The 126,420-nt window shown below is 42.5% G+C and overlaps 2 protein-coding genes and 2 pseudogenes across 25 annotated transcripts; 2 read left to right on the top strand and 2 right to left on the bottom strand.

The window, feature by feature from the left end:
* Positions 1 to 27,266: 27,266 nt before the first annotated feature.
* Positions 27,267 to 28,926, bottom strand: LOC145525288 (protein enabled homolog pseudogene; annotated as a pseudogene).
* A 12,038-nt stretch (positions 28,927 to 40,964) lies between these two features.
* Positions 40,965 to 83,365, top strand: NUP160 (nucleoporin 160). The gene is made up of 36 exons (XM_081538829.1): positions 40,965 to 41,087; positions 41,358 to 41,469; positions 45,137 to 45,347; positions 45,876 to 46,098; positions 48,192 to 48,270; positions 48,598 to 48,712; positions 49,370 to 49,528; positions 51,169 to 51,246; positions 51,524 to 51,621; positions 54,012 to 54,096; positions 55,673 to 55,741; positions 57,523 to 57,606; positions 57,886 to 58,056; positions 59,000 to 59,099; positions 59,376 to 59,541; positions 60,002 to 60,129; positions 60,221 to 60,381; positions 62,213 to 62,346; positions 63,210 to 63,280; positions 64,182 to 64,341; positions 66,227 to 66,296; positions 66,884 to 66,982; positions 67,717 to 67,836; positions 68,326 to 68,421; positions 68,521 to 68,615; positions 68,713 to 68,809; positions 68,903 to 69,008; positions 71,807 to 71,967; positions 73,207 to 73,267; positions 74,078 to 74,188; positions 74,361 to 74,484; positions 75,183 to 75,284; positions 75,935 to 76,076; positions 80,915 to 81,040; positions 81,495 to 81,599; positions 82,284 to 83,365. Exons 1-36 carry the CDS (start codon positions 40,988 to 40,990, stop codon positions 82,371 to 82,373), a joined length of 4,209 nt encoding a protein of 1,402 aa, XP_081394955.1. The 5' UTR covers positions 40,965 to 40,987; the 3' UTR covers positions 82,374 to 83,365.
* LOC145525523 (cofilin-2 pseudogene) lies at positions 78,879 to 79,261 on the bottom strand (annotated as a pseudogene).
* Positions 83,366 to 94,182: 10,817 nt separating the features above from the next.
* FNBP4 (formin binding protein 4) lies at positions 94,183 to 125,945 on the top strand. Of its 24 annotated transcripts, none has more exons than XR_014068263.1 (18): positions 94,183 to 94,497; positions 95,478 to 95,576; positions 98,415 to 98,551; positions 98,882 to 99,065; positions 99,858 to 100,005; positions 100,113 to 100,233; positions 101,223 to 101,555; positions 102,107 to 102,317; positions 106,438 to 106,562; positions 107,427 to 107,531; positions 108,806 to 108,939; positions 109,260 to 109,362; positions 109,933 to 110,120; positions 114,652 to 114,962; positions 115,087 to 115,231; positions 115,625 to 115,947; positions 122,207 to 122,364; positions 124,888 to 125,945. XR_014068263.1 is itself a non-coding variant. In XM_081538851.1 (17 exons), exons 1-17 carry the CDS (start codon positions 94,275 to 94,277, stop codon positions 124,976 to 124,978), a joined length of 3,030 nt encoding a protein of 1,009 aa, XP_081394977.1. In that variant the 5' UTR covers positions 94,183 to 94,274; the 3' UTR covers positions 124,979 to 125,945. The 24 variants fall into 24 exon arrangements, 16 of the variants coding, with proteins under 16 accessions (XP_081394977.1, XP_081394973.1, XP_081394974.1 ...); XR_014068266.1 differs by having other exon boundaries at positions 115,087 to 115,240; positions 115,633 to 115,947; XR_014068264.1 differs by having other exon boundaries at positions 109,452 to 110,120.
* The last annotated feature ends 475 nt before the right edge of the window (positions 125,946 to 126,420 follow it).

Raw genomic sequence — 126,420 nt, 5'->3', positions numbered from 1 at the left:
AGGAAGTAAAGAGCCTCTTGATGAGGGTGAAAGCGAAGAGTGAGAATCTGGCTTAAAACTCAACATTCAAAAATCTAAGATCATGGCATCTGGTCCCATCAGTTCATGGCATATAGATAGGGAAACAATGGGAACAGTGACAGACTTTATTTTCTTGGGCTCCAAAATCACTGAGGACAGTAACTGTAGCCATAAAATTAAAAGACGCTGGCTCCTTGGAAGAAGAGCTATGATCAACATAGACAGCATATTAAAAAGCAGAAACATCACTTTGCTGACAAAGGTTGATGTAGTCAAAGCTATGGTTTTTCCAGTAGTCATGTACCAACGTGAGAGCTGGACCATAAAGAAGGCTGAGCACCGAAGAACTGATGCTTTCGAATTGTGGCACTAGAGAAGACTTGTGAGAGTCCCTCGGACAGCAAGGAGATCCAACCAGTCCATCCTGAAGGAAATCAGTCCTGAATAGTCATTGGAAGGACTGATGCTGAAGCTGAAGCTCCAATACTTTGGCCACCTGATGGGAAGAGCTGACTCACTGGAAAAGACCCTGATGCTGGGAGAGACTGAAGACAAAAGGAGAACAGGATGGCAGAGGATGAGGTGGTTAGGTAGCATCACCGACTCAGTGAACCTGAGTTTGAGCAAATTCTGGGAAATAGTGACGGACAAGGGAAGCCTGGCAGGCTGCAGTCCACGGGGTCGCAGAGTCAGACACCGCTGAGGGACTGAACAAGAACACACCATTCTCCCCGAGTTTGCCGACGCTGCTGCTGCCCCATGGAGCTCTCCGTGCGTAGCTGGCTGTAAGGAAGAGCCCCGTCTTGGAAGCAGAGCACTTCGGTCCAAGTCTCCACTATCCACTTATGAGCCATGTGAATTTGGGCACGTCTCACTCTAGGGTTGTTCTGTGCCTAAAAGGTAGGGGTTATAATCATATCTCTATATCCACCGAGACCCTTAAGGCTGCCATCCCTTTTCTGGGACTCTGTCCTAATGAGAGAACATTTTTGACCATCAGAGATGTTTCTCACAATACTTTCATAATAGTGAAATACAAGGAGAAACCTAAATAGCTAAAATTAAGGAAACATTTTAGAGTGAGGAAGAATAGATCCATTGAATTGAATATTAAGCGGCTGTCTAAAATCCTGTTTAAGGAGAAGATATACGAATATGGAGTTGGGGCTTTCCTGGTGGCTTAGTGGTAAAAAAAAGTCCGCCTGCCAATGCAGAAGACATGGATTCGATCCCACATCCAGAAGGATCCCACAAGCCACGGGCCTAGCTCCTGTGCTCTGCATCAAGAGAAGCCACTGCAATGGGAAGCCTGAGCACTGCAGCTAGAGAAAGCCTGCACAGCAGTGAAGACCCAGCACAGTCAAAAATAAAAATAAATAAATATTTTTTTTTATAAATGAATATGGAGGGGGACTTCCTTAGTGGTCTGGTGGTTAAGAACCCACCTTTCAAGGCAGGGGCCAAGGTTCAATCCCTGGTCTGGGAACTCAGGTCACACTACTAGGCTAGCTCACCACAACCATACAGAGCCCAGATGCTCCGGAGCCCGCCCGCCACAGCCAGAGAAAACCCACATGCTGCAACCAAGACCCAGCGCAGCCAAACACTAAAATAGGTAAATTTAAAAAAATACATATATATATATCTATACTACACAAAATCTCTGCCCTGGTTGACTCACAGGGACACTGAGAATCAAATGAGACAACAATTGATAGCTCAGTATATAACCATGAGGTATTATTATAATTATTGTCAAATAGCATTGAGAGAATCCAGGTCAGGTCTCATTCCCTGCTTTGGCAGTCTGCCCTAATTCTGCAACATAATGTTTCCTAGAATGGCCAGCTTCTATCTGAACAGTTTCTCTTAGCAGGAAGAATTCATTCTGACTGTGATTAAAAATATGAACCCAAGAAGCAAAGAATATGCATTTCTATTTCTGTTGTGACCCTTGAGAAAGAGGAAGAAGAGGATGATTTTTTAAACATATCGGGGGCAAACTACTTAAAAGCTGAGGTTTAAAGGGTAGAAGGTTCTTTTAAGATCAAATCTGAGTTTGAACCCCAGCTTTGCCATGTCTTGGTGGCAGGGGGTGATGGGGGTGGAGAGGACCTTGAACAAGTAAAAACCAATTTCTCTTAGCTTCAATTGCCAAGTCTGTAAATAAGCTTTCATAGTATTCATCTCCTAAGGTGATCTGAGGATTGAATGAAACAATTAATGAAAAGTGCCTGGTATAGTTTCTGATACACAGCAGACTCTCATTAGTCACATTGCTAATTGTAGAGGACATGCCCTGGGTGTGGACAGGACCTGTGACTTGCTTGTAACCAGTAGAACTAAATATGTGGTTAGAGTTACAATTGTGTACATGTTTCCACCCCAAAAGCACATGCTAGAGAGATTCACTCTCTGTTACTGGCTTGGAAAAAATAAGCTGCCATATTGTGAGACGGCAACTTGTAGGATTGTATTTCCCCCAACCAGAGACTGAACCTGGGTCCCGGCAGTGAAAGTACCAAGTCCTAACCGCTGGCACACCAGGGAATTCCCTGTGACAGAGCTTATGGGGAAAGTCACACGCTAAGGAATTGTGGGCAACCTCTAGTAAAGAGTAAAGAGTAGCTCCAGGGAAGGACGTTCAAGAGGGAGGGGACATAAATATGCCTGTGGCTGATGCATGCTGATGTGTGGCAGAAACCAACATAATGTTGTAAAGCAATTATTCTCCAATTAAAAATAAAAATTTTGATAGAAAGAAAAAGAGTAGCCCCAGTTTACAGCCAACAAGAAAACAGAAACCTCAATCATGCGATCACAAGGAAAGAAATTTTACCAACCATCTGAATGATGTTGGAAGTTAACTCTTCCCTACTGGAGTCTGCAGATTAGACTATGGAGATCAACTACCACATTGATTACTGATTGATGAGATCCTGAGCAGATGACCCAGATAAACCATGCCAGACTCCTGAAACACAGGACTGTGAGACAATAATAACAATAACAATAACAATAAATGTATTGTTTTAAACCTCTAGATTTGTGGCAGTTCGCTACACAGCAATACAAAGTCAAGACAGAATATAAAGTAGATAACTAACCTTTCATCTTTTGCCTGCTGCTTGCAATGAACAAGCTCACCCTCATTTCACCAGTGTTTAGTGAGTGCCCACTATCCCGTTGGGGCCAAATGAAAGAAGACAAGACAGAGCCTGGCTTTGAGGAGCTAAAGGTCAGCGGAGGAGACAGGAAAGCAACAAATTAAAAGCACCAAGTGGTGAAGACTTTGCCTTCCAGCGCAGGGGGTGTGGGTTCCATCTCTGGTGAGAGCTAGGATACCACATGCCTAACCCCCCAAAAAACTTACCATAAAACAGAAGCAATATTTTAACAAATTCAATAAAGATTTCAAACATGGCCCACATCAAAAGAATTAAAAAAAGAAATAACAAGCAATAAGGGCTCTGATTGAGATAGCAGAGCTCCACATTTCCGCTAGATCATGAAGACTCGGGCTGGATTAGGAGTTAGCCAGGCAGGAGACAAGGAAGGGCAGTCCAGGCTGATGGACTGGCTTGTGTAAAGGCACACGGATGAGGGGATACAAGCTATACCTCAGGAAAACCAGGTGGTTGATACAGGAAATTTTCCCTGGACAGAAGCATTCTAAGGGGATTCGAATATGACATCAGTAGGCCAATGAGTCTTTCTCTCAGAGACTGATGTATGAACAGTGGAAGAAAGCCTGTCTTCAGACGGCATTGCTGCTGCTAAGTCGCTTCAGTCGTGTCCAACTCTGTGCGACCCCATAGACGGCAGCCCACCAGGCTCCGCCGTCCCCGGGATTCTCCAGGCAAGAATACTGGAGTGGGTTGCCATTTCCTTCTCCAATGCATGAAAGGGAAAAGTGAAAGTGAAGTCGCTCAGTCGTGTTCGACTCTTAGCGACCCCATGGACTGTAGCCTACCAGCCTCCTCCGTCCATGGGATTCCAGGCAAGAGTACTGGAGTGGGGCGCCATTGGCCTCTCCGGCAGACGGCATTAGGAAACTGGAATTCTATAAGCCGGGAGCTTCCATCAGTCATTTTCCCATGGATGCACAGGGAAAGATAGTTGATAGTCAGAGAGAGTGAACTCCAAATATATCAGATGGGAGCAGAGTTGAATTATGGAAAGAAAGAGGGAGACAGAGAGGACATCATTTAATCTTGATCAATGCTGTGCAATAGAAATATAAGATAAGCCATAAACACAAGCTTGCTGTGCTCCGTTTGTGCCCGACTCTTTGCGATCTCATGGACTGCAGTCTGCCAGACTCCTCTGTCCATGGAATTTTCCAGGCAAAAATACTGGTGGGTAGCCATTTCCTACTCCAAAATACAAGCTGCCATATGCAATTTTCAGTTCCTGGTGTCCGTGTTAGGAAAAGTAAAAGGAGCAAAGGAAGTGAATTTCCATGCTATGCTGTACTTAATCCAGTATTTCCAAAATATTATTTCAGTGTGTCATCAATATAAAAGATCATTAATGAGATGGTTGTCTCGTTTTTATGCTCTGTCTTTGAAAGCCAGCCCGTACTTCATATCCTATTTCAATTCGGCTAACCACATTTGAAGTGTTTGCCAGTCACACATGGCTAGTGGCAGCTTTGTAGACCACACCACTCTAGATCCATTCCTACTGAAGCCAGCTCTTGTCCTGTGTTTTCTTAGAGTCTATATTTGTCTATTTGGCATCCATTAGACAGCTGAAGTTGTCTACATCTCCTCTGAGATCCGAGCTCATACTCTGAAATCACCTCCTTTATCTAACTCATGCACACCAAGCCATTGTTTCCTGACCCAGATCAATGCAGAGCCAGATATCAGACATCTAGAACAGCTGCTGTGCCCCAAAGCCAGAAGAATCATTCAAATTAGCCAGTCCTAAGCTGTTTACTCTACCCTGCCTTACCTTTCCTGCAAAAAACCCCAATAAGGGCTGTGGTTCACCTCTTTTCTGACTCCTGGCCAAAACTCATGCTTCCTTAGGTGGCCCTACATGGCAAGGGCCTTTGCTCTCGGGAACTGTAAGTAATAAATTATTTCAATGACACTGACCTCTCCATGTCTTCACTCAGTCATGCCTATAGATTAAAATCCTCCAGATATAAATGAGATAGTTTTATTCCCCGAACTCCCTAGGAAATAACAGATTCCGTTTTTGACCTAAACTGGTTTGAGGTGACTTTCTGTCACTTACAATCTAAAGAATTCAAACTAACATCTACAAATTCCCAGGTCTTATTCCAAACTTCAGAAGCTATATCTTAAATATGATCATTCTGTGACTCCCCTGATGGTCCAGTGGTTAAGACTATGCATGCTCTTAATGCAAAGGGCATGGGTTCAATCTCTGATTGGGGAACTAGGATCCACATGCTGCATGGCACCACCAAAAAGTAAAAAAAAATTTTTAAAAAGGCTATTCTTTCATAGTCAACTATGCATAGGCCCATGCATCGGCTGGAGTCTGAGAATGCTTGCTGTGGGCCAAAAGGCCACAGCAAGTTCTTAAGTTGATGGAATGATCAGATTTGGGTTTTAGGACAATCACTATGACAGGCTTCCCTGGTAATTCAGTTGGTAAAGAATCCGCCTACAATGTAGGAGATGCAGGTTCAATCCTTGAGTCGGGAAGATCCCTTGGAGAAGATGTCAACCCACTCCAGTATTCTTGCCTGGGAAATCCCATGGATGGAGTATCCTGGAGGGCTGCAGTCCATGGGGTTGCAAGGAGTCAGACATGACTGAGCAATCAAACCACCAACATCACTACGATGGCTGGTTTGGAAGACAGACCAGGAGGATAAAAGAGGAGAACGAGGCCACTTCCAGGCCCAAAGGGGCTACACACACATTTGTGGTGTGGATTCCCCAAACTCTTGTGCCATTCTCAGGCCACTGGGTGTAAAAGGAAAAGGAAGGGATGTGGGCATTTGCTGACGCTGAGAGCTCCCTTTGTGCTGCTCGCCCCAGAGGGCGTATTTTTGGGAAGGGATGTGTTCTGAAAGTAGGGAGGAAGTCGCCACCCCATTGGAAAGAATCTGCCACCCTGCCTTCCAGCTGAAATATCAGATAGAGTCTGTTCTTCTCCATGGGCAGCAGGGAATGGAATGGCCAAAGGCTTTTTTTTTTTTTGAGGGATTGTATGAAAGAACATGATGTCTTAGGTTCACAAAGGGAAAAAAGATAAGGGAAAAGTGGTAAGTTAGAAAGTCTATTGTGTACGTTATCTCTGTTATTGTAGATTAAGAAAAAGTAAATATGGCAGACTGGGCTCACAGTTGATGCCAGTCTGCTCCAAAATCATTGCTTTTTTTTTTTCTCTCTGATTTTGCATTTTGGCAGAGGGTTTTCCCTGGGCCTTTTCTGGCACTCAGCACTGCGCTGCCTCGCTAAGGAAGACAATAGGAGGCCCACCAAGTCAAGCAAGAGAGTGGCGGGGGAAACCAAGACCTCCCCAGAGCACTGAACTGAGCTCCCCGTGCCACGCAGCAGCTTCCCACTAGCCGGCTCCTTTATGCGTGGTAGTGTGTACCTGTCAACGCTACTCTCCCAGTTCGTCCCCCCTCCCCTACCCCGACTGTTCCACGTGTCTGTTCTCCGTCTGCATTTCTACCCTGCCCTGCAAATAGGTTCATCTGAACCGTTTTTCTAGATTCCACATGTGTTCTGTGATGACCTAGAAGGGTGGGGTGGGAGGGTGGGAGGAGGTCCAAGGGGGACATGTATACAAATAGCTGATTCACTTTGTTGTACAGCAGAAACTAACACAGCATTGTAAAGCAATTATACTCCAAAAGAAAATACCAGTAACATTTACAGTTGGGCTGATCAGTAGCCTAAGCTGTGAGTTTTTCTTCAAAAATAACAAAAAAAGATCTTCCCAAACTCTTGAGACAGTTAGAAACCTTTGGTGTGTAGGTACTACTGTATTTGAAAACACATTCTTTTCTGGTTGGAATATAAAAAGCAAGGGTGGCCTCAGAATGCCGGGGTTTCAAATGGAAAAACAATGGGGAGGTTGGGCGTATCCAGGGAGGGCAGCAAGCTGATTTCCAAGAAGCCTCATGCCTCTGGCGCGTGTGTCCCAAGCCAAGGCTGTCCTCCGCCTTGTCAGCTTTCACTTCAGCTCTTAGGGCCGGACGTACTTTAGCTAAGTTTGTAAGACTGATGGATAAAAGTAAAATGCCAATTTATTGAACAGTATACTTTATTATTTTTTCAAGATTTATTTATTTACTTTTATTTTTGGTTGTGCAGGGTCTTCATTGCTGCATACGGGCTTTCTCCAGCTGCAGAGAACAGGGGCTTCTCTTGTTGCAGAGCACGGGCTCTAGGCGTGTGGGCTCAGTAGTTAGGGCTCATGGGCCCTAGGAGTGTGGGCTTCAGGAGTGTGGGCTTCAGTAACCGATTAGTTGCTCCGCAGCACATGGGATCTTCCCAGACCTGGGATCAAACCCGTGTCCCCTGCATTGGCAGGCAGATTCTTAACCAGTAGACCACCAGGGATGCCCATCAGTAGACCTGAAACAGTAGGCTCTGGCTAGCTGAGCTAAGACTCAAACACAATATAACAGAACTCTCCAAAACATAATCGTAAGAGTGATAATAAAAGCTAACAATTACCTGGTACCTACTATGTGCTAGCCACTCTGCAAAGTACTTTATATGAATTTCCTCACTTAATCTGAAACAGGTATAGTTTGTTTGTTTGACCACACCACACGGGTTGTGGGATCTTAGTTCATCAACCAGGGATTGAACCTGGGCAATGAAAGCACCAAATCCTAAGCCCTGGATCGCTGGGGAATTCCCTGAAGTAGGTTCTTCCATGATCTCCATACTCCAGAGAAGGAAACTGAGGCACGAGGAAGCTAAGTAATGTGCCCAGGGTCATATGTCGACCTCCCGTCTGGCCCTGGGACTGGAATTGAACAGGACAGAAAGGAGACAGAAAACTTGAACGGGAGACTTTATGAGCTCAAGCATCGCTGCTCCGGGTTGCAGCCAGAGCACTCTGCACCTCAGTACCTCCACCCAGACCAGCCCTGCTCCTCACCTGGATGGCAGGTGGTACTAGCAGCCTGGGGAGAAGGCCCCGGCACACACGTGGGTATTCTCACACTGAGACCCTCTAACCTTGGCCATCAACTAGCCTCACCAGCGGGGGATTTAGACAAATGGAAGCCAGGGTCAAGGAGGAAGGAGAGGCAGACTGCAGGGGCAGGCTGGTTTGAGAAGTGTGAGTGAAGTACTTCTCTGGGGTTACTTGGGGCTACTTTAGTGGGGGAGGCTCAGTTCCTGCTTTAGGGTGCAGCCAGTGTAATCTGAGCACACATACATGATTTCCATTTGCATATGCTGGTTCTAGAAGCCAGGTGACGGAGGTGACGTACAACAGTAAGAAATTTCCATGGGGACCCAGATGCCCGTGTCAGCAGGGCCAGGGAGTTCTCCTCCTGAGGGCGGACCCACGGGGGACATGAAATTGCCATCCACTCGAGCATCACTTCCTCATAGATGCCTCCTCCCTCCCCTCCTTCAGGTGCCATCTTGCTGTAATAGACACACAGCACCCTCCACCTGTGTTTTTAGCACTTATCAAGGTGACGCTGGATAAATCTGCAGACTGTCTCTCGTTGCTGGACTGTCAGTCACCTGAGGACAGAAGCGCACATCTGTTGGCTCTTCTGCTTCACCCTGGCATCTCACGATGTCAGAGCACAGTGAACATTCAATAAATAACACCTCTCCACTCTTGAGCACACAAGCTTCTCAAGTCATCTTTCTCCTTCACCACCCACTCACTCTTCTACCTGCTTTCGTCTGGTGACCCTACATCATTCTGCAACTGCCACATGGCTGAATCCAGTTGACACTCTCAGTCTGCATTTACTAGATCTGACTTAGGCACTGAGTGTACTTTATCTTTCTGAATTACCTCCTGCGAATGTAAAATGGGGTTAATAACAGAGACCGCCTCAAAGCCTTGTTTTAAGGATTCGATGATGAAATGTGTGGGCTCCCAGGTTGTGTGAGTGGCTAAGAACCCGCCTGCCAGTGCAGGAGACATCAGAGACACTGGTTCGATCCCTGGGATGGGAAGACCCCCTGGAGGGGGATAACCACTATTCTGGCCTGGAGCATCCCATGGACAGAGGAGCCTGGCGGGCTACTGTCCCTGGAGTCGTAAAGAGTCGCACACAACTGAAGAGACTTAGCACCATGTAATGTATGCCTAGCACAGCACAGGCACAGAGTAGGGACTCAGTGAAGAGGCCATCTGGTACCTCCTTACCCACTTGCCCAAGGAATTTGAAGGAGTTCATAAATATTCAAGTTCGGGGGAAATTTTGACCTAGTGTATGGCAATAAGACGTACATATTCAGACATTCTGAAAATGGGAAAGCCTCTCTAGTGCCATCTTACGAGACTACCTGTTATGAGGATTAAATGAGTTGATATGTGTGAATGCTTAGCACCAGGTCCAGCACATAATAAGCACCACGTCAGTATGAGCAAGTGTGATTATTACAATCATCATATCCATGAGGTTGGTATTAGTTATTTGTCCTTATAAGGGCTTCCCTGGTGGCTCAGATGGCCAAGAATCCACCTGCAATGCAGGAGACCTGGGTTTGATCCCTGGGTCAGGAAGATCCCCTGGAGAAGAGAATAGCTACTCACTCCAGTATTCTTGCCTAGAGAATTCCATGAACAGAGGAGCCTGGAAGTCTACACAGTCCATGGGGTCGAAGAGAGTCAGACATGACTGAGCGACTAACGCCGAGGCTATGAGCACTTCCACGTAAAATATTACCGTGTGACTCTGTCTCCCTTCCCTGAGAGATTTTCTGTACAAGGTAACTGGCACTTTCATTGCGTCCATCTGTGCAGTTTTAGTGACGCTGGGAATTGCCAGCATATTAAAGGGGACATGTGCCACCCTGCAGCTGAACAAGGAAGCAGAATCACATTTTTTATTTGAGGATTCCTAACTGTGCAGGCCTCTTTTCAAAAGTTCTCTGTAGAATTTTCAGGACAAAAATAGGTGTGAACCGTGCGCCCTTTAGAAAGGAATGAGTTGGCCACAGTAGCACTAAGATTGGTATTGTTCAGAGAATGAAATTCCTGTTCACTGATGTTGTTTTGGGTTGGGCTGACCTTATGAACTGGATTTCTTTTCAGATGGGTGTATTTTTCCTTATTGCAAATTTCCTTCAATTCATCAGCAGAAATTCTAGCTACTTTGCTGGGAGCTTGTGACCCTGGTTTGGACAGTTTCTGTACTCGCCTTTCGACAAATGTGGATTTATTTATTTATTTTTTCTAGTTTCTGCCTGGCACTTCCCGCTTCCCTCTGAGATGCCATCTTTAGCCTTCTGTCACCACTCTCTGTTTTCATCGCCTGTGAATCACTTCCTTTGGGTCACCTGAGTTTTTCTCCTGCAAGAGAATCTCATCTTTTTCAACAACCAACTTAAAAAAGACATTCTCTTCCTATACCCCTGCTTTTCCATTCATTCAATGACCCCTGAGGCTGTAATTCATACATCCATGGTCATATTTATCCATACTATAGGCAATGCCATGGTGCTCAAAGGGGTGTTGACTTTTCTAACGTGATCCATACCGTACTGCAGCCGTCCTAAATCCTACCAAGGTCTGTTGCCTGAAAGAACTCATTTTCTCTGAATTTTCCTACCCACAAATGTTTATTTTCTTATTAATCTGCAACCTATTTTCTTGGAAGAAGACTTTAAGGCTGCTTATAAAAATGCAAACACTATGAAAGTGTTAGTCACTCATTCATGTTCAACTCTTTGAGACCCTATGGACTGTAGCCCGCCAGGTTCCTCTGTCCATAGAATTCTCAAGGCAAGAATACTGGAGTGGGTAGCCATTCCCTTCTGCAGGGGATCTTCCTGACCCAGGGATCAAACCTAGGTCTCCTGCCTTGCAGGCAAATTCTTTACTATCTGAGCCACCAGGGAAGCAAACACTTATAGGAATATCAAATAAATTTGAAATAAGAAACATGAGGGAAAGCAAAGATATAAGTAAGATGCAAGACATGGAGTCTTTGCTATCAATGAGACAAAAGTTGGCTCAGAGCCTTCTGGTATTCAACACAAGAGAGAAAAATGATGAATTACAAAATACATAGGGTCCCTGAAGGGTAAACACACCTACTGCATAGGCACAACATAATTGTTCTAAAACTACGGAGTATCCCATGGATCATTCCAAAGGAATTTAGTGGAGAGTATCCTAATAACATCTTACTCAAATCACAGTGAAGGATGGCCTGGATCCTCTTTACAACACCAAAGCCCAAGATAGAAGCACTGATATTTTTAACTGAGTCTACGAAACTGGAGTAACCTCCTCTGACACCACCCAGGAATGAAGGATGGACGGAATGACCTCCAGAAGGGCCTGAGAGAAGAGAAATGAAGAAAGTACCCAGTGCTGGCCCTCAGGCTTTTGGGACACTGTAAAATGCCAAAGAGGATGAGATGGTTAGGCAGCATCGTTGACTCAACGTACATGCATTTGAGCAAACTTGGGGAGATGGTGGAGGACACAGGAGCCTGGCCTGCTGCCATCCATGTGGTTGCAAAGAGTTGGACACGACTTGGCGACTGAACAACAACAAAAATGTCAAAGACTACTCAGGAGCTAAGGCTTAGATCCAATCTATTATTTGGGGCTGTGATGACCACCACAGAGCCTATTTGTTTCATTAAACTCAGTGACCTGAATTCCACAGCCAGGATTTCCCTGGTGATCCAGTAGTTAAGAATCCACCTTTCAATGCAGGGGACGTGGGTTCAATCCCTGGCCTGGGAAGGTTGCACACGTCAAAGGGCAACTAGGTCTGTGCGCCACAACTACTGAAGCCTGTGCACCCTAGAGCCAGGCTCTGCAACAAGAGAGGCCACTGCAGGGAGAAGCCTGAGCACTGCAGCCAGAGAAAGCCCATGGGCAGCACAGAGACCCAGCAGTCAGAGAAATAAGCAGTAAATCTGAAAGGAAACGCAGTTCCGTAGCTATCCCCCACCCCAGTCTTTTGCTTCTGGGGGGCCCTTTTGTTCTCACAGAAGAAGAATGGGAAAGGAGGTGGTCAGCCTTGAGAAAGGCTGGGGGGCAGCCCCAGGCAGGGGTGTGAAAGAGGGCCTCGCTCACATGGGGCCAGATGAACTTCAACAGGTTCTTGGGCCCACACTGACTGTCTTTACTGGTTTTTACTTTTTATGAAATTCAGTTGAATCCACTGTGTATGCTGAGATTGCCTGGCAAAGACGGCAGTATTAGCCCTGAAATTTGGTTTATTCACTATCAAAGTTTGCACAGTATCTTTTTCACTAAAACCTGACGTAGCTCTTTCCTATCAGGGCCCATTGGTTTAAATCTCATGATATAACCCAGGAGATGGACAAATTATTTCCAGTTGGAAAAAAGAATTCTTTTTGATTTATATCAATAAAACTCAGCTTTTATGGCCATTTCTTAATTATTGTTAGTGTGAAGTTATAGTGTTTTCACTATGAACCTCAAAGAAATCAGCATGTAATTGGCACGTGATTTTCATAATTGTCCTGTGGACTGTACGAGGACCCAAATTCATTCAAGAAAGCAAGGCTCGTACGTGTCTGTAGATTAGGAGAAGACGGAAAAGGGGAGAGGATAGGGCAAGAATGAAAACACAGAAAGAGTGAAAAATCATCATCAAAAATTGAAAACCCCTCAAAATGAAGGATGAGAATAGCTTTCTCTGAATCCCCACTCAGTCTGCACAGAATATTATCACCAGCAGGAATCCTGCATTTACCAAAAACAGGAAAGAGAAAGCATTTTTTTCTAACTTCTTCTTAATAGATTAATGGCTAACTTAACCTCCACTATAGTCATTCAACATAATCTAGAGTTGATAGAAATGCTTCTGTATAGGCTAGGCTTTATTAGTAAATTTAATATTTTTTTATGAAAAGATTTTTTAAAGTATGTGTTACCAAACTTAGAAATTGGAAAAAAAAATTTTTAAGGCTTTCAAAACTACATGTTACTAAAAATAACACTGACCCTTGGTATTTGTCTGAGGAAGAATCTCTGGAGAGAAAAAGATTTCATCCCTTGGAGATAAATGGGGCCAACTCATCTGCAGTCTTCGGTTTAATTAACTAAACTTTTCCAGATGGAAAGCATTCAAAGCAAAGGAATATTTCTGAGCCCCCTGGAATTGTTTAAAAAAAAAAAAAAGCGTAACAATATGTTACATGTAAAAGAAAATATGTGTCTTTTATCTTTGCCTTTAAAAGGCAAACCAGGAAGTACTTGGCAGCATTATGGTTTTCGATTTGATGACTGAAAACGAAATGCTCTAATTTTATTTGATATTGAACAAACAAACACTGAGTGTTTGCTTTTCTCCTGTGCGAAGCCCTGGGGAAGGAGAAATCAGACAAGACCCCTGTACTTATGGAGTATATAATTCAACTATTAATAGAGGTTGCATTCTCAGTGCCTGGCACATCGTAGGGGCTGGACAACTCTTAGTTGCATAAGTGAGTGACGGATAGAGACACTTGAATAAGGAGTTGCAGTAATAAAGTTCTGAACAAATGACTGTGATCGGAGGGGAGCGTAGGGGCCTCAAGCTGTCAGAGACTTCACAAAGACCATTTCTTAGGTAGGAGCACAAAAGACTTCCAGACCCAGAAAATAGCATGTGTAAAGGCAAGCAGAGAAGAAAGAGTGTCATGTATTTAGGCAACAGCCAATGTGCCTGGAGTGTAATGGGGATACAGAACATTCCTGGAAGATAATGAGACCCATGAGATGGATTTGGTCTCATTTGAAAAGGACCCTGAAAGCCTAAGTTTGGACTTGATCCTTTAATATGTGTTTTAGAAAGATGGCGAGAGACACAGTACAGAGCATGCATAGAAGGGGCAGAGGAAGTAACAGATACCAACGGTTAAGTGCCCTGTTTATGACTAGCGCTAGGATAGATCCTCTACATATTTACATTAAATCTCATTCAATCCTTGCAACACACCCAGTGTGTACATAATATTGTCCCCCAGTTTCCAAGGGGCAAACTCAGGAAGGTTAAGTGACTTTCTCCAAATTACACAGCTAATAAAAGATGGAACTAGGATTTGAAACCAGGGTTCTAAAAATCTTGTTGTAGAATAAAATAAATACCATCGGACTCACACAAATTAGAAAAAAAATATACAGTGGAAGCCTGGAGAAAGTGAATATGAAGAAAGATACAATGCATGGGAGATACAAGAAAAGCATGACTCTACAAAAGGATATTTACAGTAAGGGAGATACAGCACAGGAAGTGGAAAGATAATCATAGAAAAACCACAACATGTGTTTTTAAAATGCAAAGCCCCAGGGAGGAGAAAGCAAACCATACAATAATGCCATTCACTCTGGTATTCTGTGCTCTTTACTCCTTTTCTTTTTTTTTTTTTTTAACTTTAAACAATTTGTTATGAGAGTAACAAAGATACAGCGCATGATCTTGCAACTCTAATGCCCTAAATCAGAAACAGATGGTGCCTAGTTTCCTAGAAACTGCAGAATTTTGAGGACAACACCCTCTACGCGCTGCACCACTAATTTCAGTTCCTTCACAGATACTAATACATGACTAAATAATGTGGTTGCTGGGCATTGTATTGGAACATCTGTTTTTCTTGCTCCAGGATCTTTCTGAAGGTTTAAACTTCTCTCCATTTTCGTGGTACGTTTCTTTCCGATTTCCAGAAAAACTTCATTTTTATCATTGAAATCTTGGAAAATATTCAACAAGGCAGAAAATCTAAATCCCCCTAATCCTTCCACCCAGCAGTAACTAATGACCCCTGTTAGCATTTTGACAATAGTAGTCTAATCCTCTACCCACACGGGGGTGTGCACACTTCATAGAAAATACAATGTATAGTGACTGCTTTTAACCTATTTGTTCACTGAATTTACCACTAGCATTTATCTACATCACCAAACATTTATGATGACTGCTAGTATTCTTATTTCATAAATTAATTTGTTTAAATAGATCTCTTCTCATTCAACCAATTCTATCTATTGAACTATGTGTTTTATGTATCAGAACTATTCTTGGCACTGGGTGCATTGTGATGAGTGAAACAGGCAGAGTCTCTGCCCTCAGGAAGCCTACAGTCCTATTATTGAAAAGTTTTATTATTAAAAAATACCACGCTGAGTAAATTCCCTGGTGATCCAGTGGTTAGACTCCGTACTTTCACTGCAGAGGGGCTGGCTGGGTTCAATCCCTGCTCAGGGAACTAAGATCCCACAAGCCACGTGGCACAGCCAAAGCAAAATAGCAAGGTGAAACCTGGCAAATACTACCTGCTATATGTTAACATCATTGGCAAACATTATGTAGACAGCTGATACCCCTGATATGATGTAATGAGAAAGGCAGCTCACATCTGTGATCTTTCTTCCAGGAAACTTAGTCATGATTTTTTTTTTTTTAATAAAATCAAACCAACCCAAATCAAGACATTCTACAAAACACCTGACCGGTGCTCCTCAAAACTAACAAGGTCATCAAAAATCAGGAAAAATTGGAGAATCTCCCACCATCTTAAGGAACCTAGGGAGATGTGACAACTAAATGTTATGTGGTGTTCTGGACAGAATCCTGGAACAGGAAAAAGAAATTAGGTAAAAGTAGGGGAATATGGTTAAAGTATGGATTTTAGTTACTAATGCATCAATATTAGTTCATTAGTTGTGATAAGTGTATTCTAGTATACTAATGTTAGTTGTTAATAATAAAGGAAATGGGAGAGGAGGAGTATATGGGAACCCTCTGCACTATCTTGGAGAAGGAAATGGCAGCCCACTCCAGTATTCTTGTCTGGAGAATCCCATGGACAGAGGAACCTGGTGGGCTACAGTCCCTGGGGTTGCAAGGAGTCGGACACGATGTAGCGACTAAAACAACAACGGCAATATCTGTGCAACTTCTCTGTTAAATCTAAAACTATCCTAAAATTAAAAGTTTATTAAACAAACAAACACTGTGATAGTCATTCTTGTATCTTGAAGCACATCTCTGATTCTTTCCTTAGGATAAACCCCCCAAAGTGAAATTGCTGAGTCAAAATGAACACATATTTTTACTTACCAGAGATTATTCTTTTTTTTCCCCACAGATTATTCTTTTAAAGTGTCTTTTATATGTAGATGCTTTGTTGACTTCTTAGAGATGTCTTAGCCTTATGTCTCTATTTCAGCTTTTTGCTATGTGACTGACTGGAAAAGATACTGATGCTAGAAAAGACTGAGGGTAGGAGGAGAAGAGGGTGACAGAGGATGAGATTGCTGGATGGCATCATTGACTCAATGTACATGAGTTTGAGCAAACTCCAGGAGATAGTGAAAGACAGGGAAGCCTGGCGTGCTGCAGTCCATGGCGTGGCAGAGTCGGACACGACTGAGCGACTGAACAAAACAAGACTTCTTGAAGCTGAAAGGAAACCAAAGGGATCGTGAAACTCAGCTGCCCTGCTTTACTGGTGAGGAAACTGGGGCCCAGGGGCCTGAAGTGACTTGCCCAAGGTCAAGTGGCCAGTGAACACTGGGAGGTAGAACCCATTTCCCTGTTGACTCTTATCCGCGCTGGGCTGTCCTTGGGTGTGCCCAGATGAAATTAAATTTTCTGACTCATGGTGGAATTGGCAGTCAACGCTCAGACCTGTGTCTTTTTCTGTAAGTAAATGTAAGTGCTTGCTTCCTTTGTCTTGGACGTGGTTGCTGGAAGCTGAAAGGATTTTTAAATAAAATTAAAGAATGGACTCAGACACAACTAGTAGAAGTGCTTGACTAAGTCCTTGGGCATATCAGTTTTCCTTTCTGAGCCACTGCTTCCTGATTAGAAAAAAAAAATTGGAATTCCAGCACCTACTTCTTAGCGTCTGACAGGTACCCTGTAGAAATTAAGTAGCTAAGTGCGGATATATCTGCAGAAGCCTAAGAAATGTCATTTAAGGAAAAGGCATTTAAATGAGAACAAAGGGTACATTCTCTGCTAAGTGGTCTGTTGTATCCCAAGAAAGTTCATTTCCTTGCCTGCCTATAGTCTCTAGACAAGGAAAAATCCCAGCCTTGGCACGGGTAAGGGAGAAGAGGGCGCTGGAGAGGAAGGGAGAGAATTGTTAGACTTCTTGGCTGGAGTTCAGAAACAAATAGTTCCCGAGCCTGGCATTGTTGGGGGCCAGTGTCAGGACCAGACCAAGAAGGCAGACAAGGAACTTGACCGTTCCTGACTTGGCTCCGCACACCGTTCCTCAATAGAAACTGACGCGTAAGCAGGATTCCAGAGGACGCAGGAGAAGTATAAACAGTCGCTGGGTGCGGTGTGGCTGCCTGTAGAGCCTCTGCCAGGCCCAAGGTTACAGTCATCCATTTCTGACTTATTTAATTTCCAGACATTCTTGCAGGATTTGGGTGATGACAAAAGCTAGTTAAAACAATACTCAAGTCTGGGATTTAGAAAACATTGGCCTCTGACCTCAAACCAGAGCCTCTAATCAAAGTCCTGACCCTGACTCAGGTCAGTGAGCGTCCTTCCTTAGCGATATGGAAATGACTTATTTTATTTGCCTATAAGCGTCTGTCAGCACCTGCACCAGATTGAAACTTGGCAGGCAAAATGAGGAAGGGGTCATACTTCTTGAAACTCTATTTTTATGATTTGAACCTTTTTACTCTTTGAAGGAATAAAACAGGAGATCAAGTTAGAGAGCTCACTGGAGGAGATGAAAGAAGAAAAGAATTAAATGGATGGCAATGTCTTCTGATGGTTATTAACTGCCATCAGTATTTTGTGGTGGAAGAGGCAAAGACATGGGTAGGTTGGTTGGCACCGCCCATGATCTCGGAGCAACGGAAGAAATGGCAGCCCTGAGGTTTCAGGGAAGGACAGAATGAGAATGGAGCATCTGAAGTGGGTGCAACTTCGCAAGAATCCAGATTCAAATAAGAATCTATACTTAGAAACCTGAATCTCTAGATCCTTAATTGTGTGCTTTTACAGGAAAAAGCAGCTCTGGGCTTCATGTACATGCAAGTAAAACTCTTTACTGGATCAGCTTTTTTTTAAAAAAAATTTTATTTATTTGGCTATGTTGGGTGTTGGTTGCGTCCCCTGTGGTTTTCGTTGCATCACGTGGAGTATTCTGTGTGGCCCACAGACTTTCTAGTTGTAGCACGCAGGCTCCAGTGTGCGCAGGCTTCAGTAGTTGTGGCCTGCAGGCTTGGTGGCTCCACGGCATGTGAGATCTTGGTTCCCAGATCAGGGATCAAACCTTGCATCGCAAGGCGGATCCCTCACCCCTTGACCACCAGGAAAGTCCCATTTACTGAATCAGCTTTGATCTTGGTCTTGAAGTTCAATATTAACCACATTTTATTGAGATGACTTAACCGTCCCTGTTGAGCCTGCCGAAACATCTGGTTCCTTACTGATGCCTCCAATTCCACCGTCCCTTTGAATTAGATAGTGAATTGATTATGTATCACGTCAATCCCCGTCAACTGGTAGCAGCTGTCTGAATGACTATGTCTAAACAACAATGAGGTAGGAAAGGACTCCCCCAAGTGATTAGCAAGATGAGCAAAAGAGAAAAGAGTGACAATGCTCCGTGGGTTACGGCAATGTGTGCTGCAGGACCCACACCTCTGGGAAGGCAATTTATTAAGCTTTTATATCATCGGCATCTCGGGTGAATTCATGTCAGGTCATTTCCAGTGCTGGTTTCAACAGGCACAGCACACTTCATAGAAGCAAAAGTCAGGATAGATGGTTCAAGCAAGGGTTGGTTTTTTTTTTTTCTGATTTTTGTGAATTAAATAATACATGCAAGCTCTTACAAAGATATAAAACTAACATTTAAGTAAGCATGTAATGAATCACAACGTATTGAAATTTATGGGAAACATTATAGGCAAGGTGAAAAAAAATTCAAGGCATACGGTCCCCAAGGATAAATCCAAAGCCCAGGAAGATCAGGTCTGGGTCGGAACTCTAGGCTTTCACAGGCCATCAGAGGGCCCTGCTGTCTGAAATCAGGGTGGTTTCCTAAGTGGGTAGAAAGAAATTATGAAAAGGGAAGTGAGATGTCACCCACACACTTCGCTTATTCCACAATTTTGCTTTTAAAAGACACTTCTCCTGCAGGGCTCTGCTCTGGGGGTTTCCTGGGGAGAGTTTCAAAATTCTAGGTGGCATGTTGGGGCAATTATTAAGAACTTACGATGTCAGCCTGGCTTCCCCACGAGTTACCAAGCCTACAGTGATGTCTGCTGTGTTTCAACAAGGCCCACACATATTAAGTTTCTCTATACTGGGATCAGATCAACCTTTCAAAAAAACTTTTTTTAACTATTTACAAAGTTTTGGTTTGAGATCCAATAAAATTATTATACCAAATCTACAACGATAATGTATAATAGAGTACTTTAAGCACTAAGTTTTAAGAAAAGATATTTAAGTAAACCTAAACTCCTCAGTAAGAAAGGAAAAGCTCTCAAAGAAGGTCCCCAGCCTTCTTATTCCAGTTCTCTCCACGCTTTTTAAGACTTTTTGCCTGGAATGCTCTTTCTCCTTTTGGTACTTATCTCTTTTATATTAATTAGCATATTTTACTGTTATTTCTCCTTTGTCTCTCTATTAAAGTGTTGTTGTTCAGTTGCTAAGTCATGGCCAACTTTTTGTGACCCCATGGACTGCAGCACGCCAGACTTCCTTGTCCTTCACTATCTCCAAGAGTGTGCTCAAACTCATGTCCATTGAGTCATTGATGCTATCTAACCGTTTCATCCTCTGCCACTTTCTTCTCCTATTGCATTTGATCTTTCACAGCATTAGGGTCTTTTCCAGTGAGTCAGCTCTTTGTATCAGGTGGCCAAAGGATTGGAGCTTCAGCATCAGTCCTTCCAATGAATATTCAGGATTGATTTTCTTTAGGATGGACTGGTTGGATCTCCTTGCAGTCCAAGGGACTCTCAAGAGTCTTCTCCAGCAACACAGTTTGAAAGGATCAATTCTTTGGTGCTCAGCCTTCTTTATAGTCCAACTCTCACATGCGTACATGACTGGGAAAACCATCGCTTTGACTATACAGACCTTTGTCAGCAAAGTGACGTCTCTGCTTTTTAATATGCTGTCTGGTTAATACGATGTCTAGGTTTTTCATAGCTTTTCTTCCAAGGAGTAAGCGTCTTTTAATTTCGTGGCTGCAGTCGGGAGAGTCTCAAAAGCTGAGTGTGTGAAAGTTTTATTCTGTCCACGAATACTTCATGAACACTGAGGAAGTGCTGGTCACCATCACAGGCACCAGTGATACAACAGAAAACGAAGCGGACAAGACCCCTGACGGCACAGAGCCTGTATCCTAAGGGATCTAAGCCCAACGACTAGCACGTGTAGGCGTGCAATCAAGACTGCTAGTTTAAATAAACGAAGGGTAAATGAAGCTACTGCCAGGAATTTGAAATTTAGTTGCTATGATTAATTCGGCAACACATATGTGAAAGGTAATTTAAAGAAAAAAGCAGAAATAGGAAATCTCAAGTCATCTGCACTGTGGTTATATCCCAAGTCATTCTGCTCTCACTAACAGCTATTATCAAAGTAACTGTCTGAATGGCAGGAAACCACATTCCCAGAACCCAAGCAGACTTTGTAAAAAGTAGTCAATGTGAAATGATGCTAATTTCAATTAAAGAAATGATTTCCAGGCTTCCCTGGTGGCTCAGTGGTAAAGAATCTGCCTATCAATCCAGGAGACATAGGTTCCATCCCTTATCTGGGAAGAGCCCACAGGCCACGGAGCAACTAAGCCCGTGTGCCACAACTGCTGAGCCTGTGCTCTGGAATCTGGGAGCCGCCCCTCCCGAGCCCACGAGCCCCAGAGCCCAAGCTCCGCAAGAGAAGACCCCACCGAGAGGAGGCCACTCGCCACAACCAGAGAAACGCCCGAGCAGCAACAAACACCCAACACAGCCAAAAAGGAAGAACGTTTAAAAAAAAAAAGGAATCATTACCGAAAAATTAACTAAGATCCTTATAAACATAAGGCATGACTGCTGACTTCTTACAATACGCCTTGAACTCACTGTGTCTAGAACATGGACAGGAAGGCCCAAAGAGGCTTTGTAGTCAGGAAGACACTATGCAGTAACAGGGTTTTTTTTTTTTTTTAATTTTAGAATCTTTCTTTTATTGATAAAACATAGTAAATTAATCTTAGTGAATTTTCCCATACCTTAGTAAGCCCAAACATGCTTCCACACAAACAAGAAGTCCCCATACCCACAACAAAATGAAAAGTCTGGATATTTTAACATATGAGGAAAATGATAATACAGCAGTGTTTCCCCCAATTTTTTCCCCACAGAACAATGGTCCAATGAGTTGTTCCTTATAAAGAGTATTTGTTGTTGTTCAGTCACCAAGTCATGACCAACTATTTGTGAACCCCATGGACCGCACATGCCAGGCTTCCCTGGCCTTCACTGAGTCAGTGATGCCATCCAACCATCTCGTCCACTGTCGCCCCCTTCTCCTGCCCTCAATCTTTTCCAGGTTCAGCGTCTTTTCCAATGAGTTGGCTCTTCACATCAGGTGGGAAAAAGATTGGAGCTTCAGCTTCAGCATCAGTCCTTCCAAAGAAGAGTGTAGAGTCTGGGAAACACATCACTTGTAAGGCCCTCTTGGAGTTTTACAAAGCACACCATCATATTAATGTCTCTGAAAAATTCTGAAGGAAAGAAATATGTTGAACTTTGTCATCATTTCCCATGCTTATTTCAATCACTGAATTCTTTGGAGGAATAGCTATTCAGTTAGTGTAGGAAAATCTGCTTTGAAGTTCAATTTATAATACTCTTCTACTTAGTGGTGATCTGGCAAATCAAGACATTCTTAAGGTAAACCAAGAAAATAGTGTCAAGCAATAAAACTATTTTTCCTATGACAGTATTTGTAAATAAAATATGCTGCACAATCTTAGTAACATTCTGCATTTTATTTCTAAATGAAGTCATCACCTCACCACTAGATGGCAACATAATTCCATTTATGTGTGTGTGTGTGTGAGTGAGTGAGTGTGTGTGTGTGTGTGTGTGTGTTCCTTCATGTCTCACTCTTTGCAACCCCAGGGACTGTAGCCTGCCAGGCTCCCCTGTCCATTAAATTTTCCAGACAAGAATACTGGAGCAGGTTGCCATTTCCTTCTCTGGAGCATCTTCCTGACCCAGGGATCGAATCCATGTTTCACGTTTCCTGCATTGGCAGGCGAGTTCTTTACCAGCTGAGCCACCAGGGAAGCCCCATTTATGTTACAACCACACCAAAAAGAATATTTCAGTTTTCTAAGAATGTACATGTGCATTTATATTCACTTTTAGTCATTCTTTAGAACACTTATTAGAAACTTTTAAGTTCTGAGAGCTCTGATGAATGTTGAAAATAAGAAGAAAAATAAGACAGCTCACTGTCAAAAACTTTAACTCAGAGGATTTGCTGAGATACTGGGCCTTTCTTCAGCATCTAAGAGATGTGAGAAGAGAGCTGCAGGTTGAAGTTTAAAAGGAACAAACGGAGCTTGGAAACGGGTTAAAGATGTTAGCTGTGGACTTTGAAAAGTCACATGAAAACCATCATCCAAAGACCTAAGAATCTTTGTGATGAAACTTACATAACTGGTACAGTCTCAGGCTCAGTTTGAGGGCAGAAAGGATGCTCCAGAAGGAGACAGTAGCAGCAGTGCCTGGCCAGCTGCCCTGGACCCAGGGAGGAATTGCTCTTGTGTGCCTGCAGTGTGAGAGACAGCTGAACTGCTACACCTGCAGCGGGTGAAACGATTCCTGTCCTGTTGTGTGTAAGCTGTTTCCATCTTGCATGTCCTGAAGAAGTCCCACAAGCCTATGATGCTCATGCGTGAATCCCAGCCCTTGGCAGTGAGAAGGTGAGTCCTCACCCCTGGACTGCCAGGGGGTTCCCCACGCGGTAGGCTTGGCTCCACTGTGCTCGCTCAGCCGCTCACTCGCGTCCGACACTTTGCAACCCCACGGACTGTAGCCCCCAGGCTCCTCTGCCACGGGATTCTCCAGGCAAGAATACTGGAGTGGGTTGCCATGCCCTCCTCCAGGGGATCTTCCCGACCCAGGGAGCAAACTCAGGTCTTCTGCAGCTCCTGCATTGCATGTGGATTCTTGGTCGCTGAGCCACCAGGGAAGCCTTGACTCCAGAGGGGGTTGAATATAAATGCCCCCAGCACTTCGTGGCTGCTCTTTACTGGCCACTTGCCAGATTCTGCTCCCTCAGATCACTGTCTCCCAAAAAGGAGAGCTGTCTGGGACCTGCCAGCCTGTCCTGAATCAATCTTCTGGTGCCTTCCACACACACAGACACACAACACACACACAGAGACACAAGGATTGATTGCTTAGAATGAGTCCCCCAGGATTGCCTTTTATCCTTTAGCTTTTCTTTAAACTTAACCTTCAGTCTTGAGTCACTGAGTTGGCTGTTGCATCAAATGATTCTTTAGTTTTACAAGTTGTCTCCCAGATGGGATCAGCACAGATACAGGTGCTGGTTGCTAATTTCTATAAAAATAACAGCCCCCAGAAGAGTGTCATTTAAGAGTTCTTTGGGGAGGAAAAGAGTTCTTTGGACTTCATCTTCAATAGTAGCCAAAGAATTCAAGTGACAGGTTAACCCAGAAAATCTTTTGCAGTTAGTACATAACTAAGAACATTCAGAATGCAACACACACAGTTTAGGTGATCTTGGTATAGTGTTGGGAGAGCAGTGATTGTAAAATGAAGATAATTAACATGTACACTAGGATTCCCAGATGGCTCAGTGGTAAAGAACCCACCTGCCAATGCAGGACATGCAAGAGACTTGGGTTCGATCCCTAGGTCAGGAAGAACCCCTGGAGAAGGAAATGGCAACCTGCTCTAGTATTCTTGCCCGGAGAATCCCATGTGGCCAGAGTAGCCTGGTGGGCTACAGCCCAGGGCGTCACAAAGAGCTGGACACGACTGAGCATGCATGGTCATAACTGTACACATGTACACACTCTGTTGGGGGAGACTAAGGGGAAACAGGTGTTCAGCCTAGAAAAACATTTCTCAGTGGATTTCCTATGATGTCAGTGTGGCTTTAACTTTAAAACATTTAAAAAATTGACTTACCAGCATTTGTGGATTCCAGATTGAGATCCACATAAGAGCAATGTTTTCTTCTAAGATTTAGCACATTCTTTCATAAATGAAAGTTTGTTTCCCACTAAATTGATCTTACACAGTTGACTGGTTTTGGTAACTACAGATGTGATGGGAACAGGGATAAAAATAGGGAAAAACCTGATAATTCCTGGATTCCTGGGAAATGAGGATGTCCCATCAATTTAACCACCATATTTTTTATTGCAATTTTACTTCAACTGCACAAATGAAGGTAGCGTGTAGGAAATTTAAATCAAACAGTATGGTAAAAATAGCAGAGAACCAAAAACTCTAAAAAGGAAGTACACCCAAAGCATAAGAACTCAACATTCATGTTCAATCTTCAGTTTTGATTGACACCTTGCTGCCTGCAAATAAGGGCACAAAACAACTCAAGCATAAATCAAAATGAAGAGCCTGGAAAATTTCTGATTTCCTAAATTTTCAAAAAACTCTATCATGGCAGCATACAGGATTTCTCCCGCTTTAATCTTAGAAGCTTCAAAGAAAAGGGAATGGATTATACACACACACCTGAGTGCCCACACAATCATGCATCCACGCACACAGGCACACACATGGTGGTAAGTAGAGTATCTAGTTCCTTCTTCCCACCACCTAAGTCTCATCTTATTTATTAAAAGAAAAGTATGCACAGCCGCTCACAGTTTTCCCTTGATCTAACAATTTCTGTGACCTTAATTGCTGTCATCAGTTACTTTACTAGTATTTCAACTTAAAATTTAGAAGCAGTCCTGCAGGTGTTAGCCCACTACACAGCCCATGGATCTCATCTGGTCTGCCACCTGTTCTTGAAATAAAGTTTTACTGGATACACTCTCATTTGCTACATATTGTCTATGGCTATTTTTGTGCTATAATGGTGGAGTTACAAAGTAGTAGCAAATATCTAAAATAGTTACTATCTTGCCTTTTACAGTAAAAGCTTGCCAACACCTGGTTTATAGTTTTGTACCATTTTTAATCCTATTTTTGGTAACTGTACTATGGCTATGTTAAATGTTAACACAAAGGATTAATAGTATACAGAAACCCTTTGTAAAACACTATTTTTCCAACTACTCTGTAGTCTAAAATCAGAAGAGCCGACTCATGGGAAAAGACTCTGAGCCTGGGAAAAACTGAAGGGAAAAGGAGAAAGGAGAAGGGGGTGGCAGAGGATGAGATGGTTAGATAGCATCACCGACTCAAGGGACATGAATTTGAGCAAACTCCAGGAGGTAGTGGAGAACAGAGGAACCTGGCGTGCTGCAGTCCATGGGGTCCCAAAGAGTCAGACGTGACTTAGCAACTAAACAACAATGACAAGGCCTTGAAAAGGTCACTACATATTAGTATGACATACATTACGGTGTGCAATTTAAAAAGCTAATTTTGTGGTAGTTGTAATTACACTATAAACATGTGCACATGCATAAATCTAAACAAGGTTGAAAACCTGCAATGAATCTACAACACATTTTTTAAACACTTTTATTTATTTTGCTGCTTCAGGTCTCCATTGCATCCTGCGGGATCTTTCATTGCAGTGGCAGACTTCCCAGTTGAGGCGCTCAGGTTCAATCGTTGTGACTCACAGGCTTAGGTGGGATCTCAGTTCTCAGACCAGGGATTGAACCCTAGTCCGCTGCATTGCAAGGTGATTATTAACCACTGGACCAGCAGGGGAGTCCCAAATCTACAAATATTGTTTTACACTTGACCACTGGTTTGTAATTTGTAGGAGTCATAGATTTGGTAAAGCACTGCAATAATTTAGGAAGGCATCTAAATCTTTTAATTCTGGATGAAGTTTATGCTTGAATCTATGAAATTGCATGAGGACTAAACTTGAGAGACTTCCTATCATCCTAAAATTCCTCACTCTGGACAAATCATTTTTAGGACACTTTCTTATTAATATCACCCTCTAAAAGCATATACATTTGCACTTATTCTGTATTTTATGATATTAACCTACATAGGGCTGATCTCAATTATTATCGCAACATCAAATATGACAGGGAGACCAACGTGAAACACTTATAATACAATAGCATAACTTGCCAAATTCTTATTTATTTATTTATTTCTGGCTGTGTTGGGTATTCACAGATGTGTGTGGGCTTTTTCGAGTTGCAGTGCGCGGGGGCGACTCTTCGTGGTGGTTGGAACTTGCTATATTCTTCACCAACGTTATCTGAAAAAAACTTCTCAACTCTCTTTTTTTAAAAAAAGAATTTTATTTATTTATTACTTTTGGCTGTGCTGGGTCTTTGTTGCTGCTCAAGCTTTTCTCTAGCCACAGCGAGCAGGGTTTAACTCTAGTTGCAGTGCTGGGGCTTCTCATTGCAGTGGTTTCTCTTGTTACGGAGCAAGGGCTCTAGGGTACATGGGCTTCAGTAGTTGTGGCACATGGGCTTAGTTGCTCCACAACACGTGGGATTTTCCCAGATCAGGGATCAAACCCATATCTCCTGCATTGGCAGGCGGATTAACCACTGAGCCGGCAGGGAAGCCCTCTCTTCTTTATTTTAGCAATGGATTATGGAAAATGTGCAATTTTGTCTTGACATGAAAATATTTCACTGCATGGTGATCTTACCTGATGGGTTTTAAATTTTCTGCATAACTGATACAAGAACTCCTGTACGATTGTCTTCCATCTTGCTATAAAGGTCGGGGGGGGGGAAGCAGCAAACTGGGAGAGAAACAGCCAGAGTAGTAACATCTGAAGGCTTTCAAAGGATGTTGGTTTTTCCCTCCTTTCCAGCTGTTTGTTTCCATCATCTCCCAGCTCACAAAATGTAAAGGTTTCATTGTTGTTAGTGTTCTTTGCAGGTTTTGGTGGTTTTTTTTCCTCCAGATTAAAGTCCTCTCTCTCCTTAGTTTCTCTAGGCAGCATTTGACTTGCTCACTTCCAGCTTGATTGCATCAGTGAGCTTTTCATTTGGCTTAATTCTTTTCTCATTTCATCTGAAATGTCCTGCTTCCATCTGTCCTAGTCCAGGCCCTCCGTCTGGTCTCTGCTGGCACTCCCTGTGACCAGGGTGCAGAGTTTGCTCTGTGTAATGAATTATAGGGCCTGTGGTCCAAAAAATCTGATTTTTCTTCCGAGAATCACATCTGGAAACAACAGCTGACTTACTGCCATTCGTTGGATCTGTTCTTTCCCAAGGTTCCTTGTCGGTTCCGGCGTGTTGGTTGAGGAGGCCTTAGAAGTTACAGGCTCTGAATCTTTGTTTTTGTCCTCTTTTTGTTCTGTTTCTACCGTTGATCCCTTTCCAGCAATTCTTTTCCTCCTGGCCAGCAGGGCATGCACTTCTTCCACTAGATCGGTACCCTCTAGAGGAACGGGTCCGTTTCCACAACCCGTATCTCCTTTAGATGAGGCCGGACTCACACCAATCAAATTTCCTCCGCTTGGAAAGAGGCATTCTCCATCCGTGACACTTGACTAAGTTTTGCGCCAGCAACTGCAGCTGCAAGTCCAGTTAAAGGGCGATTGTCTTCAGACGTGAATCCCAGGGGAAAAAAAAAAATCCAGATGCAGGGAGGGGAGGAGCAAGAAGAGGGGGTGGAGGAGGAGGGGGTACTTGATTAGGAAGGGGTGGTGGAGGCCCTGAGGATGGAAGTGGAGTGGGTGGAGGGGACTCTGGGGGAGGAGGGGGTGCGGCTGATGCCTGGGCAGGGGCTAGTGGGGGGGAGTGGAGGGATGGCGGGAGGTGCAGGTGGTCCCATGACAATGCCCTGAGCAGCTGCCTGAAAGCCTGGCTCCGTCCCCTGGCACGGAGTTCAGAGGACTCTCCAGAGCGGCAGAGGCAGGGGCATTTGATGTTCTCTGCTCTGGCTCCCTCTCTAGCTGCCGCTGCCGCTGTTCCCCTCCCCTTTCCCGGTCCAGTCCCTCCAGCCTCTCTGCTCATCTCTCCTGCTCCAGGTGATCCTGGCGTTCCCTCTTCTCACTCTCTCCAGCTGCTCCTGTTCCAGTCACTCCCTCCCTGGCCTCTCCCCTTCTACCCTCTCCCTCTCCAATCTCGCCCTTTCTCTTCTTTCTCTCTCCAACCTTTCCCAGGCCAGCTCCTTTTACGGTTGCTGGGCTTGTAGCTGCCTTCTTTGAATTTCCAAATTGTGATGGGCCATTGTGAACTTGGGCAGGTGGTCGGGAATTTTCTCCAAGCAATGTTGGCTCTGTTTCCTATGAATGCAGCGCTTCTAAGGTGTGCATCAGGGCACTTGCGAAGACACTGGTGCCCTCTTTGCTGCCACAGTGGAGCCCACACACCCACCTAGTGTCCTGCCCTTGGTGGAAGGGGTCTGTGTAGCTTGATTGTATGTCAACCCTTTAGGAATAATACAATTTACCATGATCTGATGATGGTCCTGAATCTTCCTGCCCACCACTCCAAATGTGTTGCTGCCTGTATGATGATACATATGAACTCTGCTGAACCCAGCAGAACCGCCAGCTGGCACCTACTTTTTACTGGCATCATCTTAAACCCTTACAGAAACTCTTGCCTGACAGATACTCAGTTGAGTTTTTATTTTAAACATATCATGTCACTCCATTCTCCTCTGCAGTCTTTGCTGAAAAACCAGCTGATAACCTTATGGGAGTTTCCCTTGTATGTTATTGGTTGCTTTTCCCCTGTTGCTTTTAATATCTTCTACTGTTAATTGTTGTCATTTTGATGACAGTGTGTGGTGGTGTATTCTTCCGTGGGTTTATCCTGTTTGGAACTCTCTGTGTTTCCTGGACTTTGGTGACTGTTCCTTTTCCCAGGTTAGGGAAGTTTTCAGCTATTATCTCTTCAAATATTTTCTCAGGCCCTTTCTCTCTCTTCTTCTGAGACCCCTATAATGTGAATCTTAGGGTGCTTAATGTTGGTCCAGAAGTTTCTTAAACTGTGCTCATTTTTCATTCTTTTTTCTGCCTCACAGCAGTGATTTCCCCTCGTCTCCCAGCTCACGAATCTGCGCTGCTCCGTTTACTCTACTATTGATTCCTGCCAGCGTGTTTTTCATTCCATTCATTGTATTGTTCAATTGTTTTGGTTGTTCTTTATACTTTCTCTGTTTAAAAAAATTCTAACTTATGGATCTGCGCATCCATTTTTCTCCCTAGTTTTTGATCACGTTTACAACGGTTACTCTGAATTCTTTCTCCAGTAGACTATCTCCACATCACTTGTTTTTTCTGGAGTTTTACCTCATTCCTTCATCTGAAACAGATTCCCCTGCCACCTCATTTTGGGTTAATTGTGTTTCTCAACTTTGGAGAAGCAGCCTTCAGTCGGAGACGTCCTATGGGTCCCAGCAGTGCCCTCCTCTCTCATCACCCAAGGGCCAGGGGCCAGCAGTCCCAGGGCAGTGCCTAGCCTGCATCTGCAGACCACAGGCTGCTGGATTGTAGTTTTCTTCCTTCTGGTTTCTGCCCCCTGGTGGGTGAGAGGCTGGTCTAGAAACTTGTGTACACTTCCTGGTGGAAAGAGCTGATGCCTTCTGATGGGTGGGTGAAGCTGGGTCCTGGCCCTGTGGTGGGCAGGATGGTGCCTAGGGTTGTGTCCAGAGGTGACTGTGGGAATCAGGAAGTCTTTAGGCAACCTGTCTGCTAATGGGCGGAGCTGTGTTCCTGCCTGGTTAGTTGTCTGGCCTGAGGCATCCGGCTCTGAAGCCTACAGGCTGCTGAGTGGGGCCAGGTGTTGCTGCTAAGGACCCAAGCAAGATGCCTGCCTCAAGGAGAGTTCATGCAGAAGGAAGGGAAGGGAAGGGAAGGGAAGGGAAGTCGCTCAGTCGTGTCCGACTCTTTGCGACCCCAGGGGCTGTAGCCTACCAGGCTCCTCCGTCCATGGGATTCTCCAGGCAAGAATACTGGAGTGGGTTGCCATTTCCTTCTCCAGGGGATCTTCCCGACCCAGGGATCGAACCCAGGTCTCTCGCATTGGAGGCAGACGCTTTAACCTCTGAGCCACCAGGGAAGTCTGCTCATGCAGAAGAATAATCCCCAAAACATCTGCCACCAGATTTTGGACCCCAGCAGGAGCCACAGCTGCGCCCCACCCCCCCAGGAGACGCTCCAAGCCCAGCAGGTAGGTCTGCTCCAGGCTCCTATAAAGTCACTGCTTTTGTCCTCAAGCCCAGTGCACACGAGATTTTGTGCAATCCCGTAAAGAGTTAGGTCTTTGTCTCCCCCGGCCCTGTGGCGCTCCTGCAATTAAGCCCTGCTGGCCTTCAAATCCTAATGTTCTGGGGGCTCCTCTTCCCGATGCCAGACCCTTGGGTTAGGAAGCCTGACGTGGGCCTCAGGACTCTCACTTCTGTGGGAGAGCGTCTGTAATATAATTATTCTCCAGTGGGTGGGTCACCCACAGTGGGTGACGAGGGGTTGATTATATTGCAGGTACACCCCTCCTACCATCTGGTTGCGGCTTCTTCTTTATACCTTTAGATGTAGACGATCTGTTTTGGCAGGTTCCGGCCTTTTTCATCGATGGCTGTCCAGCAGTTAGTGATTTCGGTGTATCCATGAGAAGAGGTAAGCTCAAGGTCTTTCCACTTCACCATAATGAAAGAACAACTACTTTTTATGAAAAAAAAAAAAGAAAGAAACATGACTACATTAAATAGGCATGTGGATTTCATGACACATTCTTATTTTTTTAAGTATTTTATTATTTTTCTGTTAACCCATTTACTATGTAACAAAATTTTTAATCTTTTTTATTGTTTTTTTATACATAAAAAAATTTAAGTATACATCATAGGAGTGAGAAAATGCAGTGTATGGAAAGCATTGTGATGGACAAGTACCTAAGAAATTATCATTGTACTAAGTGGCTGGAGAAGGAACTGGCAACCCACTCCAGTGTTCTTGCCTGGAGAATCCCAGGGACGGGGGATCCTGGTGGGCTGCCGTCTATGGGGTCGCACAGAGTCGGACACGACTGAAGCGACTTAGCAGCAGTAGCAGTACTAAGTGGCACAAAGGTCACAGGTTGTGTGATTCTGAAGTCAATTTTGGCTCAGGGAGGACAAGCCAGTCCTCAGACCCTGGGAGCACCTGGGGTGGGCTCAGTTCTAAGCTTTGAAATTAAGGAGAGATGAAGCTGAAGATCCAGCCTCTCTCTGACTTTCAGACCACAGACGCCAGGGCTTTAGTGCCAGGAAAGAGCTTGAAGGTCAATGAGTAAAACACCCTCTCCTAAGTAACCAAGACAGAGATCTTCGGGAATTCAAGTGACTTGAGGGGACTTCCCAAGTGACAAGAGGTGAGCGGAGACAGAGCTAGATCTTGAATCCCAGTCTTCTACTGCCCAGCTGAGGTTCTTTCCAGTATTGCATCATCAATTTTGGAATTTAGAAAATATCCTCCCTTTGCAACTAGTTTTTCCTGCTGGTTCCCAGCTGGCTGCTCTTCCTCAGACAAGAGCTGATGTGTGAGTGAATGTCTCCTGCCGGATTCCCCGAGGAGACACTCCAAGGCAGAGATCTGCATGCAGGACGTGCTGGAGAATGTTCTCAGAATGAGCACCTTGAAGGGACAGAGAGAGGCAGGACTGGGCAGAAAAAGGAAGCTGAAGCCTCAGATATTTCCACTCACTGCTCTGGAGTGGAGATGGTCCTTCAGGGTCATTCCAGATCCATTCCAGGGGGTGAGACCTTCACACTCCCCACACTGACCACTCATTGGATGCAGGGGGCATAACCATAGGCCAGGCAGCTCCCTTTAGCTGAGAGCAAAACTCAGTGAGCTAACATCAGGGTGTGCAGAGTTTCATTCCTTTTTGGAGACTCGAGGGGAGAATCTGCTTTTTGCAGCTTTTTGCAGCTTCCGGAGACTGACCACCTCATTGCCCATAGCCCCCCTTTCTCCCCCTTTACATGCCAGTCATTTCATATAACTTTGACATTTTATCGGTCCTCTTGTCTCTTTCTGACCTCAGCAGGGATGTGTTCTCTCTTTTTAAGGACTATATGATTAGACAGAGCCCACCTGAATGATCCAGACTCACCTTTCCATCTCTAGATCCTTACTGTACTCATACGTAGTACAAAGTCCTGCCATGTAAGGTCTCAGGTACAGGGATAAGGAAGTAGACATATTGGTGAGGGGGGCGCATTATTCTGCCTGCCACAATATGAATTAAACATATTTATAACAATACTTCATATGTTCATAGCAGCATTATTCATAATAGCCAAAAAGTGCAAATAACCCAAATGTCCAGCAACTGATGTGTGTGTATATACGTGTATATATAAATAATGTTGTTGTTCAGTTGCCAAGTCCAACCTTTCAAGACCCCATAGACTGCAGCACACCAGGCCTCCCTGTTCCTTACCATTTCCTGGAGCTTGCCCAAGTTCTTGCCCATTGAATCAATGATGCCATCCAATCATTTCAGCCTTTTTCACCCTCTTCTCCAGCCTTCAATCTTTCCCACCTTTAGGGTCTTTTCCAACAAGTCGGCTCTTCACATCAGGTGACAAAAGGATTGGAGTTTCAGCTTCAGTATCAGTCCTTCCAAGGAGTATTCATGGTTGATTTCCTTTAAGATTGACTCATTTGATCTTTTTCCTGTCCAGGGGACTCAAGAGTCTTCTCCAGCACCTCAGTTCAAAAGTATCAATTCTTTGGTGCTCAGCCTTCTTTACAGTCCAGTTATCACATCCATACATGACTACTGGAAAGACCACAGCCTTGACTAAGAGAGGGTAACAGGCAGGAAGGCCAGAGGTCTCCAAATGGAGGAAATAGGCTGCAAGTGTCAGACATTTTTTATCTCTCTCTTAAGCAGCAGGAGGAAACAAACTAGTGTTACATTTTTTCCCCTTCTCTGTATACAAATTTAAAAAGAGGTTTCTCTTAAAATTCTGTGTTGCCATAATGACACCTGGTTCCACCTGGACTTTTCTCAAATCTTGAGCTAACCAATGCATTTTTCTTATGGAAATGTTTGTCTTAAGCTATGTTAATGTGCTATGTATTTACCCCAGACTCTGTCCTCAAGTTGGTTCTGGTTCCAACTAAAGGCTCAGAACCGACTTGACAAACCAGTATGTTATACTCATACATTGTTCTCCTAATCCATGTTAATGAAACTATATATTTGTATGGAAATCTGCCTTTCTTCAAGATTCATGTCAATTGTTTTATGGCCTGGGATGATTCACCTAGTGCCAAGGTTATTTAAAAATGCATCTCGTGGGTGAGGGGTCCGGTGCCATTCTCTGAGTTTTGAGACATTTCTTTTCTTTAATTAGCAGACTGCTAGTAGCTATATAACATCTAGCTAAAGACTAGCAAAGGGGGCACTCTTTCTGACCCTTTCTGATGTCTATATCAGAAGCTTTCTCTATCTCTTTTATACTTTAATAAAACTTTATTACTCAAAAGCTCTGAATGATCAAGCCTCATCTCTGGTCCCGGAGTGAATTCTTCTCCTCCAGAGGCCAAGAATCCCAGCATCTTTCATGGTTCAGCAACAACCTTTCAAGTATATGGACCTTTGTCAGCAAAGTGATGTCTTTGCTTTTCAATACATTGTTTAGGTTTGTCATAGCTTTCCTGCCAAGAAGCAACTGTCTTCTAATTCATGGCTGCAGTCACCATCCACAGTGATTTTAGAGCCCAAGAAGAGGAATTGCCAACAAAGGTCCATCTAGTCAAGGCTATGGTTTTTCCAGTAGTCATGTTATGGAAGTGAGAGTTGGACTGTGAAGAAAGCTGAGCACCAAAGAATTGATGCTTTTGAACTGTGGTGTTGGAGAAGACTCTTGAGAGTCCCTTGGACTACAAGGAGATCCAACCAGTCCATCCTAAAGGAGATCAGTCCTGAATATTCATTGGAAGGACTGATGCTGAAGCTGAAACACCAATACTTTGGCCACCTGATGTGAAGAGCTGACTCATTGGAAAAGACCCTGATGCTGGGAAAGATTGAAGGCAGGAGGAGAAGGGGACGACAGAGGATGAGATGGCTGGATGGCATCACCAACTCAATGGACATGGGTTTGGGTGGACTCCGGGAGTTGGTGATGGACAGGGAGGCCTGGCGTGCTGCAGTTCATGGGGTCGCAAAGAGTCGGACACGACTGAGCGACTGAACTGAACTGAGAGGAAATCTGTCACTGCTTCCACCTTTTCCCTTCTATTTGTCATGAATTGATGAGACCCAATGCCATGATCTTAGTTTTTTTAATATTGAGTCTTAAGCCAGCTTTTTCACTCTCATTCTTCACCCTTACCAAGAGGTTCTCTAGAAGCAACAGTTAGAACCTTGTATGGAACAACTGACTGATTCAGGATTGAGAAAGGAGTACAACAAGGCTGTTTGTTGTCATCCTGTTTATATAACTTATATTCAGAGCACATCATGTGACATGCCAGGCTGGATGAGTTACAAGCTGGAACCAAGATTGCTAGGAGAAATATATAAATGTAGTATAGGTAAATCTATAGAAACATAAGTAGATTAGTAGTTTCCAAGGGCTGAGGTGGTAGAAATGGTCAATGACTTTTAGGGGTGACAAAAATGTTCCCAAATGAGATTGTGGTGACTGTTACACAACTATATGAATGTACCAAAGTCACTGAATTGCACGATTTAGAGGCGGGGATTTTACGGTATGTGAACACTATCTTAGGAAAGCTGTAGGGCTTCCGTGGTGGTCTAGTGGTTAAGAGTCTGCCTAGCAGGGCAGGGGACACCAATTCGATCCCCGGTCTGGGAAGATCCCACGTGCCTCAGAACAACTAAGCCCACGCGCCGCGACTCCTGAGCCTGTGCTGTACAGCCGAGAACCACAACTACTGGAGCCCGTGCACCCAGGACCCCGTGCCCTGAAACAAGAAGAGCCACTGCAATGAGAAGCCCGAGCACCGCAGCTAGAGAAAGCCCACACAGGGACAAAGACTCAGCACAGCCAAAAAATAAATAAACAAAAACATTATTAAAAAAAAAAAAGTTGTTTAAGACTGCCTTACAGGGGATTCCCTGGTGGTCCAGTAGTTAGGACTCCATGCTTTCACTGCTGAAGGCCCAGGTTCAATCCCTGGTTGGGGAACTAAGATCCTGCAAGCCCAGGAGTGTGGCCGAAAGAACAAAAGATGCCTTAGAGGTAATGTATCTTTCATTTTATATCAGACAGTTAGGCATGAGCAACAGGGGTGGCCTAGCTAGCCAACAGGATGCAAGCTGATCTCTAAACCCCATCCCAGACACACCCAGGAGAGCTCACAGATATGCTACAAAAATAACCACAGAGACTTTTCCAACTCCTGCATATGTACCCTGGGCACACAGTGGATACAAACTAACCACGGGGGCTTCCTCCAGTAAACTTAGGCAGCTGGGAGCCACTAAGGGTTCACTAATACTCTATACACAGGTACATATGATTATAACAGACTGAATTATGGGAAGATACCCACAGCAGAGCCTATAGTCACATAACTTGCAACTGTCAACTGGCCTTGAGTGCATGCCCATTTCAATTCCTCTCTTGATTGGTGGTGGGTACAAGCCCTGTTTTGCACAGGGCACACCCAAGAGGAGGAACAGGAAGGATAAAAAGGGGGAAGCCATGAGGATGGGTAGGATGACTCCTTTGGGGGTGGAAAAGTATTACAGGGTAGGGGCCGTCCATGTGGGCTGGAGTTGAGCCTTTGGGGACCCACCTTTCCAAACCTTAGTTAGTACCTGAATCCCTGGGGCAATAGTGGCAGTCCCTCAGAGTCCTTCTGGGCCCTGGTTGACACCTCCCAAGTGCATTTTTTGTTGGAAGTGCCCAATGACCATAGTGTAAGATCAGAGGCTTTGAGTCTCTGGATCTAGAAAAGAGGTCATTGACATAAACAAAAGGTCTCCCATATAACATCTCAGGAGGCACTTTATATCTGGTTGCCCTTATTAGTGAGCAATGCTGAGACTGAATTCTGGGTTAAGGTAATGCCAATGGACAGAAACTATATTTTTAACAAGTGCTTCAGAGAAGTCATCTACCTTACAGGGATAATATTACTTCACAAGGGATGTGATGAGAACAAAATTAGAACATGATATAATTAGTAAAATCATAAATAATGTCCCCTCCCAAGAAAGATGTCCACACTCTAACCCCTGGAACCTGTGATTATGCTAGCTGATGTGGCAAAAGGAACCTTGCAGACAGCAGACGTGATTAAGTTTGCGTATTTAGAGATGCACAGATTACTTTGGATTATCTGGGTGAGCTCAACCTAACCACATGAGTCCTTAGATGCAGAAAACCTTTCTCAGAGATCAGAGACAGAAAACATTGCTGGCTTTGAAGATGAAAGAAGGGTGTCGACAGTCAAGGAATGTGCTGACCTCTAGAAGCTGGAAAAGACAAGAAAAGAGATTCTCTTTTTCGTCTCCAGAAAGAATACAGCCCTACAGACATCATGATATTAGGCCCATGAGACCCTTGTTGGACTTCTATAGAACTGTGAGATAAGAGCATTGTTTAAGCCACTAAATTACCACTAAGTCTGTGGTAACTTGTTAATCAGCAATAGAAAATTCTTACCAAACAGCACAAAACTCAAGTTTCCCCATCCCATGGGTAAAAGCACAGTTACATTAAAAAAGTGAACAAATTCTACTGACTTCTGCCCACACCTACTCAGTCCCTGCTGAAGAGTTTCTCAAACATTTCTGAGGGTTCTCAGGGGATCTCTATATTCATGAAATAATCTGCTTCTGAAATAATCCATTTCTAAATGGTACAAGTACTCTATCAACTGTTTAAAATTGCTAATAAACAACATCTTACTGTATAGCACAGGGATCTATATTCAATATGCTGTGATAAACCATAACAGAAAAGAGTAAGAATGAACTTATAATAAATGAGCTTCCCTAGTGGTTCACACAGTAAAGGATCCGCCTGCAATTCCAGAGACCTAGGTTCCATTCCTGGGTCAGGAAGATCCTCTGGAGAAAGGAATGGCTACCCACTCCAGTATTCCTGCCTGGAGAATTCCATGGACAGAGGAGCCTGGTGGGTTGCAGTCCATGGGGTCACAAAGAGTCAGACACAACTGAGCAACTAACACTTTCACTTTTCATATGTATAACTGAATCACTTTGCTGTATATCAGAAATTATAAATCAACTATACTTCAATAATTATTTTTTAAGGGATTAAAATACTCCCCTCCCCTCAAAAAGAGATGCTGTACTGGATAGGCTCCAGTCTCCTTTGGGGACCACCCCTGCCACACTAGACTCCAGCTCTTGTCAGGTACTCATTCTACCCCTTTGATCACCAGACTTCTGGAAAGCCTTTAAATGGGCAAAACTGCTCTGGGGTCATTCATTTGGGTGGGGGAGGGAATGCTGGCTCTCTCCGTGAGAGCAGTCTCAGTGCAATACCTGTGAACCCTCAATGGTTCATAGAATTGGTAATGAACTTGGTTTCTTTTCCATTCTAGTCCCCCATTCTGTCTCCACAGGCCTCAGAGTTAAGTCCAGTGGAAGTGGGGAGATAAATCACACCACACCCAGAACGCTCCCCCCCCAACTACAGTTAGGTCCCATGGCATTAGACTGTAACAGGTTCCTTCTCCCCCAAAGCAAGTTTGTTTCCCAAGACTATTTTCAGTCCCCTGGCAAACAGGTTTGAAGAGCAAGGGAAAGGCAGTGAAAAGGGGACAGGGACAGTGGGCTGCAGGTGGGATGGACGGACTGCACTGCTAGAGTAGGTGTCCTGGTGTTACCGAAAGGAGTTTGTGGGGTCCGGCTGCTCGCCGCTCAAAAGCCAACAAACAGGCCAGGTTGGTGGAAAGGAAAGTCTGCTTTATTTCAGATGCTGGCAACTGTGGGGGGAGGGTGGCAGACATCTGTCCAAAGGCCGACTCCCCCCACCCCCTCCACAAGAATGGGGTGAGAGCTTGTATAGACAGAGGGGGGGCGGTGGCTATATGCAGAAACAGCACAGTCATCTCTAACAGTCATCTTCAGATTGGTCATCAGTGGTCTGACCAGCATCATCTTGATTGTTTTCGGTACAGTTAATCTTCAGTTCCAGGGTCCCTTTGTTCTCATTTCTTTGTGGCCAATTCTTGGAATTGTGGCAGCTCATGTCCTGGGTACAGTCTGGTCATCGTGTCGTTAACTTCTCCACCTGGTGCTTTAGTATCTGTAAGACATCTCACAGGATATGGCTCAGAATAGTATCTATAGCCTTTGAGAAAGAACTAAAGGTCCTTGACTATGCTTAATGTCTACATTATTATTTAGTCTCCTTTAACTGTTTTCCTTTGTTTATGCATTTCTCACTTCTCTGATTAAACTTATTCTTTGACTAAAGTTTTCCACAGTCAAAAGGCAGGCAGAGGACATAGTGGGGGGGTATGGTAAGGACCATAGGGTCCTGCTCCATTTCTCTAGCAGTAGTGAGCTGGAAAAACAGTGGAGAGTAGTTAGAATAGAGGAATGAAACAGAGCATGCCAGTGAAGGGTTGCAGTCACTGGTAATAACAAGAAACAACAGAAGTGCTTAACAAATATTAACTAGTAGGGAAAAAAAATACCTTTTCCCCCTGCAAAGGACTATCTTCCCCCCAAACTGAATATCTACTCTACCCTGTGCTGTGTTCAGTTGTGTCTGACTCTTGTGACCCCATCAGTTCAGCTCAGTTGTCATGTCTGACTCTCTGCAACCCCATGGACTGCAGCACACCAGGTTTCCCTGACCATCACCAACTCCTGGAGCTTGCTCAAACTCATGTCCATTGAGTCAGTCATGCCATCCAACCATCTTATCCTCTGTCATCCCCTTCTCCTCCTTCCTTCAATCTTTCCCAGCATCGGGGTCTTCTCCAGAGTCAGTTCTGAGCACCAGGTGGCCAAAGTATTAGAGTTGCAGCTTCAGCATCAGTCCTGCCTCCAATATTCCAATGAATATTCATGACTCATTTCCTTTAGGATGGATTGGTTGGATCTCCTTGCAGTCCAAGGGATTCTCAAGAGTCTTCTCCAACACCACAATTCAAATGCATCAATTCTTCGGTACTCAACTTTCTTTTGAGTCCAACTCTCACATCCACACATGACTACTGGAAAAACCATAGCTTTAACTAGACGGACCTTTGTTAGCAAAGTAATGTCTTTGCTTTTTAATATGCTGTCTAGGTTGGTCATAGCTTTTCTTCCAAGAAGCAAGCGTCTTTTAATTTCATGGCTGCAGTCACCATTTGCAGTGATTTTGGAGCCCAGAAAAATAAAGTCTCTGTTTCCACTATTTCCACGTCTATTTGCCATGAAGGGATGGGACCAGATGCCATGAGCTTCATTTTTTGAATGTTGAGTTTTAAGCCAACTTTTTCACCCTCCTCTTTCACTTTCATCAAGAGGCTCTTTAGTTCTTCCTCACTTTCTGCCATAAGGGTGGTGTCATCTGCATATCTGAGGTTATTGATATTTCTCCCAGCAATCTTGATTCCAGCTTGTGCTTCATACAGCCTGGCATTTCACATGATGTACTCTGCATGTAAGTTAAATTAGCCAGATGACAATACACAGCCTTGACCTATTCCTTTCCCAATTTGGAACCAGTCTGTTGTTCCACGTCCAGTTTTAACTGCTGCTTCTTGACCTGCATACAGATTTCTCAGAAGACAGGTAAGGTGGACCTTACCCCATTGTGACCCCATGGACAACCTTACCCCATTGAGACCCCACGGACTGTAGCAAATCAGGAGCTTCTGTCCACAGAATTCTCCAGGCAAGAATACTGGAGTGGGTTACCATGCCCTCCTCCAGAGGATCTCCCCAACCCAGGGATGGAACCCTTACCTCCTTGCATTGCAAGTGGATTCTTTACCGCTGAGCCACTGGGTAAGCCCCCTACATACGACTAAAGCTGGGTGTTTCCAAACACCCAGATCACAAATGGAAGAAACGGCAAATTCCTTTCACCTATGCAAGTGAGCAGCATTTAGGTAACTCCAGCAGGGAGCAGCATCAATGTTTACCTGAATACATCACGGTTCATTATACAAAAATACACGTATACAGTCTCTCGGAAAAAATCCAACATAAAAGGGCACTCTGCCCTTCACTGCCCCCGCCCCCATCACCCGCCATCCCATCCCAAGGGTCGGTTAAGGGTGAATAAAAGAAGACAGAGCGGAGGTGCGCTGACGGACACAACGACGCAGGGAGACGCGACCGCAAGCTCGACACCCAGCAGAGGGCGCCCGTCTACCGGACCTCCCAGGACCTCGCCCCTCACGGCAGGCAGAGCCCCGTGGCCCGCGCCGGCGTTTTTAAAATGGAAACAAGCCCGGCCCCGCCTCCTGCCCCGAGGACGCCGGGAAAAATGGCGCCGCCCCTTGGGGCGTCCTAGCCGGCCACGCAAAGGTTTCCTCAGGCAGGGTCCGCAGGCTTCCCCAGCCCCCTTCTCCCTCGGCTCCCTCCCTGCGCACCTGGTCTCCAGCTAACTCGGTGGAAGCCTCGCAACGCAGGACCCCGCCAACCTCGACCTCTCCGGTCTTCTCCGCTGCCCGCCCGCTCCGGCCCCCGGAAGTGACGACAGCCGCCCGGCCCTGCTGGGGTCCCGTCGGGCCTCGCGGCGGCGCGGGAAGATGGCGGCGGCGGGAGCCGTGGAGCGGAGCTTCGTGGAGCTCAGCGGCGCTGAGCGCGCAAGGCCGAGGCACTTTCGGGAGTTCACCGTTTGCGGCATTGGTACGGCAGCATCCCAGTAGAGCGCGACCCGAACCTTCCCCTCGGGCCTCTCCGGTGGATTCCTGAATCCCTAAGCCCCCCGTTACCCTTCTGAGCCCACATGCCTATTAGCACAGGAATCAGAGCTACCTTAGTGTCCTGCTTCCTCCTCTTTCCTTCCCTTTCATTCTGTATGGACGGTCAGTCCGTCCCCCTCTGCTTTCTCAGCGACCTCAGTCCATGTCATCCCCAGAGAAGCACGTGTGCAGGCTGACCACTCACCTTTTGCAGGAACGGCAAATGCAGCGGCCGGAGCCGTGAAATACGGTGAGAGCGCGGGAGGCTTCTACTATGTGGAAAGTGGCAAGCTGTTCTCCGTCACCAGAAACAGATTCATTCATTGGTAAGTGCTGTGTTTGGCAAACCCTCTGGAAGGTCGGGTCGTTCGGCGGCTGAATTTTCGTGGCTGGCCCTAAGGTGTCATTCATTTTCCGAAGTGGTTGTAGACAGGAAAAGACACAAAGACTGCTTTCTATTTATGTTTTAATCGGTGGAGAATTAAGGAGGCCCAGGGTTCTGGAAGAGGTAACCTCCCAGGCAACACTAAAAGCAGAAGAAACATAGCATAAGGGCTAAAGCCCCAAAGACCAGTTTTTAAACATGAACCCATTATGTATTTGTAGTGCCTCACAGCTTCCTTCCTTCTGTGAATGTGTTTGAGCCTTTCCTTGTCAGGCACTGCTAGATGTCCTGGGGACGAAGTGACTAACGAAACAATCACCGTTTTCATCATGCAAGGTGTGGCAGTGTGAGGACAGCAGTGGACGTACCTTTCATGGGGCAGTTTTGAGAAAGAAAAAGGCATTAAGCTAATGTTCTTATGTAGGTATATCAATACAGATTTTTCATACTTGCCTCAGAGGAGAAGAATAGGGCTTTGAGAGGATAATGGGAAGACCAAGTATTATTGGTGGGGCTGGGAAGGCCTAAAGGAAATCACATTTAACCTGAGATCGGAAGGGTGAAAGGTTAGCCAGGCAAGGTGTTGCGGGAGAGGGCAGTTGAGCAAGTGGGATCACTCTCTCCAAAATCCACGAGGTGAAAAGAATTTGACAGGTTTGAGGAATTGACTAAAGATCGATGCAGCTTAACTGCAAATGGGCAAAATGGATAAGGACGTGAGAGATGCTGAGACTCGGTAGCCACGCTGGACTCATCATGAAGGACCTCAGGCTGTGCTTGGTCTTTGTTCCGGTGCACGGGCTTCTCATTCCGGTGGCTTCTCTTGTTGCAGAGCACAGGTTCTGGAGCACGGGCGTAGTTACTCTGTAGCATGTGGAATCTTCCTAGGCCAGGGATCAAACTCGTGTCCCGAGAGCTGGCAAGCGGATGCAGTCACTGAAAGTCTATAAAGGATTACTAACATGATCAAAATCACATTTTAAAATAATCAGTCTACTTAGTGTAAAGTAGATTTGGGATGGATGGGTAAAATACAGAAGAACAGTTTGCTTTTATGATGGACCAAGTAAGACACATTGGTGACTCAGCTGTGGGAGTGGCTAGAAAAACAGAAATAGGTGGATTCAAGATACACTTAGAGGGTAGCTTCATTAGAACCTGGTGATAGACTGACTATGGGATAGAGGATGGTAACGGAAAAGGAGGGAGCAAGGACAAGTTCCTGTCTTTTGGTGTGACTGACCAGATATTCTGCAGGAGGCTTGCCATCCTCTGAGATACAGAAGATGGGTTTTGGAGAGATGTTATGTAATTCTTTTAGACGTGCTGTTAAAGTGTCTGTGTAGTTGCTCTTTGACAGTGTCAAGTAGGCGTTGAAGTTTCTAGGCTCAGAAGAAAGACCTATGTTAGAGGTGCAAATCTCATTGATTTCAGAAATATTTTTGAGTGCCTAATATGTTCCGGTGCTAGTGCTAAAGAATCCACCTGCCGGTACAGGGGACACAAGAGATGTGAGTTCAATCCCTAGGTCAGGAAAATCCCCTAGAGGAGGGCATGGCAACCCACTGCAATATTCTTGCCTGGAGAATCCCATGGACAGAGGATCCTGGCAAGCTACATAGGGCTATAGGTTGCAAAGAGTCAGGCACAAGTTAAGCGACTTAGCACACATACAGTATGTTCCAGTGAATGTTTAGGGACTGGGGACATAGCAGGGAATAAAGCAGACAGTCCTTGCTCTCGTGGAGGGAGCTGATCAACAACAGTGACCCCAAAACACAAATAATAGTTCATCAGGTGATACGTGGAATGTAGAACAGGGAAGAGAGAAGGGGAATTATTGTTTTTAATATTTCACAAAGGGTAGTTGGGCAAGACCCAGTGATAAGTTAACATTTGAGCAGAGGAAGTAAGGGTACCCAAGGGATGAGATCTCAGGTACAGCCTTCGAAGAAAAAGGGCAAAAATCCTGAGACAGGAGCTTTTGTGTTGTTTTCAAAGAATGGCAAAGGGCCAGAAGTCTGCTACTGAGAAAATGAAGGATAGAGGAATAAGGTAGCCAAGGGGCAGATTAGGGCTTTGTCAGTTATTTTAAGGCTGTGACTTTTATTTTGAGTGAGAGGAGGGTTTTAAGTGAAGAAGTATTATGAATATCAGTGTTTTTAATAGATTGCTTGACTGCTGTGTTGAGAACAGAGTGTAGTAGGAAGGGGTGGGAGCAGGGAGACCAATTAGAGATTGGTGCCACAATCCACACAAAAGATGATGGTGGCTTAAAATGAGTTTGGTATTGTTAGAGGCTGTGAGAAATGTTCTAATCGTGGATATGTTTTAAAGGTGATTTTGTTAGAATTTAGTATCAGATCAGATGTAGGGTATATAGAAGGAAAAGATTCAAGGGTGAACCCCAGATTCTTGGCTTGAGCACCTGGAAGTTATAGAGACGCCATCCATGAGTTGGAAAAAAAGTGCAGGTGAAGCGGCTGTTTTTTCTGGTTTGTTGGGTCCAGGAATTCTGTTTGGGACAGGTGTAGTTTGCAAGGTTGAGGCAGTAGTCAGGAGAGGAGTGGAGAGTGTGGGCTGAATAAGATACAGATTTAGAAATTGTCAGTCAAAGCTGTTAAACCAAAGGTGATCACTTATAACAGCGGTCCGCAGCCTTCTTGGCACCAAGGACCAGTTTCACAGAAGACAATTTTTCCACAGACCTGGGGTAGGGGGACTGGTTTCAGAACGATTCAGGCACACTGCATCTGCTGTGCACTTGGTTATTATGGCATCAGCTCCACCTCAGATCATGAGGCGTTAGATCCTGGGGGCAGAAGACCGCTGACAGAGAGTAGACTCGGGTGGCGCGGTAGGTGAGGTGACGCTGGTTAGGACACTCCCAGCATGGCGCTGTCTATGGTTCCAAGGCTACCGCATAGCAGAGCTGTACCTGAGGAAGCGTCTACCCTGCCTCCTAGCAGGAGGAAGCTTTAGAAGGGAAACACCCACATTTATAAGATCACTGCAGTTTGATGTTATAGTAATTATATGTAGAGGCCACATTACACTATAAGGTGTGAGTGTGTGGTGTGAATTTTAATCCTGGTGGAGTTTGAGTGAATTGACTGTTGTTCTAAAGGTTTCCCCCATGGCGCTAGTGGTAAAGAACCCGTCTGCCAATGGGGAAACAAAATAGACCTGGTTTCAATCCCTAGGTCGGGAAGATCCCCCCTGGAGGAGGGCATGGCAACCCACTCCAGTATTCTTGCCTGGAGAATCCCATGGACAGAGGAGCCTGGAGAGCTGCAGTCCATAGGGTTGCAAAGAGTCTGAACTAACTAAAGCGACTTAACACTTTGTTCTAAACGTACTGTCAAGTTTGGAAATGTCTCCATTTAACAGAATCATATAATAATAGTTGAATTGTATATAATACTGTGTTTTGTAGACTATACAATGTGGTTTGGAATTTCAGAGTTGATTTGAGTTTGCTTATCCAAAATTTTTTAATTAGAGTTCACCTGAAAACTATTGTCATACATTTCCATGCAACAATCAGAAAGAAAAGCATAAACTCTTTTTTGTTGTTGTTTTTTACAAATGTCTCTTCTTTTTAATAGGAAAACCTCTGGAGATACATTGGAGCTGGTGGAAGAGTCATTGGACATAAATCTATTGAATAATGCAGTTCGCCTCAAATTCCAAAACTGTGTCCTTCTACCTGGAGGAGTTCATGTCTCTGAGACTCAGAATCATGTGATAATCTTGATATTAACCAATCAGACAGTGCATAGATTGCTTTTACCACACCCTTCCCGGATGTATAGGAGTGTAAGTTGGTAAAGTAATGTCCTTTATTTCTCAAGTTACTCTGTCATAAATTTAGTATCAGAGCAATGTCCTTTGGAAGTAAAGAAAGGATGGATTCCTCGCTCGCCCTAACCAAGCATTCTTTCATGTTGTTGTTTAGTCGCTAAGTCATGTTTGTCTCTTGCGACCCTATGGAATATAGCCCGCCAGGCTCCTCTGTCCATGGAATCGCCTGGGCAGGAATACTGGAGCGGGTTGCCATTTCCACCTCCAGGGGATCTTCTCAACCCAGGGATTGAACCCACATCTCCTGCATTGCAGGCAGATTCTTTACTGAGGAGCCACTGGGGAAGCCTCATACTTTCCTAGTTACTATTTAAAATAATCAGATACATTTTAAGTTGCAAACGTAGTTTCATTAAAAAGAACAGCTTCCTTTTTCAGCTCAAAAATTTTTTACTTTAAAAACATTGATAGCAATTGGGAGGAACTGAGCAAAATCTAGTTTACTTTGTTTTTAACAGATATTTCTTTTTCATTTCTCCACAGGAGTTGGCCATTGAAAGTCAGATGCAGTCAATATTCACTGACATTGGAAAAGTTGATTTCCGGGATCCTTGCAACTGCCAGTCGATTCCAGCAGTGCCTGGCCTCTCCGCTGGCTCTGCCACCTCGGCAGCCTGGCTGAGCAACGGGGGGGAGGCCATGTTTGCTCTGCCATCTGCCTCCGGGGGAATCTTGGTTCTTAAACTGCCTCCTTATGACGTACCTGGTAAGAAGGGGAATGCAACACGGATTTAATTTTAAACAAAGAAATACTGATATTAAGACAGATGTTAGAAGTCCAAGGCCATTATCTAGTGCAGGAACTGCTTCCAAACCACCCTAAAATGGTTATTCATCATCGCTTGCCTAATGAGTCCCTAACACTTTACAGTTTTTCCCAAGAGGGTGGGGTTTTATACAGTGAAAGAGGAACTGCAGCTCACTGGAATGTAGGAAAACAGATAACTCTAAGGCCTTCAGTAGAGATGAGTTGACTGATGTCTATCTTCAGTGTGAGGTGCTGTAACTATAATAAGTTTAACTGAAACAAGGGAGCTCAGTGCTGTGACCATGCTCCAAGTTACCCTCTTCTCTTAGCTGAACTGTTGCATTTGCTTCCTAATTATCTTCCCAGATCTGTCCCTAGCCCTCCGCAGAAACTTCCTAGGCAGACCAAGACATTTAAAACCTAAGTTGAGTCATGCCGTTCCACTGCTCAAAGCCCTCGTGTCAGGGCTGTTCCTCATGACACTCCAGGAAACCCAGCATCCTATGGTGACGCCCTGCTGCCTCTCTGGCTTCATCTCTCATTCTTTCCCCCCTCCTTCTCTGGACCAGCCACATGTCTTCTGGCGGTTCCTGGAACACACCAGGCACACCTGCCTAAGGGTTTTGGTGCTGTACAATCGCCCAGCTGTGTCCGACTCTTTGCAACCCTGTGGACTGCAGCACACCAGGCTTCCTGGTCCTTCACCATCTCCAAGTGCTTGCTCACACTCATTTCCATTGAGTCGGTGATGCCATCCAACCATCTCGTCCTCTGTTGTCCCCTTCTGCCTTCAATCTGTCCCAGCATCAGGGTGTTTTCCAGTGAGTCGGCTCTTCACATCTGGTGGCCAAAGGATTGGAGCTTCAGCTTCAGCATCAGTCCTTCAATGAATATTCAGGATTGATTTTCTTTAGGATTGACTGGTTTGATCTCCTTTGATCATCCAAGGGGCTCTCAAGACTCTTCTCCAGCACCACAGTTCAGAAGCAGCAATTCTTCAGTGCTCTGCCTTCTTTATGTTCCATTTGCAAACCCAGGCATGACCACTGGAAGAACTAGAGCTCTGACTATGCAGACCTTTGTCAGCAAAGTAATGTCTCTGCTTTTTAATATGCTGTCTAGGTTGGGCATAGCTTTTCTTCCAGGGAGCAAGCGTCTTTTAACTTCATGGCTGCAGTCACTGTCCTCAGTGATTTTGGAGCCCGAGAAAATAGTCTGTCACTGTTTCCATTGTTTCCCCATCTGTTTGCCATGAAATGATGGGACCAGATGCCATGATCTTAGTTTTTTGAATGTTGAATTTTAAGCCAGCTTTTTCACTCGCTTCTTTCACCTTCATCAAGAGGCTCTTTAGTTCTTCTCTGCTTTCTGCCATAAGGGTGGTGTCATCTGCATGTCTGAGGTTATTGATATTTCTCCCGGCAATCTTGATTCCAAGGCTTTGGTGGGAATAGTCTCTCCCCAGCTACCGCTGTGGCTCATTCTATCAACTCCTTTAGGTCCTTTCTCAGTGGGGATCTGACCACTCTTTAAAATTGTCATGCACGCCACCCCCTCCCCCCACTCACTATGCCCTTTCCGTGTTTTCTTTTTCTCCACTTACTGCATTCTGTTTACTTTTGTTAACTGTCTCTGCTTCTCCCTTCGTCTCAATGGAATGCTAAGTTCCAGGAGGACAAGACTGTTTTCATTTGTTGTATTTACTGCTGTATCTCTCGCATCTAGAATTGTGCCTAGCACAGGAAAGGTACCCACTGTTGCTTTTGGAAAGAATGAAGTGCTGCTTCTGAGCAGCAACATGAGTTACCATTTGTAACTGGCAAAAATTTCCGCTCGGAATGTAAAAGTGTTGTAGCTATTGATCCAGTAATGATTCAGAATATTTTAGGTATGAAATGTCTGTGGAAAAGGTACAGCCTAAGACTTCCTTGGTATAGAATGCTCACCCGTTATGAATTCCTTGTTCACGGTTGCATGCTCTTGTCTTTGGGTGTCACTGGGTACGGTCCCGGGGTGCCTTGGGTGTCACTGGCCTGTTGTCCATCTTGCAGGGACGGTGTCGGTTGTGGAGCTGAGACAAAGCTCAGTGATGCAGCGCCTGCTCACAGGCTGGATGCCCGCGGCTATCAGGTGAGCCGTCTCCAGCCGGCGAGTCAGAGAGCCCAAGAGTGTAATCTTTTGCCCTGGTCAGCAGCCATTAGTGCTTCCAGTCTGACTCTAAGACAAATAGACATTATACTGGAAAGGAGAAGGGTCTACATAACACTGCATTCCATCTATCATAGTAACTGGACATAAGTCAAGTAGAAAATGTAGTTATCTCATACCAGCCTATAAACTCTTGCTCCTTCCGTTAAGAGTGTACATTTATAATTTTATTTTATCTCTTAAATTGCAAACTCTGACGATCGGGTAATTGGCACCAGTAAAACTCTAATGCTCAGCCTTCCGTTTCAGAGGTGACCAGGGGCCTTCAGATCGCCCCCTGAGTCTTGCAGTGCATTGTGTCGAGCACGATGCCTTCATCTTTGCTCTGTGTCAAGATCATAAGCTACGAATGTGGTCTTACAAGGTAAATGCTACATTGATAGTTACTGTAAGTTAAAATAGGATTGCAGATTGTAGAGAAATTGAAATAAATCTTGTTTCCTCTTGTAAAGATGATCAGATCTCTTTGGAAATGATGGGCCATTTCCAGATTCAGACAGTTTCATTTAACTTAATTTTTCATACATTTCTCCCCTAAATTTTTGTATTTTTATTTTAGAAAATTGAGTCCTACAGAAACGTTGAAGTGGTAGAAAGTATACTCTTCACTTCAGAACAAATGTGGTTTTAAAATGCAAGTTGAGAGACTTCCGCTGGTGGTCCAGTGTTTAAGACTCTGTGCTCCCAATGCAGGGGGTACAGGTTTGATCCCTGGTTCGGGACCTAAGATCCCAGATGCCACACAGTGTGGCCAAAAATTTTTTTTTTAATAAAAACTTAAAAAAATCAAATGCAAGTTGGTAAAATAGTATTCAACTTTCGAATACAAAGCAGCTGATGATTTTATCTATCAAACCAAGGAAATGTTTTCATCTCAGCCCTTTAGAAACCTGTAGGGCCGTTCAGCAGACAAATTACATACAGTGCTAGATATGATAGATGTGCATTCTTTAAAAAGGGAAGGAGCTTTGTTTCCATCTTAAATGTTCTTTAATACTACTTACTAAACTTTTCTTGGCAGGACCAAATGTGCCTGATGGTGGCTGACATGCTGGAGTTTGTCCCTGTGAATAAAGATCTCCGACTCACTGCTGGGACTGGACACAAGTTGCGACTTGCTTATTCCCCTTCCATGGGACTCTACCTGGGAGTATACCTGCATGCACCAAAGCGAGGACAGGTATGAAGCAGATAAGGCACATAGCGAGTTATTCTGTGTGTCCTGACGTGGAGAAGTAGCTACAGACTCATTGAGTCTCTTTTCAGCTCTTCACATCAGCCTCTAGATGTATCTTGCATTGTTTCCACCAAAAAAATGTTTCCACTTTTTGTGCTAATATGTGAATTAAAAGATCTCAAAGGAAAGTTCAGGGTGAGAGGGAGTAGAGAGTTTAAAGGAATGTGGAAGGAAAGTGAAATGAGTCACTCAGTCGTGTCCGACTCTTTGCAACCCCGTGGGCTATACAGTCGATGGAATTCTCCAGGCCAGAATACTAGAGTGAGTAGCCTTTGCCTTCTCCAGGGTGTCTTCCCAACCCAGGGATCGAACCCAGGTCTCCCACATTGCAGGCAGATTCTTTACCAGCTGAGCCACCAGGGAAGCCCATGGAAGGAAAGGTTAACCAAAACTAAACAAGAAAGAGCTAGTTTGAAAGTCTGAGTGAAAAAAATGGAGTTGTGAACGGGGTGTAGGTGTTATTAAGTAGTGCAGGGGAAGTTAATTTTATGAAATAATTTTGCTCATCATCCAAACATTAGCTGTTGTATGTCGATGAGGTATTTAGGATACAATACAATGGTATAACGGTTGTCTGAGGAGGCCTTACAAATAGCTGAGAAAAGAGAAGCTAAAGGCGAAGGAGAAAAGAAACGATATATTCATTTGAATGCAGAGTTCCAAAGAATAGCGAGGAGAGATAAGAAAGCCTTCTTCAGTGATCAGTGCAAAGAAATAGAGGAAAACAATAGAATGGAAAAGATTAGAGATCTCTTCAGGAAAATTAGAGATACCAAGGGAGCATTTCATGCAAAGATGGGCACGATAAAGGATAGAAATGGTAGGGACCTAACAGAAGCAGAAGATATGAAGAAAAGGTGTCAAGAATACACGGAAGAACTGTACAAAAAAAGACCTTCATGACCCAAATAACCATGATGGTGTGATCACTCACCTAGAGCCAGACATCCTGGAATGCAAAGTCAAGTGGGCCTTAGGAAGCATCACTACGAACAAAGCTAGTGGAGGTGATGGAATAGCTAAGCTATTTCAAATCCTTAAAGATGATGCTGTGAAAGTGCTGCACTCAATATGTCAGCAAAATGGAAGCAACCTAAGTCTCCATCGATGACTGAATGGACAAACAAGATGTGGTAGTTACAGAAAAGGGAATATTATCAACTTTAAAAGGAAAGAAATTCTGACACATGCTGCAGCATGGATAAACCTTGAGGATATTGTCCTAAGTAAAAATACAGCCCCTAAAAGACAGATACCATTATGTAGAGTAGTCAACATCATAGAGACAGACAATAGAATGCTGGTTGTCAGGAGCTGGAGGGGAGGGGGGCTGGGGGATTTAATGAATACAGGGTTGCTGTTTTGAAAAACCAAAAAAGTTTTGGAGATTGGTTGCACAAGTATAAATGTACTTAATACTACTAAACTATACAGTTAAAAATAGTAAAGATGGTAAGTGCTACATATATTTTACCACACTATTTTTTTAAAAACCTGGTTTTTGAATGCTAATAGGTCTTGCTTGCTTAGAAAAATGGCATGTTGGTTATTTCAAGTTAACTTAGCAACTTGTGTTTTAACAGTTCTGCGTTTTCCAGTTGGTGAGCGCTGAGAATAACCGCTATAGCCTAGATCACATCTCCTCACTGTTCACTTCTCAGGTAGGTTGAATCATTCTTTGCATATCACACAAGTACAGGAAAGAAGTATTGGCTAACTTAACTGTTGTAAGGGGGTTGTAATCTTAGAGTGGAATATTTAATGAAACTTCATCCAAACAAAATTTGATTTGGATTTTACCAGATTCACTTGGTACCATCTTTTGTTTTCATGTTTTTACCTCTCCTGCTTATACAAGTTTAATTCACCATAAAGTAGTACCTTTCCTGTCTTATTTTAACTTGTTTTTGTTTGTTTTCTCCCTACATTTCCTTCCAGGAGACGCTGGTTGACTTTGCCTTAACCTCCACGGATATCTGGGCCCTGTGGCACGACGCTGAGAACCAGACAGCTGTGAAATACATCAACTTTGAGCAGTAGGGCCCTCTCCTCTGTCATCCCACCCTCCCCCAGGCAAAATCATACTTAGAAAAGAAGGGAGCTCATTGTATAGGACAACAGTCAAATGTTTGCGTTTGAAAGATTCGTCCCTGGGCTTGCCTGTTTTCTGACATACATTCTATTTCATTTTGTGTTCTTACCTTATAGTTTTAGGACAGAAAAAGGATTCTTAGAGTTGGAATGACGTAAAAAAAAATGTATATATACCATCTTTATTGGGAGAGACAGCACATATCCAAAATACTTCCTCTTTTGTTTGTTTTTCACACAAGCTCTGGCTGGCTTTACTAAAGAAAAGCTGTGCGTGATTTACTTTTCACCAGTCTGTCCGGCACGACCTGGATGACCTGCGTCCGTGGTGGCCAGTGTGCGGGCTCGAGCGCTGTTCCCATGCTCTGCCCGTTCCACGCTGACACCTCTGCAGGCATGGAGGCCTGTTGTGGCTAATGTGGCGCAATACTGTCCTTCAGGTTTCCCCGAGGCTGGGTGCTCGGCAAGGACGGCCAGTTTCGCTTTGCCTTGTCTGATCGGTTCCATAGTTTGCGCATACCCCAGCACCTACTTCCCACTTTTCATGATGGGTTGGAGCTTAGAGTTGAGCAACTCCAGCGACTTTTTCATGTTCACCGTCTTCTTGCCTTAGGCGCGGGATGACCCCAGCCAAGGGCAGCCTCCAAGGTGGCTGGGGAGCGAGAAAGGTCCCAAATACTTGTAATCTGCACATTTCCTTTGCTTTTAAGCAAAGGCCGTTTCTGATACCCACAACTTCCAAAAGTCACTGCAGCCCCTCTGAGGTCTCAGTTTTCTCTCCCTAAGATGAGAAGTAGATTCTGCAAGTACAGTGCTTCTCAAACTTTGTTTTTTAAACAAGAAACCCTTTTTTTTTCCTCCAAAGATAATGAACTCCAGTATATAACAAAACCAATATTTTATGAGTATAAAATTATAACACAGTTTAACATGTTGATAATCTCTAATATTAGATATGTTTGGTATATGTTATTTTTATTTACATGATATTCATTTTAAGATTTTAACAGTTACAGAATACATTTAAGAACCAGTTTTGAATCAGACACTTGTATAATTCCTGAAATGTATGAAGGATTCCCTGGATCATATTTTGATGCTCCTGGAACTACAGTTGACCCTTGAACAGCATGGATTTTGAATTGTGGGGGTCCACTTAATACATTGACTTTTTCATAGTAGTTACGCTAGTACTGTTCGATCTATAGTTATTTGAATAAGCTGTACCTGGGTTTTTGAGGGTCGGCACCTGTAAACCCCCCATGTTGTTCAAGAGTCAACTATAAAGTAATTGTACCCAAGGGGTCCCTCATGACCCACATTCTAGAATAGAATTCTGAGAGTGGTTGACCCTGAACCACACCTCAGAAAACAGAGAGTACTCCTTATAGACGGCATCCAGGCAAAGTGGGTTAAAAAAGCAAAGAATCCAGTGTCAGATGAGTTTGAAACCTGGTTCTCCAACTTACTAGCTGTGAGATACCCTAAACCTCACTTTCGACATCTTAAAATGAGGGCAGTGTATCCTTCAATGAATTATCATAAGGTATACATGAAATGTGGGATTCCCTGGTAGCTCAGCTGGTGAAGAATTCGCCTTCAATGCAGGAGACCTCGGTTTGATTCCTGAGTTGGGGACGACCCCTGGAGAAGGGATAGGCTACCCATTCCAGTATTCTTGGACTTCCCTGGTGGCTCAGATGGTAAAGAGTCTACCTGCAATGTGGGAGACCTGGGTTCGATCCCTGGGTTGGGAAGATCCCCTGCAGAAGGGAAAGGCTACCCACTTCAGCATCCTGGCCTGAAGAATCCCCATGGACAGGGGAGCCTGGCGGGCTACAGTCCATGGGGTCACAAAGAGTTGGACACAACTGAGCAACTAAGCACATACATGAAGTGTATCTAGAATTACAGCCTCAGAAGATGTAGCGTATGGTAAATGTAGAATGAAAGTTAGCTCTTATTTGGATATCTGTGTTTAGAGTTTTAATTCAGGAAGATGCCTATTAAAAGAAGTAAGAGCACTTCTATAATCCAGACTCTGCTGTGAATATGTTTATTTTTTTCAAAACTATTTTAAGTAGAATTGATCAAGCACTTCCGTGGTGGTCCAGTGGTTAAGATTTCATTCTGTCACTGCAGGGTTCATGGGTTCAATCCCTGGTCAGGGAAATTCCACATGTTGCCTGGTGAAGCCAGAAAAAAATAGAATTGATCAAGCAACAGTTGCAGAGGTCAGCGATGGGACCCTCCCTGTCTAGATACTGCTAACTGCATAAGCTTCATTTTTATTCGTCATCCTTACATAGACTGATGGACTTTTTTCTCTCTGTAGTAATGTTGCAGGTCAGTGGAGTCCAGTTTTTATGCAGCCTCTGCCAGAGGAAGAAATCGTCATCCGAGATGATCAAGACCCCAGAGTAAGAGACGCTGAAGTTTTATATAAGGAGATGATTTACCCTGATCATCAGTTTGAGAAGAACCAGTTGTATTAGCAGAACTCTGAGCTGCAGATGAAAGAAACCCACCTCAAACTGCCTTAAGCTGAACGTATTGGCTTGTGCAGCTGAGAAGTTCAGAGTTACCTGGTTTCAGCCATGGCTGGAATAATGCCTTTAGGGCTTCCTCTCTCCTTTGTCTCTATTCTGCTTTCCTCCTTTTGGGGTTTATTGTTGGGCAGGTTTTCTGAACAAGCTTGCCTCTGTGAACTTAGCAACTCCAGAGAAAAGAGAGCGCTTCTGTTCTAGGTCGTGGAGTTGACCCTGGGCTGGCTTGAGTTATGTGCTAATTCCTAGCATGGTCACTCTGATCACAAGGAATAGAATATTCTGGCTTGGCATGAGAAATATGTCCAACCTGGACCCTCTTATTGTGGAGGGTGAAGTTCAGTTGGGTGTGGATATAGGAGGAGTGATTCTTCAGAGAAAGGTAAGGGGTTTGTTAGTAAAAGAAATGGAAATGGATTCTGGGCAGGCACAGACCATGAGTGTCCACTATACTAACCGTGTGAATAGATGCATAAAAACTAGAAGCAAAAACTAGAAACAAGATAAATTCTGATAGAGGTATATGCTGTGAAGAACACAACTTTAAAAGGGAATGCAGTAGATAACAAAAGAGGCCAGGCTTCCTGCTTTTCAGGGACATTCTCAAGATAAACGGAAGAAAAACTTGATTCTTTACTGTTAAAATGAGCTTAAAGATTATGGGCTCTGGGTCTAAGACATTAACTCTTTGTAGGATTGGAAAACCCATTTTGAGTATCTGAAATTGAATATTGCTATGTTTTTAATCCCAAGAGTTTATTGGCATTTCACTTTCGTCTAGAAGTCAAAATCACATGCTGATTTTTAAAAATTCTTGTTTTTCTCCATTTTGGTCATTTTATAAATATCCCTCAGAACCTCAGTGGAAGGAAGGAAACTTGAATGAAAGTCAACCAAATTTGCTACTTATTGGCAAATCTGGTTTATAAAATTTGATCAAAATAATTAGACAATATGAGACTTTCCATTTTGTTCTCCTTACGTCATTTCCCCACTTGTTAGAGCTTATTGCAGTTTCGTTTGTTTTTTATATATATAATGCCTATTCTTGTTGGTTCCTTTCCTTTTATATGTGAACCATAAAATGAGGCCTTTTGTGTATGGTGTAGAAACCAGCTTAGTTTAATTGTTCTCTTACTGGTGTTTATGACTAATAGCCTAGATAAGAACTCTTCACTTTTAAGATTGGCGTTTGATAAACTGACCCACTGAGGTGCTCTGTGAGGAACCAGCATTCTCAGTGTAGTACATCCAGTTGATTCAGAGATGCTACAGGCTTCACTCTATGTAAATGCTCTGCCACTCTGCCCTAATGCAGAGGGCAAAATTTCCACACTCATGTAATAGAAATGCAGACTTTGGTTTTAATGTGTTGGATTCTTCATTCAGATTTTTCCAAATTTTATCTTTTTTTAGAATGATGCTAATTCTTGCTTCAATGTTCTAACAGGAGATGTATTTGCAGAGTCTTTTTACACCAGGGCGATTCATTAATGCAGCTTTATGTAAAGCTTTACAGGTCAGTGAAAAAATATTTCGTGTTGGTCTAAGACTCTCCTATTGCTATCATTATATAGTTAATGATTACTATTAATTTTTGTTGTTTTGCACGTACTAACCCCAACATAGTTTTGCAATTGTATATACAGGTGTTTATAAATACTGCTGTAATTTTTTTTAATGTTCTTTCCATAAGAATACCAAGAGTCCCAATGGGGAGAGAGGATTAAGGGCACTTTCCCGATGACCAGTGAAGCGTAATAATAGTAAAGGAGAAACTTGTAGCTACACAGTTATAAAAACATACCTTACTACACTGCGTGCACTCTCAATACCAGAAAGAAATTTTAAATGTTTTCTTGGATAGGTTTGCTGGTACTGTTTTTACCCTTTTGTTAGTACAGCCAAGTTCTGACTTGGTTCAGGTTCAAGAAAACTCTAAAAAAAAAATCTAAGCTTCAAAGTTACAGGGTATAAGAGATGCAAGTCACTTAGACTTTGTTAAATTACCACTTAGCTTCATGAATTTGAAATAATCACTCAAGAATTAAAAAATCCCTTAGACTCTCCTGATCTGACCTCCCACACAAAGCAGAAATAACCTTCTGAGGCTTCTCTGATAGACAGCTAGTCAGCTTCTAGTTGTCTCTGCCTCCAGTGACAAGTATCTCAGCTCCCGTGTGGCTTATCATTTAGAACTGTGCCACCTAGAAGTTTATCCCATGGTATTCCCTGGCAGTCCTGTGGTTAGGACCCGGCCCTTTACTCTTGGAGCCCCTAAAAGGTTATCCCAGGGTATCCCCTGGCAGTCCTGTGGTTAGGACCCAGCCCTTCACTCTTGGGGCCCCTAAAAGTTTATCCCAGGGTATCCCTGGCAGTCCTGTGGTTAGGACCCGGCACCTTCACTCTTGGGGCCCAGGCTCAATCCCTGTCTGGGGAACTAAAATCCCACAAGCCGTGTGGTACAGCCAAAGAAAAGTTCATCCTAGTATTAGATGAGATTTAAGCCTCCATCATTTAGGTGGCATCTTTCTTTGGGAACTTCATAGAACATGGCTCTTTTCTATAAAACAATTCTTCCAGTATTTTAAGCATTTTCCATGTTATCTTTCTCCAGGCTCAATATACCCAGGCCCTTAACTTTCTCCCAGGTGATGTGGTTTCCAGATCCTTGACTTTTCTTCTGGGTACATTCTTGAATATTATCTGGCTATTCTATGTTTTCTATTTTCTCTCTAATAAAACTCCACGATGACATGGTCACTTACTTCTGAGGCATTATTTCTTTGATTTCATCAGCCCTTCTTGTTAACAGTAATCAAATGTACGATTCCTCGTGGGGTCTCTTGCAGACTGAGATACTGAATAATCAGTAAGGCGCCGATGGAAGCTTTACTCCAGGAGACTCTTTCCCACTGGAGGGACCTGCCTCCATCACTACTCTCACTGACCCTCGCGCCTGTCAGGATGTATATATGTGGCGTCATCTTGCTTCTTCCTCCCAGCTGAGCAGCAGACGTTGTTTCCTTCTGTTTTTTGTAATGACCCAAATGTACCCTATTATAATTCTTGCAGGCTCATGAGTTTTTATAGTTTATCCTGGACTATAGAAACTATTTCAACTTGCTGTGATCTCACAATTAGAAATTATTTGCACAATGTTAAGAGTAAATATGTTATTTCACGCATGTCCAGTGTTTATTGTATTATTATATATTGCCTCAATGTCTTCTGGAGTATTTTTCATTTAGTTTTTAGTATTATGTGGTACTCTAACTGTCTCTTTGTGTCTCTTTTCAGATTTTCTGTCGAGGAACTGAGAGAAATTTAGATCTTTCCTGGATGGAACTAAAGAAAGAAGTTACTTTAGCTGTTGAAAGTGAGGTGAGGTTTGATTAAAGAAAGAAAGACAATTTCTTTCATCTCACTGTGGGGCAGATTGGTACCGAGAAATTGTTCATTGGACCTTGTTGCTAGGAAATATAAATTTCTAAACCTTTTGATTAAAGAATTAGATACATATTTACAGAGTCTATGGCATATATACATTAAGGAGTATTCACTTCCCTATAGTTTAATAAAATGATATTAAACATTTATGTTTGGTGGAAGAAAATATCCCAAATGGTATCAGGAATTTCTTTTTTTTTGTTCCTTTGCCAGCTCCAAGGAAGTGTAACAGAGTATGAATTTTCCCAGGAAGAGTTTCGAAATTTACAGCAGGAATTCTGGTGCAAGTTCTATGCCTGCTGTCTTCAGTATCAGGAAGCCCTTTCTCACCCGCTTGCCCTGCATTTGAATCCGCACACAAACATGGTGTGCCTGTTGAAGAAAGTAAGTGAGCGGTAACGCACAGGAGAGCGCCTGGAGGCTGCTCCAGTGGCTCTTTCAGAACGTAGTGTCTGCTGTACACTGCACTTAGCTGTTAGGACTTTGGTGGGTTTTCTCTTGGGGGGGGGAGCATCCTCAAAATTACAGTTAATTTGTGTGTAAATAGCCTTCTACACTGTTTACACTTTTTTGCATCTTGTTCACCTTTTACATTGAAGTGATTCCTAATTTGAAAGTTGTGAGACTAGCACAAAGCACTTCTATATCCCCTTCGCCCAGATTCACCGTTTATTACCTTTCATTTGCTTTTCTTCTTGAGCCATTTGCGAGTTAGTTGTAAACATCATGCCCCTTGATCCTGACACATTTTAGCGTGTATCTAAGCACAGCGGCATTCTCTCCTAACTGCAGCACGATTTAAAGATCAGGCAGTTTGATATTGGTTTATATTCATATTTTACTAGCTGTGCTTAGAATTTTTCTTCCTTGATCTAGGATCCAATTCAAGATCTTGCATATATTGAGCTGTCATGTTTCTTTACTTAATCTCCAACTGTTGTCGGCCTTTCCTTGTCTTTCATGACACTGACTTTTTAAAATCTTTATTTATTTGGCTGCATCTGGTCTTAGTTGCATCCTGCGGGGTCTTTTGTTGCCACACACATACTCCCTAGGTCCGGTACAAGGGCTTAGTTGCTCCGGGCCGTGTGGGATCTTAGTTCCCCGACCAGGAATCAAACCCCCGTGCCCTGCATTGCAAGGCAGAGTCTTGACAGTGTCAGTCCTGACACTGACTCCCTTTGAAGGCTACCCCTGTAATTTGGTAGCATGTCCCTCAGTTTGGATTTGTCTGGGATCTCCTCATGGTAAGATTCAGGTCTCAGCTATTTTACACCTTTAAACACTCGCTGAGAAAGTAACATAACTGGGAGGTTTGCGTTTGCAGGGGTGCCTGTCTTTCCTTGTGCCTTCCTCCTTGGCGGATCACTTATACCTCCTCCCTGATGAGAGTCTTTTGACAGAGGATGAGACAACCATATCTGATGGTAAGAGTGATTATTATGTACACATTCAAGCGCCTTTCTCCATAAGCCCTGTGCTTTCATTCAAACAGATGCAAAAAACATCGACCGCCACCGTGACCTTTCCTGGTCAGTGTACCTCATTGTACATTTAAAAAAAAACTGAAGAGACCTGAGCATCTCCAAGACTTCAGATAGATGCTGTCATTTATCATTCGTATTGTTTTTAGTATCGTACTAACTAGCAGCTCTCCGCTGACTGAGCCTGAGACACGAGTGTCACCTTCCTCTCACTTTCAGACGTGGACGTCGCTCGGGATGTCATGTGTCTTATGAAATGCCTTCGGCTGATTGGAGAGGCAGTAACTATGGATATGTCAGTGATGATGGAAATGAGCTGTTACAACCTACAGTCTCCAGAGAAGGCTGCAGAACAGATTCTGGAAGATTTGATCACTATTGATGTGTAAGGAGAATTTAGGGTAAAGTCCATTTCCTAATGGAAATTTAGCAATTCTTCGTGTCAATATCAGGTTTAAATGTACGTTCAGATATGTACAAAGTAGCAGCTTAAAGTGAGTTGCCATGATTTTAAGTAGCTGTTTCAGCTTTTAAACAGAAAATCTAACACATGAACTCAAATCTGGAAACAGACTCATGAATTATGGTCTAGCTATTAACTATGAACTGAGCTGTAAATTCTAAAATGTAAACATATTTTCCTCTGATACATTTTATCTGTCATTTCTGGAAAAAAAATGAAGGAAATTTGCTACATGGCATGAAAGTATCTGGTATACCACAGTGATTACTTCACTCCTGTATTATATGGCTGGTTTTCCGTTTCATAGAGCATTTACCTTACAGGGCATAAAGTATCTATCATATACATTCTCAGAAGTAATAGTTTTCTGATTTCCTTATAGAGACAATGTGATGGAGGATATTTGTAGTAAACTGCAGGAGATTAGGAACCCAATCCATGCCATTGGACTTCTAATACGGGAAATGGATTATGAAACAGAAGTAGAAATGGAAAAGGGATTCAACCCAGGTAAATGAAAAAGCAATGAATATACCTTTTGATTTAGAGAAACAATAATACAGTTAAATTTTTTTGATTATTATTATTTTTTAATTCACAGCTCAGCCTTTGAATATCCGAATGAATCTTTCTCAGCTCTACGGGAGCAGCACGGCAGGGCATGTCGTGTGCAGCAGTGTGTGTAAAATTGCCAGCACGCGCTTCCTCATCTGCCGAGACCTTTTGATCTTACAGCAGCTACTAATGAGGCTAGGAGATGCGGTAAGTACTAGGGGGAAAGCTTGTAAGATCTGAAGCCTTGTCTTGACCTACAGGCACGTCGCGGAGCATCAGCTGTGAGAGCACAGGGGCTTCCGTCTGTGTTGACTGCTGTGTCCCACGCGCTTGGCCCTTCGTAGGTCTTCTGTGAATACATGTTGATTTAAGAAAGAGTGAGCCTAAAATTGCAGATTAAGAATGTGTATGGAAAAAAAAAAGAATGTATATGAAGCAGGTTGTTTTACTCTTAGCCTTTGTGTATATAATGGTGGGATCATTTTCTAGGATGGCTCTCCCAAAATGTAGTATTATTAGTACACCTCTGGATGTGATCACAGGGTACCATTTAGGATGGAGGAGAGAGGAAGAAAGAGAAAAAGGACTTCTCTATTTCTACAGTACAGGATTTACCCTACGCAGTTTTGAAATTGCAGAGTTTGTTTGGGGTCCTCCCCACTCCGTTGGGAGAAGGCAGTGGCACCCCACTCCAGTACTCTTGCCTGGAAAATCCCATGGACGGAGGAGCCTGGTAGGCTGCAGTCCATGGGGTCGCTAAGAGTCGGACACGACTGAGCGACTTCACTTTCACTTTTCACTTTCATGCACTGGAGAAGGAAATGGCAACCCACTCCGGTGTTTTTGCCTGGAGAATCCCAGGGACGGGGGAGCCTGGTGGGCTGCCGTCTGTGGGGTCGCACAGAGTCGGACACGACTGAAGCGCCTCAGCAGCAGCAGCAGCCACTCCGTTGTGTGCCTCCCTTCCCATCCTGCTCTTCTTAAGAACCACGCTCTTGTTGCCAGACCGCTGTCCCTGTCTGTCCCCCTCCTCCCCTCCTTGACTGTTTTACATTGCAAAGTTAACCTTTCTGCCCGCCATTAGAAGGCCCATTTATCTCACTCATCTGAGCCTGACAAGGAAGCAATCGGATTAAACTAATTCATATTAATATATAAATAACTGAAAGCTCTTTGGAGCTCCCAGGGGTATTTATACTTTTTAAATCAGAATTTATTAACTCAAGTACATGGCTAATGTCAGAATTTCAGGTAAAAAAATAAGGAGAAAACATTCCCGAAGATGATTGGTTTAGGACCACCAAGGAGAAGCAGGAACCCTTCCTGAAAGTTGTCTGTCTGTTTGCCTCACAGCTCGTGGGATCTTAGTTACTTGAGCAGGGATTGAACCCAGGCTTTGGCAGTGAAAGCCCAAGTCCCAACCTCTAGACCAGCATGGGATTCCCTTTGTGGTTCTGTGTTTTGTTTTGTTTGGGGGGTGTTTTTGTTTTTTTTTTTTGAGTTTGTTATGTATTTTGATATTTATTTATTTGGCTGCATCTAGTCATAGCAGGTACATGTGGGGTCTGCTCCCTGACCGGGGATTGAACCCGTGCCCCTAAAGTAGAAGCATGGAGTCTTAACCACCAGACCAACAGGGAAGTCCCAAAGTTACACACATTTTTAAGGCTACTGATATTCTTGTCACGTTTTCCTCTAATGCTTGTATGAATTTTTCCCCAAAACCAGAAGATTAAGAAATGTCTTAGATTTCCCTGTTCCTCTTCTTGAGTCCTGAACCTACAAATTTGGTGAAAGTTAAACTGTTACTGTTTTCTTTTTCACCATCAGCTCCTGTGACCTGGTGAGCTGTTTTTTATTATTTTGTGCTGTTAAGTGGGTAGATCCTTTTGCTGCCTGCTACCCCAGAACGTAATAGGTGTGTCGCTTATATGTATGCCCTTTGTAACTGTGTTGGTTATTTTACCGCCACCTGAACCTAAGGGTTATCGTTACTAAATGCTATTTACTGTCTCACTCGCCCACCCATGACATATAGGTGATCTTGGGAGCTGGCCAGCTCTTTCAAGCCCAGCAAGACCTGCTGCATCGGACAGCTCCCCTACTCTTATCTTACTACCTCCTTAAGTGGGGAAGTCAGTGCTTGGCAACTGATGTTCCAGTTGACACATTGTGAGTTTCAGTGTTATAATTATTTTAAAAATAAATTGTGAGCTTAATGATTTTTTTCCACTGTCTGATAGAAAAACAAATTAAATATTATGCCATAGTGTGATATGCTGTTAAAATTCAGAGCTTTCAGATAACTCCATTTTCTAAAGGTTAAAGGCAAATTATAAGAATGAAAATAATATAAAAAAAAGAATGAAAGTAATAAATATGTATTATTATATGTGTGTATGAGTAATGTAAAGACAAATCCTGTGGAAAGCCAAATAAGAAGAGGCCAATTTGCCGCGTGACTCAGGGAGCTCAGCCTGGTGCTCTGGGACCACTGCGGGGGTGGGATGGGGTGAGAAGTAGGAGGGAGGGGCGTTTGGGTACCTGTGGCTGATTCGTGTTGACGTGTGGCAGAAACCAGCACAGTATTGTAAAGCAATTATCCTCCAGTTAAAAATAAATATTTTTTTTTTTTAAAGTTGAGGTCACAGAGAAAGTTAGGCCACACACAAAAATATGCTAATTATCAAGAGTAGACTGAGATTCTTTATAACCAAAATAAGAAAGAAAATGTAATGTGTACCTAGAAGACTCATGTTTCAGTTAGATAAGCCACTTCGTTTTCTGGCAAGGGAAGGCTTTTCGTGGCACGGAGGCCTAAGAAATTTCTGCTCTGGCTTCTCCTTGAAGGATCACTGGGTGATATGATAAGCTAAACCGTAGCTCATTTTCCACATATTTGTGTTCTTTCAGTGGAGCTTTCATGTGTCATTTATTAGTGAAGCTGACAGTGTTTTAATCGGGTAGCTTGTTGAAGCAATGTTATCATCGGAAGATTCATCGAGCTTTTTGGTTTTTTTCCCCTTTCCTCACAGGGAGTCTAATCTTCAACATTTATCAGTACTGGAACTAACGGACTCTGGTGCTTTAACGGCAAACAAGTTCGGTAAGGATTGGACTGTTGCATGCATTTGATTCTAAGTCTGGTGTTTATTGCATGTTCATTAAAGTGGTCTTTTGCCACCTTTGCTTTAGAAAAGGTGCCTCGGCTGTGCTTTCGGTTTGAGAGGGTGTAAGCAAGCTGTGTCCTGAGACCTCTTTGGTTGTGACAAGCAGTATCAGATCAGACATAAATGAAGGGTGTTGCCTGTGTATCTGCACATGTGTGTGCTCAGTCATGTCCCACTCTTCATGACCCCATGGACCGTAGCCCCCCAGGCTCCTCTGCCCATGGGAGTTCCCAGGCAAGAATATTAGAGTAGGTTGTCATTCCCTTCTCCAGAGGATCTTCCCAACCCAGGGATTGAACCCAATCTCTCTGGTAGTGGTAGGCGGATTCTCTACCGTTGAGCCACCTGGGAAGCCATATATATATGTGTACACACACATGCATATACATATGTACAACTGCTTTTCCATTGTATACTGATACTCCAGTGATTAATCATTTTTTTAATTTACCAAGTTCATATAGCTTTTGTAATCTTGTCTTCATGAGCAAATATTCAAAAGGAGTCCTCTCATGCTTGAGAACCATTCTGGAGAATTTATTTTGTGTTTTGGTATAAAATTTAGAATCTTAGGATTATATTTATTGGAAACACTTCTAGAGAAATGGCATGACTGTAATGTTTATTTAGTGGCTTGTTTATTGCATTTATATAGTACTTCATGGTTTACAGATTGCTTTTATTTATATTGCCATTGATTATACCAGTGATGCATTTTATGTTTTTAAATAATAAGTGTTCTTTGTTACAGGCGTAAAATGAATCGGTAGGCTGTCTTAATTGAAAATTGATCCTACTGTCACAAGCTGGTGACTGATAAAACTTTTTATTTTTAAGTATCCAGCCCTCAGACAATTGTGGAATTATTTTTCCAAGAAGTTGCAAGAAAACACATTATATCTCATCTGTTCTCTCAACCAAAGGCACCTCTAAGCCAAACTGGATTGAACTGGCCAGAGATGATCACTGCAATTACCAATTATTTATTGCAGCTCTTGTATCCTTTCATTTAAAAGCTAATTGAAAGGTTTATTTCTATCCAAATACTCTTAAGATCAGTAATATTCTGCCTGTGTAATGAAAAATTTTAATGAGGTTGGATGTTTACCCCCCCCAATCCCAATAAGAAATGATAGTTATTTTCAGGTATCCCTTTTTTTTTAATTTGTTTTTTTGCTCAGGAGTTGAGCCAGATTTTATTGGTGCAGACACAGTTAATACATAGATCTCTTTTAAAACATACATTTATCAAATATTTATTGAATGGTTCTATATGCCAAGCCCTGTGTTAGTTACTGAGTATCCATTGGCATAGTATGCTTGGGCAATATACTAGCTAAAATTAGAAGTGCACTCATCTCACATTCTAGTAAAGTAATGCTCAAAATTCTCCAAGCCAGGCTTCAGCAATACATGAACCGTGACCTTCCAGATGTTCAAGCTGGTTTTAGAAAAGGCAGAGGAACCAGAAATCAAATTGCCAGTATCTGCTGGATCATCAAAAAAGCAAGAGAGTTCCAGAAACACATCTATTTCTGCTTTATTGACTATGCCAAGGCCTTTGACTGTGTGGATCACAATAAACTGTGAAAAATTCTGAAAGAGATGGGAATACCAGACCATCTGACCTGTCTCTTGAGAAACCTGTATGCAGGTCAGGAAGTAACAGTTAGAACTGGACATGGCACAACAGACTGGTTCCAAATAAGAAAAGGAGTACATCAAGGCTGTATATTGTCACCCTGCTTATTTAACTTATATGCAGAGTACATCATGAGAAACGCTGGGCTGGAAGAAGCACAAGCTGGAATCAAGATTGCCGGGAGAAATATCAATAACCTCAGATATGCAGATGACACCACCCTTATGGCAGAAAGTGAAGAACTAAAGAGCCTCTTGATGAAAGTGAGAGAGGAGAGTGAAAAAGTTGGCTTAAAGCTCAACATTCAGAAAACTAAGATCATGGCATCTGATCCCATCACTTCATGGGAAATAGATGGGGAAACAGTGGAAACAGTGTCAGACTTTATTTTTTTGGGCTCCAAAATCACTGCTGATGGTGATTGCAGCCATGAAATTAAAAGACGCTTACTCCTTGGAAGGAAGGTTATGGCCAACCTAGATAGCATATTTAAAAGCAGAGACATTACTTTGCCAACAAAAGTCCGTCTAGTCAAGGCTATGGTTTTTCCAGTGGTCATGTATGGATGTGAGAGTTGGACAGTGAAGAAAGCTGAGCGCTGCAGAATTGATGCTTTTGAACTGTGGCGTTGGAGAAGACTCTTGAGAGTCCCTTGGACTGCAAGGAGATCCAGTCAATCCATCCTAAAGGAGATCAATCCTGGGTGTTCATTGGAAGGACTGATGTTGAAGCTGAAACTCCAATACTTTGGCCACCTCATGCGAAGGGTTGACTCATTGGAAAAGACCCTAATGCTGGGTAGAATTGGGGGCGGGAGGAGAAGGGGACAACAGAGCATGAGATGGTTGGATGGCATCACTGACTCGATGGACATGGGTTTGGGTAGACTCCGGGAGTTGGTGATGGACAGAGAGGCCTGGCGTGCTGCAATTCATGGGGTCGCAAAGAGTCGGACACGACTGAGCGACTGAACTGAACTGAACTGAACCAAGGGGTGAAATACATGCTTTAGTTGTGTGTTGGTTGCATTCTAATCTAGGTTACTGGGCTCCTAGTATATAACCTTTCCACTGTTTTTGTCTAATATTAAAGTTACATAGTTACATAAGAAGAATATGTATTGGGCCACCTTCTGTTTACCTTCTTTTTAAAAATTAAGCCATTTCATGGAGTTTGGATGCCCAGTGTGTATATTTAAGCTTTACCAAAACAGTAAATAATCTCCTTAACCAATGACTAGGTGGCCTAGCAATCCTGGTTGTCTCTTTCTAGAATGTTTGATGGGAAATTGTCAGTATGTACAATTGCAGGTGAGTACCGTTGAACATTTCAGGACAGTTATTCTTGTAAAGAATGGGATTTCTGAAACTTTTTTCTTTGTAAATGTTTCCTGCATTTTAATTGGGCTGATAAGACCCACAGTAGTTTACACTGGTTTACACGGAAACATACACCAGAGAGATTTTCTTTACTTCATTCTTGGCAGTATCATTCCTAGCACAATGTTTTATAAAGTACTTTTTTGTTAATTCTCTCCATTGGATTCTCTTTATAGAAGGAAAACGTATCATTGTCTTCGTATAAATCCTTTACTGGAATCTAGTCTGTTGAGCCAGTAAATACCAAAAGTTGGAAAATTGCCAAGATGGAAAGTGTGTGTTTGTTTTCATGTGATAGTGTTATTAGAGTCCCGTTTGCTTTCTTAAAGTGTCCAATAACTTATTAATAGTTTAAGAATGGATTAACAGGATTTAGTTTTAACCTCCAGATGCTTTCTGAAAGTACAGCTTTTGTGTTGAATGAACACTATCTTCTCTCCCGCTGAAGAACATGGAAATAAATATCTCCTTAAGGGATATTTATTCTCTAATCAGAAACCATCTTTTTTGCCTTTCAGGATTATATTCAGTTGCTACATCCCTGGTGTCAAGTCAACGTTGGTTCCTGCCGATTTATGCTGGGACGGTGTTACCTGGTTACGGGAGAGGGGCAGAAGGTAAACTGCATTTGAAAGATGAGTAAACTTCGGTGCAAGGACACTTAGTTTCCATCTCAGGGAGGGGATTGGAGGCACAGAATCCTCCAGATAAGGATGAGGAAGACTAATAGTGCCAGCAAGGGGCATGGTGTACCTGTGGAGACCGTTCAGCTTCGTGTACTTTACAGATTATTTAGGACCCAGGAAAATATGAAGAAGAATACTTTAAAACCCTCCTGCCCCTGCACAGTGCTTTTAGGGATGCATTTTTGTGACTAAAATATTTCTCAGTTACATTGTTTTTATAGCATATTTTTTTATATGGTTTTTTTTTCCCATTATGGTAGTTTACATTTCTGATTTTTTTCCTGACATCCTGTTATGTAAACTTTCAGATATAAAGAAAAGTCCAAAGACTTTCATACTAAATCCCCCACTCAGATTCTACAAAAATTTAACATGGTGCTATAGTTGCTGTATCACAGGTATCCATCAAATATCTTCTTAAAGTTTACTTTCTAATTAGCAGCATTTAGGTTAAAAAGTTAGATAAATTAAAGAAAATATTAAATAGTGCATCAGAGAGAATTTAGATAAAACAAACAGTAAATGCAGTCATTTACTTACTTAATAATTACTTAAATAATTTTCTTTCTTGTTTTTGGCTTTCCTCGGTACAAGAACTCTTGGCTCATAGTGTCTGGAAGTGGAGCAATCTATTATAGTCATTTTATCTCCTTCTATTCCTCCAGGCTCTGGAATGTTTCTGCCAGGCAGCGTCCGAAGTGGGCAAAGAGGAATTCTTAGATCGCTTGATCCGTTCAGAGGACGGAGAGATTGTGTCCACCCCCCGGCTGCAGTATTATGATAAGGTTCTGGCGCGGTTTGGTCCTCCTTACACCACACTGGGTAACAGTGTAATGGGGCGGGAGGCAGATCAGTGAGCGTTTGGGACTAACATATACACTCTATGTATAAACTCAGGTAAACAACAAGCGCCTGCTAGAGAGCCCAAGGGGCTGCGCTCACGTCTTCCCTGTCTGACCCCTCTGGGTCCTGGGCAGCTGCTCCCGGGCCCCCCGGTGGTCCCGCTCGTGCCGCTCGGGCTGCTGACTGCGGAGGCCCCGCTCGTGCCGCTCGGACTCCTGACTGCGGCGGCCCCGCTTGCTGCGGAGCACAGGCCCCAGGGACGCAGGCTCAGTGGTTGTGCCTCGTGAGCTTAGTTGCATGTGGGATCTTCCTGGGCCAGGGATCAAATCTGTCTTCTGCGTTGGCAGGTGGACTCTTAAGCACTGGACCCCCCAGCACTGGAATAAAATAGACTGTATTCCAATTTGAAGTGCTCTTACGTGTCTCCCTAGGTTCTGCGTCTGCTGGATGTCGTAGGTTTGCCTGAACTGGTTATTCAGTTGGCTACATCAGCAATAACTGAAGCAGGTGATGACTGGAAAAGTCAGGTGAGGACTAACTGTATTCTGTTTATTACCCTTGAGCTTTATCATGGGTATAGTGTTTTAATTTCTGTTGTTCTTTTTTCCCCTGTATTTGATACTTAGGCTACTTTAAGGACATGCATTTTCAAACATCATTTGGATTTAGGTCACAATAGCCAAGCCTATGAAGCCTTAACCCAAATTCCTGATTCCAGCAGGTAATCAAACCCACAGTCTTATTTAGAGGAGGCAGTTTACCAGCCCTGTGTAATCCTCAAGGAAAATGTACACTCGTATCCCTTTCTTTCCTTCTAGGCAGTTGGATTGTCTGCGGCAGCTGGTGGTAGTTCTTTGTGAACGCTCCCAACTTCAGGATCTCGTGGAGTTTCCCTACGTGAATCTGCATAATGAGGTCATCTTATTTATCCACCGATGGCTGGACACAGCTCTGGTGGTTGTCATGATGGCTGCTAACTTTGATATCTGACTGCTTCCCCTCCTTTAGGTTGTGGGAATAATTGAATCACGGGCAAGAGCTGTGGACCTTATGACTCACAATTACTATGAGCTTCTGTATGCCTTTCACATCTATCGTCACAATTACCGGAAGGGTGAGCACTAGAAGCATGTCGTCTTTGTGGGTGGCAACCAGTTAGTTGTTTCATGCTTTACAAAAAAATATTATCTGTTTGACTTACGTAATTTTTACCTTATTTTTACCATTGGACAAGTGTTCTCTACAAGCATTTGGGGAACTTATGTTTAAGTTCAAGATTTGCTTTACCTCTTTGTAGATTACCTGTTATTCTTAAAGATAGACACTGCTCTGTCAGAATTCCCTGGCAGGCCAGTGGTTATTAGGACTCCATGCTTTCACTGCAAAGGGCCTGGGTTCAATCCCTGGTCAGGGAACTAAGATCCCCATAAGCTGGTCGGTGCAGCCAAAAAAAAAAAAAGATATTCTCCCATTTTAGAACATTCTTGAAGCATTTCCACTGAGATGGCGTTCTGTGTGTATCTTTCATCTAATTTTAAAAGAAACTTTATTTCACTAAAGGCACCTTGAATTTTTTGTGGCTGGTTTTTAAGTTCCTGTACAGTTTTGCCTTTGGCCTTTCTTTCTGCTTTTCTGTTGTTGTTGTTTTAATAATTTCATTTATTTATTTATTTTGGCTGTGCCGAGCCTTCCGATTTACGGTAGTTGCGGTGCGCAGCGGATACGCTCTGACTGCAGTGTTTGGGCTCCTCATTGTGTCTCGCTGAGAGCACGGGCTCTCGGGCACGCGGGCTTCAGGAGCTGTGGCTCCCCGGCTCTAGAGCACAGGCTCAGTAGTTGTGGTGCACGGGCTTCGAATTGCTCCACAGCTTGTGGGATCTTCCCAGACCAGGGATCGAACCCATGTCTCCTTCACTGGCAGGCAGATTCTCTAGCGGTGAGCCACCAGGGAAGCCTTTGGCCTTTCTTTTCTCTTACCTGTGCTGATCCTTTAGAGAGTAAGTTGTGGACATCATGACTCAATGCATGAACACTCCAGATGCATTTCAAGGACATTTTCTTATATAACCACAAATTGAGAAAATAATTAACTTTGTGAGCTAAACGTAGATGTAGTGCTCTTATCTGACGTGCTATTCATATTTAAATATTGCCAAACATGGTTATTTTTTTGATAGTACATTTTCCTCACACTGTCCTCACCCCGTGACCTGGGTTTAATTGTCCTCTCGGTTCAGTCTCCTGTAATCCGGAGCGCTCTTTCAGCCCTACTTTGCCTTTGACAACTCTGACGTGTTTGAAGAGGACGGGCCAGTCATTTTGTGGAATGTTTCTGAATTTGGGTTTATTCAAAGCATTGAGATCTGTATCAGGCCAGCTAAAATTAAGGGATTATATGTCTGGTTTAAGATCATATTTTACAAGATAATCGTTGTGGTTACCCTGTGGAACCACTAACATTTTTATACTGTTTTCACTCAGGAATTTTTTTTAGATTTCTTATTGATTTTCATTGGAAAGAATAGATGGAAATAGTTCATAGGCCTGTTCTTAATATTCCTAATGGTAAAACGTGTTTGCATGTTCTTCGAATAATACAAGGAAGGCAAAATAGACGATTCAGGATCTCTCACTGCTTTCACAGTGACATCCATTACACCCACCTGATTAAGACAAGTTTAGCTGGATTAGTGTTCAGATCTTTTTGGAGCAAGGCTGTTTTTCTGACAAAAACATCTTACATATTCCAGGCACTCAAAAGTATTTGTTGGGATGAAAAAGAGTTTGATTTGGTTTGAAAACTGAAAGAGAATTTTAAAATCTGTTTAGTTTCTGGAGTCCCATGCTGTCTCAGAGCAGCGATGAGAGTATGATCTTGGGGGTCTTCCCTGGCAATCCAGTGGTTAAGACTCCGAGCTTCCAACACAGGGGACGCGTGTTCAGTCCCTGGTCAGGGAGCAAAGATCCCACATGCCATGCGACTCGGCCGAAAAAAAAAAAAAAAGAGTTTATGGCCTTGAACAGACACTCAGACCCTGGGTGGGGATAGGTGACCACAGAACTAAAACTAGTTCTCCAAGCTAGTGTTCTGTGCAACCTGGGTATGTGGTATCTAAACTTCAAAAGTAACATTTTAGATGTTTGCAGAACTTTTTTTTTTTCCCTGCCTTTCTTGGGGGTTGTAAAGTACATGTAACATAAACTACTATCTTAACGGTTTTTACATGTTTAGTAGTGCTAAGCACCTTCACATGACTGTGTAGCCAATCTCCAGAATTCCTTTCACCTTGTCAAACAGAAACTGTACTCCTTAAACAACAACTTCTCATTCCCTCCTTCCCCATCTCCTGGCAACCACCATTCCACTCTCTGTCAACAAATTTGGCTACCAGAATCCTGTAGCATTTGACTTTTTGTGACTGGCATATTTCACTTAGCATAATGTCTTCAAGGTTCATCCATGCTGTAGCATCCATCAGAATTTACGATACTCTATTGTATGGATGTATTGATAATAATTTTGATGGAACCTTGGATGTTTCCACCTTTTGTTTGTTGTGAATAACGCTACAATGAACAGGGATGTACAAATAATTCTTTTAAGACTGCTTTCAGTTGGTTTTTTGGGGGGAAGGGGTGGTTTATACTCCCAAAAGTAGAATTGGTGAATTATGAAATAACTCTGATTTTTTGAAGAACTGTTTTCCTTAGTGGCTATACCAATTTATATTCCCTCCAGCACTACATAAGGGTTCCAATTTTTCCACATTCTTAGCAACACGTGATTTTTTGTTGTTTTAAGTTAAGCTTGAATTTTTTTTTTATTTTAACATTTGGTAAGTGTGACAGATTTTCTCTGTGTCTCTAAAGAGACACATTTTTGAAACCCTCATATCTGTTATTGCCTCATAGCTGGCACAGTGATGTTTGAGTATGGAATGCGTCTTGGCAGAGAGGTTCGAACTATCCGGGGACTTGAGAAGCAAGGCAACTGTTATCTGGCTGCTATTAATTGCTTACGACTTATTCGCCCAGAATACGCGTGGATTGTTCAGCCAGCATCTGGTGCAGTGGTATGAAAACTTTGTATCCTGGAATTTGGGGATCATTTAATTTATTTTGTTTGGTCCTTTGAAAATACCTCATTTTGCTTCATTTCATTTAAAACTTCCACTGGGATATTTGTGAACTTTATTTTTTGTGAATCTATTTTTGCAGTGATTCATTTGTTTTATGTTACTACCCTCTTTGGTTTCCAAGTTCAGAATTACTGTAGGAATAAGTATTGTTGTTTAGCTGCTAAGTGATGTCGGACTCTGCAATCCCATGGACTTCGGAATGCCAGGCTCCTCCGTTCTTTACTATCTCCCAGAGTTTGCTCAAATTCATGTCCATTGAGTCAGTGATGCCATCCAACTATCACATCCTCTGTCGTCCCCTTCTCCTGCCCTCAATCTTTCCCAGCATCAGGGTCTTTTCTAATGAGTCAGTTCTTCCCATCAGGTGGGCAAAGTATTGGAGCTTCAGCTTCAGCATCAGTCCTTCCAATGAATGAATATTCAGGGTTGATTTCCTTTAGGATGGACTGGTTTGATCTTGCAATCCAAGGGACTCTCCAGAGTCTTCTCCAGCACCACAGTTCGAAATCATCAGTTCTCTGAATAAGTATTACAGAGTGTTTTGGAATTAGACAACCTAACATCAGGCAGATTACTGTATCTTTTATTGTCCAGTTAGCCTCTTGCATAAAATAGGAATGATGATGATAATAATGTCCACCTTATAGGATTATTTGGGTATTAAAGGAGATAACCCATGTAAGATTGCATAGAATAGTCACAGTGCCTGGCCTGCAGAAAGTGCTCAGTAAATGCTAGCTGCTTTTATTTCATTCATTTTTGTTAATTTAATCTATTGTTACTGTTTTAAAGGAGGTGAACCTTGAGTTTTTCGTATGCTGATGGGTACTCCCAGTTACTTGTATAGTTCCTGCCTATACTGTTCTGTTTCCCAGGGTTATGAGTGGAGAATGTAACTTGATAAACCAAGGAAAGTCAGGTGGTTTCCTTGGTTTATAAAGTTACATTCTCTATGGACATCAAATCAGTGTCTTTGGACTCAGTAAAATTTTAGCTAAGTGAGCCGAGTTTCTTTGTCTAGTAGTTACAGTAACTTTGTGAGAAGGGCTGTGCTAGTTGAAATAGACATAATTTACGCTGAGAGAATCTAAGCATGAAAGCCCTGGATCATAGTTAATGACATTAAAATAAAATACTGACTTTTCACAGTTAAATCTCGTTTTGTCTTTTCAGTATGATCGCCCTGGAGCATCCCCTAAGAGGAATCATGATGGGGAATGCACAGCTGCCCCAAGTGAGTCGGGGTTCAGGCCAACTTTCGCTGAATGGCACTGAATTGTTACATTAGTTGTATTTATATTTACTTGTTTTTTATATTGTACTTATTATAGTATGAATAATCATATTGTAGTATATTGTATATGTATGGTAGTTACTTTGTTAAAATATGGCAAAGTTTCTTATCAGCATTCTGTCTGGTTGCCCTTTGAAAACTTTGTATGTCTGTGTGTGAAATGAAAATCCTTAAAAAAGGATGTGTGTATGTTTGTTGCTTGTTGTGTTTGAGTCAGCTTAGTATACTTTTTTAAATTGGGTTCCTTTAGTGTCTCTATGGAGGCATGATTTCCTCTTTTTTTCCTTTTTTCGTGACGGTGCCTCGAGGCAAGTAGTCTCTTGAGTTTTCCAACCAGGGATTGAACCCCCATCCCCTGCAGTGGGAGCACAGAGTCTTGGACCATGATTTCCTTCCTTAAAGAGCTTGGGCTCTAGAGTTGGACACACTTGGTTTCAATTCTGCCTCTCACTTTGGGCATGTTCCTTACTGATAAAGATGACAGTATTTCACAGTTGTAAGAGTTAATTGAAATTATATGTAAAATGCCTTGCAAGCGCCTCCTTGAAGCTGTTATTACAGTACTTTGACTTGACTCAGCTCTAGAGTGAAGCAGGGTTGTTTGTTTTATTGAGCCCCTTGTTTTCACCCCATCTTCTTAAAATTAAACTGAAAGCGACTTAGTGTTTAGTGGAAACTGACAGGTTGCGTTTGTCTAGTAGGCACTTCCTTTGTGCTTTGGGAGTTGAAATGTTTTTCTTTGGCTTATAGCGAATAGACAGATTGAAATCCTGGAACTGGAAGATCTGGAGAAAGAGTGTTCCTTGGCCCGCATTCGCCTCACCCTGGCTCAGCACGACCCCTCGGCGGTCGCGGTCGCAGGTGGGCATTCAGCACCAACAGCACGTTTTAGGACCGGGCAGCAGACGTAGTATGCCCTGTGGGTGTGGAGCGTGTTGTTATTCTGAGGCATTCACCAAGGATGTGGTCTTTGGGTTCAGTTCATTTGCATGTCCCATTGTTTGCACTAAATAGCTCTTTTCCATTTCCACAGGAAGTTCATCCGCAGAGGAGATGGTCACTCTCTTGGTTCAGGCTGGCCTCTTTGACACTGCCATATCACTGTGTCAGACTTTTAAGCTTCCCTTAACACCAGTCTTTGAAGGACTTGCTTTCAAGTATGTATAAAATTGCTTTTTTATAGTCTTAATTGGCTAACATAGTCTAATTTTCTAGTCTTAAATTTCTAAAATATTCTTAATTTTCTATTTACTTCACTGTTGCTTAGTATGAAGCAGTGATCACACAAGCCAGTATCTTAGAAGCCAACGTTAAAGAATTGTTTTTGTGTCGTCTGCATTTTTTTTTGTAGTTGACTGTGAGATTTCGGGAGGGGGGTGTGTTGTTAATCTTGGTTTATAGCATCTTTTGAGAAATCAAATCTGGCACTGCCAAGCCCACATGCCCACATGACAGTAGATAACTTGTGTGTCCACTTAGACAAGACGTATGTTCTCTTCAGTCCTTTAGGACATCTCTTGGCCCACGTAAACATTGTTTGAAAGTACTTCTTATTGATGTTCATACCTAGTACTTCATACCTAAATATTGGTCAAGTTGTTTGTGAGTTAGAAATAAACTTTCAGAATTTTTCATCATCAGTTTTCTCTTGTACGTAAATGATCTCTTAACACTTCTTAATGGCCTTGTGGGTCATCCAGTTATGTGACTGTGAGGAGAGGGAAAGCCAATATTCCAGCAGGGAATTCAGTAATAGATTGGAGCTAAAGTCGTCATCTTATCTCCAGGTTTAGTAGCAAAATAATGTGCATTTCAGCAAATAGATTTACTGTGTGTGGAACCATCCTCATTTCAGATGCATCAAATTGCAGTTTGGAGGAGAGACAGCACAAGCAGAAGCCTGGGCCTGGCTCGCGGCCAACCAGCTCTCATCAGTCATCACCACTAAGGAGTCGAGGTACAGCCCTGGCCTCATCCAGCCCTGCAAGGGCTCACCCTCCGCATCCTTCCCCAGCGCACCCAATGCGTGTCTCCCTGAATGTACTCCAGTGTCTTCAGAATCCTTCTCTAACCACTCTCAGTACACGTCCCTTCCCTGAATTGCATTTACAATTTGTATTATGCAGCTTAGCACTTTAGAATTATAGCATTTTACAATTATGAAGTCCTTTTTTAGAATTATAGCATTGTACAGTTATGAAGTCTTTTGACATTATTTTTCAGCCCCTAAATTCACATCAGAATTAATATCAAGATACAAATTAAAAAACATCACGCTAATCTTCTAAATCAGAACTTCTGCATGATTCTAATGCTTGGTCAGGTTTGGAAACGGGGGTCTGAGCCAATTTCCTTGTTTTAGAAATCTGGAGCAAATAAGTGAATTGTTGAGTTCATATGTGGTTGCTGGGAAATACAAAAATCCAAGTCATCTAGTTTCTAATGCCACCCCTAAGTCACACTGACCCGAATCATGTTAGTTATCATTTAGCTGTATTGTCAATTTATTATGTCTAAAGATTGTTTTCCTTGTAAATACATGTTTTGAATGGTACTGTAATTATCTATTAAGAATCTGGAACTCATAAGTCCTCTCTTTGTATCAAGTGCTACAGATGAAGCATGGCGGCTATTATCAACTTACCTGGAAAGGTACAAAGTCCAGAATAACTTATATCACCACTGTGTAATCAACAAGCTCTTATCTCATGGAGTTCCTCTGCCTAACTGGCTAATAAACAGTTACAAGGTAAGTGGTACCTTAGCTCGTAGAGAGTAGGAACCTGGTCTTTATCATTCTGAATAACTTTATGAGATGATTAAAAAGAAAAAGTGATAATTTATGGAAATATACTGACAGATACTTATAGCTTCTTCAGTTCAGTTCAGTCGCTCAGTTGTGTCCAACTCTTTGCGAACCCGTGAACTGCAACACGCCAGGCCTCCCTGTCCATCACCAACTCCCGGAGTTTACTCCTAAACTCATGTCCATCAAGTCGGTGATGCCATCCAGCCATCTCATCCTCTGTCGTCCCCTTCTCCTCCTGCCCCCAATCCTTCCGAGCATCAGGGTCTTCTCCAATGAGTCAACTCATCTCATGAGGTGGCCAAAGTATTGGAGTTTGAGCTTCAACATCAGTCCTTCCAATGAACACCCAGGACTGATCTCCTTTAGGATGGACTGGTTGGATCTCCTTGCAGTCCAAGGGACTCTCAAGAGTCTTCTCTAACACCACAGTTCAAAAGCATCAATTCTGCGGCGCTCAGCTTTGTTCACAGTCCAACTCTCACATCCGTACATGACGACTGGCTTGACTAGACAGACCTTTGTTGGCAAAGTAATGTCTCTGCTTTTTAATATGCTGTCTAGGTTGGTCATAACTTTCCTTCCAAGGAGTAAGCGTCTTTTAATTTCATGGCTGCAATCACCATCTGCAGTGATTTGGGAGCCCCAAAAAATAAAGTCTGACACTGTTTCCACTGTTTCCCCGTCTATCTGCCATGAAGTGATGGTACCAGATGCCATGATCCTAGTTTTCTGAATGTTGAGCTTTAAGCCAACATTTTCACTCTCCTCCTTCACCTTCATCAAGAGGCTCTTTAGTGCTTCTTCACTTTCTGCCATAAGGGTGGTGTCATCTGCATATCTGAGGTTATTGATATTTCTCCCGGCAATCTTGATTCCAGCTTGTGCTTCATCCAGCCCAGCGTTTCTCATGATGTACTCTGCATATGTTAAATAAGCAGGGTGACAATATACAGCCTTGACGTACTCCTTTTCCTATTTGGAACCAGTCTGTTGTTCCATGTCCAGTTCTAACTGTTGCTTCCTGACCTGCATACAGGTTTCTCAAGAGGCAGGTCAGGTGGTCTGGTATTCCCATCTCTTTCAGAATTTTCCACAGTTTATTGTGATCCACACAGTCAAAGGCTTTGGTAGTCAATAAAGCAGAAATAGATGTTTTTCTGGTACTCTCTTGCTTTTTCGATGATCCATCGGATGTTGGCAATTTGATCTGTGATTCCTCTGCCTTTTCTAAAACCAGCTTGAACATGTGGAAGTTCATGGTTCACATATTGCTGAAGCCTGGCTTGGAGAATTTTGAGCATTACTTTACTAGCATGTGAGATGAGTGCAATTGTGCAGTAGTTTGAGCATTCTTTGACATTGCTTTTCTTTGGGATTGGGATGAAAACTGACCTTTTCCAGTCCTGTGGCCACTGCTGAGTTTTCCAAATTTGCTGGCATATTGAGTGCAGCACTTTCACAGCATCATCTTTCAGGATTTAAAATAGCTCAACTGGAATTCCATCACCTCCACTAGCTTTGTTCGTAGTGATGCTTTCTATGGCCCACTTGACTTCACATTCCAAGATGTCTGGCCATCGTGATTATCTGTGTCGTGAAGATCTTTTTTGTACAGTTCTTCTTTCTCCTTAACATCTTCTGCTTCTGTTAGGCCCATACCATTTCTGTCCTTTATTGAGCCCATCTTTGCATGAAATGTTCCCTTGGTATCTGTAATTTTCTTGAAGAGATCTCTAGTCTTTCCCATTCTGTTTTTTTCCTCTATTTCTTTGCATTGATGGCTTAGGAATGCTTTCTTATCTCTCCTTGCTATTCTTTGGAACTCTGCATTCAAATGGGAATATCTTTCCTTTTCTCCTTTGCTTTTCGCTTCTCTTCTGTTCACAGCTTTTTTTTTTTTTTTAATATGCCACAATTTTTATTGCAACGTGGCCATTTTTGTGAGGGTGGGGAGTTTGATCTCAAAAACAATGTTCCATTTAAGGCTCTTTTATACAGAAATTGCCATCATGACTGATACTCAAAATATCTTTAGTGTTCCAAGACTTACATGGTAAACATAAAACTCCTACATGTATTCACTAGTATACACTCAATGGGGAAAAAAAGGCATTAATAATAGCTATTTCTTTTAAGAAGATACGCAGGTAAAAGGAATGAACCCTGAGGTACTAGGATAAGCTGATGACACAGTTAACAAAACTTAACTGGCATTCCTTTTCTGGTGGGGGATTAAATTTGTTACAAAAAAAGTGCTTTTAATGCATAGTGTTATATCTGTGCTGCCATGTCACAAAAAAATAGGCTTGCCAAGACAGGTGAGGTGTCTGAATGCTCAAGCCTCACAAAACTGCAATCAAGTGCAACTATCAATAATACTGAATAAAGTTGACCATCTCACCAGTGGATAATACTTTCAAGGCATTCAATTAGCTTAACCCTTTGTAGTGGTCTGAGCTATTTACATTGACAATCACAATTCACTGTAGTGTTTGCTGCAGAGGAGGCACATACCAGTTGTTTTGGCTAAAATATGATGGGAAGGCATTCCTTGGGTTCTACATAAAAGTAACAGTATTAAACAGTCTAATGGCAATCACTGATAGGCTGCTTACATGAATGATATTTCCTTCATTCATTGTGTTGGAAGGACCCAGTGGGAAGAGAAAGAAAAAAAAAAAAAAAACCTAATACTATTGCAATTGACTGAGCTGGAGACATGGAAGCCCCTTTAAGATCCAGATGGCACTTGACTGATTTATAAGGGTTTTCCTTCAAGTGAAACTACTACGTTGCCTCCCAGTTACTCTCCAAGTGTTGAACGGTCCTTTATATCATCCAAGCCATTTACTTGCCACTCATGTTTTATATCTGTAAATGTCTTTTTAATGGCATCTTTAGAGCTGGCATATATCATTGTGCTCTTTAAAGGCGCACTTTCAGGAGCCCAAGATCCGCTTTGCTTCTTCTACAATTGTCTTTGTCATCGCTTCAACAGAAGAGAACTGCTTTCTTTCTTTTTTTGATCTCCTCTTGTGTAGAAGATTTCCTTACTTTCATATCATTAAAAACTTTGATGACTTCATCATTCACTGGAACTCCAGAAGCCGTAGTGCCCGTCGCTGAGGCTGCGGCGGCGGTTCGGGCTCTGGTGGTGTGGCGCTGCGAGGAGAAGGAGGGGCAGGCGGGCGGCGGCGAGTGCGGGGCACGCCGGGCTGTTCCCAGCTATCTGTAAGGCCTCCTCAGACAGCCATTTTGCTTTTTTGCATTTCTTTTCCGTGGGGATGGTCTTGATCCCTGTCTCCTGTACAATGTCATGAACCTCCATCCACAGTTCCTCAGGCACTCTATCAGGTCTAGTCCCTTAAATCTCTTTGTCACTTCCACTGTATAATCATAAGGGATTTGATTTAGGTCATACCGTAATGGTGTAGTGGTTTTCCCTGCTTTCTTCAGTTTAAGTCTGAATTTGGCAATAAGGAGTTCATGATCTGAACCACAGTCAGCTCCCGGTCTTGTTTTTGCTGACTGTATAGAGCTTCTCCATCTTTGGCTGCAAAGAATATAATCAGTCTGATTTCGGTGTTGACCATCTGGTGATGTCCACGTGTAGAGGCTTCTCTTGTGTTGTTGGAAGAGGGTGTTTGCTATGACCAGTGCGTTCTCGTGGCAAAACGCTATTAGCCTTTGCCCTGCTTCATTCTGTACTCCAAGGCCAAATTTGCCTGTTACGCCAGGTGTTTCCTGACTTCCTACCTATAGCTTCTTAGTCTCAGCTGAAAACATTAAGAACAGTTTGCTTCACTCCCTATGAAGTACTGGATATTGAGATTTAAAGTTCTCTGGGTTGGTGACTAAGTTAATATATGCTGGTGTGCTCAATGAACAATGAGTATCTATTTTAGAACAAAGAGTTTAAGTGGGACACTGCATTTACTATTCATTACTAAAGAAATCACAGGAGTGGGTGGAATAGTTTTCAAATACTGCAACAGTGTTTCTTTCAGGTTTTGTCAAAGTTGCATTCTTGGGCCACCTGCATTAAATTATTTGGATGGTAGGCTTCTTTGATTCTTGGGCTCCATCCAAGACTTCCAGAATCAAATTACCTGGAGTTAAGATCCAGGATATGCATTTTTAACAAGGTCCTAATTTGATTTGATGCATGCCTAAATTTGAGGACTACTGTTTCTGAAATACATTGGGAATAGGAAAAAAAGAATACAAAGCTTAAAATCAAGAAGTTAATCTGTTTTCTGAAGTTACGAAGTAGAGAAGGCAGCTAAGTTGGTAATGGTTAATATTGTGATCAAATCAGAATATAGAAAGCATCATTGGGGTGATTAGGAGAACCTTCCTAACTGAGGCTGTATTCATTTTTCTCTCACCCTGAGTTTAATACAAATATAATTCAAGCATTGAAAGCTGGTGATTCTTCATGTATTTCTTAGAATTAATGTGACTATATTGTCTCTGATACTCAGCATTTCTGGGAAGCTTTGTTGACTTTTACTGCTATCAAAACAAAGTAGGAAAGAATGAAAATGTGTCTTAGATCATAGAACAAGTGAAGAAGGCCACTTAACAGAAAGGGTCTCGCAAGGTCCCCAGAGGTAACTAGGCTCTTGAGAATCCAACCCTCATCCCAAGAAAAGCAAACCATGGTGTTTGTCTATTTATAAAGTATAAATGCCAGGGAATCAGACACTCAACATCCTTTGGTCAATGCCCGGTTAGACGGAAACAGGTAAATGTTTTTGATCACTGACTTTTTACAGAGAGTTGATGCCGCCGAGTTGCTCCGTCTGTACTTAAACTATGACCTTTTAGAAGAAGCTGTGGAGTTGGTCTCAGAATATGTGGATGCCGTACTGGGAAAAGGACATCAGTACTTTGGAATTGAGGTAGGCTTGTCTCCACATTTCCTTTAGTTCTGTATTATCACACTTTCTTTTTCCAAAGGTTTTTCCAGATAGCTTGAATTTAAATTTCCGACTGGAAACAGTATCATTCGTTAACAATTTAGAGAAAAGTTTTGTTGAGTGTGTTTATCCTTAATTGGCCTTGGGCCTGCTTTAAGATAAAAGATGACACGAATTTAAACATACGCATTTGATTTAACTAAGAAAAGCACTAGCTCCCCAGCTGAAAAGAGTTGGGGGAGGAGGGGCCCAGTCATGTATCTGTGTGCACACGTGTGTGCGTGCACGCATGCCTGGATGCACTTGCGTGCATACACACACAATTTCTGGTTGTGAAAAGAAAAAGCATTTCATGGTATTGAATCCTGTGGAAGTAACTGCCCAGAAGGGTCCACTTTCCAGATTTTCTTCAAACGATCCATATTTTCCCTTTCAGTTCCCACTGTCCGCCACGGCTCCGATGGTGTGGCTCCCATACTCCTCCATTGATCAGCTTCTCCAGGCTCTGGGAGAGAACACTGCCAACAGTCACAACATCGCAGTGAGTAAATCCTCTCGCAGTGCACCTTAGATTATAGAAGTCCTTGCACTAGCAGTTGCAAAGCCTGCTCTTGTGGTTCTCAGGGATTAAGAGAGGGGCTGAAGCCATTCACTGCCTTTCACATGCTGCCCAGTCCCTTTATGAAAAAGTGAAAGTGAAGTTAGTCAGTCATGTCCCAACTCTGCGACCCCATGGATTGTAGCCTTATGGGCTCCTCCATCCATGGGATTTTCCAGGCAAGAGTACTGGAGTGGGTTGCCATTTCCTTCTCCAGGGGATCTTCCCCACCCAGGGATTGAACCTGGGTCTCCCACATTGCAGGCAGACTCTCCACCATCTGAGCCACCAGGGAAGCCCACCCCTTTATGAAATGATTAGTTAAATCACATATAAGCTTTCTGTTCCTGGGACGAGAGCTAGTGAAGCTTTTATTAAAAATACTGGTATGATTTGCATATTTAGAAATTCATTAAGAAAACAAGTTTGGAGTATTGTAGATAATAGAAAAGTCCAGTTTTTGCAGTGGAGCCACATAGCAGACTCCTGTACTGAACAGTGATTAAATGAAGCACAGTGGCTAAGAGCTTCATCAGGGGACATCTGGCTGGTGACATCACAGTGGTAACTTTAGTCTTGTTCAGTCCTTGACCTATTCTCGAACAATTCCCTTCTTTTCTCCTACAGCTGTCCCAGAAAATACTTGACAAATTGGAGGACTACCAGCAAAAAGTGGATAAGGCAACACGGGATTTGTTGTACCGTCGGAACTGGTGACCTGGACGGTTGCCCAGGCTTTGTAACCGCTTGGTGCCTCTTCGGGCTTGAGACTTTACCCTGCAGGAAACCTGTACTCCGGTCCGGTTTTTATACCTGTAGATGACATCTGCAACAGTCCGGGCTGCATTCTGCACAACAGAGAAGGGTAGATGAGTCAGGACCTGTGCTTGCTGGTGGTGCTAACACACAAATTTCTGGGTTTCAACCTTGGTCTCAGACAGCTGCTTTTTTATATGATTCACAAGCTTTTTTAGAGTTTATATTTTTTTAAACTACCGAAGACATTCTTTATCTGCAAATTAAACCCCACCTTCACTTTCCAAAATAGCGGATGGTTGTTGGTTTGTTGTAGCTGACCACCAAAAGCAGTCAGTGCAAATCCTTCCATTCTTCCCTATCACTTTTTGTATTTCAATAGAATTATTTTGCTCCAGAACTGACATGTATTTTCTGTATTGCAGACAGAGGCTAATGATTTTGTGTACTCTTTTCATTATTTATTGTGGAGGTTTTTTTTTTATGATCTTCAATAAAGTAGTAAGTAATTTTCCTAGATTAACCCTAACATGATGACTAGCTGTTAAGGAAGATATCTTGAATCTGGTTCTGAAGCTAAAGTGGAATAAACTCTTAGCTAAGAAAAAATTGAAAATTTATCATCTATAAAAATAATATTTTCCAGGTAAACTCCATTAACTGCTATGATTTATGATAATCAAGCCGGACTTGATCATACAGGTAGTCTAATAATGTATTGGACCAAAATATAAACTCTCCTGGTCAGATTTAGAGGCCTTCATGGCCACAAATTTGGGGAAATGTGAAAAAATAAACTCTTGAATTTTATTCTGTATGTTAAAATTTATCTTTTAAAGAAACTATCTGTATAGTACTTGCTTGTATGCCCTTTGACCTTCCTTGAGTTTTTCATAAGCATTTAATTTTTATACTGTCAATATCATATTTACATTATATATTTTAAATAACAATATGAGTTTCCCTGTGGTACTGTTATTGTAGATATTGCGGTATATGGTTCTTTTTTCATTTCATCTCTACCATGATTAATGTAAAGTGTTTGATGCAGTTGCAGGCAGCAAGCGGCCTTGCCCTCCCAACTCCGTAAACGTGTGACTTCCAGTTGTAGCACAGAATATATTTTGACCTGTACATACATATATAACCAAGAGAAAGCTTTCTCACTTATATTTTCATGAATGAGTAATGGATGATAACCTACAGTCTGAAAACTATCAAACCCTGTTGTAGCCATTTCTGGAGGATAAGTAGCTCAAGACTGGCCCTGTTCCAGAAAGCTCATTTGCATAGTTGATCAAAGCAGTGGTTTCCATGGTAGCAGTTCATAAGACACTGACCAGCTCTTCTGTCCATTTTCTTCCACCTTCCTCACTTTGATTTCCAACCAGAACAGAAAGAAGATGTGCACATTCTTTCACTTCACTTTTCACATCACTCTGAGTCTGCAGTTTTGCTTTCTGGACCATGTGATGTATTAATAGCATCATCTTTCCTTGTTTCTTCCAACTCTGACAATTTTCTGATTATAAATTGTTATTAAAAGGACTCCCTTCTCTTTTAGTACTTAACTACCATTAAATATCAGGGGTAAAGAACCCACCTTTCAATGCAGGAGACATAAGAGACATGGGTTCAATCCCTCGGTCAGGAAGAGCCCCTGGAGAAGGACATGGCAACCCTCTCCTGTATTCTTGCCTGGAGAATCCCATGGACAGAGGAGCCTGGTGAGCTACAGTCCTTAGGGTTGCAAAGAGTCAGAAATGACTGAAGCCACTTAGCATAGCATGCGCCATTAAACATGTGATTCTTGAAAGAAAACTTCATAATTCTTAAAAAATTTAACAAAATGTGACAAATAAGGTTTCACTTTTCCAACCTGTGACAATAAAAGCATCATTTCTATTAATAATAGAATATATATATAGCACACAGTCTCATACTAACCGTTCTTTTTGTGATCTAAGAAAGCTCATTTGTTCTACAAAGCTATCTATCAGTGAACACATTCTAGGTAACAATTAACCTAATTTACCTCAACCTGATTAATACTTCTTTTTTTCTGCTAGAACACAGTATATATATATTATAGAAAGTTCTAAAGTTTATTTTATTCTTTAGGGCTCTTTGTACCTGAAAACAAAGACAGTCCTATATTACTTTTAATATAAGCAGTAGCTCATCATTAACCCTAAGCCACAAGAATATACCTGTATCTGCTTAGAACGCCATATTCAAAAGATCAATTTATTGCTCATATGACCTATGCCAGTTTCTATAGACTAAAAGGTATTTCTTACAGTAAATGAGGCTTCGTGATTTAAATGAACTTCCATGGAACACATAAGGTCAAATAATGTGATACAACAAAAAATATATTTGGTCTTTGTCCCCATTCCTAGCAAATAGCTTATAAATCCTTGTGAAACCCTGAGTGAAAGAAATCTTTGTTATGCTAATAAGGTGACTCTGAAGGGGGCCCTTAGATAGCTTCAGGATGGGGATAGTCCCTAGGGAGATCATCCTGTGATGGTGAATATAGGGTTAAAACTTGGGGCCAGCCCAACCTCCCGCCTTTCAGCCCAACAACCAGCCTTTCAGTATAGGTGATGATGGAACACATTATTTATTTTCTGAAGCTGTCACAGTGAATCCCCAGTCATTTACTGACCCATGGATTCTGTGTGGTAGCCATGCATCTTCTCTACGAATACTCCCCCCACTCTGGCCAGTCTCTTCATGTGAATGTTCTTTGGCTACCTTAGTGGAAACACAGACCGGTTTCCTCCTCATCCTCTGAATCCAAGTGACAGTAAGATTATTTACTTTCTCGGTGTATGCAGTTAAAATGCCCAGTTCAGATACAAGAAACATCAGTGCATGCTAGTGACTTTTGAGAAGAGTCGTGTTTGAATGCCAGTTGATAGGGGTAGGGTGAAAATCAGACATGCAGCTACAGCTCAGGTTTCCAGGGGAACCAGGCATAGAGAAAAACAAGTCTTATATATGAGTTAAATTGTACAATTTAGTTTTGCCATGGAGACAATTTCCATAAAGTAGGAAAAGTTAAGGTTATTATAGGGATCATTCAGGAGAGGAAAGTGTATTTTTTGGAAGCAGAAAAATCTTCAAAACTGTTCCTCACTTTTGATGGTTAGCAGGTGCTCCAGTGTAATCACGGGCTTTGGAGTTTGGGGAGGAGGTACGGGAAATGGCCCAGGTGACCCCTGACTCTCTACTCTGCTCCTTCATCCTTCCCTCCCTTCTCCCTTCCGGCAAAATAGACACTTAAAGCCAGCGTCAGAGTTGCTCGATGCATCTCAATAGTGTGCGCTGTTTCTGAGGTTGCCCTGCAATAGAGGGCAGTCACCTTTGCTAGGTGAGACCGTAATGAAAGCCACTTTCCATGGGCTTTTGAAAGATGATGCTTGTTTGATGTTGTTCAGTAGCCTAAACACAATCTGTTTCTGGTTTTCTTCAACAAAGTCTAGCTTTTCCTTCAATGATTTTGCACCAAAAAATAAAATTTTCTTGAAAATATTTTGACCAAGATAAAATTAAAAGGATCTCTTTAGTTTTCCTTCTACTGCCACACACGAGGTTCCATCAAAGCTAGGCACAAAGAGTAGCTTGGGTGGTTTCTAAAATTCCTACATATCCCCTCCTTCTCTGATTCTAGCCAGCTCTGCACTCATTTTGCTTTCTCTTATCCCCACTAGCTTCCTGCTTATTTAGAACTTGAAAACACTTCTGTGTTTCATATACTCTTAACACTAAAGCAAGCATATAATAGGTACCATTTATTGAAGGCCTGCTGAGTGCCCTGTGTGTACAGTTTTAGGACATTTGCAAACATCTCATTTAATCTAGCCAGCATCCTTTAAGATAGGCACAATCCCATGTTTATAAACAAAGCGAGGGTCAGCAGAGTAAAAGCATCTTGCCCTGGCTTCTGCTGCCAATGCATAGTGTAGATAGGACTTGAACGCAGGTTTCCTGACTCTGCTCCTAGATGTTAACTACCTGCATCCTGTCCCAAGCAACGCAGGTCTCTGAGCCCCTCAGGCTTGCTTGTATTTCCAAGTGGCCTCACATCCAGAATGGCGGGGTTCACTCTGGTGATATCCACCTCTGTATGAGAGTGTTCCTTTCCCTTTTTCCCTTTTGCTTAAGCAAAGGAAGCTGCTAAAGGAGAGTCTGAGACCTTGATCATCCATAATTGCTCAGTTTAGTCGCTCAATCGTGTCCGACTCGTTGCAACCCCATGGACTGCCGCACGCCAGGCTTCCCCATCCATCACCAACTCCCCAGAACTTATTCAAACACATGTCCATTGAGTCGGTGATGCCATCCAACCATCTGATCCTCTGTCGTCCCCTTCTCTGCCCACCTTCAATCTTTCCCAGCATCAGGGTCTTTTCCAGTGAGTCATTTCTTCACATCAGGTGGCCAAAATATTGGAGTTTTAGCTTCCTCATCAGTCCTAATGAATATTCAGAACTGATTTCCTTTAGGATGGACTGGTTGGATTTCCTTGCTGTCCAAGGGACTCTCAAGAGTCTTCTCCAACACCACAGTTCAAAAGCATCAATTCTTTGATGCTCAGCTTTCTTTATAGTCCAACTCTCACATCCATACTACTGGAAATAGTAGTCATAGCCTTGACTAGATGAACCTTTGTCGGCAAAGTAATGTCCATGCCTTTTAACATGCTGTCTAGGTTGATCATAGCTTTTCTTCCAAGGAGTAAGCGTCTTTTAATTTCATGGCTGCAGTCACCATCTGCAGTGATTTTGGAGCCCCAAAATTAAAAGTCTCTCACTGTTTCCATTGTTTCCCCATGTATTTGCCATGAAGTGATGGGACCAGATGCCATGATCTTAGTTTTCTGAATGTTGAGTTTTAAGCCAACTGTTTCACTCTCCTCTTTCACCTTCATCAAGAGGCTCATTAGTTCTTCACTTAACTGCTCACCTATAAGTGAAATGAGGGCTTCCCTGGTGGCTCTGCTGGTAAAGAATCTGCCTCCAATGTGGGTTACCTGGGTTGGGAAGATCCCCTAAAGAAGGGAATGGCTCCCCACTCCAGTATTCTGGCCTGGAGAATTCCATGGACTGTTTAGTCCATGGGGTCTCAAAGATTCGGACACGACTGATGACTTTCACTTTCACAGCCTCCTGGGAAGGCTGGACCAGGGGGGCTGGAGAGTAAGTTGAGCCACTGTGGCCAGTAAGCCAATCAACCACACCTGTGTAATCAAGTAAAACCGACCGCAAGACTGAATGGAACATCCTGGACTGAGAACACAGTGTGCTCCGAGGGGGATGTGCTGACTTCACAGAGGCGATATGGGAGCTCTGTGCTCCCTCCCAGACCTCACCTTGCATCCTTTGTAGTAAAACTGAAATCATAAGTACAGTGCTTTCCTGAGTTCCGTAAATGGTTCTAGAGAATTATAAAATTTGAGGGGGTTGTGGAAACCTCATTATGTAGCCAACCAGAAGTGTGGGTGGCATGGGGGTCTCCCTTGAAGCTGATCTCTAATGTAAGGGCAGCTCTGGGGACACCAAGGCTTCCCTGGTGGCTCAGATGCTAAAGAATCTGCCTGCAATACAAGAGACCTGGGTTCGATCCCTGGGTCGGGAAGATCCCCTAGAGGAGGGCAGGGCAACCCACTCTAGTATTCTTGCCTGGAGAATCCCATGGACAGAGGAACCTGGTGGGCTACAGTCCATGGGGTTGCAAAGAGTCGGACACAACTGAGTAACTAACACTGCCTTCTGGGAGACTGAGCCCTTAAACCTGTGGTGTCTGATGCCAGCTCCTAGGGGTAATCCTCAGAATTGAATTGCTCAAGACATGCCCAGTTGGAATTGATTGTTGACCTAGAACAAATATTCTGCCCTGTTATTTTTCCAGCAAAGATGAGTTTATTCTGAAGCATCAGAGAATTGGCAATCCAGGATCTTGAAACTTTGGCAAGCCACATGCAAGTTCCCTCAGGGCAAGGGAAGTAGCTGCTCTTTTTGAGGGGGTGGGGCTGTGCTGGGTCTTAGTTGCAACACCGGGAATCTTAAGTTGCGCCATGCAGGATCTAGTTCCCTGACCAGGGACAGAACCCATGCCCACTGCATTGGGAGAACAGAGTCTTAACCACTGAACCACCAGGAAGACGCTGTAGCTGCTTTTCTAAAGAAGCTGGGATAACTATAGTAAATAAAGAGCACAGGGCTGTTCATTGGTTGAGTCCTTACCAGGAAAGAGGAGGAATCTTCTTCCTATTGGGATAGCATCACAGGGTGTGAGAGTTCCCTGTCTTGGTCTCTATTTAATTGAGATTTCTGTTTATAATTTTTTTTATATAATAAAACTTAGATGAATAAACACACACAACCCTAAAACTTTATTCTATGCTTCTGAAGCTGGGCTGGATGAAGCACAAGCTGGAATCAAGATTGCTAGGAGAAATATCAATAACCTCAGATATGCAGATGACACCACCCTTATGGCAGAAAGTGAAGGAGAACTAAAGAGCTTCTTGATGAAAGTGAAAGAGGAGAGTGAAAAAGTTGGCTTAAAACTCAACATTCAGAAAACTAAGATCATGGCATCCGGTCCCATCACTTCATGGCAAATAGATGGGAAAACAATGGAAACAGTGACAGACTATTTTTCTGGGCTCCAAAATAACTGCAGATGGTGACTGCAGCCATGAAATTAAAAGACGCTTGCTCCTTGGAAGAAAAGCTATGACCAACCTAGATAGCATATTAAAAAGCAGAGACATTATTTTGCCAACAAAGGTCTGTCTAGTCAAAGCTATGGTTTTTCCAGTAGTCATGTATGGATGTGAGAGTTGGACTATAAAGAAACCTGAGCACCAAAGAATTGATGCTTTTGAGTTTTGGTGTTGGAGAAGGCTCTTGAGAGTCCCTTAGACTGCAAGGAGATCCAACCAGTCCACCCTAAAGGAAATCAGTCCTGAATATTTTTTAGATATTCATTGGATATTCCTGGATATTCATTGGAATATTCATTTATGCTATGCTATGCTATGCTAAGTCGCTTCAGTCGTGTCCGACTCTGTGCGACCCCATAGACGGCAGCTCACCAGGCTCTGCCGTCCCTAGGATTCTCCAGGCAAGAATACTGGAGTGGGTTGCCATTTCTTTCTCCAGTGCATGAAAGGGAAAAGTGAAAGTGAAGTCGCTCAGTCGTATCCGACTCTTGGCGACCCCATGGACTGTAGCCTACCAGGCTCCTCCGTCCATGGGATTTTCCAGGCAAGAGTACTGGAGTGGGGTGCCATTGCCTTCTCCGGGAATATTCATTTAGCTGAAGCTAAAACTTAAATACTTTGGCCACCTGATGGGAAGAACTGATTCATTTGAAAAGACCTTGATGCTGGGAAAGATTGAAGATGAGAGGAGAAGGGGATGACAGAGGATGAGATAGTTGGATGGCATCACCGACTTGATGGACAAGAGTGTGAGTAAACTTCGAGAGTTAGTGATGGACAGGGAAGCCTGGCGTGCTACAGGCCATGGGGTCGCAAAGAGTCGGACACAACTGAGTGATTGAACTGAACTGAAAGGAACTGAAGCTGGGGCTTCTATGGACAGTCCCTGTCTGCAGCATACCTCTTGATGAAGTCCCAAAAGCTACAGTTTTAATATGGATTAGGAAGGTCAGCTTTTGAAATTAAATCAGGGGCTTCCCTGGTGGCACAGTGGAAAGAATCTGCCTACTAATGCAGGGGACATGGGTTCAATCCCTGTTCCGGGAAGATCCCACAGGCCATGGAGCAATTAAGCCCGTGCGCCACAACTACTGAGCCACAACTACTGATGCCTGTGTGCCCTAGAGCCCACGCTCTGCAACAAGAGAAGCCACTGCAATGAGGCCTCCCTGCACCTCAATGAGGAATAGCCCCTGCTCACAGCCACGACAGAAAGCCCACAGGCAGCAATGAAGACCCAGTGCAGACTAGATTTTTTTTAATTATTAATAAAAAAGAAATAACATCAAATACAGAGTAAGGAATTGCCCACCAATTGTGATTATAACTAAAAATATTTTTAAATGGATATTTCACTTGTCAAATCCAACTCCTGATAATTTGATTTTACTGAAACAATGTCATCACCACAACCAAAACATCCTCAGTTAATTCCTGAGGTGGGTTAGGCCCTTGGAGATCAAGGATCAGGCCTGATTTTTCTTTAAAGGGAGTAACTCTATGTTTATGCGCTCTGTGTGGAGACACAGTCAAACCTTCCTGTAAAAAGTCAGATAATAAGCAGTTTAGGATTTGTAGTCTACACAGGTCTCTTTCACATATTCTTGTTTGTTTAACCCTTTAAAAAGTAAACCTGATTTAACCATGGTTTGCCCATCCCTAGTTCAGATCCTGATACCTTCATGAGTGCCTGCGTACTAAGTTGCTTCAGTCGCATCCCACTCTTTGCAACCCTATTGACTATAGCCCGCCAGGCTCCTCTGTCCATGGGATTCTCCAGGCAAGAATACTGGAGTGGCTTGTCATCTTCCTGACCAAAGCCTTGAACCCACATCTCTCATACCTGCATTGGCAGGCGGGTTCTTTACGACTAGCACCACCAGGAAACCAACCCCCGACACCCCCGCCCCCCCCGGCCAAATACTTCCTCTGAGGCCCAAAACAGCGAAATATGCCTCTAAAACCAGTGGTTCTCAACCCTGGCTAAGCATTAAAATTATCTAAAGAGCTTTTTAAAAGAAAATTGGTATGAGCCCTGCATTTCTACCACTGATTCAGATTCTTATGTTGCTTTAATGTTCTCTGAATCAGGGATCCCCAACCTTCAGGTCACAGACCTGTCTGGATCTGTGGACTGTGAGGAATCAGGCCGTACAGCCAGAGGTGAGTGGCCAGTGAGTAAAAGAAGTTTCATCTGTATTTGCAGCCACGGCTTCCTATGGCTATTACCACCTGAGCTCTGCTTCCTGTCAGATCACCAGCAGTATTTAGATTCTCACAGGAACGCAAAACATACTGCACTTAAATCATCCTAATCCATCCCCACCACCCTCTTCCTTGAAAAAATTGCTGCTGTTCCAAATGGTTCTCTGGATAGCCAGGGTTGAGAACCCTAGTTACAAACAGTAACAGCCACCTGCAGAATTGGGAATTGCCCCCAAGGAAAACAGCCTTTCACATTTCAGTGCATTGTGGTTTGGTTCATAATCTCAACTTGGTTCTAGCTAGTTTTGTAATAGGATCTGGACTTTTGTATAAACAGAATTCTCCTTAACATTAGCAACAGCTACCATAGGGCTGGCCTCCCTGGCAGTCCAGTGGTGGGGAGTCTGCCTGCCAACACAAGTGACGAGGATTCAATCCTTGGTCTGGGAGGATCCCACGTGCCAAGGAGCAACCGGGCCTGCCTGTCCACAACTACTGAAGGCTGCTTGCCCTAGAGCCCATACTCCACAACAAGTTCAGTTCAGTTCAGTCGCTCAGTCATGTCCGACTCTTTGCAACCCCATGAATTGCAGCACGCCAGGCCGCCCTGTCCATCACCAACCCCCGGAGTTTACCCAAACCCATGTCCATCGAGTCAGTGATGCCATCCAACCATCTCATCCTCTGTCGTCCCCTTCTCCTCCTGCCCCCAATCCTACCCAGCGTTAGGGTCTTTCCCAATGAGTCAACTCTTCGCATGAGGTGGCCGAAGTATTGGAGTTTCAGCTTCAACATCAGTCCTTCCAATGAACACCCAGGACTGATCTCCTTTAGGATGGACTGGTTGGATCTCCTTGCAGTCCAAGGGACTCTCAAGAGTCTTCTCCAACACCACAGTTCAAAAGCATCAATTCTGTGGCGCTCAGCTTTCTTCACCGTCCAACTCTCATGCACTATATTCATTCAAAAACTCTGAGCGCTTATGTTCCGGAATGTACATTTCAACCCAGGGAACAAAACAGACAAGTCACTACTTTCATGGCTTTTGTTCTCAACAACCAATCCAAGGGTTCATCTATAAATGAGGAATATGATCTAAGAATGAGAAATAACAGTATAGATATCTATCCTATAAGGTGGTTGTGAAAAACAAATGTAATTCTATATATAAATTACTTAGATGATATGTCACACATAAGTGTTCAATGTTACAAATTATTACTGTATGCTCTAGCAAGAATTGAGTGGTCCTTAGAGATATACACTGTGGGAGACCCGGGTTCAAACCCTGGGTCGGGAAGATCTCCTGGAGAAGGAAATGGCAACCCACTCCAATATTCTTGCCTGGAAAATCCCATGGTCAGAGAAGCCTGGTGGGCTACAGTCCATGGGGTCGCAGAGTCGGACACGACTAAGCGACTTCACTTTAGAGATATAAAGACATATACCACTGGATTTCTTCAGTTCAGTTCCGTTCAGTCACTCAGTTGTGTTGGACTCTTTGTGACCCCATGGACTGCAGCACACCAGACTTCCATGACCAACTCCCAGAACTTGCTCAAACTCATATCCATCAAGTCTGTGATGCCATCCAACCATCTCATCCTCTGTCATCCCCTTCTCCTCCCACCTTCAATCTTGCCCAGCACCAGGGGCTTCTCCAATGAGTCAGTTCTCCACATCAGGTGACCAAAGTATTCCAGCTTCAACTTCAGCATCAGCCCTTCCAATGACTATTCAGTGTTGATTTCCTTTAGGATTGACTGGTGTGATCTCCTTGCTGTCCAAGGGACTCTCAAGAGTCTCTTTTCAACTCATTGCTGTCCAAAGGGCTGTCACGAGTCTTCTCTAATTTGTAACACTGAGCACCTATTATGTGTGAGGCACCATCTAAGCAGTTTATATGTAGAATTGCATTTGATTTTCACAACAACCTTATAGGATAGATGTCTATACCGTTATTTCTAATTTATAGACCATATTCCTCTTTTATAGATGAATCCTGGATTTCTTAAACTCAATGGCAGGTTAAGTGCTGGTGAGGAGCTCAGCATTGAGATAAAAGATTTAGAGATGTAACCCCTGCAATGGGTCTTGAGGAAGGAAAACAATTTTGCCATGTGAAGCAGTAGTCATTCCAACTCGTCTGAAAGAATAAAGGCGAGAGAAATGCTCTGTGTGGCTGCCTCTGAAACAGGGCAGGGGAAAACAGAGTGCTAAAGAAAGATTAAACCTAATAAAGTGACTAGATTGGGAAGGTTCCTGGACCCCATCGCAAAAATTTAGGCTCTTTCCTCCTATGCAGTACGTCAAGTAATTTTCTTGCAGCTGATAAGCAACAATATGAGACATCATCTTTGTGCTCCAAGAAAAAATTTACAAAACCATAAGAGACCCAATATTCTCGTTAGTGTTCAACGTTAGACCCAAAGTAAACCCCAATAAACAAGGCGAAACTAAGGGAAAGCCCAGGAAAGCAGCATAGCACTCTAGATAACAAACGACAAGAAACAGCCAAGGACGAGCTCAAAATGGAGGACAAGGCGGCAGAGAAAAGACACCGTAAAAAACGCAGGGGTGGAGCGTGACGTAATTTGGAAGCGAGTCTAAACTCACAGTCTTCCGTACTATTGGCTTGACGCTAACCCTTTTTCCTTTTCCATTGGCTCCCGGCTCCGTCAATGTGTCAAAATAACCAATCGCCTAGCCTCATGGGTAAAATCCGCCCTTCCCCCTGGGGGCGGGGCCAGAAGAGCACACCAGGTCCAGTGCGCTTGCGCGAGCGCGCGCTCTGCCGGTTAAAAGCGGATCCCTGCAGGAGGCGGTGTTGCAGCGTATGAATATTGATTACGCGTCGCCGCGCCGAGCGCCCGCCCCTCTCGGCTGTCCGACGCCCGCGGCTCGCGCTCGGGCTCGCGATGGGGAAGAAGTCCCGGGTGGTACCCGGCCGAAGGCCCATCCTGCAGCTCTCTCCGCCAGGTCCCCGGAGCAGCACGCCGAGCAGGGACCCGGAGCCGGAACCCGACGCCGAACCGGACTCGACGGCGGCAGCTGCGCCCAGCCAGCCGGCCCCGGCAGCGGTGTCGACGACGACGGCCGCGGTGACTGCCGCCGCGGCCTCGGAGGACTCGCCCTCAGAAGGTAACGCGTGCGCGAGGGCCCTGGCGCCGAGGGGGGGCCAGTCCGAAACTCGAGCTCGGGGGTTGCGGCCTAGGTCTGTCAGACTGGGCCTGCGAGGAACGAGAGGCCCTGGCGGGCGGCGTCCGCCTCCGAGGCCTGCTGCGCGGGGCCTGCGGGCGGGACGGCTGTGGGCCTGGAGGGGCGGAAGGGGCCGCGGAGCCGTGTGCGCTCGGCCGGAGCCGGCCCGGAGGCGCCATCTCGCGTGCAGGGCTTGGCCTCTTGCCTCACCGTCTGCTCTCGGTTTTGAATAACTTCACGGGGTAAATGGAGACGGTGCGTTTCCGCGTCCTAGCCTCGGTGACCGTGGAACCTGCCGTTTCCTACACGTCGTGTGCTTTTGCTTTCGCTTTTGTTGAAATTGAGAGAGACGCTTTAGAAGTAACCATACTTCTGTTAGGCCAGCTGAAGTGTAAGTCCCTCCTAGTTGGCAGGTTTCCGCAACATTCCTGGAGAGGTGGAGCCCGTGGGTTCCCAATCACTTGTGTTTGTCCCCAAAATGGTGCTTGGATTAAGTTGAGCCAGACAGAATTACGTTAGGGGCCCGATGCCGGAAGAGCCCCGACCATTTCAGGTGCTAAAAGATAGTAATAAAGATCACTTTGGGGGGAAAATGCTCCACTTATGCTTATAGTAAAAGCCGTATGATTAACCCGGAGAGAATTTAACGTGTGCTTGTGTGTGTTTTAACTTTGGATTATTGCGGGTAATTTTTATATATGCTGTTCACATTCTTAATGTTAACGCCACTGGGCAGAGTGGAGATTCGAGCTATGTATGTTTGCTTCGCGCCTCTCAGTTATTTGGGTCAGTGATGGTTAGAGCCACCCTATTTTGAAATTGATGAAATCAAGAGAGGTCAAGTCAGAGATTGTTTTCTCACCAGGGTAGTTTTTCCTCTGTTCGGTCATCTGACTGTCGTTTGCTTTTGTTTGCTGTTTTAGATCCAGATGAACAGGAGGTGGTGGTGGAGGTTCCCAGAGTTGTTCAGAATCCTCCCAAACCAGTCATGACCACCAGGCCCACTGCTGTTAAAGCAACAGGTATAGTTGTGTGTGTGTGTTTTTTTAATCCATTGTCTATAATATCTTTCTTTAGGATCAAATTGTGTTTGTATATGGTGTTTTGATAAATGTTTCGGTGTTGCAAATTTATACTCCCATTAAATGGAAATTTAACGTCTTTGTGAGGGCTTGTAGTTGTATGTATACACTTTTACTAGTGTAAAATTTCTTGTTCTTGTCTCTCTGTACCCAGTTTAGTTTATTTTTTATTGAAGGATAATTGCTTTACAGAATTTTTCTGTTTTCTGTCAAACCTCAACACAAATCAGCCATAAGTATACATATATCCCCTCTCTTTTGAAACTCCCTCCCATCTCCCTCCCCATCCCACCCCTCTAGGTTGATACAGAGCCCCTGTTTGAGTTTCCTGAGCCTACAGATTCCCCTTGGCTATCTATTTTACATACAGTAATGTAAGTTTCCATGTTACTCTCTCCATACATGTCACCCTCTCCTCCCCTCTCCCGATGTCTATAAGTCTATTCTCTATGTCTGTTTCTCCATTGTTGCCCTGTAAATAAATTCTTCAGTACCATTTTTCTAGATTCCCGTATATATGTGTTAAAAGACGGTATTTATGTTTCTCTTTCTGACTGACTTCAGTCTGTATTAAAGATTCTAGGTTCATCCACCTCATTAGAACTGACTCAAATGCATTCCTTTTTATGGCTGAGTAACATTCCCTTGTGTATGTACACCACAATTTCTTTATCCTACTGACGCTATTTTGTAACTTGTTTTCTGGCTCCCCCAGTATCTTTGCATTCTTTAGAGAATGCTAACAATGTCTTTTTGTCTTTTTCTTTAACAAACTGCTTTGATTGGTACCTAGCAAATGTTTGCACAGCTGAAAATTGCTCTTACTGAATATTTTTTAAGCATGAAAGAATGTTTGCAACAATGGTTTTGTAGACAAACCTGGGTTCAAATCACCACTCTAGCATTCATACTAAGACCTCATGACATCATTTATCTGTAAAACAGATCTTTCAGTCCTAGGTTGTTTTGATGATTAAATTGAATAACATATATAAATTTCTAACCCACAAGTGCCAAAAATGTTCATTTTCTCTACTCTTTATATATTTTGAGAGATTAAAACGTGTTTTCATACTAAATATTCTATAATTGGTAATAACTTTGGTCTTCTGAATTTGGGGGACTTTTTGTACTATGTACCCGGAGTAATAGATGCTTGTTCCTCCCCATACCCCATTTGCCACTTTAAAAAAGTGTGAATTAGAGTAACCTGGAGAAGGGAATGGCAACCCACTCCAGTATTCTTGCCTGGAGAATCTCGTGGACGGAGGAGCTTGGTGGGCTACAGTCCATTGGGTCGCAAAGAGTCAGACACGACTGAGCAACTAACACACACACAGAAAAGGTAAAACAGGTTGTGAAAGGAATTTGAGAACTAGGAAATGCCATTATGTTTTCAAGAGTTCGGAAGAGATTTTATGTATATAGTATGAAAAGCTCTGAATTGAAGAGAAAAAGACTAGATGGAGCCTTGAATAAACCTGTTGCTTATAAGACCCTCTCTGAGCTTGGGGAATTAACCCTGCCGGGGAATTTTGTAATCCAAATTCCACTCAGCTCACCTGGCTGGAACCTTTTACCAAAGTATATAGAATTAAAGCCAGTGTTTGTTATTGTCTGGAAACTAAAAAGTGTTTCTATGTAAAAATATGAATTTCCCATTCTCCGCTTTTCCCCAGAAACCCATCAGTGCTGAATTCTAAGGTGCAGATTTTTTCTGTACAGAAATGTCTTACGCAGTTCTTGCCCTTACCTGTTGTTCAGGAAGTGTGGAAAATTGACTGGTATCTACCCCTGCGGCCCCCAAATGAGATATATTTAGAAACTGGGAAGGGAGATACTGTCTTAATAGTTATCCACTTAAAAATCTTCCTAATCAGTTTAAGATAATATTTTGGAAATAGATGGTATAACAACTTAGCTATATACTAAAAAATAATGGTGGCATGATTTATGTGACTGAAGTATTGAATGTGAACTTTTGTATGTAAATGAAGCAATTTCTGTTCACATCTAGGTGAATATACAAATTCGTTTATGGAATTATAACAAAGAAAACTAGATTTTACCTCCTAATAAATCTTTTCAGTTTCCACGACACTGAAAAATTTAGTCCTGTTATTAACTGAAAAGTCAAGTTGGACCTAGATAGTTCATGTGCCTATTGTGATAAAATACATAGAGTATATATGCTCACTTAATTGTAACATTGGAGTATTAGACATTGATCAACTAGTAAAGAGTTTCAGTTTGTTTTTTTTTTTTAAAGAAAAGAATTGCATTGCAGTATTATAGAGGCCATACTTAATATTTTTGGTTTTAGCTTGAGATTTTTGTTTTCTTTGTTTTGGTTGTAGCATCTTATGTTCTGTTTTAATTCGTCACTTGTTTGAAGGGGAAAAAATCATAGAAAAGAGCTTTGTTTTCCACTTTGAAAAATCTCCTTGTTTCATTTACTAAACTCTAGTTGGGTTACTTGTTTGAGATGGAGATGTAAATCAAATTCTAAAATCAGGATATATATTATGTGTTCTTTTGACAGAGGGAGTATGTGGTTGAATAATTGAACACATATTTTGAAAAGGATGTCAAATTGTTATGCAGGTTGATTTTATTAGTTTTAAGTGCATGATTATTTTGTACCTCTCTTGGTGGTTAGCTGCAGATTTTTTGCGGTTCTGTAAGTAAGGTAAATATGGCTGAAGAATCATATTTTCTCTTGGATACTTCTAGGACTTTGGCATTGTTACAAATGTTGTTTTACCTTTTTGTTTCCAGGAGGTCTGTGCTTGCTTGGTGCATATGCTGACAGTGATGATGAAGAGAGTGATATTTCAGAAAAACCAGCACAGTCTAAGGAAGCAAATGGAAACCAGTCAACCGATATTGATAGTACATTGGCCAACTTCCTAGCGGTTAGAAGTGCTTTTGTGTTTGGGTTTTTAGTTATTGAAGCCACTTTGGGATTTGAATTTCAAGTGGTTAGCCCACTTGTCAATTTGTATCTCCCGCTCTACTTTTCTTCCTTGGTCCCTCCTCATCTCTGTCACTTTTCCTTTTGTGCCAGTTGTAAGGAGAAAGATGGAGAAGAGGAGAGTTTTGACTTGAGAAGCCAAGACTCAAGCTTCTTAAGTCAAAACCCTGTACAGTAGAGGGTTGGGTTTTTTTGGTTGTTTTTTTTTTAACATTTATTGCCGTTTTTTGGGTTTCACGTCATCAATGCGTTTGTTGTTTTCACCCTGAAGGAAATTGATGCAATAACAGCTCCTCAGCCAGCGCCTCCCAGAGCAGCTTCTGCTCCACCCCCAACTCCACCCCGGCCAGAACCAAAGGAATCCTCGCCTGCCCTTTCTTCCACTACTCCTAATGGGACAGACTCAACCCAGACCGCGGGGTGGCAGTATGATACTCAGTGTTCACTGGCAGGAGGTAAGCTTGAGTCTGAGTTTAAAGAAACCTAAAGTGTGGTTCTTAAAGTTGTTCTAGGCATTGAGGTTCCCAAAAGGTGAAAGCCTATATACCTTAGCCCCAGACTTTAGAATTCAGCCCCAGACTTTAGAATTCTGGCTTTTTTTTTTTTTTAATATTTATTTTACTTATTTGTTTGGCTGCACCCTGTCTTAGCTTCAGCATGTGGAATCTAGTTCCCTGACCAGGGATCGAACCCAGGCCCCCTACGTTTGGAGTGTGGAGTCTTAGCCACTGGACCACCAAGGAAGTCCCAGAATTCTGGCTTTTTAAATACAGTACTTGGAAAATAACTAACTGGTTAGTTATATTTTTATCCAAAGATAATTGTTTGCCTTTTAACCAGTGGCAGATTATGCTCAATAAATAATAAAAACCATTATTTTTAAAAGTCTCTTGAGGTTTGCAATATATCTTTCAACTATCAAACTGCTTTTTTAAGCCATGTTTGCAGAGACAGCTCAGGAGGGAGGAGTTGCCCCCAGGGGACGTTGAACAGTGTCTGGAGAGGGTTCTGATGGTCGCTGGGTTGGGGGTGGGCAGACACGACGTTGCTGCATCCAGCGGGTAGAGGCCAGGATGCTGCTGAACACTGCTCAGGACTGTACCCCCCACTCCCCCACCCCAGACCTGTCCTGCCTGTTAACAGGGCTGAGGTTGAGCAACCCTGGGCTAGATGGTTATGACTTGAGATACAGGGTCAGAATTGTGCAGAAATACGTGCTGCCTAAAATTTGTTTCATTTTCTTCTAGTTGGAATTGAGATGGGAGATTGGCAGGAGGTTTGGGATGAGAACACAGGATGCTATTATTATTGGAACACACAAACAAATGAAGTGACTTGGGAATTACCCCAGTATCTTGCCACTCAGGTACAAGGATTACAACATTACCAGCCCAGGTAAGAACAGACTTGAAAAAGAAGTTAACCTAGAAGGAAATCAGAGTCTAGTCTTCTGTTGATATTTGCCTTCTGTTGCTTTTGCTAAGTATATGTGTTTTTTTTAGTTCTGTAACAGGTGCTGAAGCTAGTTTTGTGGTAAATATCGACCTGTATGCTAAGGAGAAAAATACTTCTGTTTCTAGTAGCAAAAGTGGACCAGTCATAGCCAAGCGAGAAGTTAAAAAGGTCAGTGTTATAACTTAATCTCTTCTGCTTATTTTCAAATCCAAAGAGCTTGAATGCTACTTTGTCATAGATGTATTAACCTTCTGTTAATATTTCACAACATAAATGTGAAACAGGATACATTTTGTTTCTTGAAGCTTTACTTAATCTGTTTCTGTTTATTGTGTGGCATTTATAGCAGTTCCCCAGTTCAGTGGTTCTTCTGGATGTTGCCATAGAGGTCCCTTGGGTCATTGTGAAGGAAATGGGAGCAGCTAAGCAGGCAGGGAGGGCTTCAGGGATTTGGGGATTCCACTTTAGTTTGTTTTCTTTTTTTTTTTTACTTTAATACAAAGATTAGCTATGTTAAAAATTACTGATAGTGAAACGAGCATTTTTATAGCCTCATCAGTAGGGAAAGTAAGTTGTACTCTACTGAGAGAGAGTGTGTGTGTGTGTTGAATTTTAATTTATCTTGAATTTTTAAATGATGGGAAGTGTATTCAAAAAATGCTTTTATAAAATAATCTATACAACTCTAACAGGGAGGTAGAGTAAATATCCCAGTGGAGGAAGTAGACACTTGAAATATAATCACACATTTCATTTTTGAAATACTTCACTTACCTCTCAATCACCTTCACAGCATATTTGTGAAGTTGTCTCATCATACAGAAGAGGAAAGTGAAGATTTATCCACTTATGTGTAGAACTGACAAAATTAGAATTTTACTTTTATCTGCTTCTGTTTCTTACTAGTCCTTTGACATCCAGAGGAGAAAAGATATGTTTGAGTTCCACCCAGAACAATAATACTGCCTTCCTAAAGAAACATTTCCATTACACACATGTAAGAAAAGTGGTACAAACATTTATTAATCTGGTGGGGGTCAGTGGTTTTGAAGAATATCCAGTGACTGAAAATTATGGTCATTTTTAACATGAACAGTTAAACTCTATTCAGGTGAAATTTCTTTGGAAGTTAAGCGAGATTATTTTATTCTTTATAGGAAGTAAATGAAGGAGTTCAGGCTCTCTCGAGTAATGAGGAGGAGAAGAAAGGGGTGGCAGCATCACTGCTTGCTCCTCTGTTGCCTGAGGGAGTGAAAGAGGAAGAGGAGAGATGGAGAAGGAAAGTGATTTGTAAAGAAGTAGAGCCCGTTTCAGAAGAGACAGAAACAAGCACAGCAGAAGCCGCAGCAGGAAAGCCACAGGAGAGCCTGGTGGACAGTGTGGAGGACCCTGCTCAGGAGGATCTCTGCAGTGTGGTTCAGTCTGGAGAAAGTGAAGAGGAAGAGGAACAAGATACCCTTGAGCTGGAGCTGGTTTTGGAAAGGAAAAAAGTAAGTTTTTGGTGTTTTTGTTAGGTATGTTTTCTTCCTTCAGAACTGTCATACTCTGTGATCATTGTGCTCCAGTTACACCACTGGCGGGGAGAGGGGCTGTGTTTCTTACCCTTTCACGTAGATATGTTTAAGCATATGTAATAAAAACCTGAACTCGAGTTGATCTACTGATGCCCTGAGTGTGAAGCAGAGTCTCAACAGTTGTTGGTTGTAACAGTAATACAACTTGGAAGCTTCCCCCTTTTGAAAAATCTGAAGCTGTGGAGAGTGGCTGGGCTCCCCAGGTAGCCCAGTGGTAAAGAATCTGCCTGCCAGTGCAGGAGACTCAGGCTTGATCCCTGGGTTGGGAAGATCGCCTGGGAAATGCCATGGACAGAGGAGCAAAAGAATGGGGAGCTTAATGCTCAGTCCTGATGGAGAGATGTGTTAGGAAATACTTCTTGTCCTCAGAGTACTTAAATTCCAAAAACACATGGCTGTCATCCTTGCTACTCACAAATAAATGTTGGTGAACAGTTAATGACACTCTATTTTCATGTTCATTGTAGGCAGAATTGCGAGCCTTGGAGGAAGGAGATGGTAGTGTGTCAGGGTCTAGTCCATGTTCTGATATCAGCCAGCCAGCATCTCAAGATGGAATGCGTAGACTTATGTCTAAAAGAGGAAAATGGAAGATGTTTGTTCGAGCAACCAGTCCAGAGTCTACCAGCCGGAGTTCTAGCAAAACTGGACGAGACACTCCAGAAAATGGAGAAACTGGTAATTGGTGCTTTAATTAAACTTGAGAGTTGAAAGATTTAGAGGAGCAATCCTTCTTACCCCTTTTTTGTTCCCTCTGGAGCAAATAGAAAGGTATCGCAAGTAGAAAGGTACTCCCTTTTAGGGAAATGTGGGGAAGGAAACTTCTACCTTTTCCTGCTCCACCTCTAACGGAGCAGTAAGAATTCAAGAGGCTGGAATCCATTGGGTTGTGCAGTGGCTGCTGATTGGAGATAACTTCTCCCTCAAACACAAAATAAGATGGGGTCCCTCCTTCCCTTCTGTTTTCATCACTTGCTACAGTTATCTTGTGATCTGCACGAAGACGATGGGTTCTCCTTATCTCTTTATTTCCAGCTGGTAAGCAAAGCAGGCAGGGACCACCTCTGGCAATCCCAGCCTCATCTTCTCTTTGTGTGTACAAGTTGCCCCGTCTTTTTTTTTTTTATTTGACTGCGCAGGTCTTTGTCGCGTCATGAGGGATCTTTCATTGTGGTGCATGGGCTGCCTAGTTGGAGCCTGAGGGCTTGGTTGCTCCCGGGCATGTGAGATCCCAGTTCCCCAACCAGGGATCAAACCTGCGACACCCCCCCCCCCCCCCTGCATTGCAAGACAGATTGTCAACCACTGGACCGCTGGGAATGTCCCCAAGTTGGCCAGTCTTTGGTTGGATGTGTGGATAGTTTGGTGCTATCATGAGGATCCAGGTTATCTTCAGGGTAACATAGAAGAGAACCTGCTGCATTCTTCCAGTCTGTTACCAGAACTGACTAGTTTTAATCACCAAAGTCTTAGTTGAGTGTACCAAGCAGAAGATACTTTATAGGTTATGATTTAAAAATAATAAGTAAAAATACAGGTAGTAAGTAAACGCAAACATCCTTGTTTGAATTTTTCTTTCCAATGAACAATACAGAAGCATATAAAGTAGAATTCTAAAGGCCCCCCTCCCTCCTTTGCCTTTTCACTATTCTCATTCCCTACTCTGAGGTCTATTTTCTGTATTTTTTGTCTACATATATTCTAGACTTTCTCTTTTATTTTTTATGTGCGTTTGTGATTGTGTGTGTACAGTGGGCATACGTAAATTTTAACATAGGTGAGATTAACCGTATTGTTAAACAACATGAAAATTGTTTTTCACTACTGAGTGTTATAGATGTCTTCATTTAACTCTTCCCTCATTGATCGCCATTTGTATCCTCGTTTCACTGTTGAAAGTAATACTACAGTTATATTATCCCAAAAAAGTATAAGCCATTCAAATGTCCATCTAAAGAATAGTGGATAAATTGTGATGTATTTTTGAAATTGAATATAGAATAGCAATGAAAAGTGAATGTTCTATTGTTACATGCATCAACATGAATTATCACCAGAAACAATAATGTTGAATTTAAAAAGCAGCAGAAGAACGCATATGTTAGAATTCCATGTATGTAAATTGGAAAATGAGCAAAACTACTGTGCTTCAGGATCTGTCCGTGATGAAAGTACAGGCGCTTACTAACATCATCAGGGTGTGTCTGATGTGAACATGATGGGGAAGAGGCACAGGGAACTTCAAGGGGTTACTACTGGTCTTCTGCTAAGCTGAGTTGTAGTTACTGGAGTACTCATGTTCTTTATATTGTACTTACTAGTTACGATACTTCACAATTAAAATCAAGGTTAGCAAACATCTTGGGACATCTGTCGTTAAGCAGGTTTTAGTATCATAATACAGACTGCTAGTGGTATATTGCTAGGTTAAGAGGTGTGTGCATTTTAATTTGATAAATCCTGCCTAATTGCCCTCCAAAATAATCATATCTCAGAGCTCTAGCAGTTCTTTGAAATTGTTAAATTCTTAAACCTGTCATCAAATGTAAGATGTCTGATATATAAATAAATTAGAAACTAGTCAATGGGGAGAGTAGAAAGATTTAGTTTTACACAATTTGAAAATGCAGAAGGAATGTTAATGATCAGATAAAAAGAACAAGGCCATTGTATGATAAGGTTTAGTACTTCATAAATTTCAGACTTTTTATGAAAGCTGTTGAGAGTGGTGTTAAAGTCACATTTCTTCTTTAGATCAAAGACTAACCGAAGTTAAGAAAGCGTACTCAAATTTGTTCTTTTTCTTTTTATCTGTGATCCTCATGAGAGATTGATTTCTACTGGATATATGGATTAGTTTGATAAGCAGGTGTTAAACAAACTTAAACAAAGAGTTCATATCTTTTATGAACTTTTAGTCCATTTAAATATGTGGTAAGCCTGTTCTCTTTTGGAGATTCCCACTACCAACAGACAGCACCAACCAGAGGAATAAGTAGGTCCAATAAAGGTTGTCTACAGGTGTTAACCAAGAAGGGAGTTATTTGGTAGTTTAATATGCTGCTCTGGTTTTGAAAGCCTTTTTATCAAAACCCTCTTGATAAAGAATGCTCTCATATTCCACGTTTGATGTCTAGCTTTCATAAGTAATTGAAGCTGTGAGTTTTTGGAAGAGATCAGAAAAGGAGTTTCCCTGGTGGCCCAGTGGTCAGTCCTTGGCACTTCCGCTGTGGGAGACCACAGGTTTGACCCTTGGTCAGGAAACTAACGTCCCACAAGCCACTCAGTTCAGTCGCTCAGTTGTGTCCGACTCTTTGCAACCCCATGAATCGCAGCACGCCTGGCCTCCCTGTCCATCACCAACTTCCTGAGTCCACCCAAACCCGTGTCCATCGAGTCGATGATGCCATCCAGCCATCTATCTCATCCTCTGTCGTCCCCTTCTCCTCCTGCCCTCAATCTTGCCCAGCATTAGGGTCTTTTCCAATGAGTCAGCTCTTCACATCAGGTGGCCAAAGTATTGGAGTTTCAGCTTCTACATCAGTCCCTCCAATGAACACCCAGGACTAATCTCCTTTAGGATGGACTGGTTGGATCTCCTTGCAGTCCAAGGGACTCTCAAGAGTCTTCTCCAACACTACAGTTCAAAAGCATCAATTCTTCAGCGCTTAGCTTTCTTCACCGTCCAACTCTCACATCTATACATGACCACTGGAAAAACCATAGCCTTGACTAGACAGACCTTTGTTGGCAAAAGAATGTCTCTGCTTTTTAATATGCTATCTAGGTTGGTCGTAACTTTCCTTCCAAGGAGTAAGCATCTTTTAATTTCATGGCTGCAGTCACCATCTGCAGTGATTTTGGAGCCCAGAAAAATAAAGTCAGCCACTGTTTCCCCATCTATCTGCCATGAAGTGATGGGACTGGATGCCATGATCTTAGTTTTCTGAATGTTGAGCTTTAAGCCAACTTTTCACTCTCCACTTTCACTTTCATCAAGAGGCTCCTTAGTTCTTCACTTTCTGCCATAAGGGTGGTGTCATAGGTGTGACCAAAAAAATAAAAAGATCAGAAAAGATTAATAGGTGGAGAAAGGAAAAGCAGAAACGTTTGGGTAATGTGATAAAACAAGTAAATCCTGTATGTAGATACATTTTAAGAAATGTGATTATAAAGCAGTGGTCCCCAACTTTTTTGGCACCAGGGACTGTTTTGTGGAAGACAGTTTTTCCTTTTACCCAGTTGGGGGTGGGGAGGGCGAGGGATGGTTTTGGGATGATTCAAGCAAGTTGTATTTATTGTGTACTTTATTTCTATTACTATTAACATCAGCTCCACCTCAGATCATCAGGCATTAGACTCTCAAGATAGGGGACCCCTGTTATAAAGGAATAATTTTTTTGGCTTTATAAAGACAGTAGGTTGATAAGTCATTAGGGCTTCCTTAACATGTGAGGAAAACATAGGCAAAGGAGATCACTAATAACCTTCAGATATCTCTGCTCTAGGGGTAACAAAGTATATTTGGGACTCTATTAGTACTGGTCTGTTTGATTTTTGTTAACATTTTTTTTGAAATGTAGTTGATTTACAGTTTTGTGTCAACCTCTCCTATCCAGGAAAGGGACTCAGTTATATACATACAGACGTTCCTTTTTTTTTTTTTTCCCTTTGTTTTTTAATCAGTGTTTTCCATTATGGTTTATCACAGGATATGGAATATAATCCCCTGCACTGTAGTGTAAGACCTTTTTGTTTATGGTCCTTTTGATTTAATTTCACATATTTTCTCTTGCAGCAGTTGGTGCTGAAAATTCAGAAAAAATAGATGAAAACTCAGACAAAGAGATGGAAGCAGAAGAATCTCCAGAAAAATTAAAAGTACAGACAGTACCTAAAGTAGAAGAAGAACAGGACTTGAAAGTATGTACATTACTTAATGCAACTTGACAAATAATATTTTTAAATTGGCCAACCATTTTAAATAGGCTGACTACCTTTTTTTCTAGAAAGTAGAAAACTTATTCTTCTTGGAAGTAGTAAAGTAATCTTTGCTGTCTTTAAATCATTTATTTGGTTGAGTGAAAAGGTTATATTTAAGGCTGAAATAAGGAGACTGACGATGTAGGGAAATCTAAAAATAAATGCTTAACTACTTACAATAACTTATGGAAAAACCAGAATGAACTTTGTGTCCAACCCAATACTTGCCCTCACACAAAATGTCCAAGCCAGTACTTGCCCTCACACAAAAGGCACGTTTGGTTCCATTTTCATTTCTGTTCCTAATGTCATGAGAAGAGTTGGACCAAGTAAGTATGTGGCTCTTTAAGTGTGGTCTTTTGGAAAAACCACTTTGCCTATTGTTTTGACTTTAAAAAGTTTATCCAATCACCAGCTAATGTACAGCTCTGCAGGTGGAATTGGGAGGATTCATTTTGTTCAGTGTATGGCTAATAAAGCAGTTAGTAATGGATGAGTGATGGTTTGGACAGTATTGAGATGTCATTTAGGATCTCTTTTCAAATTCCATATTGTTGTAGAGTAGATAGTGCATCCAATTTCTCTAGACCTTGCGTCATTATTCTTAATTTCTTTCTTCACATAATTTTTATGTGAATTATTTTACTATAAGTTAGGATTTTATTTTCTACATAACTAGTTGCAGTATGTGAGAAAGGCCTTATAGGCAGATCCATTTTTCTAGTATCTGTAATGAAAAATGAAAGACTTTACTTAAAATATTCTGGGTCTTAATTTTTCCTTTTTTTCTTTCCTGCATTACAGTTTCAGATTGGAGAACTGGCAAATACCCTGACAAGTAAATTTGAGTTTTTAGGCATTAATAGACAGTCCATCTCCAACTTTCATGTGCTGCTTTTACAAACTGAGGTAATTAAGCCATTCTTGATAATAAACAGTCAATGTTTGAATGAAATGCTTTTTGTGTGAGGAATCTGTCTTATTTTATGTTTCAATCCTAAATTTAAATTATTAAATCTTGATATATATTTGAACAACCAACACAGGCAACAAAACTGGGTATTGGCCAAAGCAAAACATAATCATGGAAATAAATAACTGAAAGTTTGTGTGTAAGGATGATACTTAACTCCCTTCAACAGGCATATTTTCTAATACTTTTTTTTGTAAGAAAATTCTGTTCATAATGATGAGACCCACATAATATTGAATGTACTTTTTAAGTATTAAAGCATTATAGACTTTTATTTGGCTTCTCCCTGAGGCCTGTGAGATCTTAGTTCCCCATCCAGGGATCAAACCCAGGCCCTCGGCAGTGAAAAGGAGGAGTCATAACTGCTGATACTCTTGCCTGGAAAATCCCAGGGATGGGGGAGCCTGGTGGGCTGCTGTCTATGGGGTCACACAGAGTCGGACACGACTGAAGTGACTTGGCGGCAGCAGCATCATAACTGCTGAATTGCCAGGGGATTCCCATAGACTTATTTAAAAAGAGAAGTTCTGAGTCCTGTGTGTAACCTGTGTCCTTTACAGTAAGTAGCAGGGTAGGATTAGATAAGGAATTCCTATAGGAAGTTGACCGATTTCCCTAAGAACTAAACCTTTAATTTTGATTAATCATACATGCTTGCTCAGTTGTGTCTGACTCTTTGTGACCCCATGGACCGTAGCCCACCACAAGTCTTCTCTGTCCATGGAATTTTCCAGACAAGAATACTGGAGTGGGTTGCCATTTACCTCTCAGGGGCATCTTTCCAACCCAGGGATCAAACCCACGTTTTTTAAATCTCCTGTGTTCCCCTGCAGAACTTTTTTTTTTAAACCACCACCACCACCTGGGAATCCCAATTTATTTATTTATTACATTACTTAATTGAATCAGGTATTTACCGAAAATATAAAGTTACTGAGGAACCATCTTAATATAGTTCACAGGGAAAACAAAACTACTGTTACTCATTTTCACAGATGTTGGAGCTTTGGCAGTATTGGGTTCCAGTCTCATTTTTCAGAACTCTACAGAGCAAACAAGACTTTTTATGAAATTAGGATGGGATTTCTCTTCCTCTTTGGTCTGTCCTCCTGCCAGAGTATATAGTCATGGAGCAGAAGACTTAAATCCCTTTTCTTCTTCCTGTTGACATAAGACTAAGTCTCTAACATAAGCTGCTCTTTGATTTTAGACTCGGATTGCGGACTGGCGGGAAGGGGCTCTTAATGGAAACTACCTTAAACGAAAACTTCAGGATGCGGCAGAACAGCTAAAACAATATGAAATAAACGCCACTCCTAAGGGCTGGTCCTGCCACTGGGACAGGTACGCACTCTTCTCCCCTTTTCACCTTTCACCTTTGACATCTCAGACTTGATTTGTGATCACCACCACCTGCCGACCTGACAGCCTGTGTGGACACTGAGAGCAGTGGCGTTCGCGGTGCTGGGCAGGCAGAGCGCCGCGAGCACTCAGAGCTCGGGCCAGCCACACGCCGCAGAGACCGACAGCAGTGTTTCAAGTGCTCCGTGTAACGGATTTTTTCCCAAGATTGGACCAAGCTGGTTTTTACTCCAGAGCGTTGTTGCACGGAGTAGGGCGGGCTTGGGGGTTAAGCGCATGCGAGAGCTCTGTGCGCTTTACAGGACCTCTGGAAGCAACTACTCCTGATAAACCTCGGTGAAGTTAAGGAAAGCTTCGTGGCTGAAGATGTGAATGAAGAACAAGATTACTATCTTCTGCCAGCAGGTCAGATGAAAACATTTCTTTTTATATTTGGCTTTTCTTGATTTTTTTTTTTTTTCGTTATTTGAAATCTTTGCTCTTTTATTTTTCAGCTCCCAGATCCTCTCCCTCTCTTTAGCTTTCACTGTGTTTGATATCAAGAGTATGAAATGTGAATTCCACGGTTCAAGAGGGGAAGAGTCACCTTTCGCAAACTTCGTTGTTCTCTTCTTTGGAAGGGAACTTAGTGTTCTAGGAGATTGAGTCCCTTCACTAATGAAACTTGAAAACCCTGTTAAGCATTGGCAAACAAAACAAAACAAAACATGTGAGAGGTGTCTTTCTAAGTCATCTGTTGGAGTAAGAGGGTTCAGGGCTGTATTCACAGAGCTGCTGGCAGTGCAAATAGCTTTGAATTATCCTTGGTTCTCCATCTTCAGTTGTCAAAGCTCTTTGTTGCCTTTGTGAATAGCAGTCCATTAAGAAGCGGTTCGTCCCTGTGAGAGCAGACTGCTGTCCTGGGACAGGACCAAATGGAAGTGTCTTTGTAGGAAAACGGGTCTTAAAACATGTGTTTTCTTTCTTGTAATTTAGGGATCATAGACGATATTTCTATGTAAACGAACAGTCGGGCGAGTCTCAGTGGGAGTTCCCAGATGGTGAGGAGGAAGAGGAAGAAAGCCAAGCCCCAGAAAGTAGAGACGAGACTCTTCCTAAGCAGAGCTTGAAAGACAAAACTGGCACTGATTCAAACTCGACAGAATCGTCTGAGAATTCCACAGGTGGGACAATTTACCTGGTATTAATTGGAAAGAGATGATTTTAGAGGGGAAAAAAGACTTGTATTAACATATAAAAGAAGAAAATATAGTTATGAATTTCTAACTAAAAAAATTAATGCAGGGTTTATACTGAGAGAAACTAAAAGTAGTGTTAGTGGGAAATAAGCATATTAAATTGTCCGTGTTGATGTGGAGTAATAAGAGAGATGTCCTGCCTTTTTTATAAAATATTTAGTCTGTGGGTTTTGCAACCTCATGTTTCTACTCCACTAGTCTCCAAGGAAGTATGTTTGTTACAAACCAAAATGATGTGAATAAACACTGTGAAACTAGGACCATGCTTGTTTCAGAGAAGCAAAATAATTGATCATTGCAAATAATCAAAATGGCTCAGTCCAGTTAAAGTACTCTTAAGGAACTTCAGTTTGGTTGTAAAATTTTAAAAAGACTTGCATAGTTTCTTGGTTACTCTGAGAATCTGAGGAGCCATCACTTGATTTACACATTATGGGAGAAAAAACTTCTTTTTTTTCTCTAAGTCCATCTTTCTTGGGATGACAAAAATAAGTAGAAAATGAAGCATAGTCTAAACTGTGGTGAACAAACCTTTTGATCTGAAAAACTTACATATTTGTTTAAATGCTGTCATATTAAGGTAAGAGTGTATGGAATGGTTTCTAAAGTCATAAACTTTAGGGAACTATGTTTGATATTTTGTAATAACCTATGATGGAAAAGAATATGAAAAATATGAATAAGTCTTAAACCTTTAAGGATAAAAAGAAATTTTTTGTAAGATGGGGAGTAAAGAGCTGTATTCTCATGTCCTCTGCCTATCAAAAATGATGTTTTTATAGTCTGCTGGCTCCCCAGTTCCAGTAGAAAAGTTCTGATTGTATGCCGGATGAAACTGGGCATGTACCAGTGGTTTTGTTAACTTCTTAAATAACCTAAGAATCCTGAGAATCCTTATCAAATCACTCAAAGTAAAAAGACATGTATGACAGCAGTGATAAGTTTAGAACATAGGGAAAAAAGCGGTATTCTACTTCATATTTCTGGGGAGAAAAATATCTTGTTACAAGGTGTACCTCATCATGAAGAGATTTTCTTTAGATTACTTCTTCATTCTTTGGGTAGCTATGATAGATATATCTAGTAACTTGGTTTTCTTTTTTTGCTTTTTAGTAGTTAGTGAACTGAAGAGACTTGATGGTGTTTCTGGTTTGGTGATTCTTTTCTTGACCACTGTTTAATGTCCCTTTGTATATATTCCAAAGCTGAATATTCTAGAATTGCCAGTGCTGAGTTTTATGTGAACACCTTACAGTTAAATACCTTTTTCTCCCTTTGTTGATGACACACACAGTTGGCTACTGTCTGGTCAAGGAAAATGGCCACTGGTAAAACAGCTTATATTATTCTGTTGAATATATACTCAGTCTCTTGATTAGCAACTACTAAAACCATTTGAAAAACATGATCTAAATAAAACCAAGTCTTGTACTGAGGTCTTTGGAACTGGAGAGCAATGACAATCACTATTTTAAGCCTATAAACTTGATAGTTTATGCTTTCTGTCAACCCAACAATGGTTAAAATCATCTTTTAAAGTAGAAAAACTCCACTGAGGAGTAAGGAAGTTTCACAGTTCTGCTCATTTTTAATCCTTGTTCATTGTTTCATGTTTGAATTTGACATTATATCTCTAAGATAAGCCAGTTTCAGGGTATCCAACATATTCGAGTATTGGGCTTTTGTCAGGTTAAATTCTGCTGCTTAACCAAAAAGTCTCCATGGACCTATTATTTGTATAATAGTTTCTTGATTTAAACTGATAAGCTGCCCTCTTGCCTCAAAATACTAAGCAGTAATACTTTTGAGGCGAATATGGGAAAACAATAAAGGAAGCCTGCCTTTATAAGAAAGAAAGCTTGCCTTTCTATTTATATAGAAATGAAGATGCATAGAAAAACGTATGTTCTTGGGGAATTAAAAACTTGTATCCCCCCAGGATTCTGTCTTTTAGCTTAATACTTTAAAAGTTTAGTGAAGTGTTAGTTGCTCAGTCTTGTCCGACTCTTTGTGACCCCATGGATTGTATCCCACCAGGCTTCTCTGTCCATGGAATTCTCCAGGCAAGAATGCTGGAGTGGATTGCCATTCCCTTATCTAGGATACTTCCTGACCCAGGGATCAAACCTGGGTCTCCTGCATTGCAGGTGGATTCTTTACCATCTGAGCCATTAGGGAAGCCTAAAAGCTATGTATATACCATTTTAATCTCTCCTTGGACTTCAGACTTAATGTTCTTTTAAGTGGCAAAGTACACCAACTGGGTTAAATTTAGAAATGAAGAGAGGCATTATGTAATATGACATCCATGGATATTCAAACTAGCATTTCTTGGAAGTTTTTATATTTAAGCTAAAGGAGATAATTATCAATGTTAAAACACAGTTTTTATGTTTTGAGTAAACTTAGTTTAGGATTCAAACATTAACTGTAAAAGTGCTACTTGTGTGATCTAAATTTATCGAGTCTAGTGTGTTTCATATTTACGTAGAGTTCAGCTACTGCTGATTAAAACTTTGTTGAAGGTTGTAAACTACGTTGTTAATCTTAAACATACTGTGTTTCCTTGATTTCCTCTGCATAGCACTTTCACCAACATAAAAGTATCAGTGCTGCATTATGCTTGCAGATGAGAAACCTACTAATATATAAATCTGACATATTTATTTACCTACCACATATTATGGTTGGTTTAGTAAAAGGAAGTTTAATAAGCTATAATCCCCAGTGTCTGTGACCTTAGTTCTTATGTAACCTTGATGTAGTCTAATGTAGTAGACTGCTTGCCCATACTCAGACTGTCTAAAAGTTAGTGTAAAAATTCGTATTAGATATGGCACAACGTAAAGGTTAATGAGACATTTGAAGTCTTTTAGCTAGAAACGGCAGTCTTGTTTTCTGGTGAATTTTTTCAGTTCCTTTTTCCTTGGCAGTAAGCAATTTCTCAGTAATTAGAATAGTCATGTGAATCATGTTCTTAAAGTCTTTTACATAGTGTATTGTTTATCTGTTCCATAAAAACGAATCTGTTCTAAAAGCCTAGTGGTTCACAGCTGCTTTAGTTTTACATTGTTGAGTGCCAGTGTGGTGTATTTCGTGCAAAGTAAGATAAAAGGCCTTGTCTTTGTTCTCGAGCCTTTTATGATAGAGTGCTTGTTTAACCTACTGCTTTGACCATGACATTTGACAGGTGACGGCTCCTGGACCTCTGCTCCATGAGAGCAGTAGGGGAGTTCCCTGGTGGCCCAGTGTTTAGGGTGCCGGGCTCTTAACGGCTGTGGCCTGGGTTCAGTTCCTGGTGGAGACACTGAGGCCCCTCATGTAAGCCATACAGCGTTAGCAAAAAAAGTAGCACTGGGCCAGGGGTCAGACCTGGCCACAGAGAGGTGTATTCTTGGGCAAGTCATCTCCCTCCTGGGTTTCATTACCTTTAAAGAGAGAGGGTTAAACTAGATGATTTCTCATGTCTCTTCTACTCCTAAATTCTATGATTTTAGGGAGAAAATCCCCTTCAGCATTCCTGGGATCTATATCTAATAGTCCCAAATAATGTGAAACTTCCCTATTGACGATAAAGAGGGATGGGGAAGGCTACAAGTAAGTATATCTTCCTATTTTCTCTAATCTTTAAAGCTTTTCCCGGCAGAGAAGGGACAGTAATTAACTATGACTTGTGCAGCTTTTGAGGAAAGCAAACCTTGCAGCTCCTCAGCTCTAATTTCTTTAGCAGCAATTTCAAATTCTCCATATCTTCAGACAGCTCTTTTCTGGGTTATATAATTAATCATCATTCACCTTGAAGATTTATTCTCTCTAATTCCCCCTTTATCATCACTGAAATAAAAAATTACTCTCGCGGGTTTGTTGCTATGATTTAGCAAATGAGTAGTTCACACAAAGATGTGAAGGAATGATAGGGTTGACAATATCACCTTGCAAATGGATTTTTTTAAACTTAGTAACCCAGATTAATTGAAATGGGTAGCATTTGTGTGAGTGTTGTGAATGGGTGCTTCTCTAGGTAATCCTTAATCAATTACCTAGCTCACTAAAAAATAAAAAACGTGAAATTAATATTGCAAATGCACATCATTCACTCACTTTTTCACTTTTGAGATAAAGAAGACCCCAGAATATTGCCTTCTCTAGTTGTGTATCTTTGAAATAAAAAAACACTTCAGGTTCAGATGATTTGAGTTTCTGTTTGATTGAATGTGATGTGCTTCATTTACTCAGCCTTAAATCTGGACCCAGAAAACAAGACTAGTGTAACACAGCTGGGGCAAGTGCTGACTGTAAATTCTATGAATTTATCTTTCCTTGGAAGTCATTTTTGAAGTGAGTTTAATATTTCAGTGACATCAGTATAGAATAGACGTCTGGGGGACATGTGTCAGCAGTCGGTTCATGGGCGTTTTGGTCTCGCTGTCTCCCTGATTCCCGGTTGTTCTCATAGGTTCTCTTTGTAAAGAGTCCTTTTCCGGCCAAGTGTCTTCATCACTCATGCCACTCACTCCGTTCTGGACTGTCCTCCAGTCAAATGTGCCTGTGCTGCAGCCTCCGTTACCTCTGGAGATGCCGCCCCCTCCGCCGCCACCCCCCGAGTCCCCTCCTCCCCCGCCTCCACCCCCTCCTCCACCCGTGGAAGACGGTGAGATCCAGGAGGTGGAGATGGAAGACGAGGGGAGCGAGGAGCCGCCTGCTCCGGGCACGGAGGAGGACACGCCACTGAAGCCTGCGGCACAAACCACAGTCGTCACGAGCCAGGTGAGAGCCGCCACCTGGCATCCGGGGGCTTTTGGGGGCTCTGGGGCGCGGTTGATACGTTTTCTTTTAGAAGAGGATGCTTCACCAGGGCCTTCAGCCACTGACTAGACTCTCTTCATTTCAGAGCTCAGCTGATTCCACCATCTCTAGTTCTCCTTCCACTAAAGCGACAAAGAGAAAGGCTGCAGAGATGAGTACTGCGGTGGTTCAGCGATCAGCCACCATTGGTAGTTCCCCAGTCCTCTACAGCCAGTCAGCTGTAGCTGCAGGTCAGCACTGTGTTAAAGGGTCTTTTCTTTGTTTCCAGAACTAGATGTCATAAATTAAAGACTTCTTGTTGTGAAGACTGTTTATATGCCGTTTCTTTCAGTTACTGAAAACCACTGTTAACAATCTGACATACATCCTTCCAGATTTCTTTTCTGTGCATTTACATAACAGTGATTTTGATGTTAAGTACCTTAATGCTGAAACATTCAGAAATTCATATTCTGCCACCAGAAAATGGGACTGGCTTTTGTTTTGGTTTTTCTAAAGGGGGAAGGTACACTAGAATCATTTTGTAGATAATCTAATTCCCACTTTCCTTTTCTTTCTTTTTCTTGTTTTTGACTTTGTCACAATGTCCTTTTTATAGTTTGATTTTATATTTTCTATGTTAGGTCCGCAGGCGGCAGGGGTTGGACACCAAGCAATAGCAGTTAGCCATCCAGCAACAGGAATGGGTCATCAGGCCAGAGGGATGAACCTACAGTCAAATTACCTAGGACTGGCATCGGCTCCTGCACTTATGAGCTATACTGAATGCCCTGTGCCGATGGCGGTGACCGCTCCCACACTGCAGCCAGTCCAGGCCCGAGCTGCTGTGCCTACCACTGCCATTCTCGAACCTCCTCCTCCACCTCCGCCTCCGCCGCCACCACCACCACCACCAGCTCCCAAAATGCCACCACCTGAGAAGACAAAAAAAGGAAAGAAAGATAAGGTAGAGTACATAGCTCTTCAAGTTTTTATTTAAAAGTTTTGTCCTGTTGAGGTGATAAAGTTTAAATTCAGTATCATTTAGTATATTCACATTGTGGTGCGACCACCACCCCTCGCTGGTTACATAACATTTTCATTACTCCAGAAGAGAGCCCCTGCACCCATTAAGTAGCCCCACCTCACTGCCCCTTCCCCTGGCCTCTGGGGCCTCCCGGTCAGCCCCCATCTCCACCAGCTCACCTGCTCTGCAGTGTGCCCAGGTGAGCTTCAGCGTCTGGCCACCCCCACTTAGCACAGTGTTTCCCGGGCTCATCCACGTTGTAGCCGTCATCAGTACTTTGTTCTTTTTATGGCTGAAGAACGTTCTGTGGTGTGTATGTACCACAGTTTGCTTATCCATCCATCCACTGATGGACATCTGGGTGGTTTATACCTCTCTGCTGTTTTGAACAGTGTCTGTGTAAATATGGATGTGAGCACATGCATGCTGAGAGCTTGTTTCCATTTCTTTTGGTTGTGTATGTGTGTGTGTGTTGTGTATTCAGTAGAAGTGAGACTGCTGGAGCATATGATAATTCTGTTGATCGCTTGTGGAGGAACCATTTTCCTGCAGTGACTGAGCCATTTTCCATCACCACCAGCAGAGGGGCACTAATATCTCCAAAGGCTCACCAACACTAGTTACTTGCCATTTTCTGAAAGTTACGATACCAATCCTGGCAGGTATGAAGTGGTAGCTCATTGTGGTTTTGATTTCTGTTTCTTTAGTGAGTGAGTATGTTCAGCATCTTTCATTTGCTTTTTTGCCATTTGTTTATCTTCTTTGGGTTTTTAATTTTCATAAAGTCTAAGTTTCATTTTCGCTGTCCTTTTCTGTCATGTCCAAGAATTCACTGCCAAATCCAAGGTCTTGAAAATTTACCCCTCTGTTTCTTTCTAAGAGTTTTATAGCGTTAGCACTCACATTTAAGTTGTTGATCTATTTTCAGTTAATTTTTCTATGATTTCAAGTAGAGATCCAATTTCACTCTTGGGTATGGATATACTATTGTCCCAGCACTATTTGTTGGAGAGACCACTCTGTCTTCATTGAACGGGAGAGCTTATGTGTCTAAAACCAGCTCACCACTGACACACAGGTTTGCTCCATTGGCCTGTGTCCCAGCAGCACATTGTTTTGATGACTATAACTTTGTAGTGTGTTTTGAATTTGAGAAATGTGAGTTCTCTGACTTAGTGCTTTTTCTTCAATATTGGCTATGCAGGCCCCCTTGAACTTTCATAGGAATTGAAAGGCTACCTTTTCTGTTTCTGTCCTATTTGGTACATCAAAGGTCAGTGATATTTTGATAGGGATTGCATTTAACCTGTAGGTTGTTTGGGTCATATTACCTGTTTAACAAATACTGAATCTTTCAGTTTGTGAGCTGAAAGTACTCGTTATCTTTGCAGTACTCTTTATCTCTTTGAACAGTTTTTTATTTCATCAATTTCTATTTTGTATTATATTAATCCACTTATTTTCCTCTTGGTTACTGTTTTCATGGAGTGTGTTTTTCTGTCCTTATACTTTAAACTTTTGTATGTCCTTAGATGTAAAGTGACTTTCTTTGACATGATCAGTTCCAGTTGGATTCTGTTTTTCTAATCCATTCTGCCAGTATGGTAACAGAAAGTGGGGGTCCCAGCTGCTGACCACTGAAAAGCCAGTAAATAGGCGAGTTTGGTGGAAGGGAAAGTTTGCTTTATTTTGGATGCTGGCAACTGGGCATTGGGGGGATCTCCTGTCCGAAGGCCAACTCCTCCCACTGACAATCAGTGGGCAAGAGCTTTTATAGGTGAAGGGAGGGGGCTAGTGCAGAAACAGCATCATCAGCTCGGACAGTCATCTCAAAACTGGTCACGCAGTGCTCTGTCAGCATCATTCTGCTGTGAGTACAGTTAACCTTCATTTCCAGGGTGGGTTTGTTGTGATTTCCTTGAGGCCAGTTCTTGGAATCGTGGCGGCTTGTGTCATGGCTACAGTCTGGTCATCATGGAGTTAACTTCTTCCACCTGGTGGGGGCTTCGGTGTCTATAAAACAGTCCGTAGGATATGGCTTGAGAATATGGTCTGTAGCCCCTGAGAAGGAACTAAAGGTCCTTAACTATGCCTGATGACTGTTATTTAGTCTTGTTGGACTGTTTGCCTTTGTTTCTGCATGTTCTCTCTTCTCTAAACTTATTCTTTGGCTGAAGTTTTTTCACAGGCAGAAGGCAGGTAGAGAACATGGTGGGGAAGTACCGTATTGTCTGCCCCATTTCAGTGTGTGCTTTGATTGTAGAGTTTACTCCATGTACATTAGTGAGTTAACTCACTGTAGTAATTACTGATAAGGAGGATTTCCTGTTCCTTGGTTGTCTCCTGTGTGTCTTCATAGCTTTTTTGTCCCTCGTTTTCCTCCCTTACCGCCTTGCTTTGTGTTGATTTTTTTTTTTCAGTGACACATTGTGACTTCTTTTTCATTTCCTTTTGTGTATAGTCTATATTTTCTTTGTGGTTATGGTGGGAATTACATATAATATCTATTTTAAACTAAGCACATTTAAGACAGTTGTTTAAAATTTTAATGTAGTAAATCTGAAGCACATGCTTCTTTTTGGTTGGTTTCTAGAGATTTATTTTATTCCCTTGACTAGCTGGGTTTCCCAGTTTCTTTGTGTACTTTGTGATCTTTTGTTGAAAACTGAACATAAGACAAAATAATTAACTCCCCAGTCTTGGCACACTGACTGTGTTTGGAGGAGGACCTTCATCGATGCGCCCAGCATGAAGGTACAAGATATTTTCAGGCCCTTTCTAGGCGTATATGTTCCCTGGACATGGACTTGTGTGTGGTTTGTTTTTTTTTCCCTCCTTGCCTCTTGTATATTTACTTTTAATTTCCCTAAGAATGTCACACTTCTTCTATGAGCTTTTTATGTTCTGTTGTATTCCTCTGCACATAAGCTTTTGCCCCCAACTGTCCACATGACTCCTGTGGTTTTCACAGGCCCCGAATCCCACTACTGCCTTTCATAGCTTCTAACCTGAGATCCAAAATATATCACCATTCCTGGCTGGCCTTCAAGTCAGACAGCACTGAAACCAGTCCCTAAGGCAACCACAGTCATGTCAGATATTTCAGACATCCCAGTTCTTTCCTTCCGTCTGGAGGGAGGGCACTGAGACTTGGGCCGTTCCGTTCAACCACGCTGGGGGGGGGTTGTGGAACAAGGGTGCGCAAACGCGCCGCGAGAGGTCCTGATGTTCTTCGTGCAGGGCTTTCCCGATGGCCGTTCTCTTAGCTGCTGATCTTTGACTGATTTCTAGGGTTCCCACAAAAACTATTTTAATCCATTTCTTATTTGTTTGTATAATATTTCCATGAGATGAGCAAGAGCGTGGAGCTTCCTCGCCTGCCATCTTTCTGACATCACCCTCAGGGACCCTTTGAATACCCTGAGTCACCTAAAGGAACTACTCATCAGCTTTTCCCTTCCCGGTGCTACTGCTCTGTTGTCTCAGCCGTCATTGTGTGCTCCAGGGGTCAGTGGGGCAAATTTCTTTGCTTTACATGGTTCAAGGGACCTTCTTGAAGAAGTTTGAGTTACACAAAAAATAGAGTATTTCTGGATTGAACCACATGTCCAAGCTGGTACCATGGTTCCAGAAATTATCTGGAAATGAAGTGTTATAAAAAATCAACAGTGACAGGATAATGTCTTGAACAGATTGTTGTCCGACTGACTGTTCCACGTGCAGTTCTCCCAGGCCAGCATGCTGTTGACCACCTATCTGTCTTGTCTTGGTCTACCAGTCCCGCTACTGTGCATTCTTTATGTGATCAGGGTTAGAATGTTCAGGGCTCAGGAGTCATTTCTCTTACGAAGCCTTCCTTGCCGCTCTTTCTTCAGCCTTCCAAGAGAATCATCTCCATCTCCATTCGTTCAAGTAATTTTTTAGACAGTCATGCTCTTATGGTTATATAAATAATAGTTTTTTAAATTTTTAAAAATATATTTACTTATTTATTTGGCTGTGTTGGGTCTCAGTTGCGGCACATGAGTTCTCCACTGTGGCACGTGAGTGTGGTGGTTGTGGCACGCGGGCCCACTTGCTCCATGGCATGTGGGATCAAACCTGTGTCCCCTCCATTGCACAGCCGATTCCCAGCCACTAGACCATCAGGGAAGTCCCTAAATAATAGTTTTGAAAATCTAGTATGCTACATTAACATGTCATTTTTATGGACTTACCCAAAAGCAGTGATTCATCTCTTTGGTGTTACAGGCCATTTTTTAAAATGCAAGATATGTACTTACTTGAAATACATGATTTCAAGAATATCTGAGACCTATATATATTTTCAGTCTTTTTGCTCAATTTTTGTATGCAGTTTACTAGAAAACAGGGGAATTCTAGCCATTTAATCTTCTCCTCTGACTGCAAGGTTCCCCTATTAAAAATGTGTTCAAACAGCCAGTGCAACTCTGGATCCATGGTTTTGAACGTGACAAACAATGAATGCCTAACTTCTCTAAAAACATAACTTACTTTCCCATGACAGATAGGAATCAAATACACTTCGAATTTACAAAATTGTATGGAAGTCAAGATGAAACCACAGTGACCACCTACATCTGTGTTGTTTCTAATCATACTTGCAGAAATACGGTGAGAGGTGGTACTGCAGTGAGCCCTCTATGCCTAGGTGACCGTTACTATAATAATTCTTGGTTGCATTCTAATCCAGAATAGGTTGTGTTGGAGCTTGCTGGAAGGGTGTGTGTGCAGTGAGTCAGATTGCACTACAGGTGAAATAACAGAATTGAATGTGGGAAGGTGTGGAGCGGAAGGCTTAAGCATTTTACATGGGCATTTCCCCAGAAGGTTAAAAACCTGTTGTTGACAGTCGGAATAGGGTATTGAGCCAGGGAGCCAAGTAATTTTAAAAGACTGAAAAGATTAAGCTTGTTTCTCAACTCTTTTGGGTGGTTAATCACGAAATGTGTTTGTTTTAACTTCAGGCTGGGAAAACAGCTTGGGCCGCTGTACGTAGACCTCATAAGAGCACAGCACTCCATACCTACCACTTGAGTGCCTGCTTGTCATATTTAGAGTGTAACTCGGCCAAGTCTTCAAAAACACAGGGATGAAAATTAGTTTTTATCAGTGTCTAATATAATATTTCTCTAAATTCAGAGAACTAATCACAAATATTAGAAGGTTTATTTTGAATACATACTATCTGTCAAATATTCTAAGAGCTTTATATTCAGTAACTATAACAAAATCTCTGTTTTTGTAGAGTATTTCTGGTGGGCTTGGAGAGGGTAGGGGGCAACTGGGTTGCAGAAACAGATAAGCAAGTATATGTTCAAAGTTTAAAAATGCAAGAAGAAAAAGGTGTCAGAGGAGCGAAAGTGAGTGGGCTTTGGGAGGCGGTACTGTTTCATACAGATAGTGTGGCCAGAGAAAGCATCTTTGCTAGAATGCCGTTGATCAGAACTCGGAAGGTAGTGATAGAGCAAGCCATATTGTATGTATAGCAAATATCACGTGGTTTTTTTCCCTAACTGTGAGATTCTGTGTTTATTATAGGCAGTTTAGAAACTGAAGGTAAGCTAATAGGACAAAACTGAATTGTAAGTAGTCTCTTCTCTTAGAACTGATCTCATAATTAATGTTTTAATATTCCTCTTTGCTTTTTTCATATTTAATAGTTGCGTTTGACTCTTGCTCTTTCTAGAAAAGCTGATCATTTGTTTCTCAGCACTGTGTTTCACTTGATGCGAACACTACATCCATTTAAAATCATAAAAGGAGTACATTGTAATTCTGAGGAGATATGGGCAAGAGTTTTGAATTGCATAGAATAAGGCTAAAGAACATTTTTCTGACCTGATTTCCCAGAAGACCCCATTTACAGACGGAGGGGACACGTGTACCTGTGGCTGGTTCATGTTGACATATGGCAAAACCCATCACACTGTTTTAATTATCCTCCAACTAAAACAGTTAAAAAAAAATCCCACTTACAGTTTTTAGGTTTTTAACCAAGCTTTAAGTCTATAGTTGGTAAAAATTTTTGGCAAAAATTTAGAATGGCACTTGTTTTGGGTTGATTTTGAAGTTCACTTACTCCTTAGAACTAAGGAAGAGATCTTAATCTCATGTGAAGGACTTGTTCTCTTGTTTTATGTATTACATTCCTTCTGACCTTTAACCTTTGTTACAGGCAAAGAAAAGTAAAACCAAAATGCCGTCCCTGGTGAAGAAGTGGCAGAGTATCCAGCGTGAGTTAGATGAAGAGGAGAACTCGAGTTCCAGCGACGAGGACCGAGAGTCCACTGCCCAGAAGCGCATTGAAGAGTGGAAACAGCAGCAGCTGGTCAGGTAAAAGGGGAGCGCTCGGGCAGGGCGGGGCGCGGGGGTGGTAGCTGTGAGTTTAGAACTGCTGTATTCTTGAAGTGTTTTGTTTTTTATTTTCATCTTAGTTCTTCGTGGCTGTGCTGGGTCCTCACTGTTGCGTGCGCTTTTCTCTAGCTGCAGCGCGCAGGGGCCGCCCTCTAGTTGTCGTGAATGGGCTTCTCGTCGCGGAGGCTTCTCTCGTTGCAGAGCACAGGCTCCAGGGACACGGGTCTCAGGAGTCGCAGCTCCCGGGCTCGAGAGCACAGGCTCAGTGGTTGGGGTGCACCGGCCTAGTTGCTCTGCAGCCTGTGGGATCTTTGCAGATGAGGGATTTGAACCCATATCTTCTGCATTGGCAGGTGGAGTCTTTTATCGCTGAGCAACCACGGAAACCCCCATGTTCTTAAAGTCATAGCCCTGATTTCTTTACAGACTTACCCCAAGCAGTTTTTAATTCATAGAAATGTGTTTTCCTATAAAAATTATAGTCTAGCTTTTTTCCAAAATCAAAGACATCAGAGTTGTAATACTTCCCACTAATTCTTCATCTTAGGCAAAGAACTGTCTTAACCCTGAGCATACAGGGGAAAATAGTCATCCCCATTTACCATGTAACTCCAAGAGACCAATTTTTAATTTAATAAGAATTTAAATATAGCTAACCTAAATTTTTATTCTTTATTTTCATGATTTTTGAAGGTACACATACTGAAATGAGCAACACCTTTTAGTGTAACCAGTTGCTCAGTTGTTGTGCATTACCTGGAATATGCTGAGAGTGACGCCAGGTTTCAGGTTCATCTCCGATAGGTTCTAGCTTGTCGTTACTTCTGGTTCTTGCACTTGCCGCATCCATAAATGCAGCACTTACGGTAAATGTTTGAGGGAATTCCCTGGCAGTCCAGTGGTTTGCATTTTGCACTTTCACTGCGGAGGGCCCAAGTTCAGTCCCTGGTCACAGGAAGATCTCACATGGTGTGGCAAAAAAAAAGAGAGAGGATATCCATCTTTGCTTCATAATTCAAAACATTTTCATTTTTTAAGATCCATAAACACCAATTGGAATAGTCGTTCCAGTGAAATTTTTGTTCCTAAAATCTGTTTCTCTCTAGCCACTGCACACCTGTTTTTAGCGTTTGTCCCACTTACGAAGTTGATCAAATAAGTTTTAGCATACAGCAGCATAAAATGTGAAAACTTAGGCAAAAATACTGTATTTCCTTTTTGACCTACATATTGTTCACTCATGAATCTTGAGTTTAAGAAAAGTCATCTAGGTTATGGTCTTCTTCACACTCGCAGCCTGAGATGTTACTCACCCAGTCAGTGTCACCATCACACCTTGAGTGGACAGTGCTCCTGTCTCTGTATTCACCGCAGTCATATAACATTGGGGGCTGTCTGGGAGGGGACGACCAAGATGTTGTCTCCAGACTTGACTTCCTTGAAAGGAGATGCACAGAATTTGGGGCAACAGAGGAAGAAAACTGCAGGATGGTATTAATGATAATTTAGTTTTACTTTTGTATCATCCTTGTAGATGACTCCATTATTCTTGAGTTTTCTTAATATTTTAGTCCTTTTTAGTATTGTTGGGAATTGATTAATGATTAATTCCTACAGTGATGAAATAGCAAACTATTTCAAGATGATGGGAAGTCACAAAGATCTTGTGATTTATCTTATTTTAGATTTATAAAAGGGTCTCATGCACTCATTTTGGTTATTGCAAGATAGAATCTGAGTTTTTGTTTTGTTTTTGCTGCGCTGCACAGCTGGTGGGCTCCTACTTCCCTGACCGGGCCCTCCACAGTGAAAGCACAGAGACTCCTAACTACTGTACAGCCAGGGAATTCCCAAGAATCTTGAGTTTGGTTTTTTTTTTTAAATCATAGCATACTATATGGTTTACCTATGAACAGATAGCATATTGTTGTTTAATCTCTTAAGTCGTGTCTGACTCTCTTGCTAACCCATAGACTGTAGCCTGCCAGGTGAATTTTGAGTTTTAATCAGGTTTTTAAATAATTGAACTTGAATATGCCGTGAGAGATCAATCCTAGTTAGAACTAATGAAAAGAGGATCTCAGAAACATTAGGGCTACCACCCATCTCTGGCGGTATGTTGAGGGTTAAATATATCTTAGAGGTTAAGTAAATAAATCTAGGATAAAGACTCCTAACTCCTTGGAGCCAAGAAATACTTTTACAAGCATGTGTTATTTTCCTTCAGTGTAGCTTTAATGGTTACTGGGGAGACATAAAAATAAATATGCACTTACATATAAATAGAACTGTAGAGCGGAGTGTGTTGTATGTGTTTGCTTGACCTATCAATTAAGACATTTGATGAAAACAATCTGGTACTTAGCTGAGAAATTTGAAACTTTTTCATGAAGATAGATACGATAGATCCAATTTTCAGGTTTAGTTAGTTTTTATTTGCTAGGAAATGAACAGTTCCATTCTTTTTTTTCCAGTGAAGTAATCTGTATGTTGTTTTGACAGTGGCATGGCGGAGAGAAATGCTAATTTTGAAGCCCTTCCTGAAGATTGGCGAGCAAGACTGAAGAGAAGAAAAATGGCTCCAAACACATAGTTTTTTACATTTTTGTTACTGTGTGCTGTTTTTTTTTTTTTTTTTAATGTTCAGTTCGGAGTCTTAACCAGCTTTACTGTTGTCAATAAACTATAAATGTTATGAGGGAGAGCATATGAATTTCCTGGGCAAGAACATACAAAATTCCCACATTTGTGCAAAAAATTTCTGTTTTGCCAAAAGGTGAGGTGGCTGAACCATTTGACCTGGCTGCCTTTATTCTCACACTGGCAGACTCGGCGTGTCAGGCACAGGACCCTCCCTGGTCTGGAACGTGTGGCTCACGAGGGTGTCACTTCTGTGGAGGACGCAGTGACGGAAAGGGAAGGACTTTCCTGCCTCTAGAGGCTCTTGTAGGTCTGCGTGTGGCGCGCTCTCTCTCACTCACTTCAGAACAAGTGCAATTAAGACGGCAGCTCTGTACTCGGCCTTGCTTAACTGGGATTATAGGAATTTCCTTCTGACCTCTTCCTGTTAGTCTGCCACCCCCGAAGTGCTGAGGTATACAGACTCATTCATGTCGTGCTAACAGATGGCCACACTCTATATAAATGGATAGAGTATTTCTCACAAATTCTAGAACTGATAAAGATAGCTCAATCATTGCACATACGAGGTGACATATTTAAATTTCAGTACACGGCAGCAGCAGCAAGTGTTCGTGTCTTTGAGAGTTCCCCCTCACGTGGGAGTAAATGTAATGAGCCACTGTATGTATTGCTATGTCCCCATTGTTGTACCTTGGTCCCAAGTTCACCTCCCATTTATATGTGAATGTACTCTCCATAAAATTCCAGTATTTAAAAAAGCAGTTTACTGTTCTGTACTTTCTATTGTATCACAATCAGGTAAAAGTCACTTTAAACTGAAGAAAAAACAAATTGTGTTTTAAAGCTGTTTGTATTTCTCCAGTTTCTGACCTTGTAAATTTGTATATATGCACTAATAAAGCCTTTTTTATACTTCTGATTGGTTATCCTTTTGCTTGTTTTGCCTGTTACTCCATGAAGATGTCAGTCGTTTTTTCTAATCAAGGACGGTGTAAGGCAAACATTGAAGAAGCTCTCAGAAAAAAGAGTATCAGGATCTTGAGCCCGTTGCAGGGTGGGAGGATGGGGTTAGAAAAACAGAGGACTGTAGTATCAGAAAATACAGTGTGACTTAAGTTTTGCAGCTTGTGTTCTATATTAGCTAGTATTTAGCCTACTTAAATCCTGGAAATGACAAAATGTGGTTAATATTCTGAAAACAATAAAGGTGCTTTATACTCTCACTAGTTACAAGAGATATATACTCATAGTCATGTAAAGTTAACCGAAGATGACAATAGTTAGAATTTTATTCTAGTGTATTTATATGCAGCTGTCTAATCAGTGTCATGTAGCCTTGTGTCTTGGTTTTTATTTATACAATAATCGGGGTGACCATTTGTATATAAATTG

Source organism: Giraffa tippelskirchi, chromosome 11 (assembly GCF_054371585.1).
Source record: "Giraffa tippelskirchi isolate mGirTip1 chromosome 11, T2T-mGirTip1v1.2.pri, whole genome shotgun sequence".
NCBI lineage: Eukaryota > Metazoa > Chordata > Mammalia > Artiodactyla > Giraffidae > Giraffa > Giraffa tippelskirchi.
This window is presented reverse-complemented; position numbering and strand designations above follow the sequence as displayed.

Coding starts and splice junctions, on each gene's coding strand:
- NUP160 (XM_081538829.1), top strand. CDS start 40,988: ATGGCGGCGGCGGGAGCCGTGGAGCGGAGCTTCGTGGAGCTCAGCGGC. Junction 64,342..66,226: donor AATTATTTATTGCAGCTCTT/GTATCCTTTCAT, acceptor ACCAATGACTAG/GTGGCCTAGCAATCCTGGTT. Junction 73,268..74,077: donor GGAATGCACAGCTGCCCCAA/GTGAGTCGGGGT, acceptor TTTGGCTTATAG/CGAATAGACAGATTGAAATC.
- FNBP4 (XM_081538846.1), top strand. CDS start 94,275: ATGGGGAAGAAGTCCCGGGTGGTACCCGGCCGAAGGCCCATCCTGCAG. Junction 94,498..95,477: donor GGAGGACTCGCCCTCAGAAG/GTAACGCGTGCG, acceptor TTGCTGTTTTAG/ATCCAGATGAACAGGAGGTG. Junction 115,948..122,206: donor AAAAAGGAAAGAAAGATAAG/GTAGAGTACATA, acceptor CCTTTGTTACAG/GCAAAGAAAAGTAAAACCAA.